Source organism: Benincasa hispida, chromosome 10 (assembly GCF_027475165.1).
Source record: "Benincasa hispida cultivar pf3 chromosome 10, pf3_genome.v1.1, whole genome shotgun sequence".
Taxonomy (NCBI): Eukaryota; Viridiplantae; Streptophyta; class Magnoliopsida; order Cucurbitales; family Cucurbitaceae; genus Benincasa; species Benincasa hispida.
Window position 1 is genome coordinate 56,289,528 of NC_143487.1, and position 127,271 is coordinate 56,416,798.

Below are 127,271 nucleotides of genomic sequence, written 5' to 3' on the forward strand. Positions count from 1 at the left end.
AAATCGTTTTGGTAAAGAACAAGGGATCTTTTGAACTAATTTTTCTTCAGATATTTTCTTACCGAGAGTAAAGGATTCATTAGCAATATCTAGGATACAAACATTAAAACTAGCTATTGTTTCTTCATCCAACATCTTAAGATTCAAATTTTGAAGTTAGGATCTGCAAACAAGACATTTTCACTGTAGAAGTCCCTCATGAGCCACCTCCAAGATCTCCCAAGCCTCTTTAGTAGAAACACACGTGTTAATGAAATGAAAAATGTTCTTGTCAACTCCATTAAAGATAGCATTTAGAGCACAAGATTTTCCAAGTGAGGCCCCATCTTCAGTGTCAAACCAGATCTTTTGGAGTTTAAGAGAAACTTTACCATCTTTATTAGTAAGTTGAGGATGAGTCCATCCAGATACAACTGCTTTTCAAGTTTTACTGTTAATAGACTTAAGAAAGGCTGTCATTCTGGCTTTTCAGTATGAGTAGTTAGTTTTATCTAGCATCGGGGGTGGTCTAGTAGTAAATTCACCTTCTCTGATTGGTTCCATCTATGATTCCAACAAGTGTGTTGTCTATGGATCCCTTGTGATACCAATTGAAAAATGAATAAGATATATCTAAGAGACTATCTTCAGACTCAATGTTATAAACACAAAAGCTAACACAACGAAAAGGAGAGAAGAGAGGTAACATACATAATTGTTAAACCAGTTCGGTGTAAATTCACCTACATCTAGGGGGCTAGGTGTCCAACTAAAGAATAGTTCCACTAATATTGAAAAGTTTACAGAGAAACAACTTATCTGACAGATAGACTATCTTGTTTCGTAATAAATTAACAAATGCACTGTTGAGGCTCCCTATAAACTTGGTATTCTTTATCTCAAGATCTCTCAATGCCCAGGCTCCCCCTGAACTCAAAGCTTCTTGCTTAACTAATCTTGCCTGTTTAGGCTCCCCCTAAATGTAATACTTCTTTTCAAGATGCACACACGAATTGTCACATCAAAGGAAAAACCCAGAAAGGTTCGTTCTTCACTTTATGACCTAACCTCGATATACAATCTTCCACCTTGGAGCCATATAAATATCAATCCCAAAAAAGGCAAAGATATGCCAAAAATCTACCAATCTGTCACGTCAGACGAGGAAGGAAAGAACCTCAATGCTAGAAAGGCAATAATATGAAAATGCCAAAACAACCAACATACTAAACATAATATGTTCAAGAAAAGTACCAACACCAATAAAGGAAAATTTACCAACCAACCATCTGCAGTAACATTCCGTAATTAAATATGCTTTTGTTTTTGTTCTTTTTGTTATGTGCTTTTTTACTTTTGTCTCTCTTTTTTTGTGTTTAAAAATCGGAGCTCGGTTGCCATGGTCCTTTTGCAAAAACACATTAATTCTCTTATTTATTAAGGTAGTATTGTCCACTTCTTTATCTATTTTATTTGTCCTTTCTGCAAGCCTTGGTAGTTTATTCATTGAGAAAAATATATGTTATTCTAAGCATAGAGTCGAGTTTTCTTATTGTTGAGCCATGAACATTAATTATGTGATTTTAGAGTAGACTTTTTTTTAATTTTTTTTCCATTTTTTAGCATGATTTTTGTGACGATTTGTTGTTGCACTGCTTGTGATTAGGACAACCTAAGATGTGTTCTGGATGTGTGATTATTTATAATTGTTGAGATACAAGAAACATTCTTATGGTTTGAGTTAAATTTAAACTTATCTTTAAATCCCTTGCATTTTTAGAACACATAATCCTCTGTTTATGGTTATGAAGGCTTAGAATAAGGTTATATGATTTAGATGTTCGTTGTCACTTCAAGGCTTATAAATCTAATTTGAAAGCCAACATGCAAGAGGTAAGTAATGTAAAAGTTATGAGAAAATGCACGTGTATTTGCCTTTTATAATGTTGCTTAACATAGTAAAATTGCAATTAAAGCTAAGGGCAAAAGAGCTACTTTTGTTGTGTCAGGGGTGCCTGTGAATAAAAATGTCATGGATAGGTCTTTGCCAGAGATGTATGAAAGTTATTGTCCACAACTTAAAGAAAAAATCAAGTTTTGGGAAGGTGATCTACCTATTTCATGTACCCTATGGGTATATTAGCTTCTTGAGTATGAGGAAGCTTTAATGAACTTCTTAAGGCCAGAGTAGGTGAGAAATGAGTTGAGAGTTGTATAAAATTGTTATGGGATTATGATGACTAAAATAGGACATGCTATGCACACAAACAAGCAATGAAAATGAAGATTTAATTGAAATTTCTTGATGATCATTTTGTTCAATCGTTTTCTTCTTTTGTGAATAGTCTGTTATTTAGAGCATTGAGGTTCAATTAAGTCACTAGTGTGCAACTAATGAATCATAGGATGATCTAGTTCTACCTTGCTCGAGGACTAACAAGATTTAAGTTTGAGGACACTTGGTAGCTCTTAAAATGTGCTTATTTAGTGCTAGTTCAGTTACCTTTACACTCTTAATTATTTGTCCATATTAAAGGGATCGAGCATTTGGAGCTAACTGGAGCATTCTAGAAAATTGAAGGCAAAAAAAGAAGCTTTTCGGCAAAAATTTGAGCAACTAAGTCAAGAGAAGCTAAACTGCAGACACTTGAAAGGATAGTGTCTCAACCCTGTGAAATTAATTGTTTTGGTTTGGTCAAGTTGGCCATAGAATATTGGTATTGGAAATACAAACAAAAACTTTAACAAAAAGCAACCAATTTTAACAATTATGTAACCTAAAAGTTTAATTTGAAAAATTAGTCTTACCTGGTAATCATTTGGTTTTTGGTTTTTTCAGTTTTTCAAAATTAAGCCTACAAGTACCTCTTCCACCTTTAAATATCTTGTTTTCTTATCTATTTTTTACTCATATTTTAAAACACCAAGCCAAAATTTGAAAACTAGAAAAATTAGTTTTTATTTTTGAAATGTGGCTAAGAATTTAACTCTTTTATTCAAGAAATAACCATTGTACGAAAATGTAAGGAAATAAGCTTAATTTTAAAAACAAAAAACAAAATGGCTATACCTAAATGTTTAGGGGTCGAATTTCTACAAGTTTGCAAGTTTGGAAGTCAAATTTTAACAATTATATAAGTCTTAGAGTTCAATATTTTCCATTAAATGTTTACGAATCCAACTATACAAGCTCGAGGGTCCATCTAACACTTGTATAAGTTTGAGAGATCCATTTTTACAATTGAAAGTTTGAGAGTGTAATCGCAACTACCATCATACTTCAGAGGTTGTTGAAGGAGAAATTTTGGACTAGTCACAAATTGCTACGTCATTTATCAAATTAATGACAAATTCATCATCTAATTTGGGACTAATTAGAAAATTGACATGTGTCCTGAATTAGAATTCAAGACATAAATTAACGAATCCTGAGGATGCCATGCATTTTTGTCATAACCGTTAGATTGAATCAAATAATTTGATCCAATTTGATACTATTTTTTGGGCTAAATTCCGATTGAGCCCAAAAATAGGCCTAATTTGACCTAAATGTCAAATAAAGTCCAAATCCAATCAGTTGGGTCCAAGGGTCAGGTCCATGGACCAACCAAACCCAAGCCCACAAAGGCCACCTGAGAACTCTATAAATAGATTAGTTCTTTTCATTTGTGGGGGCCAATAATTCTACACTCCAGAGAGACTAGAGGAAATTCTCTATAATCAAAAGATTCCTTGGCTCCCGAAGACTGAACCACTCCTTGAAGCTCAAGCTCTGAAGATACAAAGATTCTTTCAGAACTTCAAACTTTAAGAATATCACATGCTTTGCTTCCTTAAGTCAAGGGTACGCATTCAATTGAGATAGAATCAGAGGATCAAGTACTACAGATCGAACCACATCACATCAAATCAACACAAACATAAGTTTAACTCCACGAAATAAATTTCTCAGGAAATCTCGTATAAATAAGTTGGCACTCTCAGTGGGACCTCTCTACCCCTTATCTCTCTATCAACATTCAAACAAATCGATGGCACTAAAGAAATTTGCATCCAAGATAACTATTGCAAGCGACTTCTATACGGGACCTACTACTGCAGTCGTCTAAATGAGGTTATGTAGGAGTAAGAGCAAGGTTCCATCATCGCACTTAACATCTTAAAATAGATGATAGGTCCCCTAAAGGTGGGATTGTCATCAAGGAAAATTCTTTGTTTTACAACTCTACTTGTACCTCCAGTAAGTCCAAGAAGGAATCACATCCAGATGTAATGTTTGTCAGGATGGCGGATGTAACAGTCGAGGTGGTCATGGCAGAGATGGAAAGAAAGATAAATTTCTTGATGAAAGTTGTAAAGGAGTGAGATCATGAAATTGCTGCCTTAAGAGATCAGATGCAAGCTTGTGAAATCGTTGAGTCGAGCCAAACTTCTACTTTCAAAGCCAATCACAAAAGGAAGACTGTGTTACAAGAAAATCAGCCAGAGTAAAATCAACTTTTGTTGCCTCATTGTCGGTCCAACAACTGCAAGATATGATCACCAACTCAATTAGAGCTCAGTATGAAGGCCCATCTCAGACTTCTTTTATGTAATCCAAGTCGTACACTAAGAAAATTGACAACATGAGGATACTCGTTGGGTACCAACTCCTCAAGTTCCAGCAATTTGATGGAAAGGACAACCCGAAGCAGCACTTACCCAATTTATTGAAACATGTGAGAACATGGGAACTAGAGGAGATTTGCTAGTCAAGAAGTTTGTTCGAACTCTGAAGGAAAATGCTTTTAACTGGTACACTGATCTAGAGCCTAAGGTGATCGACAGTTGGGAGCAACTTGAAAGATAGTTCTTGAATTGCTTTTACAGCACTAGACGTACTGTTAGTATGATGGAGTAAACGATCGCCAAGTAGAGAAAGAGAGAGTTGGTCATTGACTATATCAACCGGTGGAGAGCCCTAAGTCTTCACTTCAAAGACAGGCTCACCAAATTTGTCTGCTGTGGAGATGTGCACCCAAGACATAAAGTGGGGACTCCTCTACATTCTGCAGGGGATAAAACCCAAGACATTTGAAGAGTTGGCAACCCACGCTCACGATATGGAGCTGAGCATTGCTAATAAAGGAAATAAGGATTTCCTGGTCTCTGGAGTGAAGAAAGATAAGAAGTAAGTAAAAGGCACCGAAAAGAATGCAAATGGTGCCATAAAGAAACCAATGGTTGTTAATACGACCTTGCTGAAATTTTCTTCCAAAGGGAAAGGAGAAAAAAAATGAGAAGAGGGATGACGGAGGTAAAAGGTTTTGCCTAATTCTGAAAGAAAGGCATGAGAAGTTTTATCTGTTTCCTGATTCTGGTGTTATAGATAACTACTAGAAAAGGAACTTATTCAGTTGTTGGAATGCAAATGGTCGGAACAAGCAGGAGAAGTGGACTATCCTAACTACTGAAAGTATCACAGGGTCGTCAGCCATCCGGTTGAAAAATGCTTTGTGTTGAAGGAGCTTATTCTAAGGTTGGCTCATGAAAATAAGATTTAGCTAGATCTAGATGAAGTAGCTCAAGTACATCACGTTGCAATCGCAGTGACTCTAAGTGTTCAAACATCAAGTATGCTTTATGATGAAAGAGAAAACTTGGTCTAGTTTGGGACCCTCGAAACTATAGATATTCGACTTTAGGAAGCGATCCCGATTATAGATTCTAACAACAAAGATGAGTATGTTGATGATGATGATGACAACGAAGGATGGATCCTTGTAACTCATCGGAAAAAAAAAAGAAAGTCGAGTTCTATCCAAAAAAAATTCGCACATCTATCGAAGGTGTAGAAGAAGGAACAAGACTCAAAGAAAGAATGGAAAAAATAAGGCTTGCAAGCCTAAGCTTGCTAAGAAGGAAGATGAAGACTTTTCTCAACCCAGGCGACAAGTGAAACTAGCAGATTTCTTTCCAAAGAACTTCTACAATGACTATACGAAGAATCATTCCGTGTCATATTGTCAGTATGGCAGAGAGTAAGGATATTCCTCTGAGTTCTTTGGAGACGGTGGAAGAACTGAAAGACTTACCATCGTTCAACGTAAATATAGGCTTCTCAGATGAAGATCTGCTATTAGGATCAAAACTTCATAATAGGCCATTGTATGTCTTAGGATACATTCGAGAACAGAGGGTTGGTCAAATTCTCATCGATAATGATCAGCCATCAATATAATACGAGTCAACTATGAAGTAATTAGGCATCCTGATGGAAGAACTATCAAACAACAAGCTAGTAATTCAAGGCTTCAATCAAAGTAGTCAAAGGGCGGTAGGCATGATACACTTAGAACTTATCATTAGCGACCTTAAAGCCCACACATTATTCCATGTCATAGATTCAAAGACCACATACAAGTTGTTGTTGGGTTGTTCTTGGATTCACGGAAATGGAGTGGTATCTTCAAAACTACACCAATGTTTCAAGTTTTACTAAGATGGTATTGAGAAAGTTGAAGCAGACTCCAATCCATTCTTAGAAGCCAAGTCTCACTTCGCAGATGTGAAGTTTTACTTAAAAAATGATGGCATTGGCAAAGCAATGCCTATGGAGACCCCTTTGTTAGAAGATGGAGGTGAACCTAAGCCAGGATCACAAGCAAATGTAAGGAAAAAATCAAACGATAGGGCAATTTTCTCTAACTCTAAAGAGAGTGAGACATCCACTAGTATTACAAAGATTACAATTTTAAAAGACGAAAAAGCTTCAAGCTTTTCAATCTTGCATTATGTTCTTTTGTCGAGACGTGGAAACAGCGAGTCACCTGTTTGTGGAATGCTAAAAGGGGTTGACGGTCGGGGATATCAAAATTTTAAAAGAGAATTTTGTTACTTTGCTCACAAAAATAATGCAACAGGAGATCTATAGACCAAAGGTAGACCTGACAAAAGTAAATATGCTTGAAAAACGAATGAAAGACGGGTTCGTCCATGAGGCTTATAAGTTGCTAGCAAAAGCATGTTATGATTTCGCAACTCACACTAAGTTCAAGAGCTTGAATATATATGAGTGGCCTGAGCTTTCTCCGACCCATAAGAGGCTTTTGTAGGAAGGGCATGTTATATCTGCATCAAGAAAAGGACTTAGATATAAGTCATCAGAGCCAGTTCATATAACTAGAAGGTTGAGAGGAAATGTGGTCGACAACAATCATATAACTCCAGAAGAGGTTGATGATGCAAAAGAAAAGAAGAGTAATAATCGAAGAACCTCAGCCTTTGACTGCATTAGACCACCTATTGCACGTGCTTTAGTCTTTGAAACATTAATTATGACGGCAGAAGAGATAGGAAGTCAGCGTCTGATGCCTAGTCGTGATTGACACTCAGCCTTTCAAAGGTTGACCACGTCTTCAGGAGTAGAAGAGGTCATTTGTCAAACGCCAAGGGGGAACACGACCATTAGCCTTCGAAAGATTAAGCACGATACAAAGAAAAATGGAAGGGCACCCCGAGTGTCAATTTTCAATCGTCTCAAACATGAAGGTGTTGAGAGTTGTTCCAGCAAGAAATGGTCCAATAAGACGAAAAATGAAGGTGAAATTCACAGCAATGTTCCTAATGTAACTACAAAGAAGAAGAAACTGATATCTCACCGCCAGTTTGGCATCGTCTTAGGCATAAGGACACTAAAAGTCAATCAGGTGAGAAGTCATCTTGTGAAACAAAGGGCGATAGAGAAATTTGTAGTGTTGTGCCTTTGCGAATGAAAAGAAATATCTTCATTTTTTTCAACACAAGAAAAGTTTCTTTAAAGGTAAAAAATATAAGGTCATCTTTACTGATTCTAAAAATGAAAGCCTAGAACATGAGGAAGATGAAACTTCATGTCACCACATTTTCATCATCGAAGAGTTGAAAAATGAAATGTATGAAGAAGATGTGAAGGATGCCCCACAGACACTTGAAGATGGTGGTCAATCTGTGGATGAACTTAATGAAGTGAACCTTGGTACAGTAGAGGAACCGTGCCCAGCTTTCATTAGTACATCTCTCTCTAATGAGGAGGAGGGCGAATACATGAGTTTACTCACTGAGTACTGGAAAATCTTTGCTTGGTCATACAAAGAGATGCTAGGGCTTGATCCAAAAGTAGTGGTCCATCATTTCACGATCAAACAAGAGTATCGAGTAGTTAAACAAGCTCAACGATGCTTTCGACCTGAGCTTATTCCCCAAATTAAAGCTGAAGTCAATAATTTGATTGAAGCAGGATTTATCCGCGAGGTTAAATACCCAATGTGGATAGCCAACATTGTCCCTGTTAGAAAGAAGAATGGACAGCTTCGCGTTTGCATAAACCTTCGCGATCTAAATGACACGTGCCCAAAGGACGATTTTCCATTGCCCATCACAGAAATCATGGTTGATGGGACTACAGGGCATGAAGCCTTATCCTTTATGGATGGAGTATCTGGATATAACTAAATAAGAATTGCTCTTGCAGATGAGGAATGACGGCTTTTCGGACTCTAAAGGGAATATACTATTATAAAGTGATGTCCTTCAAGTTAAAGAACGCTGATGCTACATACCAACGTGCCATGCAAGAAGTGTTTGATGATATACTGCACAAACATATCGAATGTTATGTTGACGATCTCGTAATTAAGTCCAAGAAAAGACAAGATCACCGAAGGGATTTACCTGTGAAAATATCAACTGAGGATGAACCCACTCAAGTGCGTGTTCGACGTGACCTCAAAAAAGTCTCTCAATTTCGTTGTGAGAGATCGAAGGATTGAGATATACCAATCCAATATTGATGCCATTCAAAAGATGCCAAGGGCAAAGAATTTACATGAGTTAAGAAGTCTTCAAAGTCGTATAGTTTATTGATGCGTTGTGAATATGATGAAATAATGATGTATATTGCGATGGTGGTGTATACATTGCACATGCAAGTTTTCCTAGTAAAATCAGAGTATAAATCCTACTAGGTTGCTTGGTAAGCCTAGGGTCGAACACAGGGACTATTGAGACAATATGCGACAGTAAATTTTGATTCCTTTGCGGTAACAATCAAAACAATAAATTGGTAGGTATGTTTGTTTAAAATATAAATCCTATGCGACAGAATTGAGAAAAGAGTTAATAACAGCGAAAGTTAAAATGAGTATGCGGAGAACGGGTTAAGAAGGGATTTAGTTAACACTTCCTAAGATTGCGTTCAGGTTATGCAATCATGCTATACACATACAACAGCAGGTCATCTCTCAATGCAAATGCTATAGTTTCTAATTTTAGGACGCATGTGATGTATACGATAATGTCTATAGGACTTATGTCTAAGCCTCTATTCTTGTCTATGCGATGATGAATGACACACACATACACAAGGCGACCACATACTATCATATCCTATTTCTAGGGTGCATGCGATGCATGATAGCAAACAGAACTTATCTCTAAGTTTCTATCTCTTGCTTATGCGGTTCTAATCTGACTTTCTCAAACCTAGATTCTAACCTAACTCTCTCAAGTCTAGGTTCTTTCTTTAGACTGCCCTCTCAAGTATCTCTAAAGGGTGATGGACGTATACATAAGACAAAATGATCGCATAAAATGAAGATCTTAGGTCATGCTAACTAAGTGCTTCTCAACCCATTCGGAAGTTTAGTTACTCATGCATAATGTAAAGAGAGTGAACAGATGTAGAGATGCAAATTCCATTTTATAAATAAAATTAGAATACAAAATAACAATGGAAAGTAGGGATAGTGAGCCTATAGTGTCTAACTTCCCGAGGCTTTTACACTGTGTTTTACTCTACTCTGTCCAAAAGAATGTTCTTGCTTTCACAAGAGTCAGCCCTCTCTCCATTTTCAACACTTCCCGGTAGTCTCTCGAGCTAACCAGGAATGATCTTTCGGCATCTTCTCTCTTCACTTGCCTCCGCCTTCTAAGTTTATGAATTAATGACTACGGCTATCTATCTCTATGTATATGGTGAAAGAGAACTCCAAAATTCTGAACTTCTTTTAAGGAATGTGGCCTTCGGTATTTATAGAGCTTCAGGGTGAAGGGCTTTTCTCTCAAATGATTGCAATGATGGGATGTCATTAAATCTTTGTCTGATGTGCCAATTAATGGTGACCGAAAAGTTGAGTGTACTCGCTACAGTGTGTCGTTAATGACTTGTCAACTAAATTCGGATTCGACCGTCTTTAGCTTCCTGTCCCATGATGATTTATTAAGCTTTCACCTTTATACGCTGTCTCTATGCGGCCACCTTCTTGAGCAGATCTTCGTGAACGCATACGATCGCATAGCTTTGCGGTCGCAATCTTCTAATGCGCTCGGACGCTGAATTCCTTGGATCGCAATTCTGCCTTGCGCTAACACATTTTCTTGTACAAAATGCGTAAATTAGCTGCTTTAATGTGATGGGCGCATGCGATCTCTCAACTTAATGCTTTTGGACACGATTTTACATATTTTTACCATCGCAATCCTACATTGTTTTATATCTTTACGTTGTAATAACGTGCATTTCTGCCCGTTATCACTTATATACGGAGGTCTATTTCCAACTTGGTTGGTTGATGTCAACCTTTCAAAAACTTATGAGAAAAAGAGAAAATTCCAGTGGGACGAGGCTTGTCAAAATGCTTTTGATAGTATGAAGAATATTTGCTTAATCCTTCTGTCCTAGGCGCTTCTGTAGTAGGCAAGCCATTGATTTTGTACATCATCACGCAAGAAAGATAATTGGGGGCATTTTTGGCACAAGAAGGTGAGAAAGAAAAGGAACATGCTCTCCACTATCTAAGTAGGACATTAACTGGAGCTAAAATAAATTATCTCCTATTGAGAAAACGTGCCTCGCACTCTTCTTCGTTGTCGATAAGCCGAGACACTATATGTAGGCTTTCACAGTTCGCCTAATTGCAAAAGTCAACCCTATCAAGTACGTTCTATTTAGGTTGATCATCTCCAGACGCCTAGCCAAATGAGCGATCATGTTCCAGCAATATGACATTGTCTATGTATCACAGAAGGCGATTATAGGACAACCATTGGCAGACTTCTTAGCAGTTCACCCAATTTCATCAGATTGGAAGTTATGCGAGGACTTACCCGATGAAGTTTTCTTCGTGGAGATCACAGAGCCCTAGACCATGTACTTTAATGGTGCAACACGAAGGAGTGGTGCGAAGGCAGGCATCGTCCTCATGTCACCTGAGAAACATATGTTGCCCTATAGTTAACACTGGCTAAATTATGCTCGAACAATGTCACTAAATATCAGGCCTTGATAATTGGCCTCTAAATGGCGTTAGAAATTGGAGTATCGTACATAGAGATTTATGGCAATGAAAAGTTAATAATTAGTTAGTTGCCACTCCAGTATGATGTTAAGCATGAAGATTTGAAATGTTACTTCACTTATGTCAAACATTTGACAGAAAAGTTTGACAACGTGATGTTGGAACATGTCCCGAGCTCAGAAAATAAGAAAAAGGATGCCTTGGCAAACTTGGCTATTGCCCTGACAGTTCTAGACAATGTAACTCTAAACATATCACTTTATCAAAGGTGGGTTATACCATTATTCGAGACTGAATGTGAAGAAATGAACGTGATATCAGTCTGTTTGATCAGTGAGGAAGACTGGCAAAAATTCATTATAGATTATCTTGAACATGGAAAGCTTCCGAAAAACCTCCATCGTAAAACTAAGGTGCGAAGAAGGGTTACTCCCTTCATTTTTTACAAAGGGATTTTATATCGCCACTCTTTCAAAGGACCCTTTCTTCGATGCCTTGGAAAAAAGGAATCGATGAAAACTTTGGAAGAAACACATTCAGGTGTCTGCGGCACGCATCAATTTGGACCAAAGATTCAATTCCAACTAAAGAGGATGGGTTATTACTCGTCGAGGATGATTCAAGATTCGATAGAGTATGTAAATAAGTGTGAGGTTTGTCAATACCATGCGAACTTCATTCATCAGCCATCTAAACCTCTACATCCGACTGTAGCTTCATGACCTTATGAAACATGGGGACTTGATCTTGTTGGTCCTATAACACCTAAGTCGTTAGTCAAACATTCTTACATCCTTGTAGCCACTAATTACTTTTCAAGGTAGGCCGAGGCCATCACCCTGAGAGAAGCTAATAAGAAAAATGTAGTGGATTTTATCCATACTCACGTCATTTACTAGTATGGTATTCCCCATTGAATTATGAAAAATAATGGGAGAGTTTTCCAATGGGTTGATGGATAAATTATGTGAGAAATTCAAGTTCAAACGATAAGTCATCCATGTACAATGTAGCTGTAAATGGGTTGGCAGAGGCATTCTACAAGACTTTGTGCAATCTTCTGAAGAAAATTGTCTTTAAGTCGAAAAGAGATTAACAAAGAAGATTAGGGAAGCGTTATGGGCTTATCAAACTACTCATCGTACCCCTACAAGGGTTACACCATATTCACTTATTTATGGAGTGGAAGTCGTTCTCCCTCTAGAAAGAGAAATCTTGTCATTAAGAATGATAGAGCAAGAAGGGTTGATTATAGAAGACAATTCCAAATTACGTCTTCAAGAATTAGAAGCACTTGATGAAAAGCGGCTGGAAGCTCAACGGGCATTGGAATATTACCAAGCACGGATGTTCAGATAAGCACGTGAAGCTTCGATCTTTTCAAGTTGGTGATCTGGTAGTTTCTGTAAGAAGACCCATTATTATGACGAGACATACAGGAAATAAGTTCACACCTAAATGGGATGAACTCTACATCGTTAAAGAAGTCTACACAAATGGAGCATACAAGATCATTGATCAATATAGACTAAGAGTTGGCCCAATCAACGAAAAATTTCTTAAGAAAATTTATGCTTAATAAATATGTAAAAGAAAAAGAAAAAAAAGAGAACCAACTCGTTATCGTAAGAGTATAAACTACATGTTGCTCCTGGCCCGCATGAGCTTAAAAAGTGAACGACAAAAAAATTTGTTTTGAACTATGTTATGAATTGATCCTATTATCATAAAAGGTATGTAGGCAACTTAAAATAATATTTAAGTGCAATCATACGCAAAAAAATAAATAAATAAAAAATAAAAAATAAAAATCCATTAAATCAAAATATTCGAAGTTACATATGCAAAATAATAAGAGATTGACTCGAGCAAAAAAAGGGGGGGGGGGAGGGGTGGCGCTGGCTAAAGTCAAAACTTCCACTTAAAGTCTCTTAATTCTTCGCATGCACTCTCCATGTTTCTACAAATTGTAGCTAAAGCCTCAATACCCGCATCAATTATAGCGGGGGTGCTCTCAAGGGTATTGATTTCTTCCTGGATTTTGGGAATTTCAAGTTCTTTTCCATCTATGGCTTCCTTTTTCTCACAAGATAAACTTGACAACTTCCTAGACTCAGCATTTAGGCTTTGAAGTTTGATTTCTGGTTCCTTCTTTTCCAAGGATAATTGGGCAGTTTGTAGTTGAATGATTTTGTCTTCTTCTCGTAGTTGGCTTATCAATGCCAGAGCTTCTTTCATGCAGGATGCCTTTTCACCCAATCCATGGTCCTTTTCAGCTGACAATTGTGTAGAATACGAAGATTGTACCACATTGAGATTATCTACCCTCTTAAGATAACTATTCACAAATTCTTGAAGAGGAGCCAAGTTGTTCTCATGAATCTTGGAAATGCCAAAATAGATCATTGTTATCTTTGGTTTAAGGCCTGATATGTGCTCAAAGGAAATACGCACAATGTTGTCTTGAATATCATCCCACATAGATAATGTTATTTTCCAATAAAAGTTTAAGACCACTTCCTCACCAAAATATAGAGAAGGCTCAGGGTGCCTAATAATCAGTTCACTGTCAGCACATCATGTTGGCTCAAAAATCTTAAGATGACCAAAAAGGGGCATGGTTTTCTCTATTTGAGGCGCTTTAGAACGATTAACCTTTTTGGATGAATGATCTAAAGTTTCAATGTTCTCAACATATTGTAATACCACGAGGAATTATCGAAGCAGTTGGAACTCCTTAAAAAAATCATCATCAAACATCTTTGCCTTCTTTTAGAGTATTTTCCAATGATGATCGTCGTTATTATTATGACTCTCTTCTTCATAAGCAAAAACATCTTTCTGAAGGGTAGGAGTTGCTTCATTAATTAAACGAATTTGCTTACCCTCTGGTTACTCCCTTTATTATTAGGTAACTTAGGTTGCGAGGGAGAAGGAATAGCGCTACTCACTAAGTAATGTATGTTATCCTCAAAATAACTCTCATGTTTTGTTAACCACCAATTCCTATATTGCGGTGTAACGTGGTTGTATAGCTCCAACGTGTGGGTTGGTAGGAACACTTAAGACAATGACCTATGTCTGGTGCAAACTCTAAGGAGGTATATCACATTGTAGAAAGTGACGACAAGTGGAGTTCCCTCATATCATTAGGAATAAATTTATAAATCTGAATTTCCGACCAAATCAATAAGGGTTATATGATTCTATAATCAAAATATCCGCACATTGAGATGATACGTAGCATGATCGCATATTAGAAAGTTGGCAAGATTGTTGAAATGATAAATTTCGATCATCGATCAGACACTCATGCCTATTCCGGTTCTGAGAATTCATGTGCCATTGAATGTTTGCACCTTTTATGGATCCATTCTTGCACTTCATATTCTCCAAAATAAATTGAGCCACCTTCATTAGAAAAATATGCCATTTTTGGACCCCGAATATCCACTAAATCGGGGTAATGAGTATTAAAATAGTGGGCTAGCCATCCATGGACATAATGCATGGGAAATAAAAGTCCATGCATCTGATCGGATTTGAAGCTTCAGTTATCAACTTCAAGCCATGATAAATATTGGATAGTACAAGCTCTAGCCATTCCCAATAGCAGCGATAAAAGTAATTCTCTAGGGACTTTGTAGGATTCTATCAGCAAAAACAGAAGCACAAGGATCATCTAAGCACTCTAATTCACTAATTTTGGCAAAATATATAGCATTCTCTTGCAAAAAACAAGTGAGTTTCAAGACATACCTCTTGTAGAACTTCTTCAAAGCTCCTTTTCCAGCTGCTATCTTCTCCAAATTTTGTTGCAGATCACCACAAGATCTTCCCCACTATTCTCTTAGTGCTCTAGATTGAGTTTTGTGACTCAAAACAAGCTTGAATCAGAGGATGAAGAAGAAAAGCTCGCAGCAGCAATCTTGGTGAAGAACCTTTTCTTCAACTCGAATTTTCTCTAAAATTCTCTATAGATTGCATGCTCGATTCTCACTCCAATCTCTTCATTATATTGGAGATCAACATGCAAAGGAGATTGCATGAGTTGCAGCTCATGCTAGGAAAAGACAAGGCAAAGAAGATGCTATTTATGTGAGCAACTTAGGTGATGGATAATGGAAAACCCAATTTTTCCATTTGTGTTTTGTTTTCGAATTTTCCAATTTTATCATAAAATCAAAAATGATTTTTCCAAAATACATTTTGATTTTAAAAATTGAAAAATGTAATTACTTTTTAAATAAAACTAATTAATTTAATATCAAATATTAAATTAATTTTAACACGTATCCATCTTTATATATTTAAATCATATTTAAATATAAATTCTCCTATTCCGTTTAATTCTCAAATTAAACACGTAATTATATCTCATATAATTATTAATTCCCTTAATTCTAAATTGAATGTTTCAAATTAACTTATCACGCTATTCTAGAGCTAGTCCATTACGAGCTAGTAGGGGGACCTCGGGAACATATAGATCATGGCTCCAACGATCCAAGATTAATTGGCTAAACTCATTACCTAAATTAATCCCCATTTGTTAACTAATGGGTCACTCCACTAAAGCCCATAGTTGCATTCCTCTCACTGTAGATATATTATGTTCACATAATTTAACCATAATCAGCAAGTCAACATTCACAGGTTGTTCGTAATAACGGCTGAGTCAAATATCTGTACTGGTTTGTAATCTAATTACTAAACCAAACTCTCTCAGCCTAGTGAGAAGGTGGGACTCCTTATTCAAGACCTCGGTTCAGTACTTGAGAGAACAACCTTTCTCCTATCCCTAAATCGGGTAGGCGTGAACTTCGTCTTGCACCCTATGTCCCCAGCTATCTATCCGATCTTACCCCTGAAATTGGAGTCTTATTGAGCCAGCGATGTTGATTCAACCCCTCACCTATGCAAATCTAAGGGCAATCCCGAATAAACAGGAGTTCATAGTTAGCTTAAGATTAAGATCGAGTTACCTAGGTCATCTAGGTGAAATAGTCAGTCTTATACAGTAAACAACATTATAAAGTAAGAGTAACTTATTTCATAGGACGCCCCCACTCTTCATGTCATAACATGTACAAATTAGGATCACATTGTATGTAGCACTTTACAACTCTTTGTAACAACTACAGAACAACTACAGGGTAGGTCGCATCCAATGGTGTTACCAAAATAAGGTACCCAACCTCATTCATGTACCATAGATCATTTTTTACTATTCATGTACAATAGTCATAAGTCTTAGTTTATTGGAATTAGACTTTCATACAATTTACGAAATCAATAATAAGTTTATTGATTATAGAAAATGTTTATCATTTTACAAACTGCGAGTTTTAGGACATAAAACCCAACAGACTTTTGTGGTGGCATTCCAGCGAGTCACACCATCAATTATACAACACTCAAGAGTTAACATCCGATCAGGAGTAGAGGCTTTGTCAGAATAGAAGATTGTAATATCCACACATTGTCTTTTTGAGTCAAGGGTACCTTGGCTGATAATTCAAATGGGATCATGTCGTCCAAATATGGCCATAAATTTATGAACGGACCAACAAATGGCTCCTTCAGAATAAGACTTAGCCCATCCTTTATAGGTTGATTCCTATCTTCATGAATAACAAGATGTTCCTAAAAGAAACAGGTGCATGAAGGACTGAAGAAAGATGGTGAGCTTCATAAGGACTGAAGAAAGAGAAGAAAAAGGCAAAATCGTAGAAGGAAGTGAAAAGAAATTTTTTAAAAAAAAGAGAGAGAGAGAGAGAAATAACTTTAAAAAATAACAAAACCCCAGTTTCTTTTTTTAGTCGTAGCCCCTCCCTTCACGTCATCTTCCCTTTCGAAATCCAACAGCCACCGCCTAAAACCCATATTCTCTGATGTCGCGAAAACTTACCGTTGGTCGCTCACCTGGGGATCGCTGCTGGAATACGGTCGTCTGCCAGCCGCTTGCCACCGTCGCCACCCTCCCGTTGGAGTTCCTCCGTCAACCACCGGTCGCCTTTACTGCCCGAGCCGTCGAAAGTTCATCAGCCCACTAAAGGTATTTCGCAAACGAGTCATTGCAAATAAAAAATCAAAAGAAAAAAAAAAAGAAGAAGAAAAGAAGATCGAAACGAAAAAGAAGAAGAAAAAAAGAAGACGGAAATGAAGACAGAAATGAAAAAAAAAAAAAAAAAAAAAAAGAAGAACAAAAGGAACAAAAGGAAGAAAAGAAGAAAGACAAAAACGAAGGAAAAACAAAACAAAAAACAAAAAAGAAGAAGAGGAAGAAAGAAAGAAAAACCAGGGAAAAAGGGGGGCAAAAAGACCCATGAATGGGAGTTGGTCAAATTACGAATGCATGGTGTTGGGCTTAATTTATAGCATGAACTTGTTTGATTTAGGTTTATCTAAATCTTTTCAAATTAGCAAATATAAAATCTTTTCAAAATGGGAAATGAAATTTCATGATCTTATGTATATATACATTTTTTTTAATTTATTAAAAGAAATTGATATTGAAAAGAATAAGTGTGAAATTAGATGATAGAGATTATTAAAAAAAATAAATAATAAAAATAGTAAAAATTAATTAATTAAAAAAATCTTTATTCAAATTTGAATGTGTATCGCATTTTACCCAAATTCAAATGGTCCAAATCAAATTAAATTGATGATAAAATCTCAAATTTATGTGAAATTTAAATTTAGGCATATTTCAAAATTCATACTAAATTCAAAATTTTAAGCTTTTATCTTCAAATCAAATTAAATTGGGGGATGAAACTTGAAATTTTTCTTAAATTAAAATTTTGGACATACTCTAAATTTCATGCAAAATTCAAACTTGTAAGCTTTTATCTCTAAATCAAATTAAATTTGGGATAAGACTTGAAATTTTTCTTAAATTAAAGTCTGGTCATGTTCCAAACTTTATCACAAATTTTAATTAAACTTATGTACTAAATTAATGGTTTGATTAATATGACATATTGAAATCAAGAATAAATTACTTGTATTTCGATTCTAACTTTATCTTTTTCGAGATTCATCTATCCATAAATGTGCCTAGGGCATTTGTTGAAGGATAAATTTTGGACCAATCAGAAATTGTCACATCATTTACCAAATTAATGACAAATTTACAAATCATCTAATCTAGAAATAATTAGAAAATTGACATGTGTTCTGAATTGAAATTGAATACATAAATTGGCGGATCTTGAGGATGCCACGTGTTTTCTATTGGAGAGGTACCAACATGCAGTGGAAGACAACAGGATCGATTAGTACACTAATTCATTAATTTTGGCTTAAACAGAAACATCTTGAACAGAATTTAATGGGTTTCAAGAACATACATTTGAACAGAGGGAATTTGGAGAAAGCTCACTATAACAACCCAAAATGAAGAACATCTTCTTCTACCCGAATTTTTTAGAAAAATTCATTCGGTTGTCATCATCCAACTTCACTCCAATCTCTTCAATATATTGAGGACATTCATGCAAAGAGATTTGTTACATGGGATGCACTCATGCTTGGAGTAAATGAAGGTTGAAGATAATGGGTTTTATGGCTCAACTTGAAGATGAAGATGAAAAATCATTTTTCATTTTTGTGTAATTTTTTATTTCCAAAATCTATTTTGATTTTAAAATCATATTTTATTTTGAAAATCAAAATTTATTAATTTTACAAATTAATTTCATAAATTAATTTTCTAATAAAATTAATAAATAATTATTTAAACAATTTAAATAATTCTAATTAATTTAATATCCAATATTAAATTAATTTTTACACAAATTCATCTTCATATATTTAAATCATATTTAAATATATATTCTTCAATTCTGTTTGATTCTAATTTGAACATTTCAAATTAATCATGCTATTCTAGAGCTAACCCATTTTCGAGCTAATAGGGGGTCCTGTGGACCTACAGATCATGAGCTCTAACGATCCGAGATTAATCGGCTAAACTCATTAGACCGATCTAACCCCCATTCATTAACTAATTGGGTCACTCCACTAAAGCCCATAGTCAAACTCCCCTCACTGTAGTTATATTATGTCCACTCGATATAACCATGATTAGTAAGTCAACCCTTCATAAGTTGTTCGTAATAACGGCTGGGTCGAATCTCTGTTTTACCCCTAAAATTACCTCTTGTTCCTCAAGTCCCCACTAATCCCCTAATAAACAATTGTTCTGTGATCCAATCAACAAAAGCGAGTCCCTCTCAGGCCAATGAGAGGGCGGGGCTCCTTGTTCAAGACCCAGAATCAGCACTTAAGGGAACAACATGTCTACTATCCCTAAAGCGGGTAGGAGTAAATTCTCTCTTTTACCCTATGTCCCCAACTATTTATCCAGTCTTACCCCTGAAATGGCAGTCTTATTGAGTCGGCGCTATTGAGCCAACCCTCACCTATGCAAATCTAAGGGTAATCCCGAATAAATAGGAGTTCATAGTTAGCTCAGGATTAAAGTCAAGTTACCTAGGTCATTGCTTTGAAATAGTCAGTCTTAAATAGTAAACAGCGTTATAAAGTAAGAGTGACTCATTTCGTGGTCCGATCTTGTACAAACCCTTTTTGCACAAGGATACCCCCACTCCTCATGTCCAACATGAACGAATTAGGATCATTTCGTTTTGATAGGCCTCCAATTATGTTGCAATATCAAAACATAAAGAATAGAGGAGATAAGGGGAAGTCAGTGGTTGAATCGGTTAAGGACAATTCTGTTGGGAGAAGTTGAGGTTTAAAAAGAAGAAAGAAACCGAAAGAGAGAGGAGGGAAGTTTGAATATTTGGAGTGAGGAAGGCGAACTCTCGAGAGTGGGAGTTTGGAAGTCTCTATCGTGTAGAATCCGTCGTAGTGTGCCGCTCATTGTCTACCTTTTCTATTAAGCGATCGAGTAGTAGAACGCAGCGATCGTGTAGCATTTGGTAGGCAATCGTATAGTATTTGGTAAGCAATCGTGTAATATCTTGTAAGCGATCGTGTAGTATCTTGTAAGCGATCGCGGAGTGTTTTGTAAGCAATCGTCTAATATTACTCAATGATCGTGTAAAGACTGTAAGCGATCGTATAGAGTTTGTAAACAATTGTTTAGAGTTTGATAAACGATCGTCTAGTCTTTGTTTAACTCATATCGTTTAATGAAGAATTCGTTCATCGCTTAGTTGCTATCTCGGGTGATTGTGCCAACTTGTTATGATAATAAAGTCTTTTAAAGATCAATGTTCTAACAAATTGATATCAGAGTAACCACCTGGGCAATCATGGCTCATAAACGTTTTGAAGAGAAATTGGAGTTACTAGACCAAGAGATCTTTGGACTCAGAGTCAAAATGCAGAAATTGCCAATCATAGAGAAGAATTTGGCGTCATTAGTGAAGAGCATTGAGCGATTGGGAATGCATATAGAGAAACATCAACAAATGCTCATTTCCAATGTTATAGAAATGGCCAAGGGAAAGGCAAAAGTGACAGAAGAGGCAGAAGGATCGAATACCCATAATGGGTGTGGAACAAATAGTTCAGTGAAAGCAACTAGTGAAGACGTAATTTGCGACCGAAGTAAATTCAAGAAAGTAGAAATGTCGATGTTTAGCGAAAATGATCCAAACGCGTGGTTATTCAGAGCAAACTGTTATTTTCAAATTCATAAGTTGACTGAATCTAAGAAGATGACGGTGGCAGTTGTGAGTTTCGACGGTGCTGCATTAGACTGGTACCGGTTGAAAGAAGGCAGAGAGTCGTTCAAAGATTGGAAAGATTTGAAAAAAAGGATGTTAGTGCGATTCTGATCTTTAAGAAAGGGATCAATCTGTGGAAGATTCTTGGCTATTAAATAAGAAACGACTGTGGAAGCATATCGAAATCTGTTCGATAAGTTAGTAGTGTCGTTTCCTCATCTGTCGAATGAAGTTCTAGAGAAGACATTCATGAATGGGTTGGCGTCGTGGATAAAGGTTGAAGTTGAGTGCTGGGATCCTACCAGGTTAGCGCAAATGATGTTGGCATAGCGTGTTGAAGATAGAGAAAATGCATGGGTCGAAGCGGGACGAGCGCGAACATACGGAGGTAAGATCCAAAATTCGAACTCTTTGAAATTCAATATAGAAAATATGAGTAAGGCAGTACGTGGAAGTGTAAAACCCAGATTTCCATTTTCCTTACTTAAGTAGGTGGTTAAGAAAATTAACTAAGTAAAAATTAAATCCTATGCTGAAGTGAAGGAAATTTCTAAGTGTTGAATAGATTTTCCTTGAGTAGTTTTGAGTTAAGCTTTAATTGATGAAATTTGGCTAAGTGTAAGGTCAAAAGGACCCATGCATTAAGAGTTAGGAGACATTAACGCATAAGTTGAGAAGGCAACCCTGCATTTGTAAGGTTGGACGCATGATTGGCTGAAGTATTAACAAGAGGCATTGCCAAGATAACAATGCATTGAAAGCCAAGGTGAAAAATGATTAAGTGTTGGACAATGCGTTGGTGTGGTGCCATGCATTGGCCATAAAGTTTTGAGAGGTTACTTGGGCATAGAGAGAGATTGAAGTAGGGCCAAGAATAACGCATGCGGCAGCCACTACTTTTGGAGGTTAGATCAACGCATAAGGTGCGACGGCTGCGATGGATGCGTCGGACACGATGGTATGCATCTATGCGGCCGAAGGAGATGCGTTGGTAGTTTGTGGTGATGCGAGGGCATGCGGTGAGGCGAGGGCACGCGTTGACGTGGTGCGAGGCATTCTTCGATGGATGGCATGCGGCGATAGAGGCATGCGGTGATGGAGGTGGACGCGATGGATGCATTGGACGTGAAAGTATGCGGTCGATGGATTGCGGCCGAAGGGATGCGTTGAAGACATGCGCGCGCTGCTATGCGTTGATGTCATGCGACCGTACTATGCGTTGATGACATGCGGTGGTGCTAGGCATTAATGTCATGCGACAGTGCTATGCGTTGGTGGTCTGCGGCGGCCTTGCTATGCGAGAGTGTATGGCCGAGGGCGTGCGGTGATGCAACCTACGGTATGCGACCGATGGGTACGCGTATACGGCCAAAGGAATGCATTGGTAGTATGCGATGGAGGGATGCGGCCGAAGGAATGCGATGGAGGCATACGGCCGAAGGAATGCGTTAGTAGTATGCGATGGAGGCTTGCAGCGATGAATGCGATGGCCTTAATAAGGTATAAGCTATGCGATGTATCGAGCTAAGGTGGACGTATAGTGATTTGCCCTTGCGTTGTTAAGGCTTGCAGTAACAAGGTAAATGAGGAGGGTTGCATTGGTTATAAGAGATGTGTTAGCAAGAACCTAGGCGATGGTGAGCTATGCCTTGAGGTGTTGAGTTGAGAACCAAGTCAACCCAAAGGTTGCTATGCGTTGGTGATGTGCTATACATTGGACATCCGAGAGCATGTGGGCGCATAGGACAAGGCTAGTACTATGCGTTGAAGGAGTGTTGGTCATTATCCTAGTTGAACGCATATGAAGTTGGATGAAAGCATATGAAGGATGTACGCATTCAAGGACGTCATCCGGACATGTGGCTTGTTGGGAAGAAATCTTAAGCCTTAAGCAAATGAGGTGGATGCATAAGAAGACATGCAAAATTAAGGGCTATGCGTTGGTAAAAGGGGAGCAAGACACCTTGGGTTGCGCTGACACAAGATTGCGTTGATAGTGTAAGGAAGAGACACTTGGACATGCGGCCAAGTAGGAAGTGTTGGCCTTAGAGCAATCTTGGATGCCTATAAATAGAGCCAAGGAATTCAGATAAGAACTCAAAATCTCTTTAAAGGACATAAAGAAGAGTGTATTGAGAGGAGACTATGCATTGGTAGTAAGACCATGCGTTGGTTAAGAGGTTCTAAGAGGGGAGATGTTGTCGGGCAGAAAGGACATAAAGTAGCATCAACTTAGGATGAGAAGTTCTCCTAGAATACTCGTGCGTTTGGGGTGATTTTAAAGCCATCTAAAAGCTAATAAAATCTAGTTTTTAGGATAAGGCTGTTGGAGAAGAAGCTCCAAGGAACCGAGCTGGAGAATGAGGAAAAGACAGAGGGGTCGAGCTGTCGGGTAATAGAGGCCAGTCTTGATGTTTTGAAGATTCTGGCCAAACCAGGAGGAGTTCGAAGCTAATATTTTAAGTAAGATTCCTGAGACATTTTAGAACATGCTTGCAGAAGGAAGTATCTTAAAATAAGTTCCAGAACTATGAGTAATCTAAGCTGATAATTGAATCTAAAATTTAGGGTTCAAAAGGGAACCAAGGAAACCTAATGAACTTCGGAAAGGAAAGTTCCTAACCAAAAAGTGAGTGGTTATTATGTTGTTATATTGTTGGTTTAATTTCTATATATAGGTAAATATATATAGGGGATAATGTTAAAATGGCATGATCAGGGATATATGTTTGTCTTATTATTATGCTTGTTAAGATATTGCTTGTATGTTTGTGTTGGAAACTGAAATTGTACCCGAGATATATAATTAGCATGCTTGAAAAAGTACTTGGCGGGAAAATACAGTCGGCTTCGGCTGGCGGGAAAATATAGTCAGCTTCGTCGGTGGGAAATGATAGTCGGTGACAACCAGCGGGAAATATAGTCAAGTTACCTAAGCATAGCTAGCGGGAAAATAGTCGATGTGCACATTGGCAGGATAATAGGGTACAGGGAAAGTTTCTATAGGAATTGTTGATACATTGCTTTAATATATATGTGAAAGTGCTGGGGAAAAATGTATGATCATGCCAGGGATAACCAGCGGTAAAGTTGGGGATGTTCATATTATGTAATAACCAGCGGTTAAGCTGAGGACGATTGTTTTAACCAGTAGTTGAGCTGGGGATAATCCAGCGGTCTGACTGGAGAAATAATTGTGAATTTGTGGTAATGTTCTTGTTGACTATGCATTGATTTCCAAAAAGTATATCTCTGTAGTCAAAGTTATTTGTTTATCTAAAGGCACCACTCATTGGGCTTTATAGCTCATGTTTTCCATGTTTTATGTTTTATCTCCCCCCCCCAGGTAGCAAAAGATGAGGAGTTTCAGGGTGCTGCTAAGGTCAAGGTCTGCCACAAGCTACAGTTAAACTTCCAGAGGGTTTTAAAGAGTAGTTGTTGTAAACTTTGTAGTTAAGTCTTGGAGTTGTATAAATGTTACATTGTTGTAATATAAAATGGGCCTACTTAATCGATTGTTATTATCTCCTTGACTTAATCAGTTAGTTGTTGAATTTGTTCATTGGTATCAGAGTTACTTCCACAAGAGTTATTAGGCAATAAGTGTCAAAAAAAGGGTTGATCACTGCTGCAATCACATCCTTTCCTAGGCTCAGAGGGTAGTCTGGGATGAGGCGTGACAGGAAGTGAACCGAAAGAGGGAGGGAAGACCGGAGAGTCATTTTCGATGAGGACAGTCACATTGCGAGGAATGTCGAATAACGATAACCGGAGAGAAATTCCTATAAGAAGGTTAACAGATGTTGAATTTCAGTCGAAGAGAGAAAAAGGGCTTTGTTTCCGGTGCAACTAAAAGTATACTGTTGGGCATCGGTGCAAAGGGCGAGAGTTGAGAAAACTGAGATTACTTGTAGTGCAGGCGTCCGGTGAGGAATGGGAGTTGTATGAAGACGACGAAGTAATGGAAAAGACGTTTGAATTGAATATGTTGATGTTGAGTGAGGAAATTTCACCTATTGTTGAACTTTCTGTGAACTCGGTTGTGGGATTGACAAACCTTCGAACAATGAAGATTAAAGTGGAAGTCAATGGAGAATCGGTGGTGATACTGGTAGATTGTGGAGCTACGCATAACTTCATATCAGAGAGTCTAGCAAATCATCTACAGTTGAACATCACAGAAACGACCAATTATGGAGTAGTTTTGGGATCAGGAACCACAGTGCGAGGTAAAGGAGTATGCAAAAATGAAGAAATGAGGTTGGGTGATTGAAGAGGGTGTGATAATTTCCTGCCATTGAGCTAGGGAGTGTTGACGTAATTTTGAGGATGCAATGGCTACACTCTTTAGGAAAAACAGAGGTAGATTGGCGGAACCTAACAATGACATTTGTTCATGAGGGTCAGAAGATTACTCTGTAAGGGAATCCAAGTCTGACAAAGGCAAGGATTAGTCTGAAATGTACGATGAAAATATGGGATGCTGCCCTACGAGTACTTAAGGAGCATTTGTGGGTGGCTGAAGAGAAAATGAAGAAGTATGTCAAAAAGGTGGTTGAACAGCCAAAAGGAAAATCATCTATAGAACCTTTAACCAATGAAAATCATACTGGGCTACCTGAACCAGAAGTTGTATTGAGCTCTCGACCTGGGATGCCACATCGGGGACGTGAAGTTTTAGTGAAATGGAAAGGACTGCCAGAGCGTAAAGCGACTTAGGAGGTATTAGATGATTTTCAAAATCAATTCCCAGAACTTTACCTTGAGGACAAGGTAAGGTGGAGTGGGAAGGTAATGATAGGCCTCCAATTATGTTGCAAAATCAAAAAAAGAAAGAATAGAGGAGATAAGGGGAAGTCGGTGGTTGGATCGGTTAAGGACTACTTTCAATTATGTTGGGAGAAGTTTAGGTTTAAAAAGAAGAAAGAAACCGAAAGAGAGAGGAGGGAAGTTTGAATATCTGGAGTGAGGAAGGCGAGCTCTCAAGAGTGGGAGTTCGGAAGTCTCTATCGTGTAGAATCCATCGTAGTGTGCCACTCATCGTCTATCTCTTCTATTAAGCGATCGAGTAGCAGAGAGTAACAATCATGTAGCATTTTGTAGGCGACCAGATAGTATTTGGTAAGCGATCGTGTAATATCTTGTAAGTGATCGTGTAGTATCTTGTAAACGATCGCAGAATGTTTTGTAAGCAATCGTCTAGTATTACTCAGTGATCATGTAGAGACTAAGCGATGGTAAAGAGTTTGTAAATGATCATTTAGAGTTTGATAAACGATCATCTAGTCTTTTTTTTACTCATATCGTTTAATGAAGAATTCGTTCATCGCTTAGTTGCTATCTCGGGTGATTGTTCCAACTCGTTACGATAATAAAGTCATTTTAAAGACCTGTGTTCTAACACGTTTATAGCACTTTACAACTCCTTGTAACAACTACAGAATGGGTCGTATCCAATAGTGTTACCAGGATAAGGTACTCAACCTTATTCATATACTATAGATCAATTTGACTATTTACTCGAACTTGTTTCACCTTTATGTCTTCACATAAAGTTCAAGTACTCATCCACTAGTCAAGGGACTTTCAGATTTATTGGATTTCTATCAAACAATAGATCTATTCAATAACACCTTTTATTGAATTTTCAGAATAAATTCGATTGTTTACATACCACGAGTTTTAGGACATAAAACCCAACATTTTCGTCATGACCGTTGGATTGAATGAAATAATTTGATCCAATTTGATATGGTTTTTTTGGCTAAATTTTGATTGAGCCCAAAAATAGGCCTAAGTTAACCCAAATGTCAAATAAAGCCCAAATCCAATCATTTGCCCCAAAGTCCAGGTCCAGGTCCATGTACATGGACCAACCAAGTCCAAGCTCAAGCCACGACTACAAAACCCACTTGAGAACTCTATAAATAGAGGATTTCTCTTTATTTGTGAGATCAGCAATTCTACACTCCAGAGCCTAAAAGAAATTCTCTACAATCAGAAGATTCTTTGACTCCTGAAAACTGAACCACTCCTTGATGCTCAAGCTCTGAAGATACAATGATTCTTCTAGGGCTTCAAACTACAAGAACATCACGCGCTCTGCTTTCTCAAGTCAAGCGTACTCATTCAACTGAGAGAGAATCAGATGATCAAGTACTAGAGATCAAACCACATCGCATCAAATCAACACAAACATAAGTTCAACTCCTCGAAATAAATTTCTCAGGAAATCTCGTGTGGATAGAGGTGTATTTTTTTTGGCAAAATTTCCTTGTTATTATTTTTATTCTTTACTTTTTACTTTAATATTTTATGTTAACGTCTACCATTGATTTATCTTTTTATTCAATCCAATGGTCTAAATTTAATTTGGTTTTTACCAACTTTTTTCTCTATATAAACTCATCATCTCTTCTTCAAAATCCCTAACAACTTCACCAATTTTTTTAATCCTTCAAAAAGTATAAAGTCTCCATTGTTGTCCTCTCCAAGCTTTCAATTTTTTCTTTTCATCTTATTCTTAAGAGAGATATCATGAGGAATCACTTGTTGAGTGCTTTCAATCTTGTGAATCCACTCTATTAAGAGGGTTTGTAAGTATGTTCTTTAATGTTTATAATTTATTGTCCAAGCTAATCTTGACCTTGAAAAAAAATCATATGTAAGGTTTGATCCTAATTCATTAAAATGATTGAGTTTGCTCTTGAATGGAGCGGTATAATGGCTGAGCTCTAATCTGTGAAAAGAGTTAACAAAATTTCCATTCAAATAACCAAGAGAAAAGAAGAGCTTAGGGACTGAGGTACATCAGGTTGTGTTGAATCATTATAAAATCATGGTGTCAATTTCTTTATCCATCTCCTACATTATTTTTGCAATTGACTTTTGTTATTGTATTTTATAACTTGAAATTAACCGCAATATTTTATCTTGAAATTAATTACTCATATTTTTTCTATAACAACATCACTAGAACCAACTAAAAAAAAAAAAAAATTAGAAAGACAAAAATATACCTTAAATTCGATGGATTCATACAGGAAAATCCTCCCACCACATTTAAGAGCAACCCTCGTTGAGTGCCCAAGAGTCCAAATGGTCCCTCACTTGATTCCATAATCAACCAATATGTTGAAATTTGTCACACATTCACACCATACTATCCTCAAGAATCTCCTTCCATAAGGGACCTTACAACAATCAAATTTACCGCTTCTTGCCTTCAATAATTTCATTGTAGTCGTACCATCATACTTTATAATGAACGAATGGAAACTCCAAGAGGCAACCTTCAATCCATCAATTATAGCCCAAACCTTTAGAATCAATGGATCATAACGTTTTCACAAACGTACCGGCATTCTACGCCTTGAAGCATCTCTTCATGGTCTCAAAAACCCAATCTAAAGCGCTCTTCCCATCATCTTATCTCTATTGAGTGTCACATGATAAAGACAAAATTTGAAATTAAGTTCACAACAATCTTGAAATAAACTACTAATCGTTACGATCCAAGCGAATGGTAAGATTTTTTATTTTAAAGTTTATGCGTTTCATCGGGTCTTTTAAAACTATGAGATACTTTTTTTGACAAAAAAGTATTTTATATAATTTAGCCTTAAATCTTTGTTGGGATTTCATACGGATAGGTCAAATTTTGAAGCCCACTTGAAATTTGGCCCATCTTTAAAAAACACTTGATTTTTTGCCTTCTAATGATGTCAGCCACATATGAAATGTAGTTCAGTCCTCAAAACGTTCGAAGATGCGTGTGCATCCCAGTTTCTCGCTCATTCATCTCGTTTTACACTCATTCCTCTCATTCTTTATTGGAAAGAAATCGAACGTTTTAAATTTAAAATTTCAGGCTTCCTCATTCCTCTTGCTTCATCTTCTTTCCTCTCCCTCAATTCGATATTTTTATCTCTCTCAGTACAGTCGAAATCGAACGCCAAAACTTGCATGTGATTTTATTTTTGTACCGTCGAATGCCAAGAAATTTTGTATCGTCTTCTTCCACTAGTGAACTATCTCGTTTGCTCCTTTCTACACCTCCAAAAGTTAAAGTAACATTGGTACAAATTGTGGTTTACATTTTCCATTTCTTTCATGTGATTCCATTTCTGTATAAAATTAAGGAGAGAAAGAATGAGAGAAAGAATGAGAGAAAGAACAAGATGAAGAACGAGAGAAACATCAGTACAAATTATGGTTTACGTTTTCCATTTCTTGCATGCGATTCTATTTTTGTATAAAGTTAAGGAGAGAAAGAACAAGATGAAGAAACGAGAACAATGAGAGGAAGGAGCGAGATCTTGAAACGAGAGTTTTCCAGAATGCTTGATAATGTGATTTTGTTCCTTTTCTTTCTCTAATTCTTTTTTTTTTTCTTTTACCTACAATTGTAATTGCTAATATGAAGATTGCTACAAAGGATCATTTTCCTGGACAGGCTATAAGCCTTTTATCTCACATTGGGATCGCAAATAAGATAATCACAGGGAAACTTACAGAGAGGTAGCTTTAAATGTTTAGGAGGACTGTGTTTGAAAAATTGGTGGATAGGGACATAGTCTTCAATAGCCCACTAGTCTATCATATATTATTGAGGGAGGTGGAAAGTAGTAGGTCTGATTCCATGACCCTTGGCTTGGATGGGACGATTGTTGAATTTTCGAAGGAGGATTTCCTATTGGTGACTGGATTGTGGTGGTCACCTACTAAACTAGTTTGTAATATTGAAGTGACGGAATCTCTACAATTGAAGTATTTCAAGAATTTAATGGCGATGGAAGTACATCCCACCAAGTTTGAAGAACGTTATAAGGCGTTAAAGTTCAAAAATGACTTGGATGTAGTGAAAACACTTGTATATTATTATGATTTGGGGTTGATAGGAAAAGAAAAGACAAAAATTAGTATTGATAAATCGTTATTGGATGATGTGGATAACCTTGAATACTTCAACAGCTTAAATTGAGGACATGTTTTATGGGAGGAAACCTTCTGTTAGGATCTACTAGCATGCAATGGAAGCAAACAAATTCAATAAGGACTTTAATTACATTTAACTTGAGTTCTAAAAACATGCTTAAACAGAAGTTTAAGAAGAGAGTTTATTTAACAACATAACTTCGATGAATTCTCTCAATTCTAAGCTGCTCTTCACGTGATTTCAGCTCCAATACAACAGTGAACCACCAAGAAATCTTCTCTACTATTCTCAGCCTTGAATTTTAGTGGAGGAACTCTAAATTGGAGTGAATTTGTGAAGGAAAAAATGGGTTTTTATCAAGAAGAAGAACATTGCAAGCAAGAACTTTTCCAACAACAAAAACCTTAATCACCTGTACAAATTGAAGAGGTTTTATATTTAATACACATGCAAGGACTGAAGTTTAGCAACATTGACACTTCAATCACTAGAAATTTAGTGGGCAAGGTGTGTAATTGAAGAGGAAACACCTCCTACTTCACAAAAGTGCGGTGTTTCCACTTTCTTTTCAAATTTCCATTTTTTGTTTCATTTGTTTGTAATTTCAATCAATTCAAAATAATTAAAATCAAAATCAAAATTTCAAATTCTGAAATTTGAAATAAAAGGAGAAATTAATTTAATTAATTAAACATAAATAATTATTTAAATAATAATTTAATATCAAATATTAAATTAATCACACACCTAATTTAAAACATGAATCCTATTCATATTATTTAAATCAATATTTAAATATTACAAACTCTCCAATTTTGTTTAATTTTGATAAATTAAACATTGATTAATTATATTTAATATTTACAAACCCTAATTTGAATTTTGAACTATTTAAATTCAAATCCAAATTTGAACATTTTCAAACTGAAATTCAATTTGAACAATTCAAATTGATATTATTCTATATTCACTCAAATCATTAATTCAAGGTGTTCATGTTTTACGAGCTAGTAGAGTGACCTTATGGACCTACAGATCATGAGCACCAACAAATTAAGATTAATTGGCTAAAACTCTTTAGACCAAATTAATCAGTATTCGCTAACTATCAAGTCACGTCACTATAGCTCGATAGTTGCATTCTTCTCACTGTAGATATATTTGTTGGGTTTGATACCTTAAATCTCGTAGGGTCCTATTGAAGGAAATCAGAATCGGGATTTCCATGAGTAGTGAGATAAGACTATTCCAAATTACAATCATGAATCAACAAATCATTTACAGTCGACTACAAACAAACGGTTATGCGATTCATACAGAAATTACAGCATGTAAAATACAAATGAACAAGGGAGACAAACTCTTCGAACAATAGCAGATGTGTCTCCACGCTCCGTTGAGCGATTCTGATCAAACAACAGCGACCACGAACACTCGATCTACATGACCGCAACACCGCATGAACACTTCCTGCTCGTCCTTAATGATCTCCTCGGTCACGAACTCCTCCGCAACACGAACGGCCTCTACAGCACCACGAACGGCCTCTAGAAAACCTCGACGATGTTGAGTTGAGTCTGACACCACCAACAAGGTGACCTTGGTATTTTTGGTGTGAGAATCCAGAGGGTGAGCTCTGTTCGGACTTTGTATGAGGCAGACGAACGGAGGAAACAACGATCGCGTACACAACTGGGCAAGTGGAAGAAGGTCGAGACTTATCGTATAGGTTGATGCCCAATCGTTTAGATAAAGCTATGTAATCGTCTAGCAAAAGCTATGTGATCGTTTAGTCTATCGTTTAGCTCCATCTATCGCGTACAAACTCTACATGATTGTTTACCTTGGGCCAGCGATCGTCTAGCAAAACTATGCGATCGTTTGGTAAACACTGCAGAATCGTTTAGCTCACACCTGCACAATCGTTTATCATATATAATCAAAATATCTCTTGTAAATTTGAACATTTCAAATCAACACCAAGAACTGATCCTCAACATAATCCAAGCTACCAAGGGGACCTCATGGACCTGTAGCTCCGAAGCTCCAACGGTACGTGAATAACTAACTAAACTCTTTAGTCACGGGATCCACTATCCGTTAACTGCCAGGAACTCCACTAAAGATCGATAACTGAACTCTCTTTACTACAGATATATTATGTGTCCATCTTAACTAATCAAAAGTGCGACAACCCTTCATAGATCGCTTCTAAGTATAGTTGGGCCAATAATCGTTATACCCTTGTAGTTACATTTGTCTCCTTAAGTATCACTGATCCCTCTAATGAACATAAATCATAGTTCTACTATGACTGAGTCTTCTCTTCCAAAGAGAAGCTGTGGCCACTATGTTCAAGCCCCGGAATCAGCCCTTAAGGGAGCAATCTCTCTATTTATCCCTGCTTCAGGAAATAAGTGAATTCCATATTGTGGATTGAGTTCCCAGCTCCCAGATCAGGCAAGTCCCCAAAAAGGTAGGCATGTTGAGTTGACAATCTGGCCACTCTTACCCATACTAATCAAAGGACCGCCCTCAAAGGTAGGAGTTCACAAAACACTCAGGATTGAGGTCGTGTCACCTATGGTCGTTTAGGTAAGATGCAAGTCTCTAGTATCAACGGCGTTATATACAGAGTCTAGACATCTCGTGGTCCAGGTTTTATACAAACTCTTTGTATAGGACACCCCCGCTCCACGTCTCCATATAAATGGTCAGGATCTACCATCTGTAGTAGTTTACAACACTTGCAAACCTCTATAAAGCGTGTTGTATCCGTAGTGTCACAAGGATCAGGTATCCCACCTTAATCCTTATACTACAGACCGATTTAGGTTATCACTTAAGGCATGATCCACTTGTATATCACATATACATGCCTAAGTTCACATAAGATAACCAAGAAGCTTTGTTTATTGGATATGAGTAAATACCAGAATTAAATAACACTTATTTTATTCATTGAACAATGTGTATCTTTACAAAACAACGAGACTCCGGGAGAATTAGGACACCAATCCCAACACCTATAGTTTGTAAACCTTGTATGAACAAACATATCTGTGATTAATAATATTTGATATTTTATTCACTTCTTCTATGAAATATATGATATTTTAGTTTCATTAACCATAAACCAATAAACTAACATCCACGATTATCGTTGTAACTTAAACTTGTATATGGAGACATACAGGTGGATCATGTTTAAGTGATAACCTAAATGGTCTGTAGTATATGGATAAGGCTGGATACCTTATCCTGATGACACTACGAGTATGGCCTACTTTGTAGATGTTACAAATGTTATAAAGTGCTACAATGATCTAATCCTGATCATTCATGTATTAGACATGCGAGCGGGAATATTCTATGCAAAGGAGTTTATATAAGACCGGACCACGAAATGTTTAGTCTTGTTATATAACATCATTCATAATAGAGACTTTCATTTCACTAGGATGACCATAAGTAACATGACCTTAATCCTTAGTAAGTTGTGAACTTCTGCCTATGAAGGCGGTCCTTTGATTTGTATGGATGATAGTGGCCATATCGCCAACTCAACAAGCCTACCATTTTGAGAATTTATCTGATTGGGGAGCTAAAAAATCAGCTACACAAGATGGAATTCACTCTGTAATATTCTGAGTTTTTCATTATTCAAATTCTGTATTTTCGTAAAATTTGAGATCAATTTTGTTAATTTAAGTTTGGTTTTGTTTAAAGGGAAGATGTGAATTTATGTCGCATTAATTTAATTTTAAGTTAATGTTGAGAATCTAAATTTATATTGGGGAAATTGATTTGATTTTGATTCTGGAATTTGAAGAGTTGGGAAGAGTTTTAAGGATATATATATTTAGAAATATTTGTGTAATGAGAGAAAGGTTAAAACAAAAGTGAAATAGAATATAATGGAATAAAATAAAATAAAGTTTTATTATATATTTTTTTTTTACTAAAATAACCTTTTTCTTTTTAAAAGAAAATTTAAAAACTTTTTTCTCTCTTTTCTTCTTCTTCCTCCCCCAACGTGAAGGTCCTCTCTGTGTGCCCTAATAGCTGTCGACTGTCTCCTCTCCAGCCGACACTGCACGCGTCCAACCGAGCCGTCACCAGTTCGCTGGTTGTTCGTTCGTGGGTCGTCGTTCGTGCAGGTCGGCTCGATCTCGTCAGCAAGCAGCGATCGTCCAGATCTCCTTCGCCGCGCGCCGATCTCACCGAGCCAATCATATTCGCATCCGCGCCGCAAACCGCTTGATCGTCGCGTGCCACGCCCGTCTCCCAGCAGCTCGAGCCGCTGCCATGAGATCCAGCCACGCCGGACCTATTCAACGGAGTCGTCTGCGTTAATGGTGTCGTCGTCGTCGCCTCAAGCCGATCTTCTCTACCACCTATTGCCGCACCGCCCAACCCCTGTTGCGCGGGTCTTCATCGAACGATTTGGGTAAGATTTTTTTTTTTTTTTTTTTGTTAGGTTGGGTTTCTTGAAGGATTTTTTGGATGCCCATTAAGTTAGAAGGAAAGTTAAATTAGTCGCATTATTTTGACTTTAGATTTGAGCTTGGGAAACTGCTGAACTGGCTGTCCAGCGGATTTGAGATTGTTCGGCAAGAGTTTTAGTAAGAGTTGTGGTTCTTATTGTTGGTTTTTGGGCACACATTGATTACTGGATTAAATGTTGACTTAACTCTTGTATCTTGAAGGTTCCAAGTCGTCGTCCATTAGGATTTAAAATCTGTTAGGATGAGAATTTGGAGTTGAAATCTTGGGAGTGTTTATTGATCAAGTTTCGTTGAGTAAGCTTTTGGATATTTTGGATTTGGGTCTGAGGTTTCGCAATTATTGTCAGACTGAAATTTAATGGTTGTATTTGTATGTTAAGGCCATTACTTCAAATCGCTGTCATCGTTTGTTTGTCTGATTTTACCTGTAGATTTTCGATTAAGGTAAGTAATCTTACTACTTGAATTGCCCTAGTATCAGTCATGATAATTATGATTTATTGAGGATTATTAATTAGCATGATATTTATGTATGTCGTCATTGACTGAGGTTTGAAAGTATTAGAGCCAGGTATTGATAAATATGATTTACTGAGGATATATTGATGGTTTGATGTCTATGTATGCCTTATGGCATGAGGGTTTAAAAGACTAGATGTGCATAGAGATGTTTGAATGCTAGCATGATTTGAGTATATTATTATTCTTGGAGATTCTGCTGAATCTGAGGATGATGAGATGTATACGTATGTTATAGAGCTATGATGAAGAAATCTATATGTGTGTTATAGAACCATGATGATGAGATGTATATGTATGTTATGGGACTAAGATGACAAGATGTATATGTATGTTATAGAACCATGATGATGAGATGTATATGTATGTTATGAAACTAGGATGACGAGATGTATATGTATGTTATAGAACCATGATGATGAGATGTATACATATGTTATAGAGCTATGATGAAGAAATCTATATGTGTGTTATAAAACCATGATGATGAGATATATATGTACGTTATAGAACCATGATGATGAGATGTATATGTATGTTATGAGACTAGGATGACAAAAGGTATATGTATATTGTAGAACCATGATGATGAGATGTATATGTATGTTATAGGACTAGGATGACGAGATGTAAATGTATCTTGTAGAACCATGATGATGAGATGTATATATATGTTATAGAATCATGTTATGATACTTGTGATGTTGAGGTCGTGATAGTGTCCTCACTGATTAGTTAGATGCCCATTAAAGGTTGTGTGTCCTTCGAGATTCACTAGAGGTGGTGGTTTCCTTTGGGATTCACCCGAGGTTGTATGTCCTTCGAGATTCACTAAAGTCTGTGTGTCCTTTAGGATTCATTAGAGGTGGTGGTTTCCTTTGGGATCCACTAGAGGTTGTGTTTCCTTCGGGATTCACCAGAGGCGGTGCTTTCCTTCGAGATTCACCAGAGGTTGTGTTTCCTTCGAGATTCACTAAAGGTGGTGCTTTCCTTCAGGATTCACTAGAGGTTGTATTTTCTTCAGGATTCACTAGAGGTGGTGGGGTTACTTGTTGAGTATTTTATACTCACCCTTTCTCATGTTTATGTTTTAGGTAAGAGTAGGGACGCGCCGATGAATGACAAGCAGAATTCGTGATCGAGCCACTGGGACCAGTTTTATGCTTCTGCTCATGGTGTTTAGATTTCTTTCACGTTTTTTCAACTTTCAGTCTTCATGTTTGAAACTTAATGATTAGTATTTGTTTCCAAACTTTTACAGTTTTCTAGACTCATTAAATTTCTAATTATGATTTATTGGTACCATGTTATTTGACTTTTTATTTAGTTTTAATGAAAATCTTTTATTTGATTTATTTATCTAGCATTTATTTCGCTATGAAAATGTGTCATTTTAAATTCTATGCATGCATGTGTATAGTAACAGCCTAGCTTGAGTCCTAAGGAGTCGGGTCGTTACACACTCCTTCCTCGATGCAGGGGTAAGTAGATAAATTGCTCCCTTAAGGGCTGATTCCAGGTCTTGAACAATGTGACGTCACACCCTCTTCTGGCCCGATAGGGGTTTAGTCATAGTGGGACTATGATCTATTGTTCATTAGAGGGATCAGTGGTACTTAAGAAGTTAAATGTAACTAAAGGGGCAAAACGATAATTTAGCCTAGCTGTACTTATGAGCAATTTGTGAAGGGTCATTGTATTGTTGATTGGTTATATCCAATGGATACAGAAATATATCTGTAGTGCGAAGAGTGCAGTTGCCGGTCTTTAGTGGAGTGTGCGACAGTTAATAGAGTTTAATTAATTATTCATGTACCGTTGAAGCTTCAAGCTACAAGTCCATAAGGTCCCCTTGGTAGCTCAAAATGATTTAGTTGAGAATCAGTTTTTGGATTAATTTGAATTGTTCAAATTAATAAGAGAGAATTGAATTATATATAATATAATTAAATTGATTCAATTATATATGATATAATTAACATAATGTATTTGATACATTATTGTTTAATTAGAAGAATAAATATTTATTTGAATGAGATTCAAATAATTGTTAAATTTAATATAAATATGTCATAAAATAGAGAAAAAGAACTATAGTTTATATTGTATATGATGCAATATTAAAACTGTAGATTATAAATCTAGTATGATAAGTTGGTTATCATATTTATTTATATTATTAATTATTTGATAATTAATCAATTTTTCTCTTTAACCACCTTAGTGGGAAGTTAAGTGGTTTTTTTTTTTTTTTTTAATAGAAAAAAGAATAAAAGAAGTTAGTTCTAATTTTTCCTTTAACACAACACAATCTAAGCTACATGATTTAACCGAGCATATACGATATATTCTTTACTCTAAACGATTGAGAGACTTTCCTATGCGATAGAGAGTTTCTTCCTCAATCGTCTTCCTTCTCCAAACTTCTAAACTCCCTCCTAACCAAAATAGCTAGAGCCCACCACTCCTAGGTTCTCACCCCAAGAATACCAAGGTCACCAAGTGGTAGTGTCCTTTCTCTTTTGGTTCGTGTTCTAGTTGTTGTTTGATCGAGGAAAGTTTGTTGTTGTTCGAAGAGTTCGAGTTAGTTTGAGGGATTTGCGTGAAGAAGAGTTCTTCAAAGGTATAATCACTTGAACCCTAGTTCAATAGCATGCTATAATTTATGTTTTGATGCATAATCTGTATTGTTTTACTGTAAGCGTTTGTTTTCAATCGTAATGGAATTTGGACAATCCGCTTCCACTCATAGGTTCTCTGTAAAACGAGTTCCTTCAATATATTGTGTCCACTTGATTTAATCATAATCAGTAAGTCGACCCTTCATAGGTTGTGCGTAATAACGGCTGGATCAATATGCTATTTTACCCTCGATATTGCATCTTGCTCTTTGAGTTCCATTAATTCTTTAATGAGTAATTGGTTTGTGATCAAATCACTAAACCGGATCCCTCTCTGGCCAATGAGAGGGTGAGATCCCTTGTTCAAGACTTGGATTCAGTACTTAAGAGAACAACCTTTCACCTATCCCTAAATTGGGTAGGCGTGAATTCCTTATTGCACCCTATGTCCCCAGTTATCTATCCAGTCTTACCCCTGAAATGGGAGGTTTATTGAGCTGGCGCTATTGAGCCAACCCTCACCTATGCAAATCTAGGGATAATCCCGAATAAACAGGAGTTCATAGTTAGTTCAGGATTAAGATCAAGTTACCTAGGTCATCAAAGTGAAATAGTTAGTCTTAAACAGTAAACAATGTTATAAAGTAAGAGTGACTTATTTCTTGGTCCGATCTTATGCAAGCTTGATGACATGCAGAAATGCATGTCATCTTAGGCCTTTTATTTAGAATTATGAAGGCTGTTAAGCAGAATATGTGACAATTATGTTAGGAATTCATGAGAAAATGAGTTTTCGGCGATCAACATTGAGAATCTCGGCTAACCCATTGTTATGCATTATTATGCATTCAATTGCCTATTTTTGTAGCTAACGCAGGAAGTGGACGCAAACATGGAAGCCGGGCTACCGCATAGACGACCGCATGCAGAGAAACTCTCCATCGCAAAGGCAAACGCATACGATCAATGCATGGGTGTTATGGTGATCAGTCGCATGCGTCCATCACATAGGAGTTGCGATCGTCAAGCGATTGCGGTCATCGTGTAGAGTTGTGGTAATCAAGCGAATGTGGTCACTGCACGATTGCAGCTACACGATAATGCATAATAGAGGGATCAATGCAAGGTTGGTGGAATGAACGCATCAACACATATCTCGGGAAAGTCAAAAGATGATGTTGACATTTCACCTACCAAGCCGTTAGAAACAGAGATTCAGAAAAGGACTAACACGCCGCAAATGTCAGAATCAGAGCAGTCCATAAATGCTGTCAGCGATCCAAGCTCTATAAATAGAAGTCGCCGAGCATAATTTCAAAGCATCCAAGTTTCGGCCTTAGGGCGGATCATTGTGATTCAGACAAACGCGTTAGAAAAAAGCTTGAGAGTTCTTCATATTCTTCATCCATTCCGAGTGACGACTGGAGCCTTCGTCGGAGCTAGATCTCGAAAGAGTCAGTTCCACTGCCCATCCATGGCACCACCGGCAACCTTGACACACATTCGCTGTAAGCAAGACATTGCTTCCAGCTGGTCCTTTCATTTTCTCTTCTTTTCTTATATTGTATTGTATTACATTTTGGGGTTAAGGAATTAATATATTATGTGTTCAATGCATTTTTATGTTTCCTTCGATTCCATCTCCATCTTTCTTTACTTAGCATCCTTAACTTTCATTGCATCACTTAGTGAGATCGTTTGAGTATCGCATACTTAGTCATATGGATTAGAGATATGAAGCATGAAGCAAACCACCGGAAGGTGTGCGTTGTGCGAGTGTGTGAGAAAACCTTATTTTCTTAGTGTGAAGCTGTAGCAACACCTATCTATAGGCAGACACAATGCTTGTCTATGAGTAAAGTCAGCAACAACTAACTGCCTGGGAGGGTAAGTGGTTAGTCACATTAAGTAGTGTAAGCATGTATTCACTAGAGATAGGAATAATCTTACGTCAACCAAGCTTTTGCAGTTACCTTGTCTTATGTATGCGTCCATCACACCTTTAGAGCTACTCGAAAGAGAGTCTAAAAAAAGAACCTAAGACTTGAGAGAGCTAGGTTAGAATCTAGACTCGAGAGAGCAAGATTAGTTTTGCATAAGGAAGAATGAGGAACTTAGGAATAAGCTCCGTTTGCTATTATTACACAACGTATGCACCCTACGGAGAGGACAATGGCTACGTCCAAGAAGTAGGATACGGTGGTTGTATGGGTCATCTCAACCCTTTTGCATACACATCGCATGCGTTCTGGAATTAGGCTCTAGTGTGTGTAACACGATCGCATAGCTTGCATTGGCTGAGGTTGCCCTTGCGGTCAATCTTAAGGGTTGCGATGAAGACATCTTCACATTTTATCTATTTTCTCATCCATTTATTTCACGTCAACAGTTTTCGTGTCTCTACCTCTCATTGTGTTGTCTGTTAGTTAAGAGTAGGAGTAGTTATGGCATAACCCCCCCACCCCCCCCCCCCCCCCATCATTCTTTTATTCAACCACCGCATACATCTAGCTACAAGTCCCTGAGTTTGACCTCGGATCACCCGAGAAACTTGCGTTCGCGATATACTTGGCGTGAGTGTAAGAAAACTTGTGACAGGAATGCATGGTCATCACATACATTCATTAACACATAGTTTCATTCCAATGCATGACCACCGACGCATGATAATCAACACACACTTTAAGACATGCATTACATATTGCGTTCACTTAATTTTAGTCTCCAAGTCCTTGACGACATGGTAATTAATTTTTCATCATCAAAACTCATTATATAGGACGCCCCCACTCCTTATGTCAATACATGAATGAATCAGGATCACTTTGTTTGTAGCACCTTTACAACAACTTATAACAACTATAGAGTGGGTTGCATCCAATAGTGTTACCATAATAAGGCACCCAACCTTATTCGTATACTATAGATCGTTTTAGTTATTTACTCGAACCTGATCCACTTTTATGTCTCCACATAAAGTTCAAGTATTCATATAATAGTCGTGGACCTTAGTTTATTGGATTTAGACTTTATAAGTGCAATTTATAGATTCAATAACAACTTTATTGAAGAAATGTCGAATAACATCTTTATTAATAATAGAATATGTTTAACTTTAAAAACTGCGAGTTTTAAGACATACAACCCAACACCTTCAATGATCTGAAGAAAGCGTTAAAGGACGAGGTCACCTCGTATAAGGAGAAGGTGAAAACAATAAATGTTATGTGCTGAAGTACAATCTACCTGGATTTCCTTACGCATTCTAAGTATCAATTCTTACATTTTCTTTACCATAAATGTGTAATGAAATTTTGTTACTTTCTTATAAACTAAAATGGTCTTATAGGTTTGGGCATATGAGATTATATCCACTATTGCTGGGAGAGCTGCAATTCGACTTAACGATAAGGTGGTCATGCTCTCATTCATTGTCCAACAAGCTATTGCATAAAGATGTCTTCAATTCCCCTTCAGTGAGTAACAAGCACCATTTCACATTGTTTTAGTATTTAATGTTATTTAACATTGTTTACAATATATTTGTCATGTAGTTGGGGATCAGGACGTTAATGATGTTCGATGCGGAGAGGCAATTTAGGGACACTAGATTTGACGAACACCTAGTGTATTTGGAGCTTCAGAAGGAGGATCTGATGTTGTCAGTGTCAAGAAGCTTAAAAGAAGAATGTGCAAACTATCTAGAATGAGGTATTTAGCATACATGAACTTCATGAAGGGGACCATATGCCTTTCCAATTTGAGCATGAGTTTGCCACGAAGAGGAATTTGAGATCCGTGAGTCGTCGTGTACCAGAGCCCGATGTCAACTTAAACAGGATAAACATTCGGAGTAAAGACTACTTGCAAATATTAGACGAGCGGGTCTCGAGAGTGGTGACTACATTGAGGGAGGTGAAATCTGATTTGGTGGAGGTGAAGTCTGATTTGGGGGAGGTGAAGGTACAACTGCGGGAAATCACTGAGATATTGCAAACATTATGTCGGGTATGTATATTTCACGATTTGTGGATGAATAAGTTTGTTTTGTGCGTTATATACTAATGATATGGTGTAATTGTGTAGAACAATGCGGAAGACGAGTCACGTGACCATGATGGTGAGGACGAGCAACATGACGATGATGGTGAGGACGAGCGAAGTGACCATGATCGTGTGGATGAAGAACATGTCAAGAGGAATCCTATTGACCCTATCTCCGATCCCAACCTCTCAAGCACCACTCCTGTCAACCCTATCTCTAATCCCAATATCTCAAGTAGCACTCATAACGACCCTATCTTCAATCCCAGCCTCTCAAGCACCATCGCCATTGTGCCTATAACCACCACTAACACCACACTCACCACCACCTATGCCAGATCCATCCTCTATGGATGATGATATCCATCTACGCTCGATCCCGTGTCCAAAAAAGAAGTTTAAGATTAAGGTGGAGAAAAAACCCGAGAAGATCACTGAGGCTTCAAGATGTACGGGTAGAAAGAGGAAAGAGGTTAAGCCTTATACCCCTTCGGTTGAAGTGAAACGACTGAAGTTGAAGAGGAAGTACTACGATTCAGGTGTTTGTCCTCCTAATATGGTTAATAGGGTTATATACAATCTAACCCATCCAATCCTAGAGGAAATGTTCAACGCCTTCCTACAATGGCTGACGAACGATGATGTGGAGCCTTACATACCCGACACGAAGGCTTTGTTTAGGACGGGCAGAAGCATAAAAGAACTGTTTCGTGAGTTGACGAAGGATAATGAATGGATCGAGTGTGATGTACGGAATAATTATGTTGTACAAGTTTTAGATCATTACATGTACTATGTTTTGGTTAGTGACATGTTGGACTTTCATTTGTAAGTGCTTGAGAGCATATTCATGTTTTTTAGGAGAAAGTTGCTTGTTCAGCCCGCGATATGCGTCCAGTTCACGACGTTCCCACCGGGAGTATTGGTATGTATATGCTTTTTCAATTAATTAATTCATTCATTCATTTTGTATACTTAGTTCATTAACAATTAATTCATTCTTTACCAACAACGCCATTTGAACTTTTTCACACCCGAAAGCTTGTTCAGAGCCATATACGATAGGACTGAGGAAAAAGTCACGCATGTATGGGCAAAAGAAGATAGTATAACTAACTTTTTGCTTGGTTTGGAGCCCAATCACCAACTAGGATGGATTGATGTAGATTGCATGTATAGTACAATCAACCTACGTAAACATTGGATCTTGATCGTGACTGACGTGAATAGAGGACGGATATTGTTATACGATTCCATGCCATCGTACATCTCGAAGAATGATATTGCACTATTGTTGACGCCTTTGACATTGCCATCATTGGCTTACTTTTGCATGCTCTATCAGAAGAAACCAGACTTACATCATGACCCATGGCAAGTTTATCATACGGAAACATGAGATATACAAGGTAGCAATATATTAGATTGTGGTATCTTCTGTCTAAAATTTTTTGAGCATGTGGTTACCAGATCTCCAACGAAAAGGGTGTTGGTTCAAGAGAAGATGGTGGACTTTAGATTCAAATATGCTTGTGAGCTAAAGGTTGATACATTCATTTACTAGATTGTATTTTTCAAGTTGTATACTTATTTGTGAAAATTGTGAATGTAAAAAAAGTATAAATTGTGAATGTAAAAAACAGTACAACTTTTGAATGTAAAAATTAGTACAACTTGTGAATGTTAATAAACTTAGCCGTCTATATTCATGAGTGGTTCATTACAAGTCTGTCTATTGTGGCTGACACCACCACATCGTTTGCATCTTCTCGGAGGCCAATGTTCTCCAGTGAATGGGATCCTCTGTACCCACCTTTATCCTACTTGAACGACCCTTTTTGGTGGAAGGATTTTAATGTGAACATACTCTGACGGTTTTTCCACTCAGTCACATGGCCAAGTGGAGGTATTGATTCTGTGTATGTAAGGACAAGCGACTCCACAGAATAAAACCTGCTATATAGAGTGAATGAGTTGATATTTCGCTCTCTAGCTATAGCAATAGCATGCGAACATGGAATCTCCAAACACTGAAACTATCTACAGCTACACTCAAGTGTGTTAAGGCTGACAATACCGTCTAACCCACCATCTTTCACATGGAATCTATAATAATCGATTGGTTTGACTCGGTATCGCCTGGATTTCTCACACTCCAATGATATAATTTCCTTCGCATATTTTGAATGTGTCGATGTGCTAAATGACCAAATATTTCATCGCTCATAGAACCATTGTTGTATCAAACACCTTATGTATTCCAATAGTGTTATTATTGGCAGTTTCCTCGCCTCTTTCGTCACCAAATTGAAACACTCGACACTATTGTTCATCATGTTATCATATCGATTCGCATATTGATAACATCGTGCCCACCGCTCGACATCCGTGTCCTCTAAATACCTTCCAAGGCTACCATTCTTGAACTAAAATATTTGGTCCCAATATCTTTTGAAAACGGACTCCCGATACACTCTTGTGCACTATCAAACAATTTGCCCACCACCTCATCCTTGAAGATTTTATTGATATTCCTCTTTAAATGGAATGTACAAAGTCCATGAAATGTTGTTGGGAATACAACATCGACTGCATTGGTGATAGTCGGTATCGATCTGAAACAAATACAAGATTAATGCATTCCTCAATTGCAGCTTTCAAATTTGTCATAAACCACTTCCATGATTGGTCAGTCTCATTGTCGATGATAGCATATGCCAAAGGGTACACTTGGTTATTACCATCCATTACAACACCAACCAACATTGTGCCTTTGTACTTACCCTTCAAATGAGTGCCACCAACAATGATCACCAGACGACAACTCCTAAACCCTTTTAAACAAGGACCTAATGCCATGAACACATATTTGAAGTATTGAGATTCTTTAAGTTCAATCTAAAAAACTGTGCCCGAATTTTCAATCTTTAAAGCTTCACCATAAGTATGCAACAGGGCGTAAGATTCCTCAGGGTAACCCTCACAAGAGCGAAAGTAGTTTCTCTTGCATGCCACGTCTTGTCATTGAAGGAACTCATTTATTAAGGAGATCCATGAGCGGAAGCGAATCGTCCAAATTCCATTTTGATTGAAAATACACATTTACAATATAACACTAATAGATTATGCATTTTAACAAAAATTACAGCATGCTTTTAAACTAGAAATAGGGATCGAGTGATTATACCTTTGAAGAACATTTCTTCGCGTAAATCCCTCGAACTATCACGAACCTTGAACAAACAACAAAATGAACTTGAAGACCCTTTTCAAGAAAATCACGAACCAAAAGGTAGATACAACCATTTGGATTTCTCGGTATACTCGGAGTGAGAACCCAAGAGTTGTGGGCTTTGACTATTTTGGTTAGGAGAGAGTTTGTGAGTTTGGAGGAGGAAGACAAATGAAGAAGAAGCACTATCGTATATCAAAGCTTCTTAATCACTTAGGCTATCGTATAGTCTCTCTGTGTTTGTTGTGTAGATCACACATAAAGAAAAAGAAAAACTGTTTTCTTTTTATTCCTTTTGTCATAAAAAACTAATTAACCACCCACTAAGGTGGTTGGAGAGAAAAAGAGATTATTACTTAAAATAATAAATAATATAAATATGATAACCAATTTATCATATTATATATATAATCTATAGTTTTAATATTGCATCATATACAATATAAACTATAGTTCTTTTTTCTCAATTTTATGGCATTTAATACAAATCATAATTATATTAACTTTAACAATTATAAATCTCATTCATAGAAAATATAATTGAATCACATTCAAATATTTATTCCTCCAATTAAACTATGATGTATCAAATACATTATGTCAATTATATCATATATAATTAAATTCTTTTTTATTAATTTGAACAATTTAAATTAACCCAAAAACTGATTTTCAACTAAATCCTTTTGAACTATCAAGGGGACCTTATGGGCCTGTAGTTTGAAGCTCCAACGGTACGTGAATAATTAATTAAACTCTTTAATTACATTATCCACCATTCGTTAACTGTTGGGCACTCTACTAAGGTCGATAGTTGCACTCTGTTGGGAATGTCCTAGAACTCACAGTTCGTAAATTTTGTGTTAAACATTCTATTTATCAATAAAATGCTATTGAGTATATTTTTCGATAAAGTTGTTGATATTGCATTCTATTATGAAAATCCTATAAACATATCCTTGGCTATAGTTTGAATACTTTAACTTTATGTAGTGACATAAATAGGATCAAACTAATAATATATAACCTAAATGGTCTATAATTATGTGGATGAAATTGGGTATCTCATCCTGGTAATACTATTGGATGCGGCCCATTTTGTATAGGTAATACAAATGATGGGATCCATAGATCATTCATGTAGAGACATGTGAGTGGAGGCATCTTATGCAATGAGTTTGTATAAAGACTTACGAAATAGTCACTTTTCTTTATAACGACCGTTTACTGTTAAAACTGACTATTTCATACTAAAGTTACCTAGGATAACTCGATCTTAATCCTGAGCTAGCTATAGATATCTGAGGACATAGCCCTACAAGATGGAATCCACTCCTACTCGTTTTAGGGTTGGCAGATAAGTTTTTCTCTTCAATGCTGATTCCAGGTCTTGAACAATAAGGGCTCCGCCTTCTCATGATAGAGAATGACGTGATTCATAAGTGGTATTATGAATCAATTGTTCATTAGAGGGTCAGAGGGAACTTAGGAAACAAGATGTATTTATAGGGGTAAAACGGTAATTTTGACCTAACTATAAATACAAACAACACATGAAGGATCGACATACTAATTATGGTTAACATGGACAAAAAATACATCTACGGTGAGGAGAGTGCAACTATCGAGCTCTAGTGGTATGTCTTGATGGTTAACGAAAAGTAATTAATTCGGTTTAAAGAGTTTAACCAATTAATTACAAATCGTTGGAGTTTATGATCTGTAGGTCCAATAGGTCCCTCTACTAGCTCATAAATTGGAATAATGAATTGAGTAATTGATTGAATGAATTTTGAATTTAGGGTTGTGAATTTGAAATGTTCAAATTCAGTTTTAGGGTTTTTCAATTGATTGTATATGATACAATTAAAACGTTTAATTTAATTGAAATTAAAACGAGATTGGAGAATCAATTAATATTTAAATTACGATTTAAATATTGATTATATGAATTTGAATCATATTGGTGGAATTGATGTTTTATTAATTTAATATTAAGATATTAAGATATTAAATTAGTTTTATTTATAAAACTAAATTTTAAATAAAATATTTTTATTTTAAAGAAAAAACCAATTTAATTGAAATTGATTTTTGAGTTAATGAATTTTTCCCAAAAATTGGAAAAATCCACTAATAAACATTTATGGTATTTTATCACCAAAATCCACCAAGAGTTCTTCAATTAATATAAAATAGGAGCTACCCTACATGCAGCCATGTTCTAATGCATGATAAAGGTCTATATAATGAAGCTTCATGCATGGAAATGAGAAGAAGACTAAGCTCTTTTATCCTTATTGTTGTAAAACCGAAACCCTACTCCACCCTCACTAGTTCATCTTCAATTAAGCTTGATTAGAGTGTTTTCACCACATATTCCTTCTTGAGCATAGTTGAGAAGATCTCATTGGTAGTCTATCTGAAGAATCCAACTCAAATTTATGGAGATTCTGCTAAAAACATGAAGAGAACTATAAAGGTATTGTCATGTTCAATCCATCTTTTGAAAACTTCATAAGTAACATGTTTAAAGCTCAAATTAAATGTAGTTTAAGTACTTATTGATTCTGAATTCTTTTGTTGCATGTTATATTTCTCCTTCACACTCTTCGCACTACGGATATATTTCTGTGTCCATTTGATATAACCAATCAACAGTACAATAACCCTTCACAAATTGCTCGTAAGTACAGCTGGGCCAAATTACTGTCTTGCCCCTATAGTTACCTCTAACTCATTAAGTACCATTGATTCATCTAATGAACAATAGATCATAGTCCTACTATGACTAAACCCCTATCGGGCCAGGAGAGGGTGTGATGCCACATTGTTTAAGACCTAGAACCAGCCTTTAAGGGAGCAATTTATCTACTTACCCCTGCATTGGGAAAAGAGTGAATTCCATCTTGTGTAGCTGAGTTCTCAACTCCCCAATCAGACGAATCCCCAAAATGGTAGGCTTGTTGAGTCAGCGATCTGGCCATTCTTACCCATATAAATCAAATGACTGCCCTCATAGGTAAGAGTTCACAACTCACTCAGGATTAAGGTCATGTTACCTACAGTCATCCTAGTGAAATAAAAGTCTTTATTATGAATGGTGTTATATAATGGGACTAAACATTTCGTGGTCTGGTCTTATACAAACTTCTTTGTATAGAATATCCTCGCTCGCATGTCTAATACTTAAATAATCAAGATCAGATTATTTGTAGCACTTTACGACATTTTTAACATCTATAAAGTGAGCCATACTCGTAGTGTCACAAGGATAAGGACCCAACCTTATCCATATACTACAGACTATTTAGGTTATCACTTAAACATGATCCATCTGTATGTCTCTACATACATGTTTAAGTTACAATGATAACCTTGGATATTCATTTATTAGTTTGTGGTTAATGTAACTAAAATATCACATATTCCATAGATAAAGTGAATAAAATATTAAATATTATTAATCACATACAAGTTTGTTCATACAAGGTTTACAAACTATAGGACCCTATGAGATTTAGGGTATCAACCCCAACAGTCATGACTTATGTTCACACCATATTCCAACCGCATATCCTCGATGATATGTCGTAGGGTTTCAGCACGACCAATGCCGAACTTATCTTTGATTAGTTGGCTAATTACAAACGTGTTATCTTGCCTATGGTCATGGTTAAGGACTTGAATTGAGGATATGTGTGCAGCTGTATATTTGTTGATCTTGAAAATATCACAACCATCCATTCTAACTGCAGGTACTCCCCACTTACATGTCTCCTGGATACATCGGACACTATATAGTTTTTTGTTTCATTTCCTAACCTGCAACTCGAAATTATTCTTTGTGGCCAACTTAACAACCTCATTTTCACATAGTTCTTGCAAAAGAAAATTTGGCCTTCCTCAATATCCAATCCAGAAGACTGCAGTTGTATGATCAGGTCTCCATTTCTCGTGGTACTCGTAGATGGTTGAACTTCAGGAGGAAAACTCTCTTCTATTGCCTCAGTCCTCCGATGCACATTACCAATAAAATGACCAAAGTCATTAATGAGAATCGGGGTCGGAGTAAGGACAAAACCACCCCTTTCAGTGGTCGGAGTCTCATTCACAATGTTCTCATTCAAACCGTTCTCATTCACAACATTGTCATTACGACCCCATTTCTAGCCATGAGTATACAAATCCCATGGATTCATGTTGTCATCTCCCATCGACACCACCAATGGAGAAGTTCTGGTTCGTTATTAATAACACCCACATGCATTGGTTCGCATTCTACCTCTATGTCATCAATTCTGCCACTTGATGGATTTTCTTAACAATTATGAATATCGATGGTTTGTTACAATCCAACTCCAAAAGCATAAATTTATCGTCGTGGTCATTCATAAAAAATACAGAAGGACATTCACAATCCAATTTATATTTCACCCTCATTATCAAGTTGAACTTTGAATAATTAATTTACATAAGGTCAAACAATCAACCTCTTAATTCACTATACTTCAATGTCATTGGCACTAGGATACCCTTCAAACATCCTCCATTATAGCAGTGTTCCTTCTCATCCCATGACCCTCCATATAGATCAAATAGCTACTTCTCGTCCATCCTTCAATACACAAACGAGTAAATTTAAAATTTTAGATTATGTAAAACTCTCGTTTCTTTTCTTGTTCATTTTTCTCCTTTAATAGATTGTACACGGTATTTCCTTCCTCATGTTGGACCAGCCTCTCTCTCGTTTCTTCCTCTCGCCTATCTATAGTAGCATAATACTAACTCTCAAACTGTTCCTATCACGACTCGTACAATTTAAGTAAACGAGAAACAACACAGTGCATGTTTATACTTGGAGTGTGAAATTTTTGGTATGTGTTAATTCAACAACGATTAGAACGTTACAAATTCGTATTTTTTGGTTGTAGCTAAATGTTATGAGTTTTTTTTTAAGCGAGAACGTTTTATGTGAATGAATGATACTCTATTTGGTCAAAATATTTTGTCATCTTAGTGGGATTTAGCGTTCACAACACTTTTCATTAAATTGATTTGAAAGAATTGTGGATTTTTCGAAGTAATTAGAAATTCGTACAATGACTATTAATTACATGCAAACTAGTGGAAAATTAATTACAAGAACAAAAGGAATGAACAAAGGGAATGAGTGTGAAACGAGATGAACAAGTGAGAAAATGAGATGCACACACATCTCTAAATATTTTGAGATTAAACGAACATTTTATATATGACCGACGTTATTAAAAGACTAAAATTCAAGTGTTTTTTAAAAATTGGTCAAATTTCGAATGAGCCCCAAAATTTGACCATGCGTACGAAATTCACATCTTTGTTGGGGACTGACGATGGACTTTCCCCTCTTTAGCTTCCTTCTGGTCTGGGGGAAATGAGAAAACTCTTGGGTTCAAGCCCACTCGAGATCGTGTTTTGTTTCTTCATTTCCTTCGTAGACGCGGAGTCAGAGACGGAGTTGGATAAACCAAAGCAGATCGATTGTTAATTCAACAGGTACCATTCGAATCATGCCTACATTGAAGATCTAATTTATTCATTGTTCCCTTATTCTTCTTGATCCAATTTGTTTTACAACTTTTCTGAACTGGGTTTTGTTTCTTGATTGAAGCTATACTCTGTCTATGTTTATATGACGCGGAAGCTTTAAGGCTGAAATCTCGGTAGAAAAATGGAGTGGAACACGATTCATCATCTGGATCTACGGCATGTAGGGAGAGGTCTAAAACCATTGCAACCTCATGCTGCCGCATTTCATTCCCATCAGGCGCTCGTTGCGGTCGCCATCGGGACTTACATCGTCGGTCAGTAGTTATTTCTGCTTCACTTCCTTTGTGAACTATTTCATTTGGTTCCACTTCTCTCTCTAACGCCAATTAAGCGGTTTAATCCTGGATCTTACGATAATTGGGTAAAAGTTCTAATGACAAGGTCACTCACCAATGTTATAGGCTGCTGACTTATGAAACGTGATGATTATGCTTTGTTAATCAACTTCTAATGTGGAAATATTTGATGATGAAAGTTGAGCGGAAGAAGGGAACTTGAGAGAGCTGTGTAGTCTTTCTCGTGGACTATTTTGCTCGGATTGGGAACATGTGTAGTCTTTCTCGTGGACTATTTTGGTCGGTTTGGGAACATTCTGTGATCATATAAGTCATGATACCATGCTTGTGGCCATGTTGGGAACTTGAGTGGTCTGATCATTACTAGGGTTTATATGGTTGTAGTAGAGATTTTTTATTTTCTTTTGGGAAGAGAAACAGAGAACGGATATTGGATTTCATTAAAGTAATTGAATTTACATAAGGCTAATTGGAGCTACAAGAAACACCTCCCAATCGGTACAAATATCACTAGGAGAGTAGTTACAAAAAAAAAAAAAAAAAAGAAGCTGGAATATGGTTGTAGACTTGTACTTGCTACTTAGCTTGGCAAAACTACTATATTTTACATGGGTCAGGTCTCTGCTCGATCTCTTTTTTGTTAAAAGGAAAATTAATTTTTGACACGGTTTGTGAATAATAGGTAAATGTCATAATGAATGGCTGTAATGGTATAAACTTAGCGTCTGGCAATCGTATTAATCAGTTTTTGAAAAGCGTTTCTTGTTGATGCATATTTCTTTCTGGTCATGCACTCTGTTGCCTTTTTGAATGAGGTATCTTTACGTTACTTTGGTCACAGAATGTGATGCATTAACTGGTTGCAAGATCTCTTCCCTTGACATTGGGGCTCGAGTTGTTCGCATGTCTTATAGCCCCACAAGTGGGCATGCTGTGATTGCAATGCTTGAGGTTGGTTCATTATATATGAGTTTTTTCAACATTATTTTGTTTTTTGTTTCCCTTTTTTCTCTATTATTGTTATTTTTTTTACAATGAAGGAACCAAATTTTATTGGGATAAATGAAAGAATAAAAGCAATAGTATTTTTAGAGAGGTGGAGATGTCGTGTGAGGAGGTTTGGGAGGTTGTTAGGGTTAATGCCTCCTTGTATGCCTTAGTTACGCAACCTTTTTGTAATTATGAGCTAGGTTCTATTTTGTTGAATTGGAGTCATTTTCTAGTTAGCTGACATACTCCAATTTTGTTGAGCTTGTTTTTTTATATATCTTTTATATTCTTTCATTTCTCTCAATGAAATCTCAGTTTCTTACTAAGAATAATAAAAGAAAGCAAGGGTCATCCAAGGGATGAGCTGAATTGAAAGGGAGTGTGAATCATGATTTAGATAGTGAGAGAGAAGAGAAAAATGAAGATTTAATTATCTCTAGGGTTTTTTCTTTTGCCTTTTTATGTTTTTATTATTTTATTTTTAATCTATTATGTTTTGGATGTTTAGATTTAAGTGGACTTTTAAATAAAATAAGTTGTGGGTTGGGTTTCTTAAGTGGTTGGGCTTAAATTAGAAAAAAAAAAGAAAATTCAGTGTATCCCCTCCACATATCTGGAAGGGGATATGCGTATCTTAAAATAAAAAAAAAAGTGAAAAAATTCAGATACTTCAAATCACGTATTGGACACGTATCTCCCACATATTTGGACTATTCGTATCAAATATGTATCCAATTCTCCGCCCAATTAGAAGTATTTGTGCTTCCTAGCCTATCATAAATATTAATGCAAGCATGGTCAATCTCCTAAAGAAAGAACTTTGCATTTTTGGGGTAATAACTTCCAAATCTTTTTTTTTTTTTTTTTTTTTTTAGAAATGGAAACAGAACTTTTCATTGATATAATAAAAAACAATGAGACAAAATATCAAACCAAGACAATTAAAAGTTGAGGATTAGCAGGTACATCCAGACATCTTAACCATGTTGATACCCCCATAGCACCCTCATCATTTCTAATACGAGATATAGGGGTTCCGAGATTACAAAAATACTAAATCGCTTGATTACATAGAAAATAAAAATGCATTTCAATTAAGACAAATATCCTAGATGGAATAATCTTTAGAAAGCTTAGATTGTGAACTCCAAGAAGAAGCTAAGAGTAACGACTTCCAAATCTGCTGATAAAAAAAAAGCATATTTGTAAGGACTTGAGATTGTGTGAACCTGTCAAAGAAGTACTAAAGGATATGGAGTTTATCTATTCGGGGAGTAAGATCAAATATTTCCAAAGGAAATTGCAGCACTCAAAAATCATATTTAGGAGATGTATGCAATTATTGTCATAAGCTAGGTCATATATATATATATATATATTTTGATAGAAACAACTTTGATTGAGAAAGAATGAAAGAATACAAAGGCTTAAAAAAAACAAGTCCACAAAAACAATCATGGTTCATAAGCTAGGTTATACAAACCATGATTGCAGGAAACGGTTGAAATAAGGGTCGGAAGTTTTAGTCTTCATAAGTTGCATCCACTTTTAAGAGTCCTTGACGATTTATGTAGAGGAGTTTGCTAAATTTCAAAAGTATCAAGAGTTATTGATGGCATTCATCTTCTACTTCTATTATTGTTATCATCGAGTCAAGTAACACATCTAAATGTCTTTCTCCCTCCTCTTCGAAATGGGTCATTGACTCTGACACTATAGATCTAAACTAAAAGAGAATTTGATCTCTGTCAGTAAACGTGACCTTAATTGTTGTATCTTATTCTTTCCTAGTTATTGCTCATTAGGATCCTAACAAAAAGAATGGTTGACCCTCCTTTTGAAATCACTCAAATCGTAAACCAATTGAATTGATGCTTTCCTTGCTTCTTTTCCACTTCCTCTATTTATAACCAAATTGATATTAGAAGAATGGGGCTAATTGAATGATGTAAGGAGAATGAGGCTAATTGGGTAATTGAGTAAAAGTCTAGGTTAATTCCCTTTTTACTCCACTTGTATTTAAAACTCTATAAGTAGGAGTCTTCTCCCTCATGTATGGACAACAATTGAATAGTACTTTTCCTTTAAGAATTCTCTGAGATTTGTAGTCTACACCAAATTGGTATTAGAGCACCCTTGTCAAGGGACCTAATGGTAGGTAAAGGCTCTGGTAAGTTCTCCGACCCTCAACCTAAGATGCAGAATCATCTCTCTATACTTCTTCTCAAACCTTGAATTGACAAATTGGAAAATTAGAAACTTCTATGGGTGGTTTATTGGATAAGATGATTGCAATGCAAACTTCAATGGTTGGTATGCAACAATCAATGTGGAAGTTAACCTTGGAAGTTGAAAAGATAGCCAATAATCAACCAAGAATCCAAGCTAACCCTATTTGCAATCAAGAAAATCTTAAAAACAGAGTAGATTCTTCAAGAACGTCAACAAAGGCAAGAAGATGTTCAACAAGTTCTTCAAAGAAACCAAGAACCAGCAAGATTACTTCAAGAGTGCAAAATAGAGATGTCCCAAGGCCTAAACTCATTTCATACCATCTTCAAGTTCCCGTTTGTCCACAAGTAAGACCAATTCCACAACATTTAATTGGTTTTGATTCAAAAAAATTAGAGGAAGAAGAAGTTGGTTGGCAAGGTTTTTCTTGGTTTCCATATGGAAATCATGAGCTACAACACCGATTCAATAATGTCAAAGAATGGGTTCAAGAATCGTTTCATGATCAAGTGGGCATTCAACCCAATGACCAAGAACAAACTGCTGTCCTTCAAGACCATCAAGGTAACCAACATCGAGTGGCCATGCTGCAAGAACATCAAGATGGGAGAAAACGACCTCGATAACAAAGGCATCCTGAACCTCAACGTTTTAATGTAGTCAGAAACAATGAAGAAATGGGAAATCAATTTCAAGAATATCAAAATAGTTACTTCTTTTTCAAGAAACTTATCCAACTTACAATTATGGTTACCATCATCACCCACAGTTCAAACATCATGACCAAGAACCTATCCAGGAATATCAAGATTGGCAACATCAAAACATGAATCATCAATCTTGGCGCCAATTGTGGATTATAGAATGAAAATTGACTACCTTGCTATTATCCGGGCCTATGGAGGACGGAAAGAAACTGAGAGGAACATTGGTGGATATGACTTCTGTTGGAAATTCTTCCTTTCTGTACAATCATAGAAGGCTATTGATTCACTAAGGAAGGAGCTTTTTTCTTTGCTGAAAGATACTAGCTTGGTCAATGGGCACTCGAACACCTACAATGCTTGGAGTCTTGATGCTTGATGAAAAAATTATGTCTTGGACCTTTTTTCATAATATTTTTGTTCAAGACGTAGGAGGTTGGTTTGACCATACTCTGTTGAACGAGTTTATTTTATTTCTTGATCGTTTCATTGTTTTTTTCTTTTCAAAACTTGAGGACGAGTTTTCTTTTTGGAGGGGTAATTGGGTAAAGTCTAGGTTGAATGATGTAAGAAGAATGGGGCTAATTGGGTAATTGGGTAAAGTCTAGGTTAATTCCCTTTTTACCCCCACTTGTATTAAAACTCTATAAATAGGAGTCCTCCCCCTCATGTATGGACAACAATTGAATAATACTTTTCCTTGAATAATTCTCCAAGATTAGTAGTCTACACCACAATTAGCATAAACAAACTCTCTAACTGATTATTAGTATATCTCTATTTCCTATTAGGTCGATAGGACTCAAGTGATGTTTGGTCCATCGTTAGGCTCTATGTTTCTCATTGGACTTAAGTGACGGAACTTCTATATAATTACTCTTTATGTCTCATTTTACTTGACTAGAGCCATTTTCTTTTGTTTCGTTCCCCTTTTAAGGGTTTGATTTTTTTTTTTTGCATGCTCTTATATTATTTCATTTTTTTCTCTGGGAAAGTTTGGTTATTCATAAAAAAGAGAGAACTTCTGTGGGTTGCGAACGCCCCTTTACTCAATGGAGGACTTTGTGGTTAATAGGAGGTTTAGCTATACTATAGAGCCTACGTTGTAAGTTCTGATAGAATCATGGATGATCAGAGGGTTGGATAACTTCAATCTAGGTTACCAGTATTTCAAAGGTTTGTAACATTTCTCTATCTTCCTCTCTCTCAATTAGCCGGGTTATGGAGATCTTTTTTGCCCTTTTTAAGGGTTGTGCGGTGTGTGGTTGGGGAGTCTATGTTAGAATCTATTTCTGATTTAGTAGGTATAGTAGCTGGAGGAGTTGTAGAAATATTGTAGAGAAGTAAGAATGCACCAAGTCAATGTAGGAAATTGTTTAATCCTAGTTTCTTACCTTCCCTTTTGTAGGATTGCACAATTAGATCTTGTGACTTTGACTCAGAGCAGACATGTGTCTTGCACTCCCCTGAAAAAAAGATGGAACAAATTTCATCTGATACAGAAGTGCATCTTGCTTTGACACCCCTACAACCTGTTGTGTTTTTTGGATTCCACAAAAGAATGAGCGTGACAGGTCAGCTACCATCAATTAATAAATTTCAATATTCTTCGTGATTATTCATTTTTTGCTTGTTAAGATGCATGATTGCCTGTGTAACTGTCGAATATTTGTTGCTACATGATAGTTGTTGGAACGGTTGAAGGGGGTAGGACACCAACAAAAATTAAGACCGACTTGAAGAAGCCTATTGTGAATCTTGCATGCCATCCTCGTCTACCTCTATTGGTAATATTTGCATTTGCATCCTTTGTATAGTTTCAAATATCTTCTTTTCTGTTGACTGACACTATAAGGATCTTTTCTTTTTCCTTTGCATGCAGTACGTGGCATATGCTGATGGTTTGATTCGAGCATATAACATTCATACTTATGCTGTTCATTATACTCTGCAACGTGAGATGAGAATTCTTTCTTTTTTCTTTGTTTGGATGATGCACACTGTATTTATGAAAGTAACAAACATTTTAATGTCATTTTGCACTCAGTTGACAACACTATAAAACTCATTGGTGCTGGAGCATTTGCATTTCATCCAACTCTGGAGTGGATTTTTGTTGGTGACCGAAGGGGTACTCTTTTGGCATGGGATGTTTCAACTGAGAAACCTAGTATGATTGGAATGTGAGTCATTATGGTTACATGTTCCACTTGCATGCTTTACATGCCATCAAATTGATTATTTAAAATTTCCAACTTCTGGTTGTATCACTAAGAAGTAGCTTATTTCTTCCTTTTCATTATTGCTAGATTAAAATTGGTGCTCTAGAACTTCTAATGGCCGTTTGGCCCACCAAATTCTTAAGTTGGTGTAAACAATTCAACTTCAATAGTAAACACTATGAAGTTGCACATTTATCGAGTAACTCCATTTTCTCATTTTTTTGTACTATCGAGGGTCTCCATCTTCTCCTCTATCTCTACTTTTCACATTTATCGAGTAACTCCATCTTCTTCTCTTAATCCATTTTTCAACAATTGAGGAACTCTATACCCTAAACACAAACCTACTAACTCCAACATTTAGATGAGTTGGAAGATAAAACTGCCCTTAATGAGGATCAACTTATGTGGCATTACCTTCTTCATAAACAGATTGAAAACCTGACCATTCAAGATCACATTCATTGGCAACAACGTTGTAAGATGAAATGGTTTCTTGAGGGTGATGAAAATACTAGGTTTTTCCATAGAATTGTTGCTGCCTGCCGCTATAAGTCTTCCATTACAGAAATTCTCTCCTGGGATGGTCATAGTCTTTTGACTACTCAGGATATTGAGACTGAATTTTTATCATTCTATGCATCTCTATTCACAAAAGACTTGGGTCAGCGTTTTCTTCCAACTAATCTTGAGTGGAATCCTATTTCATCCTCTCAAGCTATAGATCTTGAGCGTCCTATTTCTAAAGATGAGGTTTTTGCTGCGGTTTCCTCCCTTGGTGTTAGTAAATCCCCTGGTCTAGATGGTTTTACAGTTGAGTTTTTTAAGTTTTCCTGGACTACTCTTAAATCTGATATGATGTTAATTATTAATGATTTTTATGCGTCGGGGTTTATTAATGTGAAGCTGAATGAGACTTATATCTGTCTGATACCTAAGAAGGTTGATTCTAGATCTGTTTTTGACTATAGATCTATTAGCCTCATTCCATGTGCCTACAAGATCATTGCTCGTGTTTTATCAAATCCTCTGAAGAAGGTTCTTCCTTTTACCATTGCTGCCGATCAGCTTGCTTTTGTGGCTAACAGATAGATTCTTGATGTTTCTTTGATGGCTAATGAGCTTATTGATGATTGGAATAAGAGGAATAAAATTGGACCTTGAGAAAGCCTTTGATACAGTTGATTGGGATTTCCTTGAATCTATTCTTCAGATCAAAGGATTTGGTTATCGTTGGCGCACTTGGATTAGAGGTTGCATAACTAGTGTGAATTATTCCATCATTGTTAATGGCTACCCCCGTGGCAAGATTATCCCTTCATGTGGAATACGTCGGGGGACCCTCTCTCTCCCTTTCTATTTATTCTAGTTGCTGATTGTTTCAGTCGTCTTCTTGACCACAACTCCATATTGGGTCTTATTGTTACTCATCCTATTGGTCACTCGACCTTTTCTTTGACCCACTTACAGTTTGCTGATGACATTTTATTGTTTTCTACTGCTGATAGATCTGCCTTGCGGAGTTTGTTTGACATTGTCCACATTTTTGAACGTGCTTCGGGGCTCAAAATCAACCTTGCTAAGAGTGAGCTCCTTGGGATTCATGTTTCAGATTCTGTTTTAATTGGTTGTTGTGTTCGTTTGGTTGCAAAAGAGGTTTCTAGCCTACATCTTTGGGGCTTCCATTGGGTGGCAATTCTAAGTCTGTTTCGTTTTGGCAGCCCGTGGTTGAGAGAATTCATCATAAGCTCCATAATTGGAAGTATGCTTATATATCGAAAGGGGGTTGCCACACTCTCATTCAAGCCACTCTCTCGTTTTCATACTTATTATTTGTCTTTGTTCTAGGCTTCCTCATCTGTTATTGGTTGTCTTGATAAGTTGGTTAGAGATTTCTTTTGGGAGGGTTCTCATGGTGATGGAGGCTTACATAATGTGAATTGGGCGATTTCTCAGCGTCTTCGATTATTGGGTGGTCTTGGCATTGGTAACTTTACATGTCGAAACTCTGCTCTTCTTACAAAGTGGACTTGGCGTTTCCTATCTGAGCACGATGCTTTATGGAGAAAGCTCATTGTTGCTAAATATTATTCCATTGATTGTGTTTGGCCCTCGCCCATTTCTGGTGGCTCTTCCAGAGCTCCTTGAGATATATTTGTACTTTTACTGATCTGATTGCCAATTGGATTCGATGTCGTATTGGTGATGGGTCTTCTACATCTTCATGGCATGACTCTTGGCTAAGTTGTGGTGTCCTTGCCAATGCTTATCCCAAGCTCTTTCGTCTTGTTCAACAACCCGAGGTTACTGTTGCCAATGTTTGGATTTCTTTTATCTCTACTTGGAATTTGAATTTCCGTCATAATCTTACTGAGTTGGAGATTGTTGAATTGGCTTCATTATCTCTTCACATGGCATCTATTTGCTTACGTTCCACCTCTAATGCTTGGTTGTGGCCTATTGATGCTTCTATGGGCTTTACTGTTAAATCTCTTATGACTGATTTGATGAGTGATATAGATTTGATTTTGACTGACCTCTATTCAGTGATTTGGAAGGATAAATATCCCAAGAGGATTAAAATCTTTCTTTGGGAACTCAGCTGGGGTGCCATCAATATTGCTGATCGTTTGTGGCGTCGAATGGCTTATATATCTCTCTCCCTCTTGGTGTTATATGTGTCATAAACATACTGAATCGCTGGTTCATCTCTTTTTCCATTGTTCTTTTGCTACGAGCTTTTGGGATCTTCTCTTGCCTGCTTTTGGTTGGTCCTTCACTTGTCCTAATGATATTTCAGATGGCTTTGGCTTCCGTTTTTGTGGGTCATCCCTTCGGTGGTATTAAGTAGGTGCTTTGGTTGGCCTTCATTCGTGCGTTCCTTTGGTGCTTATGGTACTTGTTCTTCTACGGCTCGATTTTTAGATCTTGTTATGTCTACTGCTTTATCTTGGTGTAAATTAAAGCATCCTTTCACTCACTTCGGTTTATCTTTTTTAGTTAGTAATTGGAGATCTTTATTGTTTCTTGGGGTTATCCCCTTATTTATCAATGAAATTGTCTTTTTTTTTTTTTTTTTTTTTTTTTTTTTTTTTTTTTTTAAAACTAACTCAATCCGTGGTCCGAGCCAGCTTATGCGCACCTCAACTAACTCACTGGACAATCTGCCTGACCCTACAACATTTTGGTATCAAAGAAACTCGTAGGAAATTAATTCCTAGGTAGGTGGCTACCATGGATTGAACCCTTGACCTTTTAGCCATTTATTGAAACTATGTCTACCTTTTTTACCATCAGGCCAACCCATGATGGTTCTAACTTCAACATATTAACCCCAATTTATTAATTCCACCCAGTGGGCCGAACACCCCCCACCCCCGTGACCCAACTCTTAAGTAGTTATAATATTACGTGATCCGGAAGGAGTTTGTTATCTTTAATGAACATTGATTGTTAAGGTTCTAATTCTCTGAATATCTAACCTGAATCGTTGTTGGATCTAATTTCCTCAGCAGATTGGTTCTACCATTAAGCATTACTCTGGGGTTTGAACACAAGATTGCTCATCTCTGCATCTCGTAATTTAAAGAACTTTCTGATTCTTTTTTGGAGGGTTTCATGGGGCATGTGTGGCTTAAGTACTAGTGATGAAAGAAGTTCTCGTAGTACTCCCTGACAGACTGTAAAGTTATTGAACGCATGATGATTACATTTAAATTTCTTCAGGGAAAAGCTTGGAAGGGATGTGCATTGAGAAGGTGGGGCTGAACATTTTGACCATGATAAGGCCTTTCTTGGAGTTGTTTGCAAGTTTTACTTGCCACAAATTAGGGAAAACACAAAAAGATATAATTTCTTTTAACAAGAAATTGAAATTTTACTTTTAGCTCAAAGAAAACACTAACAGAGACGTCAAAAAGATATCCTACATGATGTTTTGAGGAAAATATATCCTTGCCACAAATTAGGAAAGAGATGATTTTTTTTTTATTTTTTTAACAAGAAGTGAAACTCTACATAGAAGAAATGAAAAGAGGCTCAAAGTAACAAAGAAATTAAAAAGATATCCTATCCTACATGATGTTTTGAGGAGAAGATTGGTACAGAAAATACTGTTAATATACGAACTCCCAAATAATAGTATGTGTTTGTGTAGTTTTATGTGTATATAGCTCTGCTTGATTTTTTTGGGGAGAAGCTACTTTTAATTTTCCATGTTTTATGAATGAAGTTGTTACTTTATCTAGCCTTCTTTAGCTAGAGTCTCAACTAGCCCTCAGACCACAGTTTTTTGAATGTTCGTCTGTGGTTGAAACGCTGGATCTATTGGGATTTTTTCTAGTCTCATGAAGGGTAGATGTCATTTATTGCATTAATCATTTTACGTAGTTACCTTCTAAAAGTTGGAAAATATCGTAATAGTCTTCTTTTTCACTGAAATTTCAGTACGCAAGTAGGTTCTCAGCCAATTATTTCAGTTGCTTGGTTACCAATGCTGCGGTTACTTGTAAGTCTTTCCAAGGATGGAAACCTCCAAGTTTGGAAAACGCGAGTCATTCTGAATCCAAATAGACCTCCCATGCAAGCAAATTTTTTTGAGCCTGCAGGTGAGGTGTTATCGAATAATTTGATCACATATCTATCATTAGGATATAAATTTTGTTAATGTGTTAAACGGATATTGATTCTTTGTTGGAGTTTTCTTTCCATTTGAACTTTGAGCATTAGTCTCATTTCATTTATTAATTAATGAAAAGACTCGTTTCCATTTTCTTTACTTCTTCCCTTTGGGGAATTTAAATGGCTTATGATTTGTTCATTTTGCCTTCATGCATTGAGATTTATTGTTTTGATTGTGACAATCATTTCTTTACTTTTATTATCTTCGTCTTCTTCTTCTATCGTGTTTTTTGTCCAAAGTATTAGTGATCTTCCAGTTTTTGAACAAGAAACAAAATTTTCATTGATCAATAAATAGAAACGAAAATTGGTAAAAAAAAAAAAAAAAAAAAAAATCCCATTGGGAGAGAAGAAAGCAGAAATGAAAATAACAAGGAAATATTAAGGCAACCAAATCAAGACAAAATCATTCCATTTATGTTTTCGTTGTACTAATTGTTTTAATTTTCTTCTTTATTTATGTTTTGGCAGTGATTGAATCAATCGATATACCTCGCATCCTTTCTCAGCAGGGTGGAGAAGCAGTTTATCCCCTACCTAGGATCAAAGGATTACAAGTTCACCCTAAACTCAATTTAGCTGCGTTGCTGTTTGCAGTTAAGTGAATCAATGTTATAGAATCTAAATTGTTTGTTATTTTTCAGAAAGATTCACATTTTTGGTTGTCAGAACACGTCAGGTGCTGATACTGTAAAAAACAGGGCTGCATACACAAGGGAAGGACGAAAGCAACTATTTGCAGTTCTGCAAAGTGCAAGAGGATCTTCTGGTAATTGCACTTCTTACCGAGTAGACTTTTAGGCCATATTCGTAGTGTAAATTTTATCCTCCTTTCACATGATGAGAATGCTAAGGGGTGTCAACCTAGTTGAGATGTTCGGGTGCATTTACTGATCCATTGGCTTTAGCTTTTTTGTCTCTTCTTTATATTATTACGTACTCCGTACTGTCTCATTTTATTATCTTAATAAAGAGGCTCGTTTCCTTTTACAAAAAGAAAAAAAATGTTCCACTTGGCTTGGGTTTACCTATTTTCCCCCCATTTTTCTTTTTGTAATTTCATATCTTCTGTAAAATGCATTGCGTCTCTCATTCAAAAAAAAGGTTTATCCTTATCGTACTCTTGAAAGGCTTCCTAATGATTGCCTATTTGAACTTTCCAATGATTTGTAGATCTCTAATTCATCTCATGGTCGAACTATTTTCCCCCTTCAGTTGTGTGTGTGTTGGGGTGGGGGGTTGGCATAGGAAATAATAGGGGTACTAGCTAAAACCTCATTTAGGTAAGTTGTTAGGTTGATATTATGCATGGTTTCTTCCTTACTATTTATTGATACCCAGCCTATTAGAGAGGGTTGGTAATCTCTTCCCTATAACACTGAAACACACATAATTATTAGTGATCAGGAAGAAAAAGTAAAACTCTCCTCTTGCCATGTTCTCTACCCGCCCCTCCTGATCCTCAACATTGTTTTCTACCATTGACTTCTCAGCCGCTCGCCACCATGACTCAACCTCTACCGATCAAACCCATCATGGCAGAAAAGAGAACCCTCTTGGTAGAGATTGATCAATCTTTTCATGGCTCTTGTGTTCGAATTACAAAATTTTCTCATGAAAAAACCTTCTCCATATAGGTTCACTGGAGCACTCTTCGTTGGAGCTTTCTATCAACAATAGCACTCTTCGTTGGATCAATGAAGTCTTCAAGTTGCTTCTCATGGCACCACTGAAGCATAAGTTTTTCAAAGAACATAGGGTTGACGACCAAATCATTTGGATAGAGAAGCTATCAAACAAAAGGATTCTCTGTTGAGCTGGTGTAACTTGATTATAATGGAGGTAAAAATCGTATCCTGATTCCTTCTGGCGAAGATAGGGAAGGGAAAGGCTGGCAAGCTATTATTGGGTTTTCTAGTTTTACAACTCCGACCCCACAACCTCCATTAATGAGGCCAACAACCATGTTTTAAGGAAGTTATTCTCAAGGCCAATTCTGTTAGGAACCAAGGTAGTATGGGTTACCTTTGTCCCACATTGATTAGAATGGGATGAGCAATGTGGTACTTAAATGGTTTGGCTCTCCCACCTCAATAGCTGGCTTTTGGGGTGAGGTTCTCCAAGGTGCTCAAGTACCTAACAATGGTATAAGAGCTAGGTTGTTGACGTTCCGGAGTGGAACTGACGGAGGGTTCTGACTGGGTGTGGTCGAGTGAAGTACCGTTGGAGACGTTGGCTGTTTGGGGATGGGGTATTGTTAGGAACCAAGGTAGTATGGGCTCTTTTGGCCCACATTGGTTAGAATGGGACGACCAATGTGGTATTTAACTGACTTGACTCCCCACCTCAATAGCCTATGGTGCTTAAGTACCTAACACTCTCATCCAACAGAGGCTTTGTCAAAGCTTGGCAGCTGATAGAAAAGAGCACATTCATTCGAAATTCTTCCGTCATTACTTCCAAACCTCCATATACAAGTTATCCTCAAACCCTTGTACCCTTTGGTGTCTCTACCATCATTGTGCTCAAAAGATAGAACTTCCTTGGTCATTGGTTTAAGATCCTAAGAGCAATCCAAGCCAACGTTACAGTCTACTACTTGATTGTTCCCTTTTAGCCTAACAAGGCCATTATGTGATGCAAAAACAGTGATTAAGTAAAAATCCTTGGCTCATACAGGGGATGGTAGAAGGTTGATGCCTTCAACCTTCAGTATTCTCCATGACTCATGAGGAATTTTACAAAGACCAAATGGTCCCCTCATATGGAGGATGGATAAAGATTCGTCACATACCTATGGATAAATGGAACATGGACACTTTCAAGTGATTGGAGATGCATGTGGTGGTTTTTGGAAGTTGCAAAGAAGACCCTTAATACGATGGATTTAATGGAAATTAACCTGAAGGTTCGAATAACTCCACTGCGGCAAAAATCGACCTCCCATCATCCTCATCGATAGAGGTTTTTTTTTTCTTTCTTCTTTTTTTGGTCATTATTGCTCCCTTTTCTGAAGAAGACTGTGATTGGAGATGCATGTGGTGGTTTTTGGAAGTTGCAAAGAAGACCCTTAATACGATGGATTTAATGGAAATTAACCTGAAGGTTTGAATAACTCCACCGCGGCAAAAATCGACCTCCCATCATCCTCATCGATAGAGGTTTTTTTTTTCTTTTTCTTCTTTTTTTGGGTCATTATTGCTCCCTTTTCTGAAGAAGACTATCTTACTCTAGTTATTGCCAACGTTCATGGAAAACTAGCTAAGTCACCAATGATCTCTAGCACGGAGCCCAATCAGACCCAAAAAGAGTTTTTTTCATTTTAATATCAAGCCAGAAATCGTATCATGGAGTCGTTCCCATGTTTGAACCACAGAGCTTTTTTGAGCAATCAATAGACCTACCACATACAGACAATACTACAAAACCCGCCTCTTGTAATTATTCATACACTTCTCCAACTTTGGTCACATCAAATGTGGGCCCCCACCACTCAACCAACAAGCCCATCCACCCAATCTTTCTCTCGCCCACGTTACCCATTACTTCTTCTGTTTTCCCCCAACCTTCCTCTTCTTTTTTTGAAAATCATTCTTCCCCAAAACCATTGCTTTTACTTGCCCCCAAAATCATCCAAAAATATTATCATAAACCACAAACCAACCACCTTTAGCTCTGGAACAAAAATTGCTACATCCATCATTCCTTTGCCATCTAATGCTGTAACAGAGCACTACTTCTCTAGTCTCATACCAAATCTCCTGATTCCCACAGTTATCCACCTTGCCCGAGCCCATTGATGCACCTTGCTTTGATTTCATCCTCCCTTTTTCCCCGGCTACTACTTCTCTCAACCCAATGACCCATCTGGTTCCATGGTTTCAGGAATGTGGGATTTGCATTATGGCTATCCCTGGTAAATCAAGGGGTAAATTCAAAGCTCTCTAATGCATTATGGAGGCTTTGGATTAGAGGTTGCATCTCTTCCATGAGTTTCTCTATTATTATCAGTGGTAGACCGAGGGGTAAATTGTCATGGACTCTCTTAGTAGAATCATTGTTCCCTTTTCTTTTTATCATTGTGAATGACTCTCTTAGTAGAATCATAAGATCGGTGGTAGACTTTGGTTTTATCAAAGGTTACTCCACTAGCGATGGTTCGATTCATGTTAATCATCTTTTATTTGCAGATGACACCATTCTCTTCTCATCAAAAAGGAGGAGGATATAGAAAATGTCTTCAATATGGTCGGGTCTTTTTGAAGATGCATCTGGGCTGAATATTAACTGACAAAATTATGAATTTTTGGGCATCAACTGGGATTGTTCATGGGTTGAAAACATTGCTAGGAGGTTTGACTGTAGGATGGGTTCTTGGCCTGCCGAATATTTAGGGCTCCCTCCATTTGTTAAGCCTAACTCTATCTCATGTTTGCAGTCCATTATGGACAAGATCGACAAGATACTATACTCATTGCAGCATGACTTTCTCTCAAAAGGAGGAAGATCGACTCTTCACTCTTCTAAAGACTGACACTTTTGAACCTACCCATCTACTAGTTATCACTCTTTCAAATTCCATCCAAAGTTTCCGCTATTATTGACAAATGGTTTCAAAATTTTCTTTGGTGTGGGAATTGGGATAGCAATATCTCTAACCTCCCTAGATGGCATGTTTTCGCACAACCATTGGAGGAGGGTGGCCTTGACATTTGTGATATTAGACAGAGAAACAAATCCCTACGTGCTAAGTGGCTTTGTCACTATCAAATGGAAAAGGGAGCATTTTGGAGAGATCATCAAAGCAAAATATGGTTCCCATCATTTTGACCTTAAACCATTTGGCCATTTGGCTAGCTCTAGTAGAAAAGTCCATGGACTCATATTATGAAGCAAGATCGGGAATGGCTCCTCCACTTTTGGAAAGGCGTTTTGATGCGGGGCTACACTTGCATCACGTTTGGTATGGGTTGGAACCTCTTTGCCAGGTTTTCCCCAGACTGTTTGCCCTTGCAAATTCTAAAGATGCATCTATTGCTGAATTATGGAATCCACTTTGTTCTTCTTGGGGATTGAACTTTAGAAGGCACCTAAAGGATGTAGAGATCGAAGAGTGGGCTATTTCCACAAACCTCTTGCCGGGTCTATTGCTCACCAACCATCCTTGGTTTTGGTTTGGAAGCTGGTATTTAATGGATTTTTCTCATCTAGATCATTATTGTCACACCTATATCATCAAAACCACTCAATTGGTGGAAGTGTTATTTTCAAAAAGTTATGAAAATTTCATTGCCTTAAAAAGGATTAAATTCCTCTTATGGGAAATTTGTTACTCTTGCCTCAGTACCATGGATCGACTACAAGCAAGATGGACGTGGATTTCTCTCTCCATCTTGGTGTTGCCTTTGTCAGGATAGCTCTGGATCAGTAAACCACCTCTTCATACACTGCTGAATTTTCTCATGCTATATGGACATACATTTTCAGTGCTTTTAGATGGCACTTGGCTCCCCCACACGACACTATGAACTGGATCAGTTTAATGTTTTTGGACCACTTGTTCAAGGGTCACAATGCTAACTTATGGATTGGCTTCACTTGTGCGGTTTAGTCGAAGATTTGGGAAGAGAGGAACGATCACATTTTCAAAACCAGAACGAAGACAACCAAGGAATTCTTGAATCTTCTATTTTTATTGCTCTGTTTTGGTGTAAAGATTATCAATCCCTCAAAGATCACAACTTAGATTTTATTGTTGCAAATTGGTCCTATCTTTTGTACTCCCTTTGATAGGGATTTTTTTTCCTTTTTCTTTTTTTAAATATCTATATCTATCTATCTATCTATCTATCTATATATATATCCTTTTGATTATTTCATACATCAATGAATTGATTATTATAAAAAGAACACTGAAACACACAAAATACCTGACCTCATAACATGTACTACCATCCCCTTTATACAGATTCTACATTCTGTCTACGTACTCCTGGCCCCCACCTTAGAACTTATTCTCTTAACTAACATGTCGAGGGTGTATCTTCCTTTTACCCCTTTTCATTCTGAATGGTAATCAGGGGCCTCACATGTGACTAGTTTACTGTGGTACTTCCTATTCGGAGATCCAAAAATAGCTTAACGAAATGATAAGCACACATTTTCTAATTGATGTAAGATTGCTTTTTGTCACGTGCACACAATTTGATGATGCAGAAAAACATAGAAGCTTTCTTCTTTTTGTAAGTGTGCCATCTTCTTAAACTTTATGTCCAACCTGTTGTTACGTTATTACAGCATCTGTTTTGAAAGAAAAGCTTTCATCCTTGGGTGCGTCTGGAATATTGGCTGATCATCAACTTCAAGCGCAGCTGCAAGAACATCATCTGAAAGGGTGAGCCTGTGCCTTTTGTACTTGATTGAAAAAAAGGGGAAAAGGCTAGGATCTACTTTACTTGTTTTTTTTTCTTTTCTCTTTTTGGGTCTTTGATCTTGATCTATCTTGAAGCTGAACGTAAACATTTGAATTGGATTTTTAAAAATCTGTTAGGTTATAATTAAGAACCAGGTTTTTATTAATGAAAGGGGAACTCAAGTGGTGAAGAGTTGGTGAAGGGTACTTCAAGGTACCATTACATTTTCATTGATTAAATGGATAGGTATGGCACAGTACCTTAGTGGTCATTTTTAAAATAATAAATACTCTCTCTCTCTTCCTCCCCTGTGTTTTTATAAAAATTTATTGGGGGAAGCTAGATTAAAAGAAGTCTCAAATAGTTGTTGAGTTCTTTCCTTCATTAATGTTTGCATGCCTTTTTTTAACAAGAAGCTAGATGAAAATAAAGAAAAATGTTCAAGGAAGGAGTACAAAAAAAAAAAAGTATTAGAAGAGCCAGAAAAAAGAGGAAGAACAGAGCAGAACGGCTTAGAAGATCTTGACAAGCCAAAGAGCCGAAGCAACAAAAACTGCTCTCATCAAGCTGCAAGAGCTGCATCAAGATGCTGCCAAGAAGAAAAGAACATCAAGAAACCTTTGATGAAAGTCAAAAAATAAAAGAAAATGCCCATCTTCAGTATGCAAGATCATTCTTGTTAAAAGAAACCACCAAAAAGAAAGCAACTTAAACTGAAAAGAGCCAAAAAGCAAAGGAGCAACATTAACTTTCTCAATCAGAACCTTCTCATGCATGCTAACCTCCAGTAATTGGACTGAAACACACTACCCACTAGTTAAACTGAAAATATGAAGGCGTTCTAGTTCAAACAAATATCTTGTAGAGAATAATTAGAGAAAACCTTAAAATGCGAATACCATGAGGAGGCAAGAAAATGAGCTGAATCCAAACAAATAGACCAAGAAAGGGATTTTTCATGAAAAACCTGCTGATTTCTTTCAAACCAAATCTCAGAAAGAAGAGCTTCAACTGCATTATACCACAAAATCTATGAACTACTTGCCAAACAAGAACCCATCAAAATCTGAAGAGAGAATTTTTCTTCATTTCATCCCTCTTTTTTGAGTGTTTGCATGGCTTAAAGTTAACACTAGTGGTTACTTCTTGGAGATCATTTTTGTAATCTACTATAAGTGGATGGGTTTTCTCCTTTTTGTAATCCCATTCCTCAATGAAATAAACCAAAAAAAAAAAAAGAAAAAAAAAGAAAAAAAGAAAAAAAGAAAAGAAAAGAAAAGAAAAGAAAAGAAAAGAAAAGGAAAAAGAAGAGGAAGAAGGAGAAGGAGAAGAAGGAGAATAAAACTTAACACTTGTGGTATTTCTATACTTATGACCTTTTTGGGTTTATCCAACGTTTATCTTTTTTGGTCAAAGTTATTTTTTTTTTGTTTCTCTTTTATAGGAAACAGAAACCCAAGTTAGTAACCAAAGTTGGTCAAACTTTTGATACTCAAAGTTATTTTGAACTGAGGATTCTTGAATAACTTTCTGATTATTTTATTTTCCATTTTGGGCAGCCATAGTTCACTTACTATATCAGACATTGCTCGGAAGGCTTTCCTCCACAGTGTAGGTTACATCCTTATTTGTGGGTTTTACATGTTATAGAGATTTTGGTTTCTATCTGCAACTTTTAAGTTTAAGTTAAATGTGAAAGTTTGTTCTAGAAAGTGTAAAGGTCTCTGATGAGGGTTTTTTTTATCCAAAATCTTGGAATTTTGTATGTCCTCTTCAGAATTGATATGTTTTTCAATTCAACTCTTCTGTTTATTTTTCCTTGTATTTAAAGAACTATTATATCTTTCTTGTATTATTTTCTAGCATTTTATGGAAGGCCATGCAAAAAATGCTCCTATTTCTCGGTTACCTATCATCACAATTTTAGATTCTAAACATCATTTGAAGGATGTTCCAGTTTGTCAGGTATTTTTTTCCAGTGCAATGCTTGTATTGTAAGGATTTTCATTTATATTGTGTTTTGTGGGATGTCTAACATTATTGTATAAAATGACAGCCCTTTCATTTGGAGTTGAATTTCTTCAGTAAAGAAAACCGAGTTCTTCATTATCCTGTTAGGGCTTTTTATGTAGATGGTCAAAACCTCATGGCATATAATCTATGCTCCGGTTCGGATAGCATCTATAAGAAACTTTATACATCGGTAATATTTTGACTAATGTATTCTCAATCATTATTACGTAGTCTTCATTTTATCCAAATCAAAAGGTGGTTTGCTGAAGGCTTTTAATATTGAGAAAAATTTTATCTTGTAGATTCCAGGGAATGTTGAATTTCATCCGAAGTTCATTGTTCATAGTACAAAGCAGCGTCTATTTCTTGTAACTTATGAGTTTAGTGGGGCCACAAATGAAGTTGTACTCTATTGGGAAAATACTGATTCTCCAACAGCAAACAGTAAATGTACCACAGTCAAAGGTATGCCTTTATATGTTCAATTTGTTTCAGTGCATTATGATAAATTCATGAGAAACACAGGCATGATTGGGAACATAATTGGCATTCTTTGCATAATTGGAGTCCCTTCTTAGTTGGGCTTCTTTTTGTGGGCTTGGTTTTTTGTATGTCTGTGCTTGTATCCTTTCATTTTTTTTTTCTAATGAAAGTGGTTGTTTCTATAAAAAAATAATTGAATCACTATATTTTTGGTGTCCTTAGGTCGAGATGCTGCTTTTATTGGGCCCAATGAGAATCAGTTTGCTATTCTAGATGACGATAAGACTGGACTTGCTTTATATATACTACCAGGAGCAAAGACTTCACAAGAGAATGACAATGAAAAAGTTCTTGAAGACAACCACAGTGCAGATACTAATAACAATTCTATCCGTGGACCTATGCCATTTTTATTTGAAACTGAAGTGGATCGTATCTTTCCTACTCCATTAGGTAAATGTGTACACATTATCTATTAATCTATTCATGTTTTATTCTATTAAATTAGTGCCGAATGCTGCATTATGCTGATAGATTAATTCATTGCATTTGTAGAATCAACATTGATGTTTTCATCACATGGGGACCAGATTGGCTTGGCAAAACTGGTTCAGGGACATCGAAATTCGACAGCTGATGGTAACTATATACCAACGAAGGGTGAGGGGAGAAAGTCAATTAAGCTGAGAGTAAATGAGATTGTACTTCAGGTAAGAACTGTGCAAGAGAAGTAAGAACTTGTTGTTATGTGAGGAATTATCTAAGCATTTTTCTTTCTGCTTTTGGTATTAGTATGAAAGGGGCAGCAAAGGAGAATACTTTCAGTTATTTTGTTTAAATGGTACATGTACACACATACATGTGGCATATCATTTAAATTGGACATGGGGATGATGAAGAAAAAGGGTTATCCTAAAAAAAGTATGACACACCTACAAGGACTGGGTGCATTGGAATCCATTTTAAATATGAGAATGACCAAGAAAAATGCACAAAAAGAATTTGAAACCAATTTCAGGAGTTGAGGAAAAGCATCCTGAACAAAACAAGAGCAACAAGATATTAGAGTACATGCTATTGAAGTACAAAGTCGATGTTAATAGAGTTATTTAAGAACTCTCCAACTGGTGCGTAGAGTAATTAGAGAGTAGTTATAAAGATATTATATTTCGCCAGTTGAGACACTAAGTAGGAGCAGGAAGAGAAATGAAGTCCCAGAGGCCATCTCAGGAAATTTTTTGGCATTAAAAAAATGATGGAAAAGGTTAGATCCCGAATTACAAAGTTGTACTCATAAGAATGGGAGAAAGCAATGGTTGGGAATGGTAAACACGTAAAGTGAAGGGATGTTTGTGGGGAAAATGCGGGTGTTGTGATTTTGTGGGGACCATTAGGTTTCAGGTAATTATTGTTTTTTGTATGGGGTTGTTATTAGAAGGCTTATTAAGGTCTTGAGGGTGAGGGGGAGAGTATCTTTTTGCATTTGCTAAATTTGTAGCTCTTGAAACACCCTTGGTTTTGCAAAATCAGTAAATATCTAATTCGAGACTTATCATTTTGGTATTAGGGTACCGTTCTTGGTGGAGGAAAGATGGACAACGGAGTGTAATGTTGGAAGAGATGATAGCAATGATGCAAGAAAGTATGGGAAGAGGGACAAACGAGTGTAACCTTATCATTTTGGTATTAGAGTATGGAAAGATGCAAGAAAGTAGGAAAGACGGACAGCAGAGTGAAACTCTCTGGTTTTGCCAATTCAGTAAATATCTAATTCAAAACTTATCATTTTGGTATTAGAGTATCGTTCTTAGTTGGAGGAAAGATGGACAACAGTGTAACCTTGTAAGAGATGATAGCAACAATGCAAAAACGTATGAGTACTAGGAGAGGATTGATTTGAGGTTGGAAACAGTCCTATAGGGAATGGAAAAAAGAATTGATCGAAAGGTTATAGCAGTGCAACTTGGAGTGGATGTGAAAATTGCTAATCAGTTTTTGCTAGTGAGAAAGGAGATTAGTCATACATTTTGGAGGCTAGCCAGATGATTGAGCAAAAAAGGCTATAGTGCCTCGAAGAATGGTCAAGAAGGGGTGGAACATTAGTGGAAGGTCGAAGCTTCGATTCCTCAAAGAGAACTCGAACCGATAACGGAAAGCAACCCCTTGAAGTGGAAACAAGGGAGGAGGTATATATCGACACATGCAGTGAGGCAACTAACACGGTCACATTGTATGAAGTCCCATTGTTCGCCACGTGGTTGAGGAAATTAGTGGTGCCAATTTTCAAGGGAGAAGATGAAGAAGACCCCTACAGTTGGCCACATCATGTAGAATGGTATTTTGTTGTGAATTGTTTGATGGTGGAGGACAAACTGGATGCAGAGGTATTGTGTTTGAAGGGGGAAGTCCTTGATTGGCACCAATGGGAGGATGCTAAAACGTTGATCACAATGTGGACCGAATTTCACAAGCAATTGTTGGCGCAATTTTTGTCGGCAAAAGAAGAATACAGACGCTTCCAATTCCTAACGCCAACTCAAGAGACATTGTAATAGACCTACTAGCTATTACCGATGGTCTAAGCAACTATTGACATCATTGAAGGATGTTTCCAAATTAGCCCTTAAAAGTAAGTTCGTGAGTTGGTTGAAAGAAGATATCCAAACTGAGATGCATATGTTCAAGCTTGTGGGCCTTAAGGAAAGATGACCATGACCCAACCCAGTTGATAATGTATAGAATTGATTTTTTTTAATAGTAGGACCCACAAACTCCTTGGGCCAAACGAAAAGTACAGTTCACAATTCCTACTTCTCAAACTCCTTGGCCAAACACACCCCTATAGATTTGTACAGAAGGCTAGTAAGACTTTGAGAGAGCTGGTTCCTTAGTCAGAGTAAACGTCTAGTGTCATCCTGTGGTAGATCATTGGTTATTTGGTTAATCCATAGCAATACTTGTAAAATAAAACATAACCATTTTATTTCAATCATAGCAATTGACAACAATACTAACTAGCCATTTTTTTATATTCATTAGTGGTGGTCCTCTTGGGATAGGGATGTAATTTAGAGATCTTCTTTTGTATAGGGATGTGATGAGGGTGCTATAGATGTGTCAACCTAGTTGAGATATCTGGATGCACCTACTGATCCTATGTTTCTATGTTATTGTAATTTTGCTCTTTTGTATCATTGTATTTTTTGCCTCTTTTCATTTCATCAATGAAAAGGTCTTATTTTGTCCCCCCAAAAAAAAAATAATAAAAAAAAAGATAAGGAAACTACAACTTTAAAGTAGTTATCTAGATCTAAAACTCTAAGCCTTGTTAGATGGAGAATGAAGTAGAAATTTTAATATCTTATAAAATCCTAATGCTTGATACCATTATAAGAAAGGGGCAGCAAAGGAAGTACGCTGTCTTTCTCCCAGTCATTAGATTAGGTACATCAAAAAACCGCCACATAGCAAGTCCCCCAACAAAAAAGAAGCTCTCTCCTTTCTCCTTTCCCCTTCAGTCTCTTACCCTTTCCTCCGACCTTCTTCTTCCTCCCGTCCGGCCACATTCCTAACAATTCCGATTTTCCTCATCTTTCTTACTTCTAGCTAGAGTTTTCTGGAATTATGGAAGTAAAAAGTTGCATTATTTTGGATCATTTCTTCTGTATGTGGCAAGATGGTTGCGGTTTCTTTGTGGAAGATATGAAAAGTGGTCTGAAGATATTCTTCTCAATGGCTATGGCACAATGACTTGATTTCAGCATGTAAAGGTTATTGAATGGTCCGACTTGAACGAGTTGATCAAAGTGTTATTCGATTGTCAAAGTTTTGTAATAATGAAAGTTGTTGTGGAGTGTGCGGTATGGCCTTCAACAGGAGGGAAGAAGAATATTCCCTTATGGAGATGGCAAGAACTCGAAGAAATGGTTAGTTTCTGTATCAACAGACCCTTCGCTTCCCTTATCTGCAGATGAGTTGCAACATTTGATTATCTGGGAAAAGTTTGATTATGAGGCTAAGGTTAGTAAGAGGAATGTTGTGGAACCAAATTCTGTTTTGAAAAGGAAAAATATACAGAAGTTCTCCGTGGTTCAACTTTCAAGCATTCCCATGTCAGTCATTCAACATTTTGAGTTAAGAAGGAATTAGAAGTTTTAAACTTGAACTTGAATTCCTTGTTCGTGGTGTCTAGATTACTTGCTCACTGTTCATGGTCGGATGTCAAGATTGCTTTGGAGGAGTGCTTCGGACTCGAGTTTCAATCAATCCATTTATGGATGATAAAGCACTATTGAAAGTTGATATTGATCCAAATTTATTCAAGAATATTAGTAGATGGAAGTTATTTGGCAAACTTCATTTGAAAGGGGCTGCTTGGTCAGACAGAGCATTTTTCTAGACCAGACTTGGTTTATAGTTATGGCAGATGGATTCGTATCAAGAATTTACCCCTAGCATACTGGAAAAGCTTGGTTTTTGATGCAATTGGGCAACAATTTAGGAGGTTTGATAAGCATTTCCTCCCAAACTCTTAATTGTCTGGATTGTTCCTCAGCTATTATTCAAGTTGAAACGAATGTGGTTTTATCCCAGCTTCAATGAGTATATAAAAGATTTAAATCTTGGAGACTTTACCATCACTTTTGAAGCATTAGGAGCTCCAAAAATTCAGGATTTGAAGTGTTAAAAAAAAAAACGAAAGATTAGGTACATTACATTATATACCTATACACCAACGTGCAACATGCACTTTGTTCCTCTCTTTCTCCTTCTGGATCTAATGTTAATTTAATTAAAGACAATGTACAGAACGTATCCCTTGCATATTCATTCTTTTGATTCCGGTGGAGATTTTGAAATTAGTTTGAATAGAGTGGAGTCTGAAGCATTTTTGGAAGAAAGAGTGTTTGAAGAGCCTGATCTTCTGGACTCATTTGTTGATGCTTTTGAGACGTTACTTCAGGATGATGTCCAAGATAATTTGATTGTGGCTTCTTAACCTTTGTTGCCAGTTATTATTCCTTCCTCAGTTCCTTCAAGGTTTTCATCTTTAATTAAGGCTTGTGGTTTACAACTCAAAGAAATTCACCCTCTCTCCCCTCTCGTAAAGTTCTAAGGAGTTGAGGCAACTTGTTTTGCTAATGAAAGTTTGATTTTTGCTTCAAATATTAGAGATTGTGGGTGTTCTTTCTTTGGAGGTGCTTTATAAAGGGTAGCTGGTTGCTTGTTCACTAGTTTTGGAAGTCTTACCTGGTGGCGGTTTAATATTACTTAGACTCAGTGTCGTTCTCTTGTTGGAAGATTGTAGAGTGTTAGGAGAAGGGTGTTTATTTTTATTTTTATTTATTATTTTTTTTTTCAAGTTTCTTGGCATTAGTTCATCAAAAGTCTTTTTGAGATTTTTAGTTTGTGCATCATTAAACAGTTTTCAGTTTACTCTTTGTTGGTCTTTTGTTGGTTGGTGGTCTTTTTTTTGGGTTTCTTTCGTAGTTTTGTAGTGGCTTTTGTTTTTTCAGCAGCTGAAGCAGGCTTGTAGGTCGAAGTTGTTTAAAATTTTCTCTCTATTTGGTTGTGTTTGTAGATAGGATCTTTCCTTTTTAACTCCTTGTGCGAGTTTATATCTCCTAAACATTTAATCTTTTTCATTATATCATTGAGAAGTTGTTTCTTGTTTTTTTAAAAAATATTATATACATGTATTATCTATTCACATGAGATTTATATTTTGATAGGATGCATTTTTACATAGTTGGAAACTCTCTCTTTAGAGAGGTTGTTGTGGGTTTGATTTTTTGTATGCCCTTGTATTATCATCTTTTTCAATGAAAACAGCTGTTTCTATTTAAAAAAAAAAAAGAATATTTAAGGAAAAATTCTATACTATATAGAATAATTAAAAGATTACAAATTAGCTAATAAACTGAGTGTGCTAAAGTAACAGTTATAACATATACTACCACACCTGATAATTGCATCGTTGTGCCTGGGCTGTGAGGGCTCTCCCCCCCACACTAAAATTTAACTAAAAAAATATTAGTTAAATGAATTTGTTTGATATATATTTTGTCACGAGGTTTATTATCTTCTAATGAGCAATCAACTTTTGAAAAATTTATTCTTCTGGGGACCAATCATTTTTAGGATGTTCATGGAAAAATCAACCATTTTGCTTTTGCAGGTTCACTGGCAAGAAACTCTTAGAGGGCTTGTTGCTGGAGTACTAACCACCCAGAGAGTGCTTATGGTTTCAGCTGATCTTGATATACTGGCAAGGAGTTATGCAAAATTTGATAAAGGAATTCCTTCAATATCCTTGACATTAGTTGATTAGCTTTTCTTTGTTTACCTATTAGGATAAAGACAAAATTGTACATCTGAGTTCATTTTTATTTTTTGTTTTGGGAATATATCAAACCTGTTTTTGGCGAGCTGTATAATTTAAAACTAAGTTAAAAGTTTGATAATTAGTGGGAAAATAATGTTGAAGGGCAGCTTGTATTTAACTCAGTTCTGCAACTCTTAGGAAATGTGTACCATTATAAATAATACTAACCAGTACTCCGTTATATTCTGGAAACAGGAGTTAGGCTTTTTATAACGCTTAGAACTTTGTCCACAAATTGCGACCTTTTCTGATCAAAAGCTTGTTGAAACACTTAACTAATGTGCACTATCGATCCCTGCTGTGGATTGGACCTGCACTCGTTTTTTCTACAGCAACAGCGATTAGTGTGCTTGGCTGGGATGGAAAGGTGAGGACCATTCTTTCAATCAGTATGCCTTATGCAGGTGCGTTTCACAATCTAGGCGTTGATTTTCTTTCTTCCGACTGTATATTTCTTCCATTTACTGTATTTATAATGTATAATGTATTTATCTATGATTTATGACATAACCAGAAATATTGTATTTTTCTTATATATGTCTGACCAGAAAGGTGCTACTTCCGTGCAGTTCTTGTCGGTGCTTTGAATGATCGCTTATTGCTTGCAAATCCAACAGAGATAAATCCCAGACAGAAGAAGGGCGTGGAGATAAGGAGTTGTCTTGTTGGACTTCTTGAACCTCTTCTTATTGGTTTTGCTACAATGCAACAACGATTTGAGCAGAAGCTTGATCTTTCAGAAATATTATATCAAATCACATCAAGGTTTTCTTCTTTGCAGCTGCAGATTTTTTAGTTTTGCGGAATATGCAGTCTTCTTGGTTTGGATCCTTAATAAGATCTTATAAGCACTATGTTTTTTCTAATGGATCTTTTATTATCTTATCTGTGTTGAATTCATCTGAAGTTATGAAACCTGACTTGTAATGTTACTCCATGAAGATTTGACAGCTTGCGTATCACTCCAAGGTCTCTTGATATTTTAGCTGGTGGTCCTCCTGTCTGTGGAGACCTTGCAGTGTCCTTGTCCCAAGCTGGTCCACAGTTTACGCAGGTGAGTGATGGATAATGTTGTGCTCTCACCCTATTGTACTTTCCAAACCTGTCTCTTTTAATTATTTTTATTATTAATTGAAATCTCTCTCTCCATCTGTTGCTCAATGAATTCAGGTGTTGCGGGGTATATATGCTATTAAAGCTCTTCGTTTTTCTACTGCTTTATCTGTTTTAAAGGATGAATTCTTACGATCTAGAGATTACCCAAGATGCCCTCCAACCTCTCATTTGTTCCATCGGTTTCGGCAGTTGGGTTACGCATGTATAAAGTATGCAGATAAGATCACACTTCCCTTTTGGTTTTCTTTGTTGTGATCTTCAATATCGATTCAATACCTCAAAATTCATTGTTTCTTAGTACTGAGTGTGCTTTGGCATTCCTCCCTTTTGATTTTCATATTTATCCTATTGTTTGAATTAATTTTCTTACTGGGAGGGCTTGGTCGCTTTTGGTCATATGCTGCTTTAAATGCTTCTTAAAAAAATCTAGTGAGTTGTGGTTCCCTGATTCCTTTATTGGAACTTGTGAAAGTTCCTTCTGGCTGCTATTGTCTCTTTTTATTTTTCTTCTCTCCCTCTGGGAGATTGTATCTCTTAACAATTTTCTTCCTAGAAAAGTTTTTATTTATTTATTATTTTTTTTTAATTTTTAAATCTGACTGAGTTAAGCTTGCAGGTTTGGTCAATTCGATAGTGCCAAAGAAACTTTTGAAGTTATAGGAGACAATGAAAGCATACTTGATTTATTTATCTGCCACCTTAACCCCAGTGCATTGCGGCGTTTAGCTCAAAAATTGGAAGAGGATGGCACAGATTCTGAACTGAGGCGATATTGTGAGCGAATTTTAAGGGTCCGATCTACAGGATGGACACAAGGCATTTTTGCAAATTTTGCTGCCGAGAGCATGGTTCCCAAAGGTCCAGAATGGGGTGGTGGAAACTGGGAAATCAAAACTCCCACCAACTTGAAGGCTATACCACAATGGGAACTGGCTGCAGAAGTGACGCCATATATGAAAACAGATGATGGTTCTATTCCTTCGATTGTGGCGGATCATATCGGTGTTTACCTTGGCTCAGTTAAAGGTAGAGGCAGTATTGTTGAAGTAGTAAGTGAGGACAGCCTGGTCAAATCTTTTACACCGGCTGGTGGAAATGTTGACAAGGCCACTGGGCTTCAAACACCCTTAGCAAAATCCATTTCTAATAAATCCAAGGTATCTTCTGATGGCGAGTCAAAGGATAATTTGATGGGTCTGGAATCTCTTATGAAACAATCTTCTAGTTCAGCCTCTGCAGATGAACAGGCTAAAGCAGAAGAAGAGTTCAAGAAAACGATGTATGGTACTGCTAATGATGGTAGCAGCAGTGATGAAGAGAATGTTTCAAAAACACGAAAGCTGCACATTAGAATACGAGATAAACCAGTTACATCTCCAACAGTTGATGTGAAAAAGATTAAAGAAGCTACGATGCAATTTAAACTCGGGGAAGGATTTGGTCCACCCATTAGCAGAACAAAGTCATTGACTGGCAGCACCCAGGACCTTGTGCAAAACTTATCTCAACCTCCTGCTACAACTGCTTTAACAGCTCCAATTGTTTCTGCCGCCCCCGTTGATCCTTTTGGTACAGATTCAATGATGCAACCTGCACCAGTCCTACAGCCTTCTACCCAGGGCACGACTGCCGGAGTTGCGGCCAGACCCATTCCAGAGGACTTTTTCCAAAATACAATTCCTTCTCTTCAGATTGCAGCTTCCCTTCCTCCTCCTGGAACTTACCTTTCACAGTTAGATCCAGCTTCCCGTGGAGTTGAGAGCAACAAGATCTCTTCCAACCAGGCCAATGCACCTGAAGTTAATGTTGGCCTTCCAGATGGTGGTGTTCCCCCTCAAGCCTCTCAGCAACCGGCTGTACCATTCGAATCAATTGGACTACCTGATGGTGGTGTACCACCACAATCCTTGGGTCAGCCCATTGCCATGCTGCCTTCAGTTCAGCCAGTTCAACCAGCTCAGCCTTCACTTCCTTCTCAGCCTATTGATCTCAGTGTCCTAGGAGTTCCAAATTCTGTTGATTCTGGAAAGCTGCCTCCACCTCAAGCAACTTCTGTGCGACCTGGACAGGTTCACGAATCCTTTTGTATCAACTGGTGTATAAATGCTCAACTATTTGCAATGCCGTCATGCCTCTCTCTAGCTCTAAAGTAACGTTTAATTTTGTCTTAATTTCTTTCTCTATCATTTTCAACCTTAATTTCTTCATGCAGGTTCCCCGTGGTGCTGCTGCTTCCGTATGCTTCAAGACTGGGTTAGCGCATCTAGAGCAGAATCATCTTTCAGATGCTTTGTCTTGTTTTGATGAAGCTTTTCTGGCACTTGCCAAAGACCATTCTCGAGGAGCTGATATTAAAGCTCAAGCAACCATATGTGCTCAGTACAAGATAGCTGTGACTCTTCTTCAGGTAATGATTTCTGAGGTCCTTCAGTAGTACACTAATTGTTTTCTAGCTATTGATGTTTTGCCAAGTAGAAAATAAAAGCAAATATCTTATGAATCAAATATCTTCAGCAGTACAATTGTTTTCTAGCATCCCAGACCTTGGTTGTATAAGAATTGCATTTTCTGCAGGAAATTGGACGATTACAAAAGGTACAAGGACCAAGCGCACTCAGTGCCAAAGATGAGATGGGCAGACTATCACGCCATTTAGGTTCTTTGCCTCTTCTGGCAAAGCATCGGATAAATTGCATTCGAACTGCCATAAAACGGAATATGGAGGTTCAAAATTTCGCCTATTCTAAACAGATGCTTGAACTTCTCTTCTCCAAAGCTCCTGCAAGCAAGCAAGATGAGTTAAGGAGCCTCATTGACATGTGTGTTCAAAGGGGTTTGATGAACAAGTCCATCGATCCACAGGAAGATCCCTCGATGTTTTGTGCAGCCACCCTCAGCCGATTGTCAACGATTGGTTATGATGTATGCGACCTCTGTGGTGCTAAATTTTCAGCTCTAACGTCTCCTGGATGCATAATCTGTGGCATGGGAAGCATAAAAAGATCAGATGCTCTTGCAGAACCTGTACCTTCACCGTTTGGCTAAACCAATTTGGCACTGCTTCAAAGATGAACGTTCATGGTTTTGGCCATTAGTGAGTTTGCTTGCATATTCCCCAACAAATCCCCAACACGGCTGAACAGAATACATTTGAAGAACTGATCGAGTTGTTGTATTATATTATATAGTTTGTATGTTTGTATGTGGGTTTCTTCTTTTCCCTTCCCTCCATTTTTTGGCCTCTATTGGGATCGTTTGTTTTAATATAAGTTCCTTCCATGTAATTTCTTTGTAGTAAATGATTGGTAGCATTGGCTCAGTTTTGTACATTTCATTTACTCTAGTGAGACTAAAGCCTATTATTAAATGTTTTCCCCCTCTATTAGCTTTTTGGGTTGGATTTGGGGTCTTAAGGAATACGAACACTTTAAATTATTTATGGTATGTATACAAAAGTGTTACGTAAAATTTTTATGAAAACCCATCATTGTTCAACCTTTTGTATGTGCCAACCAAAACATTTCTGAACTAAAAAGGGAAATTACCTTCAGTATGTTTTCAACCATTGATGCATTTTGTTTCGAATGATTTTAAAATGTAACCTTTTTAAGTCTTAGAATTTTTAAGAATTAAGTAAACTTTGAGAGAAAAATGCACTTTTAAGTTTCTCTACCAATCTCTCGCCTTCCCTCTGTTCTTAGTTTAACGAATTATGCCCTGATCTGTTTCTCATAATTATTCCCCTCTGCTCTTCCAATCTCACTGTTTTCGTATTATCAAAGCCACCAAAACACAAAGCACCCATCAAACTACTGAATTCTAAGCACAGAGGGAGATGTAATGAAGAAGTGTGGAGAAATTGCAGAGATTGCAGTCATGGAGGTGGTTGCTAGTGTACAACAAGCAGGACGCTGCGACGGCGACAAGTTGTGATTGGTGGTGGATAGATGGGCGTTGATAATTGGTGGGATGCAATGGCGACTAGTGGACGGTGACAGTGGCATAAGGATTGAGGAAGAAGGTAATCTGGTTGAATTCGAGACTATTTATAATATACCAATCCACATTAACACATAATGGTCAGGTCATTATTTCATTAAATTAAGGTTAAAGTCAAATATTATTTATGGGTGTTTCTGAAGATAAAGTCTTTAAAGACGTTTTCTTATCTTTAAAGTATTTTGATTTTCATGAAGTGTTTAGTTTTCAAGAACTTGAGAGTTTTCTGATTGTTTGAGAATTCTCACTAAGTTTTACTTGGAGGTATAATTTTTTTATAATAGTCGAGACCTTTTTTTTTTTTTTTTTTTTTTTTTATTGCATAAATGGCTGAAACAAGAGATATCTGAACCATTGCAAAGATATCTGAACCAAATGCTAAATATGTAAAAAAAATTTTGTTAATTAAATCAAATAACATTAGCCTGTATTCAAATTCTAAAACAAGATAAGATCGTAAATTTCTAAGATCTTCTAATTTTGATTACTAATTCTGAAAATTAATCTTTGTAATTTTGAAAATGTCATTTTTGTCTAATCGATTTCCAGTGAGACTTGTAACTAATGAATACAATTACCATGCAACTGCAACCAGGATGGCACCATTGAATGGGAGCTAACGTGGAATTCGTTTTTTGTTAGCTTAGTTTGTAATAGAAAAATATGAATATGAAAAATAGTTTGACCATTACGTTAACAACAATAAATTTGTAATTTTCTGGGAGAAAATATAACCAACAAAATAGAAAAAAGATATGTACACTCTAATATGCTTATTTCAAAAAGTGAATAAGTTCAATAAGTTAAGAATTTGACATTGGAGAATGACTTACTTTTCTTGAAGCTATAATGATAATGTATTTATAGTAGTAGATGACCTAGATATTATCCCTGATAGAATTTCAAAACTACACTAGGATAACCCTTTAGCTTAACCGATCGGGGCATGCAATGGACATGCCCCATTTTGCATTTTGTTAGGCTCATTCTTGTAATGGGATGATGCTTTTGGTTGGGGCATGTCCCATAAAATATTTTGTTAAGCTCAATCTCGACCTAAGACCCAAGACCGAGCACGTTGACGTGGGCCAAAGGCCCAATCCAACCTCCTCTGCTAATTTTGGTCCTAAGTTGTTTTTGGCCTGAATCTTGTTATTTTTTTTTGGTCTTGTTGCTTTTGTTTATGTTATGTTGATCGCCCCTTTCGTCCAAAATTACTCAACAATAAGCTTAATCAAGGGTTAGATTTTCATAATTTCATTCTTATTATTTTAATTTAGAGAAATTTTCACAGGTAGAAAAAATATCAAACTATTTACAGAAATAATAATAAAAAAAAACATTGATAGACACTAATAGACTTCTATCAATATCTATCAGTGATAGATTTATAAAAGTTTCTATCACTATAGTATCAATGGTAGACTTCTATCAGTTTCTATCATTGATAGACACTGATAAACTTTTATCAGTCTCTATCAATGATAAATTTCTCTATTAGTTTCTATCATTGATAGACTTTCTATTAGCGTCTATCACTGATAGACTTGTATAAGTTTCTATCATTGATAGTATCAATGATAGAATTCTAGTAGTTTCTATCACTAATAGACACTGATATTCTAACAGTGTCTATCAATGATAGACTTGTGTCAGTTTATATCACTGATAAACGCAGCGTCTATCTGTGATAGACATTGATAACAATGTCTACCACAACTATTCAAAAGCAACAAAACTCAAATCTAGCATCCAACTTCATGAGTGAATCAATTTAATACCAAAACTTAATGGGTGTTCAAGAACCAAACAAAATTAATCCAAAACGCCCCAAATCTTATCCATTACGGTAAAAAATTTGGTAAACTCTAACGCTGGTGGCGAAAAGACAGTAACGATGAAGATTGGGTTGCATGGATCTAAGAGTTAGAGGAAGAGAGAGTAAATCAGGTAGAGAGAGAAAAATCGACTCACTGCGACGACATACAACCAGATTTGCGATGTAGACCTAAACAAACGGTTAGACATGAGTGCAGTAGCTGTTGAACGTTAGAGTGTGAGGGTTAGAGAGAGACCGAAATCAGACCGAAGAAGAAGAAGATAGTACATGGGTTAGAGAGAGAGACCGAGATCGAACCAAAAAAGAAGAAGAAGAAGAAAAAAGGGGAAAGATGGAGAAGAGAGAAGATGATTAAATTTTGTAATTAGTTCCTCTTAATTTTTTATTTTTGAAAATCACACTTTAATTTATGTGCATGGCCTCACTTTCCGAAGTAAATTAAAGTGGGATGGTTTTGAACTTTATCTAAAGTTAATATCAATTATCAAAACCCTTTAATACAACAAAAGGAAAGGCAAATAATTTCCAATAATACAACAAAATGGTACACTCTTTCGTCAAGAAAAAGGAAAAGAAATTAATGATACAAAATATATATATCATAGGCGGATCATTGGTGGGGTTACGATGTTGATCTTTGTTCAAATACTAATTTGTCTAGCATGATAATAAAATTTGATTTTATTGACTTCTCCAAAATATATAATAATGACATTTTATTTTTGGTATTACACTTCAAATTTTATTATTAATCATGGCTGTCTATAATTAATAATTTCTATTTTGATTTATAGATGGCACCAAAATGATAGACAATGAGTAGTTTTCATAATGATATTTCATAGAATTTATTTTTCTTTATAATAATAATAATAATTGTTTTGATAATGTGGTTGAAAAGTGAATTCTATGTATATAACTGGATGACATGAGAATATTTCGAAGGAAAATATTTAGATGCACTCGAACTATACCTATTTTATATGTAATCTAAGTTACACCTAATATAAAATTACCTTTTATAAAAGAAAAATAAAAATTTTCTTAATTTTTTTGTGTGGTAAAAAAGTAGAGAGCACAAGACTTAGATGTAGTCTAAGATGCACCTAATCATTATCCTTTTGACAAAAAACTGCATACCGAAATGAAGTTAATTATTTTTTCATAGACTACTTTTTCTTCATTAACCTCTTTTCTTTAATGCATATAATTTTTTTTTTTTTAAAAAAAGAAGAAAAAATAGGTCCTATTTATTATAAATTTTCTTATAATTTATAATCGTTTTTTTTTTTTAAAAAGATTTTATTAACATGGAATGATAATATTGGGCAAGACTTGAGCGTTCAAAATATTTTAACTTATAAGTGAGATTATTCACATTAATTAACAATTGACTTATGTTTAGATGGGTTATTTCCATTATCGATTAATTTATAACCTACAAACTTTATCTATTATTTAAAACATTATGACATTTTTTAATTCTTAATCAATAAAATTTAGAAATCTAATTCCAAAGTGTTCATTTGAACAAAACGGATGGATTCTTCACTGTAGAGACTCATTATCTACTGCCTAACTCTACAAAAAATCTTCCCAACAATCTTGAAGAGATCGTAGGTTCAATGAGAGCTTAGAAAAAGTTGAACTGCCTAAGAATATTAAGTGCATCATATTAAATTTTTTAGAGGCCGCTGTTCATTTCGTGAGTTTCACATTAACTTGAAGGATGAATTCATATTTTTATAAAAAAAAAATTGATAAAAATGTATAAAATAAGTATTGATTTAAATATATTTTTATTAATATCCACAAGGTTTAAAATATTGATGTCAACGGAAATTTTAAGGTCTCTATTTTATAAAATTGTTGATGATGACGACTTGATGAATGTTTCTGAAAAAATTATTAAAAAAAATTCAAAACAAATATTTATATTTACAAATTACACTTTTTAACTAAGTTAGAATATTTTTTATATTTTTTACTTACATCATATTTCACAATTCACATTATAGGGGCATTTTGGTTCTTACTTTTAATTTTATATTTCATGGATTTTATTTTTTACAATATAATAGAAACACTAGTTCACTACTCACATGAAATAATTGCACAAGTAACTCAACATTTGAGCTCAAAGTAGATTATGTCCCACTTTATAAAATTAATTTTTCTTTTACGTTTTGCTTACACCATATCAACATGAAATTACAAAAGTGGATCATTGTGCATGTGAGTTAGGATCTCACTCTCGTTGCTCATTCTTGCTCTCACATCTCGTTTTTTCTCTGACATGATGATTAAATGTAAGCACTCTTTCTTCTTACTCTCACTCTTTGCTCTTGCAAGAGTAAGAGTGAGAGCGAAAAACTCAGGGTAATACAAGAGAGCAAGAGTGATAAACTAAAAGTGAGAATTGATAAAGGGAAGACAGAGAGAAATGAGGAAGAAACGAGAGTGAGGGTGAGAAACAAGAAGCAAAGGCAGAATCAATAGTCCAATGATGACATCAACAAAAGGTCATATAACATTAATTTTTAAGGTAAGTCAAATTTTTTTTTTTTTTTTGGCATAAGTATGGAAATTCCAAAATCGATGTAAAATCAAGAAGGTAGAATTTCGATGGAATTATCAACATCTAACTTTTAAAGGGAAGCTAAAAAGTATTCAAAACTATTCTTACACAAAGGCATACTTTGCAAGCCCCACATCCAAGTATAATTTGCGATTATGGTACAAAGTAACAATCAATTGAAACTTGCAACTTCAAAGCATCTAAGCTCTTCTCTACAGCTTCACGGTTGGTTGGTGTCTTAGTTTTCTTGGATGAACTAACAATTTTGGTGGTTTTCTTTTCTGGAGAAACTTTATCTCTCACATAACAAGAAGAAAACTGATTTTCCTTTGAAGGTGAATTGGATTTCCAAGAGCTTTGCTGGGCATTCAAGAGCCTAGCAGAATAATTCCCTGGTTGAAGTCGATATGTCGTCGGTGTTGGTGAACTGATCAGCTCATCTGAAACTAAAGATTTTGATTGATCGTACTGTAAACTTCTCATTGAGATACTCTCAACTGCGTCGACAAAGATAGCTTCTTGATAAAGATGTTGTCGAAAATTCACAATGCGTTCTGAAAGCCAAACAATTTCTTCTTCGAGAACAGCTACTTCAGCAAGAAGCTCAAGTGTCTGCAAGCACAAGAATGCAATATAACATCATGAACATGCATATCTTACCACATGTTGAGGATCTCACTTTGAAAAGAATTCATAGATCTCACAATGTTTACAAGATAATGAGTTATTTCTTGAGAATTTTATATGGATGACTCTTTTTTAGGGGGTCCAAATGAAAAAGACCTATTGTTTTGAAAACTAAGTCCTAGTTTGGTAACCATTTGGTTTTTTTTTTTTTTTTTTTTGAAAATTAAGCCTATAAATACTACTTTTACCTCCAAATTTATTCATTTGTTATTACTTCTTATCAATGGTTTAAAAAACCAAACCAAAATTTGAAAACAAAAAAATAGCTTTTAAGGACTTGTTTTTGTTTTTGGAATTTGGCTAAGAATTTAACTATTGTACTTAAAAATATACAAACTATTGTAAGAAATGAGGAGAAAATAGACTTAATATTAAAAAACTAAAAATAAAAAAGAAATGATTATCAGATGTTACTTAAGTTTTTTTGACATTTTGTTTGCGTTATTTGGAATTACTGTAACAATTCCTTAATGCCCAATTCTCGCTATTGACTCTCGCTCCTCTCAATACTTACTCTTGCTCTCGATGATTCAACACTTTTCTTTTTGCCCTTGTTCTCGTTACTTATTCTCACTTATTGCTTCATGTATTTTAAATTTGAAAAGACATTTCATTTAATCTTTCTTGTATCGTTTCGTTTCATTTTTTTCTTCTTGATAGCCACTCTTGCTCTTGAGAACGAATAACAAGAGCAAAAACATGAGTCATTGAGAGCGAGAATGAGTAACGAGAGGAGTGAGAGTTAGTAGTGAGACTCGGTTGTCCATGACTACTATGCTTGCTTCAAAGGATTATTAGGCTAATTTCACCATGGTAAAAAAACTTAATTTTCTAAAAGGGGGATTTTTCATTTTGACCTCTTTTAAGGGCTATCCATACAAAAATTAGAATAGGACAAAAAAATAGTAGAACGAAAGAGACAACATCTTAGAAGTATCCAAAAAATCAAGCGACTCACAATCTATGAATTGATTTTAAAGATATGTAAAGGCTAAATAGAAAGAGCTAAAGAGAAAGAGAGTTACCGATGGAGGAAGATAAGGAGGAAGACGAGGCAAAGCTCCTAAAGGTCTAGTGAAAGCTCTCTTCAAAGCTCTGTGAACATTCTCTTCATGTCTCAACTTCTTCTTCAGCTTATCAACCTGTCAAATATGCAGAGTATAACAGAAAAAAGAACATTTGATTAAAAAAACCAAAACAAAATTTGGGTTGATCCCCAAAAATAGAGAAAAAGAAGGAAAATCAAATAATACATCTTGAAGCAATGCCATTTTCTTCTCTCTGTTCAATCCTGGTCTATTATTGATCTTGATTCCACCTTTTTCATCAACCATCTCTGTTTTCATTTCCTCCTGCTATCACAAGAAACAAGTTCAATCTTGCAACAAATTTAATACCCTTTTGTTTCTGTTTAATTTCCCTTGAGAGCTTACTTTGTCAAGAATCGACGGTTTCTGTATCTGAAATTGAATGTTGGCTCGAACTTTGGCATTCATTTTTTCTCACAACTCTGTCAAAGAAAAACAGAGTAAGAATTAATCAAACAGAGCTTACAAGAAAACAAGAATGGAAAACAGAGAGTGGCCCATTTTCGATTACTTGATAAAGATCTCGAATAGAGTGAAAGAAGAATCAAGCGAAAACAAAAATTCCCAGAAAATGGCAAGAATCAGAAGAAGAAACCCAGATGAAGAAGAGTATAGAGAGAAAGAGAGTATTAGAAATTGGAGGAGAGAAGACAAGTGGGAAGAACTGTTGTCGTCTGCTCTGTTTTCTTCTGTTGATCGCATAAACGCACACTCATTCATTCACTCACTCTTTGGATTTTTCTAAAGTTCTTTCCAATTTGTTGCGTATCAAACAAACAGAGCAAAAAGGTGAGGCCGCTTCCAAGTGGTTTTTTAACATTACTTTTGCCTTAGGTTTTGCTTTGTACCTCAATTATACTTTGCCAAGTTTTTTTCTTTTCTTTTTTTTTTCCCCAATTTTTGTAAGTATTAAACTTTTTCATATTTATTTTAGGAAAATACATATTTTCGGAAAAATTTGTACGGATAACCTCTTTTCGGGACCCAACTGAAATTTGACCAAAGTTTAGAAAACTAATGACACTCATTTGATCCCAGAAAATGCGAGGGGTCGGCACTCTCATGAAATCTAGTTCCTTCCAATCCCTTCTTTGATCTTTTTTCCTCATCAATTTTGCAATTTTTCTTTGTTTTTTCACTTCATGGTTGGCTTTTTGCTCTTACTTGTCGTTCTCGCTTCTTGGTCTCGCTCTTGCTCTTTTCTCTCGCTTTTTTGATTTTTTTTAATTAGGTAACTTTTTTCCTTTCGTGGTTGGATTCTTCCTCTTGCTTCTCCCTCGCGCTTCTTCCTCTTGTTCCTTGATCTTACTCTCTCCTTAATCTTGCTTCTTGGTCCTGCGTTGATTCACACTCCATCTTCCATGGGTTTAGATTGCAGGGAGGGATGTTGTAGAACAAAGAAGGAAGGAAAAAATTGGCGACACCTTGCATACAAATCAAAGGGAAAAATCCTAAGGGGCATTTGGATCGAGGAAATGGGATGGGAATAAGCGTGAGAATGAGTAAAGAATACCTATACCCTTGTTATGTACAAGTTTTGAAGTTTTAGGCGTGAGAATAAGCTATTCCCATGCATGGGATATACCCATCCAAAAATATGCATTTTCTTGATATATGAATTTATTCTTTTATTTTATATTATTAAAATTATTTAATATGTGAATATTAAATTTATAATTTAGAAAATTATATTTAAATTTTAAATTATAATATTTAGATTTAACTACTCTAGGTTCATAAATAAATAAATTATATATATAATACACCAAAGAGTCGATGCATTAATACTATTAATTCACTAATAAATTATTTATGTAGTTCATTAATTATCATTATGATTAATATTTTATGAGATTATTTTTAATAATTATAATTAGTTTGTCATTGATTAATTATAATGCATTATTTTTAAATCACAAAATATTGTATTTATTTTTTTCAAACTGATTTTGATTGTATTATTAATTAATATATCATAATTGTATGAATTCATCAAATTAATATATTAATCAAGTAACTTTAATTATAAATTACTTATTACAAATATTTGTAATTAATAATTTAATTAATGTTATTAGTTGGTAGTTAAATAATTAATTTTACTCAAAACTTTGAATTGAATTTATTGTTTATCATTAATCTATCAAAATTTTATAGAAGCGTCCATGATTAATTTTGTAAATTATAAAGCTAATATGTTACCATAAAATTTTGATAATATTCTCATGTACAACCAAACATAGTCATTCTTGATTTTTTATTCACAAGTATTCTTAATTCTTGGTTATCTTTAAAACCTTAAACCAAATGGGCCCTACGACTTTAAAAGCTAGGTCATTTTAGTAATTTTATCTTATGTTGACGTAAGCAAAAGATAAAAAAGAAAACATAGGTTTTTAAAACAGAGGTTAGATCTCATTTGAGCATCCAAAACTTGGGCATTGGTGCCATTTTCTCATCTTCTTTGGCCCTAAAGTTTTGGGTCTAGTTCTCATTTGACCCCTAAATTTTAAAATATTACCCTTTTAGGTTTGGAGCTTGATTTTGATTTAGCCTCTAGGTTTCAAAGTATTACAATCTTATTATTATTATTTTTGATAACACAATCTTATTATTATTATTTTTGATAACACAATCTTATTACTTTTGGGTTGGGTTTTTCTTTGCACCTCAATTATACTTTGCCAAATCATTTTTCTTTTTGGTTGGTTTATAAACTTTCATGAAAATAACAATTTAGTATCTAAATTTTTACTTGATAATGATTTAGTCTCTCTTTTTAAATTTGTAAAAATTTGGTCTATAAACTTTAATAAGCAATAATTTAGTTCTTATACTTTGAAACTTGTAGCAATTTAGTTCTATGCAAAAATTTTCATCAAAACTATATTTCAATTTTATTACATAACAACTCAGTTTTTAAATTTTGTTAATAATTTGATTTTTCATCAATTTATCAATGTATAAGAAATATCATTAAATCATCGTAATATTTTTCATGAAAGGGGGAAAATTATAACGCTTGTAAAGTGTAGAGACTAAATTCTTAATTATTTAAAAGTATAAGGACTAAATTATTACACCAACTAAAATTTCATAAAAATTTAGTCTCGTTTGGTAATAATTTCATTTTTGGTTTTTAGTTTTGAAAACTAACCTTGTTTGGTAAGCATGCAATTTAATACTTAAGAAAAATGTCAATCATGGTAAGAAATAGGAAGAGAATAGACTTAATTTTCAAAACTAGAAAACCAATAGTGTTTTTAACATTTTTTTTTTAATTTCTTTTGTAAGTGCTAAATTTTTTTATATTTATTTTATTTAAACTTTTGCAAAAAGGGCCTCCCACGGAGGGGATGTTTATGTTCATGTCATTCAACTTCCGATTTCATCAATCACTCAAATTTACAAAATTAAATCACAAATTGTTCCTATTATAGGATTATTTATAATAAAAATTAAAATCATTATGCCTTTTTATTCCTTCGATTGAAATGGCAGCTCAACCTTGTTTTGAAAATTAAGGGTATATTTAGAATATATTTTCAAGTGTTTAATTTAAAAAATTAGTCATTTCAGAAGAAAATGAAAGTGTTTGACAACAACTCAGAATAACTTTTCAAGTGTATTTTAATAAGTTTTTATCAAAAGTGTTTAAATAAAAAATAAAAAAGAGTTTTTTTTTTAAAATACTTTTTTCTCAAGTTAATTCAAATGGGTCATAAATCTTCTTTATGGTGCATTTTATTGTTTCAAATTTAATAGAGTTTAAAAATTTGGGTTAAATTGTAATAATTTTGCATTTACAGGGGTTTTATTGTTGCTCTCTTGCCAACTTGAGCATAACTTAGCCAAGGTAAAATATGTATCATGGACTAAGAGCTTTTTTTGGATTGATAAAAATTGTTTAAAATACGCATTTTCAGATTGTTTCAAAAGCTATTTTGAGTAATCGTCAAACATTTTAATTTTTTCAAAATGATTTATTTCCAAAATTAAACACTTGAAAAGTTAAACCAAACACATCCTAAAGTGATTAATCGAATTTGAAAATCTCTCTCCTGGTTGAAACTAAATAAAATTGCAAGATTTTGTAACTTTAAAGATGACTAATTAACTTCCGAGTTTGAATGTGTGCTATCAATCTCGAGATTTGAGATTTATTCATCCACTCCACATATTGTCAAAATAAATAAATAAATAAATAAATAAGACTCCGTTTGGTAACTATTTCGTTTTTTCTTTTTTGTTTCATAAAATTAAGCCTATAAGCACTACTCCCACTCCCAGATTTCTTTCTTTGTTATCTATTTTTTACTAATGGTTTAAACAACCAAGCAAAATTTTAAAAACTAAAAAAAGTAGATTTTAAAAGCTCGTTTTTTTTTTTGAAATTTGGCTAAGAATGTAACCATTGTATTTAAGAAGTATGCAAATCATTATAAAAAATTGAGAGGGAATAAGTTTTATTTTCAAGAACCAAAAACAAAAAACAAAATTATTACCAAACAGGGGCTTTTGTTTTTGGTTATCAAAATTTATGCTTGTTTCATCCTAATTGTCGAATTATGTTTTTTATCTTTGTTAAAGGAACACTTGAACTCCAAGTCAAATTCTAAAAGATTTTTTGAAATTACTTTTTTTTTTTTTTTTTTTTTTTAATTTTCAAAACTTGGCTTCATTCTCAACAACATTAGTAGGATGTAGATAACAAAATATGAGTGGAAGTAAGTTTAATTTTCAAAAATAAAAAAATAGAAAATAAAATAGTTATGAAATGAAGCTTTAGTTACCCATACAAAATAGGGAAATTGGGGAACATGGCAAAAGTTTGGGTCCTTTGGATTTATGCCAAAACCTGGAAATAATATGAATTTTGACAAAACGTGTGCCGCTCATGTGACGTCTATTTTTATAACACCGAATTTGCCCTTAGTATGGTCTGCTAACAACATTATTGAATACAATATAATTGTTATAGCGTGTATCAATTTTGAATAGAAATATAGTGTAATGAGAAGCATTGGTTTGAGATTCTAACCAAATGGATTCAAGAGAAAAAGGTGGTGCATTTTTTGCCAATTTGAATTTCAAATTAGTAATATCATATTTGACTTGATATATCCAATTTTTGAATTTATTCAAAATGAATCAATCTCTAATTTGTATATTTCCATTTTGATTTTAGTTTATACTAGATCTTCAAATTTATATTATCTTCTTAATTTTTTATTATTTTAAATTCGTATTAATATATTTGATTCGGACTAAGATCTTATTCATTATTTTATACATATTATCATCAAACAAACTATATATTTCATTCAAATTTTCTCATTTTTCATTTCTAACACGTTTGATCACTTATCATCTTATTATATTATTATATCATTTTTTTTTTTTTTATATACACTTCGTTTTATCAGTATAAAAAAAGTCGGTCTTTTTACAAATAAGTAAGTAGTCACTATTTCAATCTTTCTATTTTTACTATTGATCTACAACGAGTAAGGATTCTTTTCAATGGTAGATAGGATGAATGTTCACATTATCATGATTATCGTGATGTTGAGATTTATATTCCATTAGATTCATTCCAACAATTTGATGATAATATTCAAGGTAAGCTTTTTTCATCTTCCAATCTCTCTATATTCCGTTTGACATTGTACTGCGATGGTTCCAACAATTCGAATCTCATTTAGATTGTTGAAGATAATGATGTTTTGTGGTTATTGTCAGTTTTATCGAACTTCTCCCAGAATGATTTATATGTAGTTGTTTACACTGCATGACCTGGTACTTCTCGAAACACAATGTATTTGAATATTGATTTACCTCGCCATCACGGTTGATAATTATTGGGTCTTCGTTCACTTGTTTTTTCCCACCAGTTAATCTTTCACTGACTATTGTTCTTCCTTTAGGTCTTTTTTTTTTCATAACTTCAATCCTTCTTCGAATGCATTTAAAGGGTTGACTATTTTTAAACTTATTAAATGGTGATAAACAATTAATGTTTCATTTTTGTTTTGGAATCCTAAAAAGTAGGGGATTATATATGTATATCAAAGATTTATTCGGTTTGCCTAAATACTCGAAATAAAATATTATTCTAAAATAATTTGGTAAATTTTTAATTATTTATGAAAAAAAAACTCTATATATTATATCCAAAGATTTTTGTTCAACACTTATTCCTTATCTTTAATGGTTGAAACAATGTATAGAATAGATTACATTGTGCATGGACGAAAAGAAAGATTGTAGAAAGGTTTTTGTTTCTCTATCAGTGAAAAACCCTGTGGTACTGTCGTGAAAAATCCTGTGGACTAGTTTTGGAGTCCCTTACAACAGGATCAGTTTCGATGTCCCTTAAACGGATAAATGAGGGTTAGAGAAGCGTATACATGAGAAGGTAAAAGTTTCGCCCCCGATTTACAGTCACTTACCTTGCGACAATGGAAGGGATTCTAGTCTATTCGTTAGTGTCGCCGCAATGGAATGGATTCTCCCCACAATGGACAGAGAGATTTTGTGGTATATCGCCTAAGCAGAGAGGGTTTGTGGTTGGTAGCCCAAACATAGAATGATTTTATTCTTCACACTTCCGGCGTGTCTTGATTTTGATTGAGAAAAGTCAAAATCCCTAATCTCTTTTGTCATGGGATTAGTGTTTTTGTGTTTTTGGAATTGTTTTTTTGTATTTTGAATACATGCTTAGGTTTGTGTAACAATCATATTAGGTAGGTGTAGATTTGAGGTTTGGCAGATGCATTGTTTATTGTAGTAATTGTTTTAGTTATAGTGTATTTGTTATTTTTTGAATGGTTTAGAAACTCTCTAGCTTCAATATGTGAAGGTTGGATCTTTTATTTTAAGTGAGGATAGTTCTGAAAATTTTGCATTATTATTTTTTATTATTTAATTCGATTTTACCATTTTTTAAAAAATATTTTACTATTTTTTTAATCGAAACCTTAAATTTTACCATTTATCTAGTCAGTCTTAGAAAATAAGTATCAAAATTTAAGAACCAAAATGACAAAAAAAAATAGAAGGAAGAATTAGGGGACCAAATTTTAAATTATTTATTCTTTAAAACTAACTATATCAACTTGTTTAAGAAAAATCTCATATGCATTGATGGTATTTAATTGAAAGTTTTAGAATAAAGAACCAAAATTTTGAAAAACAAATTAATTACGTAAGATTGCAAACAACTAATAGGTAACATCATTACTGGATTTCATAACCTTAATGAGTGGTTAGATTTTCATAATTTGATTCTTATGATTTTAGTTCATGTGGATGGCTCACTTTCAGAAGTAAATTAAAGTGGAAGGGTTTTAAACTTTATCTAAACCTAATATCGATTATCAAAACTAGTTTTTAGTGCATTTGTTTCACAAGCATCTTAGATTTTCTTGAAATGAACATCTAGATTATCGTATTTGTTTTACGATATTGTGAAATGCTCCAACATCAAAAGATTTCTGGACATTCTAGGATACCTGAATAGAAGGCATCTGTAGAGTTTTGGATACTTCATAAAACATGGGTTTTCTAAATTCCCGAGTTGAGGGCATCCTTATTTTACTTTTTTGTTCTTCCTTTTTATTTTATTTTACATATATATATATTAATCTTCATTTACATTATATAATTAAAATAAATACTGTCAATCATGTATATCATATATTTTTAGTTATATCATAATTCTTATTATTTTTTGGCAATGTATTCAAATTTAAATTTAAATTTAGTTTATCAAAATATTAAATTATGATATATTATTTTGTTGAGAAAAATAACATATAAAAATAATATAAATTGTATCAATTTTTTTTTAAAAAAATCAAATTGATAAAAACAAATATGTTATATAAGTTCAAATTATATCAAATTAATTATAAAGTAATACATAGTCTTAGGACATTCTTGGAACATTATGTAAATTTAAAACATTTTCTAGTAGAAATCCTACAAAACAAACATAGTTATCAAAATATTCCAAGATTTCTGTAAAAAATGTTTCTACAAAATAAACATGATAATCTAAATATACTGAACATCTATAATTTTTAATATATATAATTTTCAGTATTTAAGATTTTATCTTCTGAAAAACAAACCGCTCCTTAAAGATTAAAGGAAAATACTTTCCAATAATACAACAAAATGCTAAACTCTTTCTTAAAAAAAAAAAAGAGAGGAAATTAAAGATACAAAATAAATAAAAAAGAATCATAAGCAGATCATTAGTGGGGTTAATATGCTGATCTTGTCCAAATACTTATTGTCTTACATGATTATAAGATTTGGCTTTAATGATTCTTCAAAAATATAAAGCAATGACTTATCTTTTATTTTTTATTTGTTCAAATATCAACTTTAACATTTGAACTCATCGATTAAAACCATAAATTAATAATTCTATCAATTTAAATCCTAAATTTTTGTAAGTATATCGTCAATTTACCCACTTCTCTACATTTTATTTGACCAACATCGTGAAAAATCAATTAAACTCAATTTTCATAAACCAATTAATTTAGAACCCTTAATACATTTACTTTTGAAAATCATCCATATATTAATTCTCAAACACGTGTAGATTTCTTCAAATGCCGGTTTTACAAAATCGACGATAAGAGTAAATGTATGGATGATTCACTCTAAGAAAATTCTGACCAAAAGTCTAAATTGATTAATTTATAAAAGTTTAAAGTTTTAATTAATACATTTATAAGCTTTACATGGTTTTTTTTCACAAATAACATAATGGAAGATGTAAATTGATATGTTCATAAAAGTTAGGTTTAAATTGATACCATCTCTAAATGTAAATTTATATTTTTCCTTTTTTTTAAGCAACACATCAAATTGTGTTATAAAACCATGGATGTCTAAAATCAATATTTTCTATTTTGATTTATAAATGGCACCAAAATGATAGATAATGAATATAGTTTTCATTTTGTAATTTCTTTTTACCATCATCATCATCATTATTTGAGGACAATTGTTACAATTATTATTAATGCGGTTGAAAAGTAAATTCTTATAAAAATTTGATGTTGATTAGTGGATGAAATGAGGATATTTTAGAAATGAGTGAAAAAAAAGTGACATATTGAAAGGAAGTTAATTATAATTTCATAGACTACTTTTTCTCCATTCCCCTATTTTCTTTCATGCAAATAATAAGAAAGAAAAAAAAAACACGTAAAAAAAAAATAAATAAAACATGTCCATTATTTCCTTAATAAATGTTGCAAGCGATTTTATAATTTTTTTTAATATTTCATTGAAAATTTTCATATCATTTATGATTTTTTTAAAGGATTTTAGAAACATGGCATGGCATGATAATATTGGGTAAGAATTCAAATTTTTAACTTAATAAATGAGATTCTTTACTTTCAAAAATGGACTTATATTTAGATCTATTATTTTCTTGATTCAACTATGGATTTCTATTTAACATATAAATTCAATTTTTTTTAAAGAAAACTCGTTCTATTATTTAAACATTATGACATTTTTTAATCCTTATTCGATAAAAGTTTAACAATCTAGTAAATTAAAGTTATTTGGACCATGGATTAATGGATGGGAATTAATATCGCTCTCTAACTTCACAAAATCTCTCCAAACAATTTTGATATGAACCTAAGTTAAAAGAAGCTTTAGAATGTGTTAAGAGCATGATATTAAATTTTCGTCAAAATGTTGACATTTTTACTTATATGAGTTTGACATAAATTTAAAAGATTGAAGTGACATTTCTCATTAAAAAAAATGAATGAAAATGTATAAAAGAAGCACTAAATATATCATAACTAAACAAAAAAACATGAAAAAATAATTTATTAAATTAAATATTGTTTTGAACTTTTTTTTAAGCATCAATAATTTTTTTCTTTTAAAATAGAATAAAGATTTTCTATAAGCTTAGGAAGTCTCACGATTTATTATCTTCTATTACTAACGCTAATAATCTTCCTCCTTCCACCCTTTCTTTTCACTTTTTTTTTTTTTTTTTTTTTTTTTTAGTATAATAGAGAATAAGAAATTCGAATATTAGACTTCTTAATCACTGAAACATTGATATGAAACTATGACTTTGACTCTTTTATCTTTTTGTTTATTCTACCATTGATAAAACATTTATATTCTTTTTTTTCCCTTATTCTTTTCTTAAGAAAATATTTTTTTACTTTTCTTTTAGAATTCGATCACAACTCATTTAACAACTTTTTCACATTATGCTCTTTATCCAGATGAAGGCTTATATTCTTTTTATTATCTTTTTAATGGCCGATAAATTATATCTTTACTTGCTTTCTTTTATTTTTAAAGTATATTTTAATTATCGATTATATTTTCTTTTTGGAAACATTATCATTAAAATGAGAAAAAGAAAAATTTTGTGTTCATTTTATCACATTTTATACTATTTAGCTGAAGAAATCAATTTCAACTCTAAATTATATTAAATGGAGCTCTAAACTTAAATAAACGTTGAATTGTTACCTCTTTGAGATTAAATAATAAAATTTTATTAAACTAATAATAAATCATACAAAATTCAACCAACAAAAATACATTAATTTTGTCACTTATTCAAATTTAGAGTTTAAATATTTGATGTAATGAAGGAATATCATAGTGTTCAACAATGCTCCTAATTGTTTAGTGAAAAAGTGACTAGCTCAAACTTTTTTTTTTCATGGGCTTAATCAAAATTTTGAGATTTTTATATAAATGAATCAAGTTTTACATGATCCATATTTTAGAAACAATGAAGAATGACTTTCCATTGATGTCATAGACCACTTATTAACACTTTTTTAGAATAGTGAGGGAGAATGTCGAGGAGCATGAGGATGAGAGAGTGAGAAATGAAGAGTTAGCATGAGGACGAGGGAGTGAATAAGAAAGAGTCGTAACGTATGAGAGCACTATATTTATATTTGATTAGTGTCGAGCATGAATGCAAGCTCAAAAGAAAGGAGGAGGAGGAGAGCACACCAAGCATAAAAATAGTGATGTAAGTAAAATATTATACATATCATTTTCAAAATCTAGGAGACAACAAATATTATTTTAGCTGTGGAATTTGGATCATGTTAAAAATCTCCAAAATTTTCTTATGGAGATAATGTACCTTGTAGAGGAAGTTAATGTCTCAATTGTAATCCATGACGCATCTAAAAAGAAAAGATTAGGCCAGCAAATGGATAGCAAAATAGAATATATATTCACTTTGATTTTATTCAATTGGCTCTAGGCCATGTTTACGCTTGGCCTAATTTAGTTTAATCGTAGTAAGTCAATGGACCTCAATCAAAAAGAAAATTTGATTTCTTTGATATTGTTTACATTAGACAATCTTTTTAATCGTAATTCAATTTTTATTGAACATATTTACATTAACACTGCTAATGGAATGAAACTTGTGCGATTACTTTAAATCCTCTTTATATAATAAAACGTTGTCATTGACGGAAAAATTAGTTTCATCTTTATCTTTCACAGTTTTCAGAATTTTTGAATGTTCACTGTTTTGCACATTTGACCCATTTGTCTTCCCCCTCTTGCTCATTCCAAAAATATTCTTATTCTATAAGCTAAGTATTTGGGTTTTAATTATCTATTCGATTTTTCCTTTCATTTTGTAGATTTGATTATTATTCTGTGGATCTGATTATGTTCATTATTCGATTGTAGTTTTATCTATGCCTGTTGTCGATTGCACGTTCATTTGAAATTTCAGATGATTTTTAGGGGATAACTGGCTCTTAGATGGTTTAACTCTGAGATGTTGTGTTGTATTGGTTGGATCTTATAGGATAGTTTGAATATGAAATGGAATTAGGGACCGAGATTGCAGATTTCCTTGTAGGGTCCATGCTTCATTCCAATTACAGAATGTTGGCAAATAGCACCAATCGTAATCAAGTGGGTAAAACTTTTCATATTCTCATTGATTATTTTCATTTACAAGTACGTAAATGTGGCATCAGTCTCTTATATATAAATAAAATGTTTGTATATTACAATTACAAACTATAGAACCCTACGAGATTTAGGACATCAACCCCAACAAACGCTTGGTCTTTTCCTTATATATTTTCACGTTTTCATACGCATTCAGCCGCCATTCATCCAACTCGTTTAGTTGCAGCTTTCGACATTCTCCCGGACTTCCAGGTCTAAGTTCAACTTCTTAATTGCTTAATATGCTCTGTGCTCCAATTCTCATGGCAAGTGGCATGCTTTCCCAAGCACTAAGGCATATGAAGACATTCCTATTGGTGTTTTGAACGTGGTCTGGTATGCCCAGAGTGCTTCATCAAGTCACTGCACCTAGTCCCTACTTGACGCACTGACTACTTTTTCCAGAATTATTTTGATTTCTCTGTTTGAAATTTCAGCTTGGCCGTTTGTTTGTAGGTAGTAGGCGGTGGCCACGTTATGCCTAACATGGTATTTAACGAGTAACTTAAAAATAATACGGTTTATGAAATACGTACCTTCATCAATGATTAGTGCCCTGGGTGTTCCAAAGCATGTGAAGATGTACTTTGTCAGGAACTTTGAAACAGTCACCACATCATTCCTTGCACAAGTTACTGCCTCAACCCACTTTGACATAGTCTACTGCTACCAAGATATATTGCTGACCAGAGGAGGGAGAAAATGGCCCCATGAAATCAATACCCCAAACATAGAATAGTTCCACTTCAAGTACGTTGTTAAGGGGCATTTCATTTCTTGCTGATAAATTATCTGTGCGTTGGCATGAGTCACATTTGAGTACATAGTCTCATGCATCTTTTGAACAGAGTGGGCCAAAAGTACCCACTTTAAAGAAACTTTGCAGCGGTTCTTTGTCCTCCGAAATGGCCTCCATAGGGGGAGTCATGACATTTAAATAGTATGCGTTGTATCTCAACTTTAGGAACACATCGACACATGATCAAATCAAGGCCTTGCTTGTAATGGAATGACTCAAAAGTAAAACTTGCTGTCATGCACGAGCTGTTTTCTTTGTTGGGGGTTGAACTCTTCGGGAAATTGTTTGGTGGTTAGGTAATTAACAATATCAGCATACCAAGGTTCTCGATCTTCAACTTCAAGTTGGTGTTCGTCAGGAAATGTTTCTTCAATTCCAGCCAGCTCCAATTGAATTTCCTTATTCTCTAAGTGTGATAGATGGTCAGCCACCTGAATCTCCATCCGTTTTCTATCCTTAATTTTCAGATCAAATTTTTGTAACAGTAGTACCCGATGAATGAGTTTGGGCTTTGCGTCTTTCTTATTCATTAAGAACTTAATGGCAGAGTGACCAGTATAGATGGTTGCTAATGCACCAACAAGACATGCTCGAAAATTTTCAATTACAAACACCATCGTCAACATTTTCTTCTTTGTAGTTGTATAGTGTTCTTGAGATTCGTTGAGTGTCTTGTACGCATAGGAAATAGGATGTATAAGATTTTCCCTTTTCTGACCCAGCATTGCTCCAACTACTACATCACTAGCATCGCACATCAAGATGAAAGGTTGCATCCAATCAGAATCTATCAAAATAGGGTTGTTGCTAATGCATACTTTAAGGTTTCAAACACATGTTGGAAGTTTTCATGAATACGTAGGGTCTATTCAATTCAAACAACACGCTTAGTGGATGTGCGATTTGGGAAAAACCTTTGACAAACCTTCGATAGAAACCTGCGTGGCCTAAAAATCTTCTTAGGTTCCTGACATTTGCAGGTGCAGTCAACTTTGCAATCACATCTATCTTTGCTTCATCAACTTCCAACCTTTATGGCCAAGCACAACACCCTCTGTCACCATAAAGTGACATTTTTTCCAATTAAGCACCATGTTAGTTTCCTCGCATCTAGCAAGGACGACTTCAAGATTGTTAAGGCAAGTCAGATAAAAATCTCTAAAGACTGAAAAATTGTCCATAAATACTTCAACAGATTGTTCCAGAAAATTGAAAAAGATAGCCATCATACATCTTTGACATGTCCCTGGTGCATTACACAACCCAAAGGGCATGCGTTGAATTTCTACGAAATTGGCTGGTCTTTTTTCTTTCTTTTTAGTTTTGCTAATTTCTTTGTTTGTTTTGTAGGTTTTTTTTTTTTTTTTTGTAGGCCTCTCCAGAGCTGGATCTAGGCTAAGCGAAGAGGAGATGCCTGACCACCACCATCCCATGCACGACATAATATAAAGGGAGGTTTTCTGATCCCTTGTTTTATCTTTTTGAGCTTTACTTGTAATACATTGGGGAAAATGTATATTTTTAAGTTGGGGGTAGGGTACCCGTCGGGTAATTTTTATTAGCTTGAGGTCCTTGAGCGTTGTGCTCAGACAATGTTATGTGCTTTGATTGTCTTGCTTGCTTGTTTACTCTATTGTTATCGTGATAGTTTATGACACTCTTCTTGTAATAAAATTTGCATGAATGAACGTTAAAAATGCATGATCATGATTTGTAGCCCAATTTTAAAAAATTTTCTTGTCATTTGCATCTTTAAGCCATTATTTTGCGAAATTAATGTCTTGCATGCTTATAATTGAGTTATCTGGTTTGTACTTCTGTTGTCACCTCGAAAGGTCCACCTTTGACTTAGGAGTAACTATTCTTGTTTTAGAGCAAAACTATATAGAGTGGATAAAATAGAGCCTACCGTGAATTAAAAAAAAAGAAAAAAAAGGAAAAAAGAAAAAAAGAAAAAGAAATTAGTTGGAATTTTTGGAAAAAAAAAGAAAAATAAAAAATGAGGCACATGCCGACATGTTTGCAAAAACAAAAAAAAAAAAAAAAAAAAAGAAAAGAAAAAAAAAGAAAAAAAGAAAAAATAGTGTGCGTGTGTGTATGGATAGAGGTGAAAATAGCTAACTCTGCCGTGCCTAGTTGGGATCTGCGAGAAAAGAGTGTTAGGTTCCCGACGGTGGGGCGTGAAAGCTAGCCCTCTAGGTAAAATAAATGCCCTTTATGTTTTGTGTGTGTGAGTTTAGGCACCCTTGTCTTATTATTTCTCTCTCTTTTGCAAGTGTGGTGTTGGGAATGTCCTAGAACTCGCAGTTCGTATTAAACATTCCATTTATCAATAACTAATAAATTGTTGATTTTGCATTCTATTATGAAAATCCAATAAACATATCCATGACTATAGTCTAAATACTGTAACTTTTTGTAGTGACATAAACAGAATCAAATAAACAGTATATAGCCTAAATGGTCTAATAAGTATATGGATGAAATTGAGTATCTCATCCTGGTAACACTATTGGATGCGGCCCATTCTATAGTTGTTACAAGAAGTTGTAAAGTGCTACAAACGATGTGATCCACAGATCGTTCATGTTGAGACATGTGAGTGGGGACATCCTATACAATGAGTTTGCATATATACTGGACCATGAAAATAGTCACTTTTCTTTATAACGACTGTTTACTGTTGAAACTAACTATTTCATTTATTAAGTAACCTAGGTTAATTCGATCTTAATCTTGAGCTAGCGATGAACTCCTGTTTGTTCGGGATTATCATTTGATCTGAAAATGGTGAGAGTAGTCCAACAACACTATTGAATAAACCTCCCATTTTGGGGATAAGACCGAATGAATAGCTAGGGACATAGCCCCGCAAGATGGAATTCACTCCTACCCGATTTAGGGTTAGCAGATAGGTTGTTCTCTTAAGTACTGATTCCAGGTCTTGAACAATCGGGGCCCCGCCTTTTCATAATAGAGAAATTATTTGATTCATAGGGATGGAATTCACTCCTACCCGAATTAATCTAGCATGTTTTTAGTTATTTTCTACTTGATTGGGTGTTTCTACCTTGCTTGGGACGAGCAAGAATTAAGTTGGGGGTATTTGTTAGCTCTAAAAAAATAGCTAATATTCCTAGTTTAATTCGGGCTCTTTAGTGGATTTTACGTGTTTATTTCCCTATTTTGTAGGCATCAAGCGATCAAGGGGTAAAATTAATCATTTTGGTGAAGAATGGTGTTAATTTGAACATCCGGGCTTCGAAGAAGTTGAAAAGACCAAAATGCCATCGAGTTTCACCAAGTATGAAGCACCATCAAGTACCATCGAGTAATCAAGAAAACGCTGCCGAGTGTCCGAGGATCGAGTATCGAGCTGTCAAGGACCGAGTAGCGAGTATCTAGCAGAAGCGGCAGCGTTGCAACACTACGACACTTGATAGATGAGCCTGAGCACGAGTGCAACCCAAGCGTTGCAACGCTGCGATGGATTCCTATAAATACCTCTCCTCGGCCCTAGGTAAAAAAAAGGTTGAATTTTGGAGGGTTTGGGCTGACTCTTGGAGCTGAAGCATAGAGGCCAAAGTCAGGCTTTCTTCTTCTATTCCCTTTATCTTTCAGTATCCTTAGGTTAGATTTATTTTATTTTATGATTATAAACATGTATTGGATTGTATCTCATTGGTTTGTCCATGAATCAATGAGGTAATCTTTCAATTAGTTCTTGGATTAAGTATTCTTTGTATTTAAATGAGTTTCTTATGCTTTAATCTAGAATTATGTTTTTTCTTAAATCTTGTTTGATTTAGATTTTGTTTTATGTGTGGATTGACACCCCTATCATGAATGCACGTCTTTGCTAGTTAAATTCAAGCTTGCACGTATCTTTGTATCATCCATGCTTTGAATTTACCCTCGTAGTTGAGTTGATTCAATGAATTGACAAAATTCTGCGTCATCTGGGAACTTCAATGCATTTAACACAGTGAATTTCACTTCCTGATTATCCACATGCATAGTAAGTTCCCCTTTATGTACATCAATCAAGACTTTTTCAGTAGCTAAAAATGAGGTCCAAGAATGATTGGAATGTCTCTATCAACTTCATAGTCTAGAATAATAAAGTCTACCAGAAAGATAAACTTGTCAACTTTTACTAGCACATCCTGAATCTTCCTTTGAGGGTATGTGATGGATTTGTCAGCAAGTTGTAGCGTTACTGTGGTACACGTTGCTTCACCTATCCCGAGCTTTTTGAAAATAGAGAGGAGCATTAGGTTGTTACTAGCTCCCAAATCACATAACACATAACCCACATCTATTCCTCCGATCAAATGGTAAAACTGATTGGGTCTCTTTACTTTTAAGAAAATTTTCTGTTGATCAATGCATTACACTTCTGAGTTAATGCCACGAAATAAAACTCATTGATCTTAATTTTTTGATAAGATATCCTTCAAAAACTTCACGTAACTTGACATTTGTTTTGACGCTTCAATTAGAGAAATATTGATGTGTAACTGCTTAAGAGCATCGAGGAAGCGTTTAAATTGGTTTTCGTCATTCTTCTTCTATAGGCGTCGAGGGAATGGTGCGTTCAGACGCACATCAGGTACCCCTCTGTTGGATGTACTTGGTTGAGAATGACTATTAGAGCCAAGTGCTTTTTCTGGTTGAACTTTTTCAGGTGTCGTAGTTGTTTGAGGTGTGCTTGTAGACGTTGAAGGATGATTATCTTTTTTTAGGTCTTTTACCTTCTCTTCCACTAGTGGTCTACCACTGCGTAATGCCACTACTTCATATTGCTCTTTTCCATTATTTTGTCTGGGTGCTACAGTGTTGCTAGGCAATGATAACCCATATAGCTTATAATAGGTTGTTTGAATGCATCGATCTGTTACGCGCTCTACGTCAAGATTGCATTGTTCATTGTTAAATTCTTCAAGAAATTTGTCATTGTAGCCACTTGTACTGAAAGATTAGCTACTGCTTAGTATCAGTCGTACCCTATTGTCGTCTTCTATTGTCTATTCTAGAATCATAAGCATCATCAACCCACTTCATATTGTGTTTGGCAATCCTATCCAAAATCTCGTTGGCTTCATTGTAAGATTTGTCGATAAGGCCACCTGCGACAGCTTCATCTGCTGCCATCTGGGATGGTCTATTCAATCCTTCATAGAAGATCTCCATATGGACAGTTAGAGGAAATCCGTTGTTAGGACAGTTGTTTTACCAACTTTTTGAATCCTTCCCATGCGTCACTGAGTGTCTTGAATTCTCCTTGCTCAAAATTCATAATCTTTCGATGGCTTTTTGCGTTGACTATGAGAGGTAAGTATTTTTGCATGAACTTCTCTACTAGCTTGTTCCACGTCGTTATTTCACCTGACTCCAAGGAGCTCGCCCATGGCTTGGCATCACCTCGGAGTGAATATGGAAACATGGACAATTTGATTGCTTCTGGCATGATTCCAGGAATCACGAATTAATTACAAGTCTTCAGGAAGCGTTTCATGTGAGCATGAGGGTCTTTGTCGCGAGCACCGCCAAACTGTCCTGCGATCTATAACATTTATAGCATGTCAAATTTCATTTCAAACCGGGTCATGTTAGTTGTTGGATATATGATCCTGGACAAAAAATCATACAACACTGGTGATGCATATTCACGCATTGGACGCGCGCTGTTGTTCGCCATGAGGATTAGATTTACTAAAGCATTAACTAGCTGTTGAGCCAAATTTTGGTTATTTTGGTTGTTTGCCATTTGTTGTTGCCTTAACCTTTCACCAAGCTTTACAAAATAGCTATTATTCTTAGCTTAATTCAGACTCGTTATTAGATTTTGTGTTTATTTTTCTATTTTGTAGGTATTGAGTAATCAAGAGGTAGAATTAATCATTTGGAGCAGAACGAGGTTAATTTGAAGCAATTTAGAGGTGATTTGAGCATTTAGGCTTCAAAGAAGTAGAAATTATGAAAATGCCACTGTCACAGAGTTGCAATGCCTGACGCTTGCCTGATGTTCTGCAGAGTTGCAACGCTAGCCTAACGCTTGCCTGGCGTTATAAAGTAGAATGTGCAATGTTGCAACGCTACCTACATTGTTGCAACGCTCCGAAGTTTGTACAACGCTAGCATTGCAACACTCTTCCTAGAGTTACAACGCTACGATGATTTCTATAAATACCTCTCTTCGTCTTTAGGTCAAAATATGCTAACTTTTGGGGGTTGAATGGATGGAGGCTGAAGTTAACCTTCATTCTTATTCTTTTCCCTTCAGAATTTAGTGTCTTTAGGTTAGTTTTTCTTTTTATTTTGGGTTGTAATTGATGGATTGGATATATATCTCGGATTTTTCTATGAATTAAGAGGTAACTTCTATCTAATTTTCTTTGAGTAAGAGCCCTATATCTTATTTCTTGAGTTTTCTGTAATTAAATTGTGATGTTCTTCAATTCAATGTTTTTCTTTGAATCTTGATGAATTTTTATTTGCATTTGTGTGTTAGACTAATGACCCTATCATGATTGCATATCTTCGCTAGTTAATTTCGAGCGTCCACGCTTCCTCGTTGTTCTTCTATTCTTGATTTTCAATGGTTGAATGTGTATGCTTAAGATTTATAGGTTGTCCTTGAATTTTGGCATTGTATGTTTAATTTAGATTTGCAGAATAAATTGGCTAATTGAATATGGCTTTTCTTGTCTTTTAATCAATGCGATTGAATCATTATTTTTAATGCATATGTTTTTCTAATTCTATATGATTGCTAAAAACCTATTAGAATTGAGAGCATATAGTTTAATTAGGGCATGGTCTTTTCAACCTTAATTAATAATTAGGATGCTTGATTGATTTTTATTTAATTGATTATCGACCTTTGTAGAGACTAGTTAAGTCAAATTGATTTGGTAGTCATGCATGCATAGAATTGAACGTTCATTTAATTATCGATTTCCATGAAAGAAATTGCATAGGATTCTACCTCTTGCTCTAGAAATTAGATTGACTTCTATTCTAGTTTAAATTTACCATTTTATTTTAATTTTGCACGTTTTATCTCTTCCACACCAATACCCTTCATTCATCGCTCTAGTTAGGAAATTAACTTAACGAAACAAACTGCACTTCCTTGCGGATCGACTCGGACTTACTACTGTTGCTACGTTTCAGTAGTAATAGAAGTAGTTTGGTATTTTACAAATTTTCTTTTAATTAGTAGTCCTTTTCGAGAATTAAACGAAACCAAAAAGGTTATTGTAAAAAATGGCGCCATTGTTGGGGAAGCCATTAGCATTTAGTTAGTTAAATTTATAGTTAGAGTATTCTTTTGCTTTTGATTTATTTTCCTTTTTTGTGTCAGTATTCTAGGCATGGACAAATATTATCAACAAGGATAGGGACAATCGAGTGGAGCATCTTGGCTTAGTGATGAGGTTCGTGACCTTTGAAGTCAACTTGTTGAGTTAACTTCTTTGGTTAGCCGATTGGTTTCCGGTAACCTACAATAGGTGCAAACATGTGAGATTGATTACCCTGAGCAAGCATGCCCAAGTTTGCAGTGGAGCCCTATGCCACGAGACTACTCCATGGGAGGGTATCCTAGTTATATGGATGACGATTTCCATCAGCCTAGATGGGAGGAGTCCTATGGCTAAGGAAACCTAGCATGGGACCAATTCCACTATGATCCACACCCTGCCACATCCGCCATGTTGATGCATGCTCACATCGACAACTTAGGTATGTCATTAGAAGTTGTGATTAGACAACTTGCTATTAACAATCTTGTTTTTTAGTAGGAGATCCGCGACCTCCAGGACAACTTTAGTTTTCAAATTGAGGTTGGAATTGATATTTAGAGTTTGAGAGACTCAGTCACTCAATTTTCTGATTTGGTTAAGAGGGGATGTGAATCCCTACTGCTCACATCTTATGACAATACCTAGGCGTGCAGTGATGAGGTAACCTATGTCGACATTGAGGATGAGTTGGAAGATAGCATGCCATGTCTAGAGTTAGTTTGTGAGGACTATGGAGAATATAAGCCTAAACTCGTCAATTTCCAGGTGATGGAGTTGAGAAATATCGCCTTGTTCCAGCCTCTTGTATATCGTATATTTTTTAGTTTTGTTCTTCTTTGTTCTCAAAAGTCTTTTGAGTCTTTTCTTTATTTTGACTCTTTTGGGTCACTTGAGTCTTTTGATTCTTTCTTTTTACCTTTTTTGACTAATACGAAAAATACTAAATTCGACTTGTCTGGTTCTCTTCAAAAGATGAAGAGTCTTATAGCTTTATCAGGCCATATCGACTCATTTAAGAAGGGACCAGAGAAATATGAGAATTTCTTTGTGCCTTGACAAGAGACAAGTCATGTCGAGCAATCGACATTAAAAATTTACCCTTCCTGGAGGGTATCAAGTGATAAAATTTACTAATTTCTTTATTTGTTATCTAGATTAGCTTTCTTTTTTTCTTTTTTTTCTTTTTTTTTTTGTAGGGATGACATAGAAGATGAGAGCATTATTTTTAAGTGAGCCTACTACCACCACCATCCCATGCGCGACTATGTTTTTAGCAGAAGTTTTCTGTTCCCTTAAACTTTTTTTTAGCTTTACTTGAGATACATTGGGGACAATGTATTATCTAGGTTGGGGGTGGGGTGCATGATGGGTAGTTTTTTATATTAGCTTAGGGTCCTTGAGCATTGTGCTCGAACTATGTTTTGGGTGTTGTAATGGCCTTGATAGCTTGTTTGCTCTGTTGTTATCATGATAGTTTATGATGCACTCTTTGTTGAGGTTTGTGCCCTAAAGTCTCGTGTTGTGACTTGTCACAGATGGTTTGATCCTGATCATTTGTGTAGTGGACATGCAAGTGGGGGTGTCCTATACAAAGAGTTTGTATAAGACTTGACTTCGAAGTGTTAATGTCTTGTCATATAACTCCGTTCATGACTGAGACTTCACTTCACTAGGATGACCATAGGTAACATGACCTAAATCCTGAGTGAATTGGGAACTCCTGCCATTGAAGGCGGTCATTTGATTTGCATGGGTGTGAGTGGTCAGAGCGCCGACTCAAATATACTATTTTGGAGATTTGTCTGATTTGGGAGCTGAGAACTCAGCTTCACAAGATGGAGTTTACTTCTTCCCAAAAGTAGGGGTAAGTAGATAAATTGCTTTCTTAAGAGCTGATCCCGGGGCTTGAACAATGTGGCGCCACACACCTTCTCATGGCCCAAGAGGTGTTCACACATAGTAGGACTATGTTGTAATGTTCATTAGAGGGATCGGTGGTACTTAAGGAGGAAGATGTAATTACAGGGGAAAAACGGTAAATTGGCCTACTGTAATTACGAGCATCTATGAAGGGTCATCGTACTGATGATTGGTTATATCCAATGGACATAGAAATATATCTATAGCAAGAAGAGTTCAACTGTCGGTATTTAGTTGAATGCCTAGCAGTTAACAGATGGTGGATATAGTGACTAAAGAGTTTAGTCAGCTATTCACGTACTATTGGAGCTTCGAGCTATAGGTCTATAAGGTCCCCTTGGTAGCTTGGATACAAATTGAGAGTCAGTTTTTTTGGTCAGTTTGAAATGTTCAAATTGACTAGAGGGAGTTCGATTATATATGATATAATTGAACGAAATATGATACAATTAACTTTATGTATGAGATACATTAATTTGGAGGAAATTAGATATAAATATGATTTATATCTAGTAAAGAAAAATATTATAATTAATATATGATATTAATTTATATGTTATGAATATGATAAGATCACATTTATTGGATGGTTATAAAGGAAATGAGACGACGTCTCTTTTGTTCTAAATAACGGATGAGTGCATTGAAAGATCACTTTGAGATGCATAACTAGCTGATGGTGTGTTGAGCATGGAGGGGCGGACATTGTGTTAAAAAGTATGTCATCGTTTAGAAAATCAGTGCCTATACGATAGTGCCTGCACGATCGCTTACATATACGATATTGCTAAACGATCACTTACCGATTACACCTTCACGCGCTATTAACTAAACGACCGTTTACCATTTCCTAAGCGATCGTTTAGCTTCTGATATTTACTAAACGATCGTATAGACGATCACTCAGTTTTTTCTACGCGATCGTTTAGACAATCGTTCGCCCTTTTCCTACATGATCATTTATACGATCACTTACCCTTTCCTACACGATCGTTTAGACGATCGCTTACTTTTTCCTACACGAACATATACTTCATCTAAACGATCAAGCATCTTGTCTATGCGATGGACGACCTCATCTCCCACTTGCTTGATCGTTGTGTACGGTCTCTCTTCCTCTTTCCCTCTACCAAATCCGAACAAAGCCCACACTTTGGATTCTCACTCCAAGAATACTGAGGGCTCTGAGTGGTGGTGTCTTCTCCGTTTCCTTCTGTCCGAGTGGTGATTGTTCGAGGTAGACGGTTGGGTTTTAGACTCGCTGGGAAGAAGAAATCTTTATCTGGTATGATCTCTTGATCTCTTTAGCATTATGAATGCATATTAGTATGTTTTGAATATATATGTGGTAATTCTGTCACAATGAATTGGAAAGATCCACTTCTGCTCATAGGTACTCTTGAATAAGAGTTTCTTCACTCTTCCTATAATAAATCTTGCATGAAAGAATGTTAGAAAAGCACGATCATAATTTTAGCCCAATTTTTTTTTTTAAAAAAATTCTTGTCTCTCATGCATCTTTAAGTAATTGTTTTGCGAAATTAAAGTCTTGCGTGCTTAGAATTAGGTTATCTGGTTTGTATTTCTATTGTCACCCCGAAAGGTCTACATTCAAGTTAGAAGTAACCACACTTGTTTTAGAGAAAAACTAGACAAAATGGATAAAATAAGGCAAACTGTGAATAAAAAAAAAAGAAAAAAAAGAAAAAAGAAAGAAAAAGAAATTCAGTTAAAAAAATAAAATTAAAAAAAACTATCAAAATTAAGGCATATGCTAGCGTGCCTGTAAAAAAATAGTGTGTGTGTGTGCGCATGGATAGAGGTGAAAAGAGCTACCTCCGTCTGTCTAGTTAGGGCCCTGTGAGAAAAGTGTGAATAGATTTCTGGCAGTTGGGTGTGAAAGCTAGTCCTCTAGGTAAAATAAATGCCCTTTATGTTTTGTGTGGGTGTGTTGAGGCACCTTTGTCCTAGTGTTGCCGTCTTTTTTACAAGTGTGATATATCCAAGGTTGATAACCGAACCAGAGTAGAGGAAAAATGGGATGAAGAACTTTTAAAACTTTTTCGGGCCGTGCAAGCTTAACTAGCAAAACACTAGGCCCACTCATGCATCAATAGATTAAGAACTATTCTTAAACTTGTGCTTCATTGATTGATCATTGAATTTCGTTCTTGATTTCAAATTTTATTCTAATTGGCTGTTGAGACTGGAGTAATGACTTTGCATCTAGAGCTGGCATATCTTTAATTATCTTATATTCTATTTGCTTGTGTGCTTCTACCTTGCTCTGGACGAGCAAGAATTAAGTTGGAAAGTTCTTTCAATCTCGGAGTCGTATATGAGTTCTAGAGCTCTCGCTCTACTCATAAAATGGTTACACCTTCGATTGAAAGTTCTGGAAAAAGGTACAATATCCAAATTTTAGTTAGTTACGTTGCTAGAATCCCCGACAATGGCGCCAAAAACTTGTTGCGCTTCGATCGTGTTTGTGCTTTGAAAGATAAATGATGATAAGAATAAATGATTATAAAGATGTTTAATCTATCTCTTAGTATGAAGATGATGTTATGTGTTTGATTGATGATAGATTTATGTTCATGCACACCTTGCTAGTTGCATACAAGTCCTTTTAAGCTACACACAAGTATAAATCTAACTTAAGTGTTCTGGTAAGTCAAGGGTTGAACGCATGGATACTAGAGTACACTAACACGGGTTTTGGTCTTTGGATCTATTGTAAAGATTTTCTAATTTGTTGATGTGCGTTAGTTATGTACACTAAACTACTGGCATGCATGCAAGAAGGAAATAGGAGTTCAGAAAAAGGGAAAAAGGTTCGTGGATGATTGGATCAAGCGTAGATGATATGCTCTGATTTTCTAGTGGGAACAACAAACGTATGTAAGCATAATGACAATGAAATGGAAATGGTACAAATGTCTGCTAAAACCTAAGTGTACGTGTTATGTGTTGGAAGTTTGTTCTTTAATTTATGCTCAACATCTCTCAATACGAATGCCACACTTATCCTATCTCTAGATTCCATGCGTTAGTTAAAATGAATAGGCGAATGACGTGAATAATTTTATCTCTAGAATTACTCATGTCCAATCTTGATGCGTTCAACAAGTAACTACTCTCTCAAGTAACTAATTGCTTTTTCACTTCAATCATGTGATCAAGTGGATTCAAGCAATAAAGTTTATGCACTTATCAAGCTAGAAAATTCACATACACAAAAAACATAGAAAATTAACAGATGGAAATGTGAAGAATGGTTGAGATTGAGATTGAATTAAAGAAATAAGTCTTAATACATATGATCTTAGTTTAATAAAGTGGGATAGTGAATGAGAATGCAAAGTAAAAGAAAGAAGTCAAGTCGTAGGGTTGAATCTCTTGTCTCCTTTGGCTTGTTTTTATGTTTATTGTTGCCAATTCGATGGAAGTGTTGGAGAAAATGTCTCTCTGGAGCTTCTCTTCAACAACACCTCGTTACCAATAGTGGAGAAGAGCTATCGTCCCTCTATTTCTTGCTTGCAATTGGCAGAGGTGAAAAACAAGAAAAATGGCAAACTCTCTAACTCTCCTCTTTGCAAGCAACATCTCTTTGATAGGTTGTATGTCCTAAAACTCACAATTTGTGATGTTAAACATTTTCTATTATCAATAAAGATGTTATTGACATTTATTCAATAAAACTGTTATTGAATAAGTAAAATGTAATTGTATATATTAAATGCAATAAACTAAGATCCATGGCTATTACATGAATACTTGAACTTTATATAGAGACATAAAGATGGATCAAGTTTGAGTAACTAGCCAAAACGGTCTATAGTATATGAATAAGGTTGGGTACCTTATTCTGATAATCCTATTGGATGCGACTCACTTTGTAGATAGTACAAATGATGTGATCCTGAATCGTTTATGCAAAGACATACGGGTGGGGGCATCATATGCAATGAATTTGTATATGACTAGGACCAAGAAATAAGTCACCCTTACTTTATAATGTTGTTTACTGTTTAAGATTGACTGTTTCAAATCAACGACCTAGGTAACTCAACCTGAATCTTGACTAACTATGAACTCCTTTTTATTCGAGATTATCCTTAGATTTGCATAGGTGAGGATTCGCTCAACAGCATCGGCTTAATAAGCCTTCCATTTTAGGGGTAAGACCGGGTAAATAGCTGAGGACATAGGGTGCAAGATGGACTTTACTTCTACCCATCTCTAGGGGTAGTAGAGAAGTTTTTCTCTTAAATACTGATTTCAGGTCTTGAACAAAGGGTCCCACCCTCTCAATGGCCCGAGAGGGACTCGGTTTAATGATTGGGTCACAAACCTATTATTCATTAGAGGATTAGTGGAACTTAAGAAGGAAGATGTAATTTCGGAGGTAAAACAACATTAGACCTAGCCATTATTATGAAAAACTTGTGAAGGGTAGTAGAGAGGTTGTTCTCTTAATTACTGATTCTAGGTCTTGAACAAAGAGCCCTACCCTCTCATTGTCCCGAGAGGGACTCGATCTAATGATTGAATCACAAACCTATTATTCATTAGAGGATTAATGGTATTTAAGGAGGAATATGTAATTTGAGGTAAAACAACATCAGATCCAACTGTTATTACAAAAAACTTGTGAAGGGTCGACTTACTAATTATGATTAAATCAAATGGACAGAAATATATCTACGGTGAGGAGATTGCAACTACTGAGCTATAGTGGTGTGTCTCGGTAGTTAACGAATATTGATTAATTTGGTTTAAAGAGTTTAACCAGTTAATCTCAAATCGTTGGAGCTCATGATCTGTGGGTCCATAAGGTCCCTCTACTAGCTCGTAAAAGATTAAACCTTGGATTAGAATATTGAGTGAATTTGAAGTGTTCAAATTCAGTTTAGGGTTTCAATTTGAAGTGTTCAAATTTCAATTTAGAGTTTGAATTTGAAGTGTTCAAATTTCAATTTAGGGTTTGAATTTAAAGTGTTCAATTTCAATTTAGGGTTTGGGTATTTGTATTCAATATAATTGACGTTTAATTTTGTTGAATTAAACGTAATTAAAGAGTACAAAATATTTAAATATTGATTTAAATATCGATAGGATACATGTTTAAATTAGGTGTTTTATTAATTTAATATTTCGATATTAAATTATTATTTTAATTAATTAATTAAAATTAAATCAATTTCTAATTTTAAATTCAATTTTCAGAAATTGGATTTTCATTTGATTTAATTTCGAATTAAATCTATTTGAAAATTGAAAAATAAATTTGGTTAGTGAAATAATCCAATTTTTTGTAAAAATGAAGTGTATTAATCCACAATTGAACACCTAGCCCACTTACTAATGCCATTTGAGGCTGAATGTGGAAGTGCTTGCGTGAATCTTTTGGATAAAACCTTCATTTTCTAAGAATTGAAAGGTGAGAATTCAGAATTTTAGTGAAAATTCTGCAATTTTTTATACTCTCTCAAACCTTCTCATTCCCACTCCAAATCCATCTCAATTCAGAGTTCCACTACTCAAATCCAAGATTGAGAATAGTAGAGAAGATTCTCTTTGTGGTCTACTGTAAATTTGAAGGTCAAATTCGTGGAGAGCAAAAGGATTAAAGTGGAATTCTTCAAAGATAATGAACTGGAACCCTTATATCTGAAAAAGCTGTTTTTAAGCATGCTTGTAACTCAAATTAAGTGTAATTAGAGTACTTAATGATTCTTTTTACTTTCGGTTTATGCATGTTTATTCCATCACTCTTTCTATAGTCAATTAGAACAGCCACTTGGTGATGTGATTGCATTAAATTCTATGCCCTGAGACAATCACTTGCCATTCTACCTTGATTAGATGTTGCTAGTCAGATGCTCGTGCCTGCAACTTGTGATTTGACATGGATTGCACAAGCCAAATGTATCTTTCATGTGTCGGGCAAGCTAGACCTATGTCCTTTGCATTGCCATTGTCTGCAACACTTAGTAAATTTTTTTGATTCCTGCACTAAAGTGTGTTAGTGATGCAGTTTTTTCACATAAGAAGATACTTTTGCATGAGTTTATCGCATATGTACAATTTCATGCGTTTTCCTTTATCAGGAATGCGTTTTCCTTTATCATGAATGCGTTTACATCACTTATAATCCTAATTATTCCAACTTTGAGAGAACAATAACTTGTATTTCTACAAGTTATCACTAAGCATGAAAGTAAACAAATTAATGCGAGAGACCATAGGATATATTGACACACATCCCATTCCCACTTACTATAAACACTCTCTCCATTCACCTTGTTATTGACCTATACAAATACCACTTGTAAAGGGACACAAGCAAAGGTGCCTCGAGATCGAGTATAGGTCTCATAGTGTGAACCTTTAGGGAGAAACGTGATAGGAAAAATGAAGTATCATATACCTCATTTTCCTCGCACGGAGTGTTTTACCTAAGGTTGATTAACTTAAAAAAAATGACTAATTATTTTTACTAAGTGTTTGTTAACTTTGCCCAATGTAATATTTATTTGGATAGTTTATGAATATTGATTTATGTTTATTAAAAATTTTAATAAACATTAATCACTTATTGCATGCTTGTAACAAATCGAATTCACATTCCAGGCCAGTTCCCAAGTAGGAGTGTTCCATTTCTATCAGCTTAAATACCTTAGCCTAGACAGAACCGTCCTTAGGAAAGGTCCCTTATAGATACACTTGTTACAAATTTAATCTTTTATATCAAACCAATTTAATCTTATTAAACTGATTAAAAGATTAAACCTATTTCTAATCTTATTAGAAATATTGTGATCATAGGTCTAATGTGAATCTAATTTAAAACTTTTTAAAATTGATTTTAACTTATGTTAGCATGCAACTCTTTATTATAGATTTTAATTCTAATTTCATTTAACTTATAACTATTATAAAGTATAAATGAACTAATTAAAACCTAAAATTACATCTAATGACATACTTTGAAAAATTATAACAATTATAATTTACTAAAGTGGTGTCATGCATCATGAAATTTCATTTTTCATTACATTTCATACATAACAATTACATACTATAGTAATTAAAAAATAAATAAATAACACATTCATACATTTTAACTATATATTATAACATTTATAATATAAATTATACATGGTAATGTTATTTGTGCATGCAATTATATATCATAACTATTATACTATATGATACATGAGCATGCTCAAAATAATTCATACAACTATATATGTAACATTTATAATAAATATGATGCATGAATAATATTTGTCCTAAGGTGGGATTTTACTATATGACATACAATATGACATATATAAATATAAAATCATACATCACATGTACAATTAAATAAAATAGCAATGATGGACTGAAATTGGCATTCCTAATTTTAATTAAATTAATATAACATTTGTATTAATTTAATTAATCAAAATTAAAATAATTATTACAAATAATAATTAATAAATAAAATTACAAAAAAACTATAACAACTACTTTTCCAAGTGCCTCGAACACACATCGCTTGAACTGCCTTTATCACACCCTCTTCCGTTTTTATTCCCTAATTCTGGAAGGAGGCGTGAAGATAGTAGACACCACCCTTTTGTGATATCTACTGTCCCTTTATCCCTGTATATTAGATAATTCTTATAACACGATGTGTTAAATTTCAAGTTAACGGATTGTTACAAATTTTTATACTAACTAGGTTTACAACATATAATTTATGATTCCTAGTAATTTTCTATTGTCGTAGAATCTCAAGTGGCACTTCTAGAATATCCCTTTCTGCTACTTGGGGGGGGGGGGGGGGGGAGGGTAAGAATCTAGGTTTTTCTTTTAGTAATTCGTTTTGAAATAATTTTACAAGCAACAAACACGAACAACATAAAAAAATAAAATATAACCATCTTAGCCTGATCGTTGAGATATTACTTGCATGATCATGTATTTCCCATGTACTCCAGACCAAACCAAGACACCTGTATAAGGAAACAATCCCAGTACCCAATATGTCCCACCGAATGTGCACATGTTGACAATATCCCATTAGATGTGCTCGAAACATGCTAACAATTACCCATGGTACAATTCCAGTTTCCCAACCAATCCTTACAAACATGCTATCAAGTAAAAACAAAGTTAAGCAAAGTTACACAATCATTACGCAAAGTAATAGAAACTTAGTAATTTAACTTCAAGAGAACACATTCCCAATCATGCTATCTTCATTAGACCATACATATCATTACATATATGTATATAGAATCAATTAGGACAATTGAAAATATAACCAATCACAATTCACCCGCAAGAGTTTCTCTTTCTTGATCATTTCCAAATTCCTTAGTTCCTTCCTGATTCTAAAACTATGTTAATCCCAAAATCAACTTAGAATCCTATATTCTAGTGTTAAAACAACTTCAACTATCCCTATCTTACAAACTCCAACAGGCTCTAAATTACACCCTAGGACAAACCAAGATTGTTGTTGGCACAAGAAGTCACTTCCTTTGTGAGATCATGGACTCCCTACGGGGGATGTTCAGATAACCATCTGCATAACTCAGGCACAATGCTCTTAAACACATCTTCAATGCCCGTACGAAAGAAGGGGTGCATGTTAGATAACATGTTCTCAACATGATGGTCCACTTCAATGTGGCAGAGATGAATGAGTTTGTCATTGATTAAGCTAGTCAAGTTAGCTTCATTTTGGAATCCTTACCTGAAAGTTTCCTACAGTTCAGTAACAATGTTGTTATGAATAGAATTGACTACAACCTGACCACCTTACTTAATGAGCTTCAGAATTTTCAGTCCTTGATGAAAATCAAGGAACATAAGGGAGAGGCAAATGTTGCCTCATCCTCAAAGAAGTTCTACAAAGGATCGTCCTTGGTAACTAAGTCAGTGCCTTCTTCTTCTGGTACCAAAAAGTGGAAGAAGAAGAAAGGTGGAAAGGAGAAAGCTAACCCACCAGTTACTGTCCAGAAGGGCAAGAAGGCCAAGACTGCAAAGGGAATCTGTTTCCATTGCAACCATGAGGGACATTGGAAGAGGAACTGTCCCAAGTACTTGGAAAAAAAGAAGATGGCCAAGAAAGGTAAATATGATTTACTTGTATTGCAGACCTGTTTAGGGGAGAATGATGATTTTGCCTGGATAATTGATTCAGACGCCACTAACCATGTTTGTTCTTCATTTCAAGGAATTAGTTCCTAGCAGCAACTGAAAGCTGGGGAGATGACGATGCGTGTTGATACTGGGCACGTTGATGCGTTATTTTATTGAATAAAAATATAAATGATATGCGTTGATGGATTTACATTGTGCACTCAAGTTTCCCCAGCGGAATTCAAGTGTAAATTCCTCTGAGTTTCCTGGTAAGTCCAGGGTCGAACACAGGGACTTGTGAAAATAGTTTGCGTTGGTGATTTTTATGAAGACTTGCAGTAACGAGTTAAAATAAATAAGGTGGTTGGTTTGTTGTTGCATTCATGAAAATAATAATAAATGCGGTAGAGTTCAAAAAGTGTTGGCAATGGAAAATACGATGAATATGCGGTGAACGGGTTGAGAAGGGGTTCGACTAACACTCCCTAGGTTGCGTTCATGCCTTGCGATCATGCAACATGCATACAATAGTAAACCACCTCTCGGCGTGAATGCCACAGCTTTTAAGGCTAGAACACATGCGATAAATATGCGATAAGTCTACAGGGTTTACACATAAAACACTATTTCTATTTATGCGATGACAAAATGACATTCACACAAATATGCGACCGCATAATATCATTCCTATTCCTAAGATGCATGCGATGCAAGTTGACAAACAGAGTTTATCTCTAAGTCCCTATTTCTTGTTTATGCAGGCCTAATCTTGCTCTTTCAAGTCAGATTCTAACCTAGCTCTCGCGAGACATTAGGTTCTTTCTTTAGATTCTCTCTCGAGCAATTCTAAAGGGATGTTTCGCACAGCATAAAACAAGACAATCGTAAGAAATGAACTTCCTAAATCATGTTAGCTTAGTTCCTCTCAACATATTCAACTAGTTTAGTTACTCATGCGTATTAAGAGAGTGAGCAGATGTAGAAATATAACTTCCATTGAATAGATAAAAGATGAAGTACAGAATAACAATGCAAGTATAGTAAAGAGCCTGGAGCAATTTCTTGCCACCAGGTGTTACACTATTCTACTCGTGCTCTAAAGATATTCTCGCTTTCGCGAGAGTCAACCCACTCTTTGCTCTTACGCCCCAAGATTCTCTCTCGAGCCGCCTTGGACGATCTCCAGCGTCACCACTCTTCTCTAGCTCCACCGTGAAATGGAAAAGAAAACTATGAACCGAGGTGTGAACTTGTAAAGTGATGAAGTAATCGACTGCTTAACCCCTTCTCTAAAGAATGCACTTGGTATTTATAGGGCATCGGAGGTGAAAGGCGGCTTATCTCTCCTGGTTGTACAGATGGGACAACTTTAATTCTTGACTGATGCGCCGGATAGTTGTCACCGATAAAGCTGGATGTACTTTGTGACCGTTATCGGCTGTCAACTTAATTTGGATCCGACTGCTGTTAGCTTTCTGTCCCATCGATCTTAATTGTCCTTTCGTCCGGATGCATCCACCATGTTGCGGTGATTCTTCTTGGGTGGATGTTTGCGAGCACGATCAACGCAAAGTCTTGCGGTGAAGTTGCGCTCGACCGATATATTCCTATGATCGCATTCTTTGCATTGCGTTAATGCATTATTCTGCACAAAAATATAGAGATCAACTGCCCTAATGCGTTGGACGCATGCGACCGCAATATTGTAGAATTTATGTTTAATGGACGCAATTTAACATATTCTATCAAGCAATCCAACATTGTTTAAGAACTTAGTACTATGATAACGTGCATTTCTGCCCGTTATCACACCCCCAAATTTAAACAATGCTTGTCCTCAAGCATAAGCTAAAGATTCCTTTAGCAAGTTAGCCGCAAAGTTCTTTTCCTAGATTTCTCAAGGATTCTTCATTCAAATCCTATATACTAGAATTTTCTTAAGTCTTATTCAAGTCTACTCTTAAAATATTTCTAAGACCTAGAGACTGCAAGTTTAAATTTCAAAAGGACTTTACTAAATTCTTGGAACATCGCATGATTTATTTCAAAAAGAAAATTTTCTACCGGGTTGACAAAAGATTTATCCTTGCACAAAAATTTTCTTTATATATATTTTCTGATCTTGCGCTGATCCGAGTGCCTTGCCTTCGTTTTGGCTTACCCCCACGGGTGTCATGCGGACATCCAACTACGAACAATGCACACTTTCTCAGACTAAACTTATACTGATTTGGCATTGGAGATGCGATCATTGATTTATGCGTTGATCCTGGTAATTTACTTTCGTTTTGGCTTGCCCCACGTATGTCGTGTGAACATCCAACTATGGGTATGAGCCTTTCACAACTTAACTCTTATCAACATGGGTTTCCCCTTTATGTTGACAGTGGAGTTGTTATTCTCAAAAATGTTTTTTTTTTCTGATGTAGAACTGAAAATAGGAAGGTCAAAAAATAAATACCTCACCCCTAAATTTAAAATGCGGCAATGTCCCCATTGCTAAAAGATTAAAATAAATTATGCGATGTTCTAGAATACGTTGTAAAGAGAGTTTGAAAGAAACCTAGCAAACCCTTAACTTTTAGAAATATTTTATAAGGTGACTATCTTAAGATTAAGTTACTCTAATATATACGAAAGAAATAGAAGCATATTTTTCATCATTGAAATCTTACTTGATAAAGAAACAGAATGCAGTAAACTACTAAATTTATCTACTTGTTAAATGATTATAGTAATCAAGAAGAATGCGGTGATAAAACTTCGAAAAGTGAAATGCAGTGTGATAGGGAAAAATTTGAAATAAAGATAAGGAAGAGTACACCCCCAAATTTTGCGCTGTCGCCTGCATTGTGTTGACGCATCCATCCTTGCGGCGATCTTTCTTCTGTGGGTTGCGGTGATGGAATAAGATGAATGCTTCTTCGCGTAACATCGTCACAATCCAGCGCCTCGATCGTTGTAAGAAAAACAAAGAGACGGTCAAATTATTTTAAATAAAAGAAAAATCGTTAACGCAAATTAATTTAATTTAATTTTAAAAATGAAAAGATAGCTGAAAGATAGTGAAGATTCTGAGTAATGGAGAAAAGAATTGAAGACTTGAAGTTTTCCAAAACTTGCGTCCTTGAGAAATTGCGATCATATGACAACGCAGGGACCACCTACTTCCTTCTTTATTCAAAGTCTCTTAGTTCCATGGAGTCGACTTGGTGATGCCAGCCTTCTTCATGGTATACCTTTACTCGCTGCCCATTGACTTTGAATATGTTGGTACCGTCGTCATTTGATAATTCCACCACGCCATGTAGAAGTACTTGTCGAATTATGAATGGTCCGGACCAACGGGACTTTAGCTTTCCCGGGAAGAGTTGCAAACATGAATTGAAAAACAAGACTTTCTGTCCGACTTGGAGATTCTTACCGTATATGCATTGATCATGCCAGCGCTTTGTGCGCTCCTTATAAATTTTTGCATTTTCATATGCGTTGTTCCTCCATTCTTCTAGCTCGACCAATTGCATTTTCCGTGCTTCCCCTGCTTCCTTTAAATCGAAATTCAGTTTCTTGACCGCCCACAGTGCCTTATATTCCAGCTCCAAGGGCAAGTGACATGCTTTACCGAATACCAACGCATAGGGGGACATGCTTATAAGTGTTTTAAATGCGGTCCGGTATGCCCATAACACATCATCAAGCTTCATTGCCCAATCCTTTCGCGAAGGTTTGATTACCTTCTCAAGTATCGATTTAATTTCCTGATTGGACACTTTAGCTTGGTCATTTGTTTGCGGATGGTATATGTCGGCCACTTTGTGGAGGATGTTGTACTTGTGCAGCAACTCCTTAATATTGTGGTTGACAAAGTGTGATCCTTTATCACTTATGATGGCACGAGGAGTGCCAAAATGCGTGAAAATATTTTTCTTCAGGAACTGGGAGACTACTGTCGCATCACTTGCGGTGCATGCAATTGCCTCTACCCACTTGGAGACATAGTCAACGGCTAATAAAATATAGTGTTAACCATTTGAAGGAGGGAATGGTCCCATGAAATCAATCCCACATACGTCGAATAATTCCAGCTCCAGGATAGTATTCATCGGCATTGCGTTCTTGCATGAAATGTTGCCAGTGCGTTGATACCGATCACATTTCATTGCGTAGTCAGCAGCATCCTTGAATAATGAAGGCCAAAAGAATCCACTTTGCAAAACTTTGGCTGCAGTACGTTGTCCTCCAAAGTGCCCTCTATAAGGTGAATCGTGGCACTATGACAATATGCGTTGTTGAGCAGCATCCGATACGCATAATCGAATGATTTGGTCTACACCTCTTTTATACAGATTCGGCTCATCCCAATAGTAGTGTCTACATTCATTCTTGAGCTTCTTCCTTTGATGGTAGGTATAATCTTCAGGAAATTGTTTACAGACCAAATAATGTTTACAGACCAAATAATTAACAATGTCCGCTTACCATGGCAGTTCTTCTATGCGAAACAGCTGCTCGTCCGGGAACACGACACTCACTTCAGATTCATTGCGGTCAACCTCAGGATTTTCCAGTCTGGACAAGTGATCCGCAACTTGATTCTCTGTCCCCTTTCGATCAATTATCTCGATATCAATTTCTTGAAGAAGGAGAACCCATCTGATCAATCTCGGCTTTGCGTCCTTCTTTGTCATCAAATATTTGATTGTCGAGTGATCAATATAAATGAGTACCTTGGTTCCCAACAAGAATGTCCGGAATTTTTCCAATGAAAAAATCACAGCCAGGAGCTCTTTTTCAGTGGTGGTGTAATTAAATTGAGCAGGGTTCAGGGTTTTACTTGCATATATGATGGGGTGCAAAATTGTTTTCTTCTTTTGCGCTAATGCGGCTCCCATCGCATACCTGCTTGCGTCGCACATGATTTCGAATGGCAGTATCCAATCCGGCGCAATTAAGACGGGTGCGATAATCAGCAAATCCTTTAAAATTTGAAATGCGTCGAGGCATTTGTTGTCAAATTCAAACTTTCTGTCTGCCTCTAGTAACGCACTCAATGGTCTTACTATCGTAGAAAAGTCTTTAACGAATCGTCTGTAGAATCCAGCATGCCCCAGAAAGTTTCGTACTGCCTTCACATTGGTTGGAGGTGGAAGCTTTTTAATTGCGTCAATCTTTGCTTTGTCCACCTCCAACTCTTCTCTAGAGACCTTGTGCCCCAACACTATACCTTCTGTCACCATGAAGTGACATTTTTCCCAATTAAGTACCAGGTTCGTCTCTTTACATCTTTTCAGAATTTTCTCCAAATTGGCCAAGCAGACTTCATAAGTGTTCCCATAAACAGAGAAGTCATCCATAAATATTTCTACTGAGTCCTCGAGAAAATTTGAAAAGATTGCCATCATGCACCTTTGGAACGTGCTTGGCGCATTGCAGAGGCCGAACGACATGCGGCGGAAAGCGAATGTCCCATATAGGCAAGTGAATGTGGTCTTGTCTTGGTCTTCAGGAGCTATCATGATCTAGTTGTACCCGACGTATCCATCCAAGAAACAGTAAAAATCATTCCCTGTCAATTTGTCTAGCATTTGATCGATGAATGGTAGAGGGAAGTGATCCTTCTTTATGGTCGCATTCAATTTGCGGTAGTCCATACAAATGCGCCATCCAGTGATGGTCCTCTGTGGTATTAATTCATTATTCTCACTGGGGACTACCGTCATTCTGCCCTTCTTCGGCACATATTGCACGGGGCTAACCCACGTGCTATCTGCAATGGGATAGATAATGCCCGCATCCAGCCACTTGATAATCTCCTTTTTGACGACCTATTTCATCGTAGGATTAAGTCTACGTTGATTCTCAATGGTTGCTTTGTGGTCATCCTCAAGACGAATGTGGTGCATGCAGTACGCGGGGCTAATTCATCTAATATCATCAAGCGTCCAGCTGATTACTCGCACATACTTTTTGGGAATGCTCATCAATGCATTCTCTTGATCTACGTTGAGCATAGAGGAAATTATTACTGTAGCTTCTCATTCTGCCCCAGAAATGCGTACTTCAGATGTGTTGGTAGGGTTTTTAGTTCAAGGGTTAGTGGCTCCACGAGAGAAGATTGCGTTATTTTTCTTTCTTCCTACGGCTCTTCTTTTTGCATTGTGATTGATCCTTCTTCTTTGTTTGTTTTTGCTACGATCGCATTACAGTCAGCTACGGATGCGTCGGCATCCTCTTCTTCATACTCTTCATCAAACTTTTCTTCTTCAATCAAATTCAAATCATTTTTCGAATCTTGCAGGTCTTCCTCATCAGAAAATTTCATGGCATGAATTATATTAAATTTGAGCTTCTGTTCGTTTATGCTCAAAGTGATCTCGCCCTTGTGCACATCAATTTGAGCACGACCTATTGATAAGAAAGGTCTCCTCAAAATGATGGGCACATCTTTATCGGCCTCATAATCCAGGATGATGAAGTCAGCTGGCAAATAAATTTATCAATTGTGATCAGTACATTCTTCACCTTAGCCTCTAGATGAACCAGAGACCTGTCAGCCAGTTGGAGAGTCACGGATGTGGCCACAATTTGTCCTACATTTAGTTATCGAAAGATTGACAGCGACATCAAATTTATGCTGGCCCCCAAGTCACACAGGGCTTGCCCAATATAGAGTCCTCCTATGGAGAAGGAATAGTGAAGCTCCCAGGATCGCTCATCTTCAGTGGGATAATAGATTTGGAACATTGCATTAATGCCACAGGCAAATTTTCCAGCGCCTCTTTTCTTGGTTACCATGTCCTTCAGGAACATGGCATAAGCAGACATTTCCTCAATCGCTTCACTGAAAGGAATGTTAACATGTAATTGCTTTAAGATAGATAGGAAGCGTTGGTATTATACTTCTTCGTTTTTCTTCTTTTTTCGCCTCTAAGGGAGAGGTGATAACTGGACTTTCACGGTTCCTGTTTCATTTGACTTTGAGGTTGATGCAACCTCAGGTCCTACTGCTTCATTTTCTTTTTCTTCTTCTTGCGTTGCCACACTCGTAGGTTCGGCTGTGATGAAGATTGATCTGTTCTGCTCCTTCCTTTCTCCCTCCACAGTCTTTCCACTGCGCAATGTCACAACCTGACATTGCTCCTTACCTAAACCACCTGGGTTGCGTGGAAGCTCGGTTGAACTTGGTAGCACCTCTTGCGGTCTACTTTTCAGCTCATTTGCAATCTGGCTCATTTGCAATTCAAGGTTGTGGATGGACGTAGCCCGACTTTGAAGCACCGTCTCATTTTTCTATATATATTGCTTCAATAGGCCTTCCAAGGAAGAAGATTGCAGTGGTTTGTGAGCTACTTACTTGGTTGCTTTGTTGACCATTACTGCGTTGAAAGAACCCTAGTGGCCCTTCTTTTTGTGTCACAGATTGAAAGTTTTGTTGTGGATTCTTCCAAGCAAAGTTTGGGTGGTTTTTCCACCCGAGGTTATAGGTGTTGGAAAAGGGGTTGTTCTTTACAAAATATACAGACTGTGGGTTTTGTGGACAATCCTCCATCGCATGCCCATCACCGCAAGTCGCACACCTTGCAGTGTTTTGACTTATTGCGTTGATTTGCCCACTTTGCGATGTTGGGCTGCTGATCGTCATTCCTTGAGTCAAATTCATCATTGCGGTCATTTGGTTTTGCAATGAAACAATAGCACCGTTATTTGCATCATAATCTTTGAGTCTTAATCTTTGGTCGCTCTCCCTCTAATTCTCATGATTCTTGGAGATGCGATCCAGGATATTCTTCACCTCATCATAAGTCTTGTCAAGCAGACCATCAGCTACTACCGCATTGGCAGCGGTCTGCGAAGTAGGATTCAAACCGTGGTAGAAAATTTCCATCTGAAGGCAGTCTGGTAGCTCATTATGCG

The 127,271-nt window shown here is 35.7% G+C and overlaps 4 protein-coding genes and 1 long non-coding RNA gene across 9 annotated transcripts; 4 read left to right on the forward strand and 1 right to left on the reverse strand.

The window, feature by feature from the left end:
* The first annotated feature begins 7,890 nt into the window (after positions 1–7,890).
* On the forward strand, positions 7,891–8,451 carry LOC150033480 (uncharacterized). The gene has a single exon (XM_090306420.1). The coding sequence runs from the start codon at positions 7,891–7,893 to the stop codon at positions 8,449–8,451; it is 561 nt and encodes a 186-aa protein (XP_090162546.1).
* Positions 8,452–33,822: 25,371 nt separating this feature from the next.
* On the forward strand, positions 33,823–36,321 carry LOC120087699 (uncharacterized). The gene is made up of 2 exons (XR_005484650.2): positions 33,823–34,389; positions 36,061–36,321. It is a non-coding gene; the product is annotated as an uncharacterized LOC120087699 (long non-coding RNA).
* A 3,822-nt stretch (positions 36,322–40,143) lies between these two features.
* On the forward strand, positions 40,144–42,513 carry LOC120088836 (uncharacterized). Its single transcript, XM_039046280.2, has 3 exons — positions 40,144–41,063; positions 41,142–41,595; positions 41,674–42,513. The coding sequence occupies exons 2-3, from the start codon at positions 41,335–41,337 to the stop codon at positions 41,986–41,988; spliced, it is 576 nt and encodes a 191-aa protein (XP_038902208.1). The 5' UTR covers positions 40,144–41,063; positions 41,142–41,334; the 3' UTR covers positions 41,989–42,513.
* A 7,634-nt stretch (positions 42,514–50,147) lies between these two features.
* LOC120088266 (Transducin/WD40 repeat-like superfamily protein) lies at positions 50,148–81,353 on the forward strand. Of its 2 annotated transcripts, XM_039045420.2 has the most exons (25): positions 50,148–50,398; positions 50,514–50,706; positions 51,590–51,699; positions 56,083–56,248; positions 56,361–56,461; positions 56,557–56,629; positions 56,722–56,857; positions 61,343–61,503; positions 62,048–62,172; positions 62,246–62,345; positions 67,874–67,970; positions 69,549–69,600; positions 69,853–69,954; positions 70,046–70,192; positions 70,305–70,467; positions 70,708–70,938; positions 71,041–71,195; positions 76,664–76,792; positions 77,157–77,274; positions 77,440–77,635; positions 77,813–77,924; positions 78,041–78,195; positions 78,603–80,055; positions 80,199–80,393; positions 80,561–81,353. In XM_039045420.2, the coding sequence occupies exons 2-25, from the start codon at positions 50,574–50,576 to the stop codon at positions 81,029–81,031; spliced, it is 4,881 nt and encodes a 1,626-aa protein (XP_038901348.1). In that variant the 5' UTR covers positions 50,148–50,398; positions 50,514–50,573; the 3' UTR covers positions 81,032–81,353. The 2 variants fall into 2 exon arrangements, with proteins under 2 accessions (XP_038901348.1, XP_038901349.1); XM_039045421.2 differs by lacking the exons at positions 50,148–50,398; positions 50,514–50,706; positions 51,590–51,699; ... (2 more) ...; positions 56,557–56,629; positions 56,722–56,857 and adding an exon at positions 58,405–59,791.
* Positions 81,354–86,426: 5,073 nt separating this feature from the next.
* On the reverse strand, positions 86,427–89,663 carry LOC120087970 (uncharacterized). Of its 4 annotated transcripts, none has more exons than XM_039044997.2 (5): positions 89,343–89,663; positions 88,524–88,600; positions 88,344–88,442; positions 88,116–88,232; positions 86,427–87,015 (listed from the first exon to the last, which is right to left on the reverse strand). In XM_039044997.2, the coding sequence occupies exons 2-5, from the start codon at positions 88,584–88,586 to the stop codon at positions 86,557–86,559; spliced, it is 738 nt and encodes a 245-aa protein (XP_038900925.1). In that variant the 5' UTR covers positions 88,587–88,600; positions 89,343–89,663; the 3' UTR covers positions 86,427–86,556. The 4 variants fall into 4 exon arrangements, with proteins under 4 accessions (XP_038900925.1, XP_038900922.1, XP_038900923.1 ...); XM_039044994.2 differs by having other exon boundaries at positions 88,344–88,445; positions 89,343–89,358; XM_039044995.2 differs by lacking the exon at positions 89,343–89,663 and adding an exon at positions 88,690–89,005.
* Positions 89,664–127,271: the final 37,608 nt, after the last annotated feature.

Excerpts from the sequence above, each read along its gene's own strand:
- LOC150033480 (XM_090306420.1), top strand. The coding sequence starts at position 7,891 with ATGTATGAAGAAGATGTGAAGGATGCCCCACAGACACTTGAAGATGGT.
- LOC120088836 (XM_039046280.2), top strand. The coding sequence starts at position 41,335 with ATGCCTTTCCAATTTGAGCATGAGTTTGCCACGAAGAGGAATTTGAGA. Across the intron at positions 41,596-41,673 it reads TATTGCAAACATTATGTCGG|AACAATGCGGAAGACGAGTC; the intron begins GTATGTATATTT and ends GTAATTGTGTAG.
- LOC120088266 (XM_039045420.2), top strand. The coding sequence starts at position 50,574 with ATGGAGTGGAACACGATTCATCATCTGGATCTACGGCATGTAGGGAGA. Across the intron at positions 67,971-69,548 it reads CAAGAACATCATCTGAAAGG|CCATAGTTCACTTACTATAT; the intron begins GTGAGCCTGTGC and ends CATTTTGGGCAG. Across the intron at positions 70,468-70,707 it reads TAAATGTACCACAGTCAAAG|GTCGAGATGCTGCTTTTATT; the intron begins GTATGCCTTTAT and ends TGGTGTCCTTAG.
- LOC120087970 (XM_039044994.2), bottom strand. The coding sequence starts at position 88,586 with ATGAATGCCAAAGTTCGAGCCAACATTCAATTTCAGATACAGAAACCG. Across the intron at positions 88,446-88,523 it reads AACCGTCGATTCTTGACAAA|CAGGAGGAAATGAAAACAGA; the intron begins GTAAGCTCTCAA and ends TTCTTGTGATAG. Across the intron at positions 88,233-88,343 it reads AAATGGCATTGCTTCAAGAT|GTTGATAAGCTGAAGAAGAA; the intron begins GTATTATTTGAT and ends CATATTTGACAG.